Source organism: Echiichthys vipera (genome assembly GCF_963691815.1).
Source record: "Echiichthys vipera genome assembly, chromosome: 10".
Lineage (NCBI taxonomy): Eukaryota > Metazoa > Chordata > Actinopteri > Perciformes > Trachinidae > Echiichthys > Echiichthys vipera.
In genome coordinates this window covers 25,894,897-26,004,181 of record NC_139835.1, presented here as the reverse complement: position 1 = coordinate 26,004,181, position 109,285 = coordinate 25,894,897, and the positions used below count along the sequence as shown (strand labels likewise).

The window sequence follows — 109,285 nt, the reverse complement described above, 5'->3', positions numbered from 1 at the left end:
TAAAACATCCAATCAGTTATACGGCACTTCACATTAAATTGTATAGCCTCCAGGGCCTAGCTGTGGGCTGTCGACTAATACATATAAAAACATTCAATCTTCAAACACAAACTCAAACTCAGTGTCACATATTTCCATAAATCTAGTTTGCATCAATTTGCAGCAACACCTTTTGTTTTTTCCCCATTGTTTAGAAGCTATTCATTCAAAGGCCTGTTCATTTTCCCTCGGTGGTTCCACCGATAAATCAGGGGTTAACGTTTGACATTTTCAGGGTACAGTTCTGATGGATTTACATCAGCAATATCATAAAAGAGATGTTGTTCTTCTTTGCGTGACTGACAGCTCCAATTGAATAGCACAGAGAGTGAGCATTATGGATCTTTTAGCAAAGGATGCAAATCATTTTGATGACTGCCTCGTGAGCAATGAGCTACACCTCAACTCTACTAAGTAGAGACTCGGAGGTCCATTTATTTCATTGGCTTCTGTGGCAACCAGATGCCCTCCATTTCTAATGCTCCTTTTGCACAGATGTGCTTGTCCATTTATTTCATTGGCTTCTGCTATTTGAACCAATTAGTCATAGCGTTGGCGTGTTGAATAGCAAAAAATAATGGGACTGAACTGACGTATGAAGATTTTAGGATGTACCTGTAAAAAAAAAGAAGGGGTCATGTGTGGGCTTTTATAATGATGACACAGAGACACAGAAGTTCAGTAGAGGACAGGCAAGAGGATGAAGGAAGAGTGCCGACTGACATCAGAGATAAAATCCTGAACGGCCCAAAACAAAATTGTCCATGAAGGGAAATGGATTCTGTTAATGGCACTTGAATCTAAACAGACCTTGACTTTGTAGTGACAACCAGATGCCCTTCATTTCTTATGCTCCTTTCGCACAGATGTGCTTGTCCCTCCCCTCTAAGGAAAACACAAAGAAGTAAGGCAAAGCATGAAAAAAACATCAACCAGTCTGTTACGACTCAACACTGCATGCACCCCAACTGCAGCACTTTATCTAAGCAGACCTGCACGATCTGTATGGCAAATACTGAACACAAGAAACTTCAGTCTCAGAGTCTTTGGACGCTATGAGGACTACTCAAACTGTCCTTCCATGTCCTTCCATGGTCCTAAATTTCCCAGGACCATGATCCTAAAAGTAATGATTTAGACTGTGGAACTCTCCTCAGGCCAAGCTTGGAAAAAAACGCCCCCTTCACAACCCCCCACCCTCCCTTAGTTTACTTGCTGTGTTTTTCTCAATTGCTGGATTCCGACGGGATCATGATGATTGTTATTTGAGTCAATAGAGAGTAAACAATAGAGCTGAGATAGCCGGATATTGCTGTTTAAGATAACTTCAGAATACACCAAATACATTTAAGAAAAGTCTGTCCTCAGGCTTTTATTGGTTTCTGGGTGACTGGGGAAAAAAGAAGAGTAAAATTCCCTAAATCACACGTTAAGGCTATTCTATGTGATCTTCTGATAACCACTTTAATACCTAATGTAATATTTTTCACTTCCATTCTGAGCCTCCCCTGAAACTGATTGGGAACCCCCCAGGGGAGGTCTGCCTCCCGCTCTGAAAACCTCTGATTTAGACTATTTAACTTCTGAGTTATGACAGAGTTTTCACTGACGTCACAGGGTCCCTTTTAGATCCAGGGCCAATTCTCATATGAAAGCCATCAGTGTGAGATCTGGGTAGTGATCCATTTGTTTCCCTCCTGAGGTGCTAAAATGTCAAAACAAACAGGCACAAAAATTGCTTTCACCAGGACTGTCCATCCAGCTCAGTGACCCAACAAGGTCATTTCTATTTATTTCATTGTGCAAGCAGCGAAGCATGGCGTTGCTGGTGTATCCTAGGATAACTTTAAACATGATCTCATATTCTGTATATTATTCAGTGCTGTGTCAATAAGCAAATGATCACATGTATGTCTACCGTCGCCATGTGGAGTTTTTATGTTTTCTAAGTTTCAACACAGAAAGAGTCAGTATTCAGAACAGCACAAATATTGGTCTTTCACTGGACTACTTTACCGATTTTCTAGCGTTGTATAGTGCTTCCCATCCATTTCCTTATTAACACCTACACTGTGGTCGTCAGCAATGCTGGCATGTGATTTAATTTGACCTAAATGTTGAAGTTAGCTTGTTAACTTGTTCATAATGACAATAACATGCTTTGTGGGTTAATGTTCACCATGTTCACTGTCTTAGTTTAGCATGTTAGCATGTGTATATTTTTATTAGCATTAAACAAGCTGAGGCTGATGGGAATATCATTCGTTTTGCAGGTATTTGGATCAAAGTGGTGGACCATCAACCAACAGTCTCAGCATATGTTACACAGAATGAGAGTAGAAATAACATTTTCATTCAAATTAATTTAGGACGATGGTTATTTTCTTTTGAACTAGTCAAATTACTACAATAAGCGGTTTATTGTCGGTTCTTTTTTTATTTTATTTCTATGATTGCCACTGCGTAGAGCCACACCCATAGAAACATAATGAGATTACACAGACATTGAACTGTTTGCTGTGGTTATTTGACTAGTTTAAGACAAAATGGCAATTGTTGTTGAGTTGCTATGGTGTCAACACAGTTTGAGAACACTATTTTGGCCTATCCTTTAATGAATAGAAGTTAATGAGTTGCCAATAAAAATATGAAGCAATTAAACTGAGCAATCCTCAGTTCCCCTCTTTCAGCAAAGGAACAAAGTGCACAAAAAACACCTCTCTACGCTTCGTACTACTCCCCTGATCGTTGGGTCATTAAACTTCACCTCAATGAGTCCGCTACTTCATGTCGGTTTATACTTCTCCTTCGGGGTCAATAAAGTTTTTATCTATCTATCTATCATACGAAAATGTATGTGGAAGTTAGCGTGCTCCCACAGTCCCAGTTCTTTGCAATGGCAGCGGTTAACATTAAAGGGCAGCTGCTCTGACCTCCCTGCTATGTTGATTTGAATGGAAATGTCCGTTCCTCTCTCATTCTACTTCTATGGTTACTTCCCTAATGTGGTGAAAAAACTTTCATTAGTTAGTTAATTAATACCAACAGAGAAGAGATGTAGCACTGTTGTGACGAAGAGAGAGCTTAGCCGGAAGGCAAAGCTCTCGATCTAGCGGTCGTTCCTACCCTCACCTGTCGTCATGAAAGCTGGGCCATGACCGAAAGAACCAGGTCGCGGGTGAAAGTGGCCGAAATTAGTTTTCTCAGGAGGATGGCTGGAGTGTCCCTTAGAGAGAGGGTGAGAAGTTCAGCATCCGTGAGGAACTCGGAGTAGAGCCACTGCTCCTCTGCATTGAAAGGAGCCAGTTGAGGTGGTTCGGGCATCTAGTAAGGATGAACCCTGGGCGCCTTCCTAGGGAGGTGTTTTTAGGCACGTCCAGCTGGGAGGAGGCCTCGGGGGAGGAACCAGGACTAGGTGGAGAGATTATATCTCCGTACTGGCCTGTGAACGCCTCTGGATCCCCCAGTTAGAGCTGGTTAATGTGGCCCGGGACAAGGAAGTTGGGGTCCCCAGCTAAAGCTGCTGCCCCCGCGACCCGACCCCGGATAAGCGGTTGAAGATGAGATGAGATGAGAGCAGAGATGTGTACATGACATAAAATCAGGTGAAATATCTTTTGAAAATGTTTCGACTTTATTATTTTTTCAGCTCCTTACTGCAAGGGGAAAAACTGTACGTATGGCTGAGCACAGAGGAATCTATAAGGGACAACAATGACTTCTTGGCATAAGTGACAAATTCCCACACAACATGGATACCTTTGGGATAAGAGAGGTGGTCTTGCTATTATTCAACAAATTTGTGATACCACTGTGGAAAGGAGAGAAAAACAAGTGGGCGCAGCAAACAAAGGTAGTTGTTTTCCCTTTGAGAGGAGAATGAACATCTAATTACAGTGATATGTAACACCTAACTGTAAAGCGCTCTTTCAAAAAAATGCTCTTACATACCTTGAAATGTTTATAGTCACATTGAACACAAAAAGTGTTTGGTGCCAGCCAGAACATTTGAAACTTGGAATGAGTCCATTAAAAAATCACGTTTGACAAGAAATGGTTCAGTAACACCTACTGACAATACATCTTATTCAACACATGTAGTCATGATATAGCACGGAAAAAGGACAATTCAACTGTTTTCTTTTTACTTGGGATACAAATGTAAACGATATTTAATTTGGTGACCTAAGGGCTCAAAATGATTCGGCTGGAATGCAAAATTACAAACAAACTAGTTCCCTTTAATTGTGTTTCGCTTTCCCTGAGAACCTTATTTATAATGAAAGAAACCAAAGTCTTGAATAATAAAACACAAGTTCAGCTACAGATAAGCCTTTAAATATTTATAGTGGCCACAAAAGTAATGATCATGGCGTTATGCTGCCAGAAGTGGGAGGGGGTCTAGAGAGTTCGGTTACTTAACGACTGAACTATGATGAATTTGTCCCTTTGAATATGATCGAAGGCATGGGAGAGCACTGTCCAAGCAAACTGAAGCTGAGCAAATCCAAGCCAAAGCATGGCAGGCAGACAGCGATCGAGGCATAAAGAGTGCTGCCTTTTTTGGCTCCTTGGTGTCGTTCAGTTCTGCAGAAGGTGGCGGAAACGCATGGGCATTAAACCGCCTTGGAACCCTAAAACATAAACCCTGAATGTCCAAAGTGTAAACCAGAGGTCTGAATTATTCAAGCACCTCCCTGAACAATGTGTGAATGCAGAAGGGATTGTGAGATACTGGGTGGAAGCCATGATTGGTTCAGCGGACGGAGGGCAGATTTATTTTTTTTGGGACATTTTATGATCATCATGCAATATTTAGCCTTCATGTTTGAGCATCTCCCACGCTTACTGTATGCAAATGGACCGTATCCTTGTTACAGTTTTGAATGTTAATATTTGGAAATGTACAAAGAATGACAAAAATCAAGGGCGCAAGATTATTGGGCATTTCATGTTTGATTTTGTCTCTTTTGAATTTCTCTGGCCCGTAACCTGAGGGGGTTGCAAGGGCACCAGGCCTCTGACTCCCTTCCACTTATCATTTTATATTTTTTCAATTCCAGCATGTTTTTGTTTTTTTTGTATCTTTTCTTTAAGGCCACAGTTTCAAGCAAACAAACATTTGGAAGTCCTTTCTAACAGCAAAACTAATCCCGAGAGCCTGGAACCATACAGAATATTGGCCCTTTGGCCCTACAGTGCCTTGTTACTACAGTAGCACTTCACATTTACTGTACAAGCTGTGGGCTTTTTTGTTTTTGTTTTTAGATATTAAGTGTTAACTGCATTTATCTCCCAACTGATCTGTGAGGATAACAAAGCACTATTCTGGATGGTTCTGGACTGGGAACCAACAGGTATACCAATAATAAAGAGTGTCTCTTTCTAGAAAGAGCAGGGTGGATGGGACTGGATTAGGACCCCTGTGGACTGACGGGCGGTGCAGCCTCCACCTCTTAAACTATAGATGGGTGTCAAACTGTCACACAGACCCCTGCAGGGCTAAGCAGGGGTCAGTATTGCATAGATAACGTATAGGTTGTAGCTTTTCACATATGTAGTCACAGTGTTTGGGCAAAGAAAAAGAAAAGAAAGAAAGAACTGTTGTAAGTGTATTTTCTGCCCATCAGAATATCCATGAAAAAAAGAAGTCTCAAGTGGTCGGTCTCACTGCAGGTACTCTGTTGGCATTATTACAAACGTGACCACGGTATAAAAAAATAGCCTTTCGCTGAGGTCATCTAATCTCCCACGTCAGTGCTGATTGGGCCCTTGCCAGAGTCAAGGGTCACAGTGCAATGACAAACTGTGCAGTGCAACTCCCCCTCCCTGCACGCCGCCCTCAGAGCTCCTCCTTCTTCTTGCCAACTTTCTCCTGATCGCGTCCTCTCAGGCTGCGCATGAAACCTATGAAGCCTGCCTCCTGTGGAGAAAGGGACAGTTGGGAGTCTGTTAAGCACAAAATTTTAGCCATCATTTCACAACCTGAAGCAACATATCGGTCTTGAAATGCCTATTTTCTAATCTAACATAGACTCCAAATGTTGTTCCCAAATTCAAGGACAATCTACTCAGCCCTACCCAAAATTTTAAGTGCTGCCTGAAGTTCACCCTGCAGCCAACTGTCTAATACTCCACTTCAGGTCAGGTTGATCTGTGTGCGCGACCCTGGCCCTTGACTATCCTTTTTGCAATAAATAATTCAGTTAAAGCTGGAGTTGGTCACTTGCTATAAAATATATATATTTTTTTCATATTTGAAATTGACTTGTCACTACAGTATCTACCTCCACCTTCTGCTCCATGAGTCCTCTCTGTCTGCTCCTAATGACAGCTGCCTGATCCCACCGCGCCCGTCCTACAACAACCCACCAGAGTCGAGCAGTCTCTGACCGGGTGTCACAGACATCTGTCATCAGAAACTAAACGGCGCTGATCGAATATGAATCAAAATTCCTTTACTGTATCGTCTATTTCTTTCCCTAAAGCAATTTCGGTCAAAAGCAACTGGACTTGGTTATTTGTCTAGGAAGACGTTTCACCTCTCACCAAAGAGGCTTCATCAGTTCATGTACGCAATCTGACCAGGCTGGGACTGGACCAGGACCAGGACCAGGCTGGGACTGGTCCAACTAACTGGTGTGGAGATCCAGGTGTTTAACCTCTCACAAGACCGATGATGTCACTGGAACCCTTTGTGCTCCAAGTGCCAACGACCGTCGTTAGAGTGACAGTCGTTGGTAGGAAATCTATTTCTGTTATTATTATTTATCTAAGTGTTTTCAGAAACATAGTTTAGTGTTAAATTTGTGACTGAGGTGGCGTTAGAGCTACATGACTTTTTCACAGATCATTTGTCTCATTGTGCTGGCAGGATATAGTGACAATTTCAGCAAATATGAAAAACAAGAAGTATATGATAAGACTTCAGCTTTAACACAATAGTTCTTTACACTGGTGGTTAAAGCCAATATTGATTCTATTTGACTGAACTATACATTGTAGGTTACTTTTAAAACAGGAGAAATAAATCACAATAGTTGCACTAAAAAAAAAGTGCTATTATGGGTTTACACAGTGAAACAACCGTAAGAATGTTTATGTGCACACTGCTGAATTAAAATCTCTGAAGCCATCAAGACTGCCAATGGTTGTGCTTTGATTTTCATGTAGAAATGTCACATTCGAAATGAAGTTATCATAATACTACGGGTCAAACCAGCCCAGTATTTATTTAATGTTGAAGTTTACTGTGTTTATTATTGTGATGTATTCGACAATGAGGAATTCAAGTACAAAACACTAGTTCTGATGGAGTCTGTGTGTGCGTGTGTGTGTGTGTTAATGTGTATGTGTGTGTGTGTTTTAGACAACTTCAGCTGTTCACTGAATAGAAGGTGTTACCCCGGACCATTTCCAGCACCTGAGGTAATTGGTATGCATTGCTCCCAGATTGTGACCCAGGTGGTATAATAATGTTGTGTGAACCTTAGTCTGACCCAGGTCCTTGTGGTTGTGAAATATGTATTACAGTACTCTGTTGAACATAGAGAGACTTGGTTCTTCAAATCCCTGTATATCTGATTCTAACGCTATCCAGGTTGCGTTGTCTGCATCTTTGACTCCACCACATTCACCCCCTCCGTCATTTCTGTACCAACCGAGTTAAGGATAAACACACTTTGGTTTCTGGCTGCCTGGACACTGCTGCACTTTCGTTCTGGCGTGTAGATCAGCATTGCTTTTCATCATATTTGTACTTAACAACTACTATGTTATTGAATTTGAAAACACACCTTTGTGTATGGCAGATCGTGATCAGAAACCTGGATAAGGTGTTCACATGCCATATTGTGGTAACCCAACTAGGATAATACTCCTGCATCCTAACCTGGATACTAGTGTGTATAAAGACACTCAATAAAAGCAGAATTCCTTTGATATAGAAGTCCGTCTTTAGGAGGTCAGCCAGACTGTGTTTCTCAAAGTAGAATGAGTTTACACAGGTTATTGTATTGGCTGATACCTACAATGCATAGGCGATCTGTGCAACAACTAATAAACAATAAAATCCCTTGTGACATCATACATTTCAGGGATTGCTACATACTATGGGTCCTTTTTAAAACCTTACCAACTGTGACTGGCATCCAACATTAAGTATGGCTGTCCAGATTAACCATCAAATGTGTGATATATATTCAAGACAGGACTGCTCTGACTCCTGAGGCTCAGTCAGGAGGCAATTAAGCATCTAGATTCTGAACCTTTGCACACTGCGGGATAACTTTTACTGACTGTCTAAACTAACGGACTTTCCATGATCCTAGAAATGTTGTTTTATGGCCAAATTGGTATCCTAATCAGACTTTGGGGAGTCCATGGCTTAAACAGAATTTATGTATGCTATTCACTTGCTTTAGCATACATGCATGCAGATTGTGTACTGTGTGTTGTGAGTATGTTACCAAACCAGTTCACTGGACACTTTAACGGCACATTACCTCCTGTACAACTTGTGTAAATACATATATGTATATACTTTCTATTTTTATGGTAAATAGTTTATTATGCTTAGGTTTATATTTATTGATTATGTTTATGTCTGTTGTAAGTGTATGTAAGCACCGTCAAATCAGGTCAAATTCGTTGTAATGCAAATTACTTGGCAATTAACCTGTTTCTGCTTCTGATTCTGATTCCTTTTTTTTGTTTTACCAAAGTATTTTCATTATATGTTTAGTGTTCGCAGCTTCAGAGACTGTATGAACAAAAAGAAAAAGAGTATAGGGTGAGATGTGTAGCACCACTTACCCCACGATCTCCATTGTATTTTTCCACAAACTTGCCGTAGTTGTAGTGGTTAAATGTTGGGTAGCCCTCCACGCCTTCCTGCTTACAAAGCTCATGGTTCTGTCCTTTTGTACAGTCCACAGCCGCATACACAATCTAAGGAAAAACAGAGCAATCAGTATGATGTAATACACAGTATAATGCAACATAGAGCTCTGGGGTTTCACTCATACAGGCATCTGATTATATTTTACAATTTAATTTCCTTATTGTAAACTCCCACTCATCTCATCTGATAAAAACCTGCACGGCAAAGTGGAATTTTCTTAAATCAACTACTTTTTTAATTGTTACGGCAACTTAATTGGAAAATACAAGATTTGTGTTTTTTCCCTCCTAATGATACATGGTTAGCACAACCCTAAAAAAACACCTCCCTTAATCTACATTTAAGGAGGTGTGTGTGTGTGTGTTGAGAAGGTTATGGTCATTTTCTCTGACAATAAAAACAATGCTAACCATGATAAAGTTTAATGCAGGTGCTAATTTGCCCTGTCTGTGGATAATAAACCCAGTGAGATCTGCAACATTTTTCACTCCTTACAACCTTTTGAAAGCAGCTTTATTATGAGGATGTGGCTCATCCTCTATTCTATTTCCCCCGCTCCATTGTTCTGTAAGAATGATTTTAATTCTCAGCCGGCACTTTTATTGTTTTGGTTCAATTAGTTTTTGTTTCAGCGTCTCCTAAGCACTCACTAGATTTTAAGAACAGCCTTTACTGTAATTGTAATCAATACCACAGAAAATGAACACACTCATATTACAAGAGAATGTAATAGAGAACTCAATATTTATCAACTGTAAAATGGTCATTTACGATGACATGTATTCAGCCGTTCTGGCAATGAGCAGGCTCAACACATTGTCCTTGTCCACATTTAGACCACGAGTTTCTCCCTCCAGGTTACAGAAAATGACTGATGCACTGCTGTTCAGCAGAAGCGTTCAGAGTCTTACATAAAAACAACAAGGGAGATTTATGTTCCGAGGGAGTTGCATCGATTAGTGACAAGCCACCCAAATGAGGCGTAAATGCTGCCTCGCTGATACATGGCGCACTCAGCGTGTCCTCTTTGGACAGCTGAAATGTCACCCTCTCTCAGGGTGCTGAGCACTGCACATTGAACTTGTCACCGTCAAATAATCGCTCGCCGTCCATCTGACTGCTCGAGCTGAATGTGGAAATGACAGATCTGCAGTGGAGGGAAAACATATCCGACACTTTGTCTGCACGTCCATCCCGGAGGCGACGCTCAGAACTTCTTGTCCTAGTCACCAAGTACAACTGGCTCTTGTTTTTCCTCCCTTGCAAATGTAAATACTCAGATGTTGAGAATCTGCGTAAGTGTGAACATATTGTTAGATGAGTACACTGTTGTTGAGTGTTGGCGTCGTCTGCAGACATCTGTGAACTGTGAAAGAGTTGTGCTCCCATAACGAGGGTGTCACAGACTTGCTGCAAGCTGCGTATATTCAGCAGGACTGAGGTGCTTCACCCTTGAAAAAGCGGAATAGTCAACAGAAATATTGCTGACAACACTGCCTGAAATCCTCCTATTCTTCATGTATCTGGAAAATACAACAGATACGGTTCATGATGTGAATTCATTTTACGTATTTGACCATCTGAGTTAGATTGCGATACACAGCGAGTATTTTGAGGAGGAGCAGCAGCAGCAGCAGGAGGGGACATATACGTCTGCATCCGACCGCTCTTCCCTGTAAGTAATCAATCAGAGTTGCTGGGAATTGACAGGAGAAAATGAAGCCGTAGAGTCATTGTTCTTCAGAGGTCTGCAGCCAATTCCGTTATTGATCCGTCTTCAAGTGACAGAGGAGCCCCACATAATTTCATTGATCCAATAGTAAAATTTCTGAGAAGCAACATATTACCAGTTGGCTTGGTCTCGATCCATCAGCGTCACACTGGAGAGCAGAACAGTAATCAAACTGTAATGATAAACTCTGAACTACTTCTGTTCTCACAACAAAGTTCCTATGATTATAGTGATTAACACTGAGGTCCGCTATACTGGTCCAAGAGTAAATCCAGGAATATTTTTATTAATCACTATCAGTTATACGAAAGAGAGATGATGTAACTTTAAAAGAAGTAACACACGCTTCCTTTTATAAGTTTTAAACAAACAAATATAATTTAACTTTGGATGTTTTCCAATGTTATACCCAAAATTATTAGATTTGTATATGTCATTCTTATGGTAGGGGCGACACGGTGGTGTGGTGGTTAGCACTGTCGCCACACAGCGAGAGGGTTTCTGGTTTGAATCCGGGAGTTTGCATGTTCACCCTGTGTCAGTGTGGGTTTTCACGGGTTCTCCGGTTTCCTCCCACAGTCCAAAGACATGCTCGTGTTAGGTTAATTGGTGACTCTAAAAAATTGCCCGGATGTGTGAATGGTTGTCTGTCTCTGTTCGTCTCTATGTGCCCTGCGATAAACTGGCGTGCTTCCAGGGTGTACCCCGCCTCACGCTCGATGTCAGCTGGGATTGGCTCCAACCCCCTGCGCCCCGACAGGGACAAGCGGTTTAAGATGAATGAATGAATAATTCTTATGGTTTTTATACAGTTCACCTAAAAACCTTTAAAAATTAATGTAAACATTATGTGCATTACATATAATATAGGAGTGCCTAATGTTATTTATCTTGATGAAGTTTTTGGTTTAGGTCAACATAGTTCAACTATTGTAAGAAAGTGAATTAGTAAGTAATTTAAATGTCATGCACCAAAAGGTGCCCAGCCCACATGGGCTTACAAAACCCTACAAACAAAACAAAAAAAGCAATAACATAAAGATATAAAAGACTGTAGTTATTCACTTAAAATTAAAACCTGATGAAATTGGGAGTATCATTATTTCTGTAATGTTTCCTTTTGAAATGGAATATAGGGGTGGATAAGTCAGACTTTTTATTACGATGAGGGTCTTTTTTCCTCGCTCTGCTCATCATTTGCATTGATTATCACGCTGTTGTACTCATCTGACAGACAGTTCAGTCGGAATATCCTAACCACTGTATTCAGAAATAAAAAACAAAAGTGAGCGCACCTGAAATGTCTAATAGTTGCTCATTGCACAGGAAAGTTATGCACACAACACAACACAACAGTATATAGTGTTTCTTAATCTGACTGCCAAATCGTAGTAACTGGATATAATGGTATTATTATTGATAGGAATTATGACGACAAATGGAAAAAAGACTGAATTAACCTTTCATTTTTAACTGTAAACCAATGAAATATAAGCTAAGAAGAAAGGGACTTATGTTTATGTTTGCACCTCTTCTACCTGTGCAAGATGAAGTCACATTTAACATTCATTGTTTTCTAAGAAGTGGCCGTGTTCCAGGAAGTTGAAGTCTCCATTTAATGGGATGGGATGTGCACTTTTTAGCTGCATTGTGTATAAAAAACACAATGGAAAACAAGGTACAAGGTCCATATTGTTAAATGCTCAATATTACATGGCTTTGATTTGTGTCTGGATGAGGGACGGGAAAAATAATCTAATTAGCACCATGGTCACGGTCAGTATATTTCTGTTCAGTACATTAACTTTACAGGTGCTGTAGCAGCCACTGAGGCAGGTCATGACGGGTAAATCCTTCAAAAAGAAAGGAAAGAAAAAGAAATCCAATTCTAAGATGAAACATTTTTCCTATTACAAGCATACAGCCTTTGAAAACAAGCAGTTCCGGCCAATGTGTGCCTTTAGTGCTGCTATTGATTAGGATTTGGGGGAAACACAAAGAGCTCAGAACAAACCCTTTACACAATTTATACGGCTTTCATACACCACAGAATGTGGAGTTTTAATTGTTTGAGTCTTCAAAGCTGGAGCTAGGCTCGTGTTTGTCTTTCGTAAACGAGGCGAGGGCAGCTAATGCGCTGATCAACACCCGGCCCGATACAATACACTGGGGCTGAGCTTTATAAATAGAGATGATTGCCAAGTAAACACATGCCCAGTTCTCAAGATATACTCTTGTTCAAACACAACTTCACACCTCCACTGGACACTGGAGGGACAACATGAGGGAAGAGATCTTAAACATTTACGTAACCTTCACAGATATGAGAGTCCCCCTGGTTTGGCAGCGTGTGGAGGTTGCATCACACAAACATCACAGCTGCTGAAGCACTGCCAAAGTGCCTCAAGCTTTTGTGGCCACTGAATGTGAGAGTCCTAACTTCTCTCTTAAAATACAGCGTAATAGGTTCTTCCATTTGGTGCTTAGGGTCTCAGTGGTTTGTTTTTCTCTGTGGTCATTTTGAGAATCATTGCTCCATTAAGGACACATTGAAGCTTATGTTTGTTTGACTGACCGACAGGTGTTTCAGTCTGAGTCAAGAATGTTTTACTGTCCATGTTACAACTATTATTTCTCCCTGTACTGCAAAGATAACATATATTTTATATTGTGGAGGACATACTGTATTAATACATTAAAATATTTCAGTCCACAAAGTCATGCAGAGTCTTAATTTGCAGCTGAAGGGCAATACTCAGACACATACAAAAGCATTTTCAGATTGCCTGCTGAGGTTTAATGTTATCGAGCCATGTTACAAAGGATTGCCTCAGAAAATGGATGACTAAGCTGTCGGGGACACGTCACTGTTTTACTCCATCTGACAATGATTAGAAATAAATTCCAAACAAATGAGAGAGCAACGTAGCCTGAGCCCTTTTAGAACAATGTGCTGTTAACATTAAGCATCTCAATGAAACTATAAAAGCAAAAAGGCAACAATTTGATGTTTTATATGTGCAATGATTAATTGTAGTTTAGAGTATTACCAGACATTTTTCTCTCTGTGTGTTTGTGTGTGTGTGTGTGTGTGTGTGAGACACAATTTAATACTGGAAATATTGAGCCCTGCAGTCAGAGGGTATTAACAGGGAAGAGCAGCAGTGGGAGGGTTGTCAGGACACGAGTCCAGAGGGAAAAGGAATGAAAGGGAGTTGAGATAATGGAGGACAAGTGTGTCCTGTTGTGACTGCATGAACCTCCAATAACCCGGAGCCTGTGAGGGCTTTTAGAATAGTGTTCAAATTCCTAAATGATAAATATTAGAAATGAGGTGGAAGAAACTGAAAGTTTTTAATTCTGAGTTTTACGGATACTGCTGTTTAAAGATCGTATCAGATATGGCGAGTACCCAATAAGTGGCTGCAATTACTCGGCAGGCCTCCGTGCTCATTTCAGCATAGCTGCTTATTTCCATGAAACTCTTATCTGATGCCTCTTGAGCTTCCAAATATGTATGCAAACAGGTGTTATGGGGCGTTTTTCAAGCAAAGTCAAAAAACGCATGTGTGTCGAGTACAAAAGTTAAAATTATTGATTATGTAGTGTCGTCACATTTTAGCATTTAAATCCAAACTGACTGCATTACATACAGAATCAAAAGTCCATACTCTAGATAATGGTTCTGCAATTTAGCCCTGTGAATGCAGGTTTCAACAATGCTCCAACATTTTTGGAAATGTACTTGTTTACTTTCCTACCCAGAAGTAAGAGAGATAGAGCCGGGGTGTGTTTTCTTACTTACATGGTGCATCTTGTCACGTAGAAATGGAAAACAAGATGTTTAAGGAGCAGCAAGCTAACGGTTGAAGAGATTTCATGACAAACACAATCATCTAAAATGATTTAAAAGATTGTTCGGTTTGAGCATGGCTGTAACTGTCACATAAGTCTGTACTGTAGCAGAAGCACACCAGTATGTGTTGTTATCATGATTTAAAGCCTAAGTTAACAATAAGGTTTATTGTTTCTTCTAGGGCTGTAGTCCACCAAAGAAAAAAATACACTATTGTGCTCTCTAGATGAACTACATGCCGACAGTACACTCTACCTGTTAGAGTCCACAAAAGTGTTTTGTCCTGAGGGCAGTGTAGTTTTTTAAAAGTATTATTATTTGCAATGGGAGAGCCATGCATTTATACTCTGCTACAAACAGCAGCAGTGACGAGGCGCTGCTCATCTATTCTGTGCTGAGTGCTGCATGTCTGGAGTGTTTTTATAGTTGACGAGAGTTGAAAAATGTTCAACTTACACTGCTTTTACCCAGCCGTACAATCAGAGTGGAGGAGGAGCAGACAAATAGGCTACCACACAGACAAACTGTCACTTTCTATAAGTGCTGAACAACACCGAAGGAGAAATTAACATATGTCCTTTCTCCCTATAAGCTTCAGCCTTCCCTTCATCCAGAACAAGAACTCGAGCTTGTGATAGCCAGCCGCCAACATTTTTACTTCCGCGGACGGCAGTTAGATTGTCGCGATATCGCATAATCACGCAAGAATATAATATATTATCGCAGGTTCAAGGCATCTCAGCTGAAAAAAATCTGTGCTTCCAAAATGCTTTAGCGCTCTCTGTTGGGCGTTTTCAGAACAGCGCCTGACGTTTTCAGCCGGGATGAAATGCTTTACTGGACACACGGACTTATGAAAGTAACCCTGCAATTGTCCGATCAATGAATGAAGACACCAACCAATCGACCAACCGACCAGAAGACGTCAGCCCTAGTTTCTACCCTGTGTTATGCTTGAATTTAATGTTTGTGTTATGCTATAGCCATCTTACTTCATTACCTGGGTTAAGGAACATACATTTTTGGCTGGGGTTGTGTAGTTTGAACAGTAAATTTAACTGACAACTTTGTTGTTAAAGAAAGAATATTACCAAACAAACTCACTTCGCTTTTTCTCATCTTTGTGCTAAGCTAGGCTGAACCAGTGGTCTCCACCTCTGCTCCATGAGCATGTTTTATTTATCTCCCTACTTAAACACACCTGATTCTAATGATCTGATCTGATCTCATTATGAAGCAGGTAGAGCTCGCCAAGGGCTGGGTAATGAGCACATCATTAGAGCCATGTGTGTTAGAGTAGGGAGAAACCTAAAACATGCAGGGCAGTAGTTCTCCAGGAGCAAGGTAAGAGACCACTGAGATGAATACATCACAGCCCTAACATCTCACTGAACACACTGATGAAATCAATACTGATCCTCTCTTCTAACTGTGGGTAATGAAAGAAAACTGGCGGTTTTACTTTGTAGTGTCAGCTTGAGCTTAAGGGACTCTTGCCACACCACTACTGCTTAGTGTAAATGTGTGTATGTTATTGATATGAGCATGTTATGTGAATAAAAAGCTACACCAACCTTGCGGTCCTCTTTGAACAGCTCTGCTGCTGTGGTGAAGTGGGGAACAGCGTTTTTACAGTGCGGACACCCTGGAAGAGGAGAACAAACAGATGACTGATTATTACAGCTCATTCACAACACATTTACACCACAACATCCAGCTTCACGTCCAAAACAGCACCTGGTACACATCCTAAAGCACATAAACATGATGCTACTAACATGCACTCATTCACAGATACAAGCAAAACATACAAACACTTCCATAAATCCGTTAGTCGATCCCTAACATGTCCATAAAGCACGTGGCCCCTTCACGATCCTGCAGTGATTTAGAGATTCATGCTGCATTAGAGATGGTTCACTTGTATGTTATGAGAGACTGTAAGTCCTTTTATTACTGTCATAAACAACACAACCTCTCTGGCTCTCTCTGCTCCAGCAGCCATCCATTTACAGCTAGTCAATACTTACACAACTGCACCACTAAGAACCACAACAACAGATCACATTTACAGACAGCTGGTTCACTTCCAGTAGGCGGACTAATGGGCGCAGACCAGGTTGTATGAAAACTATAAATCTGTGAGGGAAGATTTTCTGATTCCAGCCACATCTTGCTAAGGAGGGGGGGTGGGGGGGGTGGGGGTGTTGTTGCACCGCACTTACTGTCAAACAGTGTAATAACTGTGATGACATATTTTCCCTTTGAATTTCTGTAAAAGTTGGACTTTATGTAGATTCCCCTTTTTTCTCTAGTTGACAGTGACAGTCTTTCTTCTTTTTATAACAATCAAACAGTCGTTGCTGCAGTTGGAAATGGGAAAGGTGAGAAAAAGCAAGATCACCTTTTGTTGTGGTGACATAGAAGAAAAAAACAGCTTGGAAGTTAATGACTGGATAAAATATTTTATGTACAGAGCAAGGCTTAATTCATCAGCCAATGAGCCTGTGATAAAAATTCAATTCAATTTTATTTATAGTGCCAAATCATAACAAAAATTATCTCAGGACACTTTACAAACTAGGTATAGACCACACTTTATGACTTATTTATGATTTACATAGACCCAACAATTCCCCCGTAGAGTACGGTGGCAACAAAAACCTTCACTATAACAGACAGGAACGTCAGACAGACCCAGCTCTGTGGAGGACGGACATCTGTCTTGATCTTGAATTAAGAAATATCTAAGAAAGTATGTGAATTATCTCTTTCTTTCTTTTTTCTTGATTGAGCATATTTCTCTCAAAAGCCATCTGTAACAGTTTTATGCTAATTTTGATGGTGGAGTTGGGATTTATTAAGCAAGAGGTGTTTTGGGTACAGTACAACTGTATAGTAGGTTTCGTGCTTATTGTTTAGCTAATCAGTGCTGGGGTTTACATGGACGGATTAGTTAATATGTGGATGCACAAATATATGGATACCCATACTTTGATTATAATAATATCTTACAACACACCCATATATTGGTTTGTGAACATGTCATTCCAAAACAATGTTGTTGGGTATTTTTAAAACAATCTCCTGCAATAACAGCCTCCACTGTTCTTGTTTCAGGCTTTCCATTCAATTTCGGAGGCTGTCTGCAGGGATTTGATCCAAGACACAAGGGCATTAGTGAAGTCTAACACATCCCAAAGGCGTTAGATAAGGTTGAGGTCAGGGCTCCGTGCAGGCCACTTTAGTTCTTCCCCACCAAACGGGGAAAACTGTTTCTCTATGTGTAGCGCTCACACTAAAATTGAAAGCACTACGTAGGTCATACATATAGCATAACAGATTATTAAATACTCATCTTAGTATAAGTATCATCAAAATGTAAACAGCGTAATATATTCAGCTACCCTTTGTTGAGTCCACAGTAAAGGCTACAAATGCCCTGACTGATGGTGACCAGTTCTAATAGGTATTTCTACTCTTGCATGCATGCTCACAAGCATTCATATATAAACATTTAACTATACCTTCAATTCAGTTATACATCAATTCTGCAAACATCCATTTGAGTTCCTTTTTAAAGCTGACTCACTAAGCCAGCATTCAAGCACAGCTCAGAAATCCATTTCCTGCTGATGTACCCTTAAGCTGCAACATAACATGGCCTTTAAATCTCTAAAGGTTCGGTCGCAATTCTGAAACTGATGCATCAAACGAACAAAAAAAACAAAAAACAGCAGTGTGCCATGGTTTTCCCTCACGTGAAGAGAACAGACTGACCAGGAAGGTCACAGTAACTGCTCATATGCTGCCTGAGAGTTTTTGGACACCGTACGCCAATTTCCCATCTGACTTCTGTCTTCCAAGTTGCTCGGCCTACTGTTGTTAATGAGAGACCTGCCTCTCTCTTTTCACTCCTCTCACTGACCTTCTTGAGAGAAATGCAAACAGATGAATACAAATAGAGGTGTACTGTCTTTTCGTCATCGCTTATTGATAAAAATGTGCAAACGACAACAGTAAGCAAAGAAATGCAAACACTGTTTAACATTAAATGCACCAAATGTTTTTGTTTGGGACTGAGCATCACTTAACACCATTTATACAGATGGCTCCTAAGAGTACTTAGTAAATTAGACAATAATTGAATTTACACCTGTATGTATAGAAATGACTTTCAACTTAGCACTGCCTTATGTCAGGAAAGAGCCAGCGAGAGAGAATATGATGGTATTTAAGTAAAGTTGAGCATCCGTTATGCAGATTTGAGGCTAAAAGTTAACCCAAACTTTTGTCAAAAAACAGATTGTTCTGCCTCAAGAATCTCCAGCCTTGATGTCACAGCAAGCAGCTGCATCTCATCAAATGCTCTATTAGACACAAGCTCCCTCACTGATAAGACACCAATGAGCAGGATGCAGATGGGGTGTGCGGGGTGGGAGGGCATCAGGTTGTTGCTGCTTGATGTTCATCTGGAGCGTCTCTTTATAGAAGGAAGCCCCAAAGGTCCAACAGAGACAGCAGACCTGACTGCTGTGCCCGTCTGGCTTTGAAGCCCTTATCAGATGTACAGTTCTTTGAGTGTTTAATGCTATGTGTGTTTAGACAATTAAACAAGTTAGACACTCTGTTTTCCTCCTGCATCTGTGTTTTGTGTGAGAGCTCAGATGAAATGTCTTAACACTGAGACTCATGCACAAGCCTCGTTTCCACTGCCACAGGTAGCCGTAAATGGATGTAGAAACAATAGCAAGCACTCATTTGCATACCCATACTTATCCCTGCTCCACCCCTCCTGAGACATGTCAATAAAAAATACAACAAGGAAAGTGCAGTTTCTGCGACTGTGTTTCACTGGTGAGGCTCTCCAACAGCGCAGAGCAGCTGACATTATGCACGGCTGTGGCTAAACTGTATGTTGCATATTTATCGCTTAACATCTGTGCCAACATAAGGGACGCATGGAAGTATGTTTGCAGAAATGGTTATATTGTTTGAGGCAAACGTATCTATCTTCGTACGTGGAAGGAGCTTGAATGAGCCTTTAGAAAAGAAGTCAATGCCAGAAATATAGTACACCAAGTCTCTGAAAGGACTTAACCATAAAGCTACATTATACAATTTCATGGTTTCCAGGAACACTGAAACATGAGTTGAAACAGTGTTTGTTTTTTTTACTTGCACAAATCTATTCTGAGTCATGTGAATCATTGCTCTCCCCATGGCTTAGGTGGGGTTTATATACTGCATGGTGAGGAGCTTGACAGGCAGCTCGGAGTTACGCAAGTGCACTGATTTAAACCCAGGATATGATCACAACAACAGAGCAGGTTGCTTGCAACAATTTCACACACACCAAATATTTGATCGAAAGGCAAAGGACTCACAATCAAACAAATGAGAAAATGATCTATTATCAATGATAGAATAGCCTTTAAGGGGTCTTACAGGGAGCGTAGAACATGACCAGAGCGTGTTTTTTCTTCTTTAGAGCCTCTCGGAAATCCTCCGATCCAAGATGGCTGACGCTGGAGGGCTTGTCCTCCCAAGACTGCTCTGGTGGAGGAGGTGCCTGGGGACTGCAGACATGAAAGAGAGCACAGCAGTATTTATTATGTATACTACAAGGAGGGAAAAACACTGATTTACATCGTAAATAGAGATATGGCGTATTTATTATTTAACTTCCTGTTTCAGAAGAAGAAAAATGATAATGTGTGGATACAAATTACATAATATAACACTTAATGAGTGAGATTTTATTTCAGCCTTATATAAAATTATAGTCTGTTGACCTGTGGTTGCAGACTTTGCCTTTATGGAGTCTTTAATTGCATCAGCTAAACTGATGTCATCGCAGGTCCATTACGTTTCACAGTGACCCTTTCTAAAGATGAATCTATTACACTGGGAGGACGCAGCTAAAACTGCTCAACTCAGGACTCATTTACTGCAATGCACATGAGTTAAAGTCTGTGTCCAAGCCTGTTATCTCTGCACATGCAGCGTCTGAAGTTAAGAAGTGATCGAGCTGTTCAAGAGTGTGACTCACTTGTGCAGGAACTCGATGATTTTTTCTTTGCTTCGGAGGTGTGGCAGCGTGTACTTGTCCTCACCTTTCTCGAAATACTTAACAGTTGGGAAACCGGAGATCTTGAATCGATCCCCCACAGCCTTGTGCACTGTAGAATCCACTGCTGCCAACACCCCCGGGCTCTGTGAAAAAATAACAATAGCCAAGCCTTAAAATAATAACTATAGCATGATCTGCCCAATTAGACCAACAAAGGTCTCTTAGATATGTTACATGACACCAACTAACATCAACTACTTTAGAAGCAATCCAAGTCCAGCCTTCACAAATGAGCATGCACTGTTTGTGTAGATACTGTAAAAGTGCTGCATTAGTGACTTTATCCGAGAGGGAGGAGTATAATAAATGATATGCTTGGTCTTAAGGGCTCAGGGTGAAAGAGGCTCTAGTCCATCCATATTAGATAATGGCCAGGCTTTTTCCATTGACCTCCAGTGCTGGGCAGAGAGCCACAAGAAGAAGGTCCAAGCATCGGGCCAAGGGGACGCTCATGGATGAGATAATTGCTACAGTCACCAGGCCGGAGTTTTATAGGCTCTACCCATGGCTGGGGAGTGTTACATTACCACAGGGGATGGAATGGCGGGGAGGAGAGGGGAGAAACACACCCGACTAATCAAAAACACATCGAGAGATGGGCCTGCACGACAGACCGACCAGCATGTCGACTGCATCAGCCAAATGCCTTCATGCCAAGAAGAAGGATTATTATGAGATGCTGTTACACCCGTGTACTTCTGTATGTCCGACAGTGTGAGAAATGAAAAGTGAACCAAAACACAGCAATCCTGTAGACATGCATGCTGAATGTAAACACAAGCAAAAGGTCATGGAACTTACGTCTAAGCCCTTGTTAAGTATTTCAGCAGCTTCATCATACTCTGGCTTCATCTTCTTGCAGTGTCCACACCCTAAAAGATTCAAATCATACATTAGAGCCAGACTGATGACGTTTTTTCTGATACTTGAGAGCCCAAAAACAGATACAGTTACTAATATCTCAAAGTCTTTTTTTTTTCTTCAGTTTTTATTAAAAACTCAACACTAGAAAACATCACTGGAAAACATGTATTGAGGTACTGAGGCAAGATATATTTTCGTTTACGATCAAACAAGTACAGTAAATATGAAACTACATACACATCATGGCACATTTTAGACTGCAAACATAAATTCAGTATTCAGTATACTTAGAAACTACGACCACAAACACAGAAAAACCTTTAGAAGTTGAATTAAGTGAGGGTCAGAAATACACGTTATAAAACATGTATGTACTTAGAACATGATATATCAATACAAATTCATCTCTTTGGGGATGGGAACTGATGAGTCTGATTCTGTTTCAATTCTCTATAGATGAAATGAGAGAATATTTGTACAGCATTCATTTTTATTTAGGTTAGAAGAAAATGTGCCGCGCCTGCCTACATGTATGGCACTAATGTTGTTATAACTGGACGCTTTGGACCGTTTCCTCCTCTCCCGCATGACTGAATCTTCATACAAGTTTCCAGCAGTGTAGACACATGAGTTTGACGTCTTCATTTTGCAATGTGCAACTTTCAGAAAAACATGCCATCATTGATAAAAAAGAGTTGTTGAGCTCAGGGGCATACGATTACAGTTAACGATTCCAATTTGTTACCGGTTCTCAACTCGATTCCCATCCCTAAATCTCAGCCTCCTGTCTACAGCGGTCATATAAGTCAGAGCAAATGAGACAGATGAAGGAATCACCATCATCTTGCAGAACATATAAATATAAACGTGAAATAGCTGTATATTACAGAACAAATGACTCCCATAAAACCAACGCTTAGCGCTTTAATGGTGCAATCTTTGCACAACATTATGTCCATGAGCTGTCAAGTTGAATCAAAGTGTTAACAGCTTTAATTCACTGGTGTTTTAGTGTTTCATCCTGGTTTGTAAGTGGGTTTACTGCTGGCATGCCGAGGGTGAAACTGTAAATGAGAAGACAAGAGTCTCTCACGTTTACAAGCAGAGTCAAGTCATGTCTGATTACTTACTACATGCCTCACTCTCGGGCATGGGTGTGCGTTTGTGGCTGAGTAAGCACGTTGGAGGCAAACTGAGTGAGATTTAGAGCTGGGTGTGAGTGACTGATGAGTACAGTAGTGAAATAAAGAGCAACAAGAGGACAAAGGAGGAGAGAGAGAAAAGGGGGAAACAAACAGGTGGAGGTGTGGGTAGAGCTGGGTGATAGGATTGAGTAGGGGTTTGACATATCACAATGTTAATGACAATTTTAAATGAGTGACATTATCATCATGACATTTACATTATTATGTGTTAAAGTTAGGGACTGACCAATTTTTGAGATGATACTGCAGATTTTATAGAGGAAATGTTAACTGATTACCGATGTGGCAGCTGATATAGTGAATTTTTGTGTGGATTTGTGTACCGACTCTGCAAAGGTACTCAGAAGGTTTCTGTCTTAAACAAATAACTTTATTAACTTTACTGTGGAGAAATTAGTTTCAAAAGAAATGTAGTGACTTTGGTAGTGTGAACATGGTTTATAATCTGACCTAAAAGAAACACACTGAAACAAACCACGATGATACAGAAGCAGTGTATCGGAAGAAGACAGAAAAACAGGGTAATAACAAACAAACAACCAAAGAGACAAACTACTTTGACACAACCTAGCACAACCAAATCATTTGCTACTCATACTACAGAAAAGGCAGACTCATTTCTGTTATGTTTTTTTGGTTTGTTTTATAAATGGTGATAATTAAAAAGAATAGCTTCAAACTCGGCTTGTTAAAAACAGCACTTCCAGAAATGGACAAAGGAGGACACAGCAGCAGACAACGATGCCTCGGACCGCAGACGCGCTTCTACTGTATGTTGGTGACATTAACGCTGCCATTTTTTTTTTTGTATTTTATATTATTGTCAATATTGTTTTGGCAAAAATACCCTGCAGAATCATGACCCAATTTTAAGGCAACATGTTAATCCATAGGAATATTTTCACTGTATCAATATACAGTGAAAATCAATATATCAAATTGATGTTCCAACTGTGTTCCTTTATTATGCACAGCATTAATCACTCTATATGTTTAAAACAAAAATTGATATATAAAATGATCTCCCAGCAGAAATGCACAGCAAGGCTGTGGCTTTTAAAAATAAAAGAGAATGAATCCCATTACATGACATAACTTCACCATCATAATCAGGACAGCATTACTGGTGTTTTTGCTCCGTATAACTCCAGAGGTAGTGGTGTGTCTGTGTGCATAAGTGTTTGCGACTGTTCTTTTTAAGAAATCAGTTTGCGCTCAGGGCATGACTAAACTCCCTCTTTGATGTGTTAAATATTTCATGAGCAGTGAGCACACTGGCAAACATTTTTATTTTTAGATCGAAAATGAGGTGACACAATATTTGTCTCACACAATGTACAAGACGTTTTGTCTTAAGATGTAATGAATATGCTGTTTGATCAAGGGATGAGCGGTGTGTTTCATGTGCTTGTAGCGCCGCTGTGCACAGATGCGTGAAACAAACTTGGTACATTTCTTGGTATATTTCCAAAATTGGTAAATTGCCCTTGTCAAAACAGTTCAGGAATGCCTTTCTTCAATATATAATGCAGAGCCGGCACAGGCTATAAATCAAGCGCGATATACCTTGTGGAGGGAAAAAAAAAGCTGCTTCTCTTTCAAATGAGTCACTGTAGTGTGTGATTACCAGATTGTGTTGAGGCTTACCGGAGAAACAGAGTGACTAAAAGGACTTTGTCTGACCCTTCAAACTGATGAGTAAGAGAGAAAACCAAATGTCCGTCCTGTGCTCCGCATTCAAAACAAGTGGTGCATGAGGGGCATGGTCAGCGTGTGTGTGTGTGTGTGTGTGTGTGTGTGTGTGTGTGTGTGTGTGTGTACGGAAGGCTTATAGAAACACATTGAAATATTGCTGATTCAGACTATAGAGGAGAAGTGCTCAGAGTCAAGAGAACGGACAAACTGAACACGCACTGCTGTAGCTGTTATAAAAACCTGATACATGCTAAAGAGGAAAAAGGCTGGTGGGTTTCATCAGCAAATATTAGATGTTAGTGTGCTGTGAAGTCGTCCTCTCTGGGTCCACTGCAGCAGCAAGCTGCTTCCTGTGGCTTCTTGCTAAGTGGCAAGTCAGGTGAGATGTTAAACTCAGACATTATCATTTTCCTGGTTCACCTGATGAACCCAGAACACAAACATTTAGGGATCAAACACTGCCATTTACAGTCATATCTGCTGTATTCAATATTTTACTGTGCCTTCTTCAAACAATAATGTCAGAGCGAAACTTTTGTTTTGATCCGGGGAGATAATCAGGCTCACCCTGGGAAACAGAAGAGCGTTCAGAGGTCTGAGATTTTGCTGCCGTAAGGAGCTACACGCAAACAACCCCCGCTGAGAGCTGTTCAGGGGACGGTGAGAAAAGCTGCACTGAGAGGTGGACAGAAATGCAAGCTGATGGTGGTGGTTGTGAGACCATTAATCTCACTCTGACAGCAGGGCCATTAAGAAACTGCACTGAAGCAGCAAGGCGTGTGTGCGTGAGACACACAGAGAGAGAGAGATGTGCCGTGTAATTGTGTGCAATAAATGTTTCTGCCATGGAGTAAAATATATGTTTGATAGATGTGTGTGTTTGTGTGTGAGATCTGATGCAGTTTATTTTAGCTGACTGCCCTTGATTTGAGTGTGGGTGACTGGTTGCTGTCCGCAGGGTGAGTCAAGTGCGGGGCAGGCGTCTGTGAAGCTATGACACGGCATAAGGACGCAGAGGACTATTCTGCCTCCTGCACTGTACAAACACACGTCCACTCATACATTTTTCTGCATATTAGGATAAAAATGGTGGGAAAAAATGTATCGTGAGTTATTCAGTCATGTGTTCTGAATACCTAGCAAAGCCTGTGTGACAATCAAAAAATGTAAAGTGTTATAACTATAGTCTTTTGCTACTAGTAATTTATCTAAACCTTACCTCTCGGTTGGGTTTGTTTTATTTATTAGAAATTTAGCAAAGTCAAACAGCAAACTATTTTTGTGCTTTTGTTTTGACACAGCGAGGATAGTACAGTAAGGATTTTATTACCATTTAGACAAAAGAATGAATCCACTGTTGTTTATTGAAGTCATATATGCATATATGATAGTGAGGATGATTTGCATTAACCAACAACGTTATAGTGTGATGGAATAACTACATATCCATCCATCAGTATTGGCACAGTTCTTCTGCCCTAAAAACCCAAAACCTGCTGTCATTTTGTTGTTTTTGCAACACTGAATTAAACCCATAATAGTATCAAATCTGGATAACTTACATTCAGTCTTTAGATTGTGGATAATAATTACCTCCTATTAATGCATTTCATGTTCCATGCATTTGCCTGTGTGCATGTGTGCATTTGTATCTGTGCAACATGCTAAAGGATAAACACACACTTGACCCACCTAAATGACTTGGAATGATTTTGATGTCAATAACACCTGTGAGCAAGTGGCCAAATGTCAGTAAAACATTTTCCAAAATGTCTTAATAAATGTTAGATGAGAAGATCAATATCAGCTTCATCTGAGCTCAACACAAGCAGGGGAAACAGCCTACCTCTACCAAAGGTCAATTCCGACAACTCCAAAGCTGCCAGGCTTACATGTTGTATATATACGTATTTAATTATGTGCAATAAAAGGAAACGGTACACAGAGTAATGACTTTCTGACAAACAGCTAGTCCAAGCAGTTGCATGCAGCATCTCAGTCTATCCCTCTCTGGATGTCTTGCGTAATGGTTGTTTTTACATTCCAATCAGACTGACCTGACAAATGAAATTATGTCATTTGGCTCTTTTGATTCAGCGGTATTTACAGAAACCACACGTAATGACATTGTTTTTTGCCATCTGGCAGAGATTATTTTAAATATTAGCGCAATATCATTTTGAGTTTTGGAGATAACAGATGTAGCAGGTCCCACTGCAGTCTCTTTTTCTATCACTTTAACAGCTGGAGAGTGTTTGCCCTCTGGGTGGAGTGCAGTGCTCCCGGCAACCTGGAAGTATGAAAACTCTGCAGTAGTGTTTGTGATGAAAGTTTGAATACAATGAATCATTGTAGGGCAGGTAAAGATGAGAAAGGATGAGGAGGTGATGTCAGAAGTAAAAGTTAAAAAAAAAAAGTAAAAGCTGAGAGAGAGAAAAAATGAACGAAAAATAGGGTTCAACGCTTTTTAGATAGTCTCCTGTATCTGTTGGACCCTCAATAGGGTGAATGTATTTGCATGATTTTAAAGCTAAGGGTCACATTTATCATCATGACAACTCTCCTTTGGAAAGCTCACTCACATGCAGGCTGGCTGGACCAAAGCAAAGCAATCTGGTACTGGAAGAAGAAAAAAAAATCCAACCCACTGACAAAATCTGGCATGCCTACAAAGTTCTGTGCAACAACAGTGTGGTGCGTGAATAAAAATGACAAGGAGGCTTATGTGGACCATATGGCAACAATGAAGTATTCTGCTGTGAGGATGAGCCTGTGTGTGTGTGATCGTGTGACACAAAAAGCTAACATTAATGCAGCCAGCCTGTCTTTGGGGTTGTTTTTCATTTCCAGTGTCTGACTGTAAATTCTGAGCATGACAGTGAAACAGTGATGTTATTTGAACAGTTCTGCACGAGAGAATCTTCAAGACAATGTTTTACACGGCAGGAAAGAATGCGAAGCACCTCTGACACGCTGCTGCACATATTTCACAAGTGAAAGTACTTTTCTGATGTATTTCTTATTGTCAATACTCCATTTAAAGACCTAGACTAACAATGAATGGATCCCACTACAAGGTATGTGCTGTGCTGTGTATCTGTTGATTGCTATATCTTATTCATCCATGCTATATAGTTGGAAAAGAAAAACAGCTATTTTAAAGATCATTTCTGGCTGCTTGTGATGTTATTTTTTACTATTTTACGTCATCGTAAGAATCAAATTACTGATTGATTATGAAAGTAATCATTGGTTACAGCCCTGCTCTTTTTCAACTTGTTTTTCTACTCACAGGGGGCATAGAACATGATTAGGGCTGCAGGATGTTCCTCCAGGAAGCTGTCAAAGGACTCATCGGTCAGGTGGAAGACCGCAGAGTCTGACTCCGACCACGGCACCTCGGGGGTCTTTGGCTGGGGGGGCTGAGGACTGAAACAGGAAGGAGAGACAAGCAAGGGCATGAGAGGTGAGGGGCATTTAAAAAGCAGAGGCATTCCAGCTGATGTGTAATCTGTATGGAGCAAAAATCAGACACAGCTGTAGCCCAATCTCCACCCAATATGTCAAATGTGCGTACATACACACACACACACATCTGGACCGAAGCAGCCCCACCTTGATGACAGAGCACAGTGCTGCAATGCCAAGAATGAGTGGACACAGATATAAACAAGAGCACGCACGCCATTTAAAAAGACACACACACTCACTCACTCCTTCCGCAATCTTTTCTCAGCATCACACACTCTGGCCTGAGCCAATATGCTGATGAGACTGGGTATCTTGAAAAGAAACATTAGATTTGTGCAACTGGGGTGCTGCATCTCCTCCAGACTCGTCTTTTATCAGGAATGCCATCTCTCTCTGATACATAAAATGCTCAGGATTAGGGTTTATCGTGGACTGAAGCAACATTCAGGCCTCATCAGAAGATATATTTGATGGCTCTTCTGCAGCATACGTTGCAGTTCTGTCCTGGGCCCACTTAATCCTTTAAAACTGAACTCTAAGAGTAATTAAGTCAAGACTGGTATCAAGGTGATGCTTTGATGGGAAATGTACAAAAGCAAGGGACTTCACTATTTCAAAAGCTAGAAGAGTAACTAGAGAGTAGGGATGTTACGATAAGAGATTTTGATATCAAAATGACTGTGTCATCGATAATTATTAATTAGGGAATTTGTATTTTGACACCATGGAAGCAAAAAGACGTGCAACCATTTTGAATTAAACCAGCTTTGTTTTGTCATACATTCTTTTGGTCCAGCATATCCGACATGTAAGCCTAGCCTACTTTATATGGAAAATAAAGGGATCCGCGTGTACTCATAGAACTGTAGCTACATTCAGAAAACTACAAAATATCCCTTTTAGCTTCAGAACTCAAACAGTAACATGTCCCATTTACCGCGCAGCAGCGTACATTAGCTAGTTACATTTCTTTTTTTTTTTAAGGGGTGGATGACTATCTCAAAGATGTTGGAACATATTCAGAGCTGGGCCCCTTTGCAGTCACTTTTTTAAGGCACATTTGGCAAATTGGACCTCCATTTTCTACAACAACTCCCTGGTCATTTTGTAGATATCAAAAATGCTCCCACAATGATGATTTAAGGCACTTTTTCGGCAGATATAAGGCTGGAATGTCAGTTCCCTGTGACATTTCTACAGCACTTTCAGGTGAGTGGCTTCACTCTCAAACACACTTGTTACCTGACTCACAAGTGGAGACACACACGAATCAGGATACTAGTTATCTTGGCTTTTACAATTCTTACGGTTATGAAATTGTGAAAAGGGGAGAAACTTGACGGGGGAATGAGAGAAGAAGAAGAAACTGAGACAGCTGAATCTGAACAAAACAGAAACTTCATCAAAACTTGGGAGGCAAAGTAGGGACGATAAACGAAGCAGAGGAGATAAAAAAATCTGATGGAGTGCTACAAAAAAGCTGGATGACCTGCAATTTTCTGATGTTAAACTCAGATAAAACTGAAGTTATTGTACTTGGCCCCGAAGGCCTCCGCAACTCAATAGCTAAAGACATTGTTACTCTGGATGATGTTGTGTTGTCCTCCAGCACCACAGTAAGAAATCTGGGTGTTATTTTTGAACAGGATATGTCCTTCGATTCGCACATCAAACTAACGACAAGGACTGCATATTTTCACCTGCGTAATATTACGAAAATTAGGAACATTGTGTCTCAGAAAGATGCAGAAAAACTAGTCCATGCATTTGTTACTTATAGGCTGTTAGACTACTGCAACTCCTTATTATCAGGCTGCTCCAATAAGTCTGTTAAGAGTCTCCAGTTGGTCCAAAATGCTGCAGCTCGTGTACTACCTATAACAAATCGAAGAGAACATATTTCTCCTGTATTAGCTTCTTTGCACTGGCTGCCTGTAAAATCCAGAATAGAATTTAAAATCCTTCTCCTTACCTACAAAGCTCGTATTGCTCAGGCTCCGTCGTATCTTAAAGAGCTCATAGTACCGTATTACCCGACTAGATCGCTGCGCTCTGAGAATGCAGGGCTACTTGTCGTTCCTAGAGTCTCCAAAAGCAGACTGGGAGGCAGAGCCTTCAGCTACCAAGCTCCTCTCCTCTGGAACGAACTCCCAAGTTTTATTCAGGAGGCAGACACTGTCCCCATATTTAAGAGTAAACTTAAAACTGTCCTTATGGATAAAGCTTGCAGCTCGGGCTTACGAGTCCTTAACTATGTTGTTATTGCCATTCAATTTCTCTGAGAGCCTGCATGTACGGGGCCTAAGCTGATTTTGTCATGCTTAATGATGCTGCTATAGGCCTAGTCTGCTGTTCCTGATACTGAGTTTTTATCCTGTCTGTCTGTATCATCAATTCATGTTACTAATTCAACTCCATATTTACCACCATAATTTTTATTGTCATTGCCATGTTTTGTCACTCAAGCTGTGCCTGTTTCTTGCTGGTCTGCTGTATTAACTGCCATAACTTGTAAGTCATATTCACATTACTTCAGCTATAACTGTAGTCACTGTTACTTTTGTGGTTGCTTGCATCTCTGGAAGTGTGTCTGTCTGTCCTTGCCTCTCTCTGTCCATCCGTCTGTATTTTCTCTATTTCTCTCTCCCTTTCTTCCTCCCCAACCGGTGCAGACAGACGTCCGTCCTCCACAGAGCTGGGTCTGTCTGATGTTCCTGTCTGTTATAGGGAAGGTTTTCGTGGCCACTGTACTCTACGGGGGAATTGTTGGGTCTATGTAAATCATAAATAAGTCATAGAGTGTGGTCTATACCTACTCTGTAAAGTGTCCTGAGATAACTTTTGTTATGATTTGGCACTGTAAATAAAATTGAATTGAATTGAATTAAAAAAGAGAACAATGTCCCAAAATGAACTCAAATTAGACCTTTCTAAAGAACCTTTTAACACCGTAATGCAAAAACTCTCTTCCTTATCTCCAGATAAAAAAAGGCCCTGACATGACAAACTGATCATAAATGGAACGAGGCTTTTACCTTTTTACCATATGGAGCATGTTTATAACAGTCCATCCTTATATAATTATTTTAGTATTTTGTCAGAGAGAAGGGGACAAAACAGACAAAATGTTTGTTTGTTAAACTCTGTTTAACCTCTGTCTCTATCAATCACCTTTTCCCCACTGAAATTAGGTGTAATTATACTCAGGATTATCCCTCAATTTAAAACATGGCAACAATTCTTTCAACTTGATTGCCTGATTGCGAGCCTGGCAACAACTTCTAAATTATTCTGCTGTGCTCTGAATAAGCAGAGCAGTAAAAGCTTAGGACCGGGGAGGGAGTTGTGCCTCTGGGTTAAAGAGAGCGTAGCTAGAATACATCCTCTGCCTGTCTCGCTCCGTTTCCTGTGATAGCTGTGAGAAAAACCTGCCTGTGCACTCTGGTTGCGACCTTGTGGACAGTCATGGGTTTTCAGCCAGGCCCTTCACACAAATGGAAAAGGAACATGGGAGGGGTAAAGGACGCAAGCTGTGGCAGGGCGGGAGACGTGGGTTATGGGCAGAGAGTGTGATGCAAGGTGAGAAAGAAAAATGAGACAAGAACAGAGCAGGTGTAGATTGATGGCACCTTGGCAAGGTGAGTCAGGGGTGAGGGGAGAGAAGAAAAAGTGTGATTAAAACCACAGTAGAAGGAAAGGGTGATGCAAGACATTTACTTAGAAGGAAGAAGGAAAGAATGTAGTTGGGAAGCTCGGTTCTTTCTCTGGGCTGAAACAGCTGTGGACACAAACATAGTGAAGTCTGCACTTTGACAAGCCTAAATGCATCTTCAGGGGCTGAAGCGATAAGGACCATACTCACTTCTTCATCCAGTCCGCTATATCCTTGGCTGTGGCTCCATAGTTTTCATAGTGGTAAAGGAACTTCCCCTTCCTAAAAGACAGCAGAGCACAAGAAGAACATGATCTCCAAACCATCTGTCAGCATTGGATATAAATATTGCTTGATACTGTTCAAAGAGCTTTAAAACCACAGCCAGTATGATATCTGTCATTTGATAGAAAACAACGTTTGTAAAACCTTACTTTACTGTTTATATTTCTGAAAATGTTTATATTATTATATACTTGAGAGTAAACACCTTACCTAAGATATGTCTTCTGAGTATTACAGTATACACTCATTGCCTGTAATAAGGTGGTAATAAAAAATTTATAAAAAAAGACTAAATTAAATCTAGAGTCAATTTAATGAAGTGATGATTTTATTCAGTACGATCAAAACAAACAAGCAAGCCTGAGAATCTGACCAAGGATTTAGTCAGGTTTTTACGATTGAAGCTAAGGAGATGCAACTTAAACTCAAGTCAAAGGTAGTGCAGATTGATTACTCATCATTTCCTGCAGAAAATACCCTGAAGAAACAGTTAGTAGTACAGGTAGAAGTAATCCACGGCATGTGTGAAGTGACTTGAGAAAGAGAACAGCTCAAAGCCAAAAGGAGCTGATTGATACTCTTTTCTCTGTCGTGTACTGTATTTTGTATGTTTATCTTCAAAGTGCATATAAGAAACTTCGGTGACCCATCGTAATGCATTTGAAATGAGCTTGAAACATCTCCTCAGCTGCCCGGTGTGAAAAGATTCACAACTTAAGCAGAATTTTTTCACAGGAACAAGTTATCTACGCTGTTATTCGCTGTGATTAAATGAAGGCTGGAAAGCGAAGGGATCAGTGTCAATAATAACTGGCTCTGGGCAGTCAGACTTTGCAAACACTGAAGGTTGTGACGACCGCAGTTACAGCCCCTGAGATACAGAGTGGACACCATTAAAGGTGATACACGATTACACACAGCGGATTTGCTCAAAACTTGCATTTTAAGTGGACTGACGACTGCGGTGGAGAGCAGCTGCTTGGAATTCAATCAGTGAAATTTATGAACTTAACTCTATATTTGCTTGCTTTATCTGTGCTGCTTTAAAATAAACTGAAACCATGTAAAACTCAAGTTAAGGAAATGTAAAATGAAGGTTATTTTCTCAACAGTCTGGGTTTTTCTTGGGTAAAGAACACAGCAAGGACAAAGTAGCTGAAAGAGTTTCTCTTTTGTTTGTTACTAATATAAAGTTGAGATGGGCTGCTGTATAGGGTAGTAAGCCCTCTTAATCTGCAGGACTCAAAAGGTAAAAGACCTTGAACACTTGGTCTTACAGCGGGTGCAAAGGCGAGATAACTCCAGCAGTGTTGATGCCGATTTACCCTACAGTGATTAGCTACTGTTTATCAGTGAGGGTCTCATTACTGAAGCCAATGGGCTCTGATGGTCGTTAGCTACCACTGCGCTGACACTAATGTGCTCCCGGCTAACGGACTAGCTCTGGCTCAGCCATACATGAGTGCGCGGACGTGTACCTGCACACACACACCCACGCACACGGACTAACCACAGAGGCACTTAATCAGTCCCCGTCTAATTAAAAGGCCAGACTGAATGAGAGAGTGTTTAATGTGGAAATGGGGATGATAAAGCTGGTGCAGGAGGAATGAGAAGAGGAGAACAGAGCGGGAGCTACGAAGCACCAGAATGCAGTTAACAACACTGTAAATATGAGGATGGTGCAGGGCTGCTCAGGCTGGGGGGTCTGCATTACCAAACACTCTCATCAGTCACAATCTCAGCCCCAACAGTGGAAGAGGCTACAAGCTTTGAGTTTATGCAAGTCTGTTTGCATATTTAGACACTAGGGCTCAGCAGTAAAATGAAATGCTCAGATTACCAACAGCATATGTTTCTTTCACACACTAAATAGAAACTTGGAGGCAAAGTGCTTCATCAATGTCACACGTGGCCTTGAGGTGAACATGAAGAAACTTTGGCGAAGTATATTAAAACCCTTTATTATCTGGCATATTAATAATTAAAGACGCTGGCTCGTTTTGGAGTCTTCGGGCAGACAACAGCACTGCATGAAAACATGCAGCCCCTCCAATCTTTTCAGTGGGGCAGCTGCTTTAGCACAGTGTGGTTCCTGAAGGAGAGGGCTGTGGTAGAAAAACACAGGGTTGTGCAGCAAAAAAGTTAAACTTTGCTTAAGTTTTGGCTCTGAGCAATATGTTAATACCAGACAAGGGCCGTGTCTTGACCAATCAAATCAAGTCTGATGAACCTTTAAACTATTCCCTAATCATATTGTACCGTTGCTTTGGTACATGAAGACCAACAAAGCCCCTAAAATGATTTTAACCGTGCAGTTTCCAGTCAAAATGCCCGCCAATTGAAACATTTAATTCCAATACAAAAACTGCTACCACAACAAATGACAGCGGTTTAGAAATTAAAACCTGCCAGTCCTAATAGCTTATCTTGTCCGATCGAACCTGAAAAGCCTCAAGATATTGAGTTTACTTTCACATTAGAAAGGAAGTGAATTTCCCTGGTGTGGGATCAATAAAGCTTATATTATCTTACACTAGGAAGCACAAACAAGGGAATGTTTGACAAATGAATTCATCAATAAATCTATCAAAATTGTGGCCACTAATTTCTTTGTCCATCAATGTATCCATTCATTGACTAATCATTCTAGCTCTACTCCATAGCCAAGTACACAGCAACCCCCATGTGTCCTTACTCCCTGACAGTGGCACCAAGCTGCATCCCATATCATTGCCCCCCCCCCCCGTGGGTGTTTACTTTTTCAAAGAGAATACCAGAGGATCCCAAAGCTTCTCAGAAACTTTCTCCTTTACACCGGGTAGAAGAAAGTTCTGCACCTCAAGTCTGCCACCATCATGTCTGTTAGTGTAAAGAGGCTTGGACTGCACTTTCTGTTTGAAGTGGCCCTGCTCTGATGTTCTCCGCCTTGGAAGTAAGGGCTGAGCCTTAAATGAGACGGATGAGAGGACTCGACTCACTCAAAGTAGCAGAAGGTCGGGTAGCCTTTGACGTTGTACTCCTGCTTGAGGCCGTCAAACTCAGCCGGGTGCACATTCATCCCCGCCAGAATCTATAAAAAAAAAAAAAAAGATAAATAAAGGGGAAAGTGAGGCGTGGGATGTCAGGCAGGTGAAGAAAATGGGAGGCAGAGAGACAAGAAAGAGGCCGGACATGAAACATCCAAACAGGTTAGTCACAATCAGAAGGCTCCACAATAAAAAGATTACGCCAAATATGAAAAGAGACTGCACAATCAATAAATGTTGATGAGGTATAATCAATACACAATAATAGCAATATTACTTAAAAGCAAAGGGTTTGTCAAAATATCATCATGAATTAAGCACCGTATTGAGGTGCTGCAGAGATGTCCTGGCTTACAAAAATGATCAAAATATCAGTCAAAATAATTGCAATTACATATTTTACTCATATCATGGAGCCTGCCTGAACCACAGCTAGAAGGTAAATATAACATTTTTTTGAGCAACACCTACAAATTCCCAGATTTCCTCTGAGGGAAGTATTCTACAACATTGTCTGTAAGTCATGGCGAGTTCTCTATGCCTTCTCTACCGATTCCGACAGTATTCTTCAACAATATCCCTGTTATGTAGGAGGGATCAAAATTGTTATTGAGGTAATACTGAATAAACCCAAAACACAGAAATGATACGATCAAAACAACTCCCTACATGGATCTGTGAGATATTTCAGCTATTTCAGGCCGAGTAGATGCAACACCTCAGACACTGACTTTACGCCTTCACATGTCTACGACACAAAGTGAGGAATGTGTTGTACAACTTGGCTGACCACATATTCAGCATTCAAACTTTCACGTCTCAGCAGCACCATTAGTCTCTTGCAATACAAGGGCCACACACAATATGTCAAACGTGAGTACGTACACAGACATCTGGACCTAAGCAGCCCCACCTTGATGACAGAGCACAGTGCTGCAATGCCAAGAGCACACACACACACACACACACACACACACACACACACACACACACACACACACACACACACACACACACACACACACACACACACACACACACACACACACACACACACACACACACACACACACACACACACACACACACACACACACACACACACACACACACACACACACACACACACACACACACACACACACACACACACACACACACACACACACACACACACACACACACACACACACACACACACACACACTCTTAAGAGGCTTAAATGTTCACTACTTCAAAAGCATGCTTGATAATCAAACAAACATGCCGTTAATTGTCTTGTCATTCAGCTCCGGCCTTGTGTGCAGCTAACACAATATGCTACTCCACTTTACTGCCTCCTAAGAGAGCCGTCTCTCTCCACTCTCATTCTGAAAGACCTTCTCCCTCAGATTCTTCTTCTTCTGGTGCTTGAGGAGAAGTGTTTTATCAACATAAAGTGTTTGTTTTGAGCGTAGATCCAGCTCCGTTAAACACTACAACAGCTGAGAAGAGAGCACCCCCCCCAACTCCCCCTCTACCCTCCCCACACTGCGTGCTATTGTAGTACTGCTTGTCTGCAAACTGACAACATGGGTCTTTAGGGGACCCAAGAGACCACGGAGGAGAAGAAAGTGGAATGAAAACAGGAGGGAAGGCAAAAGGGTGGAGGAAAACACAAAGACTGTCAGGCTAAACTGACATTTAATCCATACAGAGGTTGTAATCTTCAGCTGAGAGGACATTAGCCCTTAATTGTGGCCGCAGGTGCCAGCTAAAAACCAATAAGAAACACATTTAATACAGTCCCTGACATACCTGTACAACAATGTAAAGCAATAAATTCATTAAAAAAATGCAAAACTACAGATTAAGTATAAATCGAGTCCAGCAGAGCGGGGATCAGGGCTTCTGAATTGCCGCCTGGGTTATATCCCCGCTGAATGAAACCCCACAGTGCAAATGTTGCTGAGTTATTCCACTTGTGAGGTGTTTTGCAGGAAATACAACCAAGAAACCCTTTCATTTAGGCTGGAATTACAGACTGTACTCCTGCAGATTGCAAAGCTAAACATCCAGACAGACATTCACTGCCGACACATCTCATCTAATTTTTATAACGTCAGAGACAGGCGGCCGCAGATCAGAGATCAGTTAATAGAACAAAACAGTGGACGAAGTATGTGTGTGTGTGTGTGTGTGTGTGTGGGGGGGGGGTTCAGCAGACTTACATATTTTCCCTTGGTCTCGGTGGCTGCTTGCTGAAAGACGGGCTGCATCCTCTTACAAACGCCGCACCCTGCAACAAAAATACAAAACACAACAATGGAAGTTATTACAGAGAACTTGATGGGAACCATCTTTCTGACGGCATCAATACAACTGTCAAAACAATTCCCTTCATCTGCCGGGGGAATTGTTGTTTTTTTATCAATAGCAGCTTGCTGTGATATTTGCTGTGAAGGATGTACTGAAAACCACTGACTAATAACACACTGAACATCCAATATAAAGGCTTTACAATTGAGAGACAATAGGAGAACAATTAACTCCTCGCCGACTAAACACTCTTTTATTTTTAATTTGGTATTGTAGCCATCAGTAGGTTAATCATTTGGCAAATCAACAGCGGTCAACAATTTTGCTAATTGATTCATTGTTTGTCATTTATTGTGTAAACGCCTAAACACTCATTGTCTGCACTTTTTTCCCGTTTGATTTTACTGCAAATTCAGCATATTTCTGTTCGGATTGTTGGTGGAACAAAACAACACAAATTTCGGGTAACAGGTGACGGGCAATTTTAACTATTTTCTGATATATTACAGACTAAACAATGAATGGAAAAACAAAACTGAGATGAATCAGTAATGAAATAGATATATAATACCATAAAATAAAATACAGTTGGTGAGAAAGTGTCTTAGACTAAACACAGTATTGATTGTGACAGTGGAGTATCACCAAGTATGACCCAGTCTATTGATGTAGTCTACATATCATATGCTCCCTCTTTAAATGAAGCAACTTATTTGGTAAGTTTTAATTTTTTTGGACAAAAATAGCTGTGGCAGTTCTCCAGGAACACTGTCTTCTGGTAATAACAGGGTTTGTGCAGCTTTTTAAAGTAAAATTCAATCACTTTTAAGCACTTTCAAAGTACCAAAACCATTGCTTTTATCATCACATTTTAGATTTTTGGTTTACATTAGTGATTGTGTAGATAAAACACTAAATAAAACATGTTGAAAATTAAGCATTTCCGCGGAGTAAATTTGACTTGAAGCATATTCCTAACCTTGAAAATATAAGAGAGAACACATTTCCAAACTTTCAAGACTTTGTGCGAACCCTGTAATAATATGTAGGAGCAGTCTAGCGAGGAGAGCACCACTTGTCTCTGTTGTGAGAGCTGAACACTGTGATAATGAAAAAGGACTCACAGGGAGCGTAGAACATCAAGAGGACCGGCCTCTCCTCTTTCTTCAAAAGCTTCCTGAAGTCCTTCAAAAGAGTGTAAGAGACGGAGCATGAAGATGATTAAAAAGTTTTATTATTTATTAACAAAAAAAAAGGTACGGTTCAAGAAAAACCTCCCTAATGACTAAAGCTTGTTGTCAGTGATGACTTCAACAGCTTGTTTCCTCTGACATATTTCCCCAAAGTATCTCTGTGAAGCATAAAGAGCTCTAAAAAAAAACCTTAGCACACCATCATCTTTGCTTTTTCAGCAATTAACAAGATTGTGTATACTACACAAAGTCATCACATCAGCAAAGAAAGGGGAAAAGACTTTCTTCTTTTGACAGCAGGTAGATTAACCCCCATATCAGTTTCTCCTCTTCATCACCGCCTTCATGAGCTCAGCTACTTCCTAAGAAGAACCATATTCAGCACAGTATTTTGTTGACACATTCAACAAGCCTCCAGGTATGAGTGAGTGGATGAGCAGGTGAAAACAGGGAGAACTGCTGTTCATTAAACTAAAGGGCTGTCAAAATGTTGTGTATCTGTGAGTGTCTCAGGTTGTCTGGCCGTGGGTGATGTGCTGGAGGGTCTGGATAAAAATGGCATCTCACATGGCTGGATGACAGCTGTCTGTGAATGTTTTTTTTTTTTAAAGAAGAGCAGAGCAGCTCTCTGATGATAGAGCCCTGATATGTTGTTTTTATGTTTGGGGTTTTATGTTGCAGAGGTGGACAAGCTGCTGTGTCAACTTCAAAAGCTGAACAAACCCTTAACAAGACAGGAGAGGTGGGCCAAAGCATTATGTTTACTGCTTTCTCGCTGTCTTGTAATCACAGTGACGGAACATCGACATGAATGTTCTGTAACAGTGCAGCAAAAGCTTCTTTATAATTATATCCAAAGCTCAAAAAAGGTTGTTTAAGGGCGCACTTACACTGTCCTTCCGTACTGTGCCCAAACAGGTTTTTACGGGTAAAGCCTAGTTCGTTTGACCAGTGTGAGTGCAACCGCTCTGCGCCTAGCTGCGGCCAGCTGGCCGTCCACAGCCCGTTTGAAAGAGGTGGGCTTTTGTAAAGCATGTTTTTCACATGTAAGAGCACGAGCATGCGAACGTGTACAAGCCTACGGCGTCTCTGATGTCATTTTATGTGCGCCTGTTCGGACATAGAAGAAAGAAAGAAAAAAAAAAAAAAGGACCATGCACAGACATTTAACAACAACAACAATGGCGGCGAAACGTTCACATTGGTGTGATGCGGAGGTGGAGTGTTTACTGCAGATTTGGTCGATGAAATTATTCAAAAACAGTCGACAAGACGCACAAAAACTCTGAGGTCTACGGAAAGATTTGTAAACAAAGTGACGCATCGCGATGACGTCAATCAATGCGCGTGACGTGTTACAGCGTGATGACGTATGGGCAGGCAAGAAGCATTTGCGTGAGGCCCAGGTAGTGTGAGTACAAACGGGCCTGGAGGGGGGGACAAGGACCCTAAAGCCCAAGGCGCAGACGGGCGGACAGTGTGAGTGCGCTCTAAGTTGCTACTTACTTTCTCTGCCTCTATGTGGACGACGTCTTTTGCCTCAGGGTTCTCCTCCCACAGTGGGGGTCCTGATGGGTCTTTCAAAAATGCTACAATCGACTGAATGGGGAGAAAAAGTCAGAATGATTAATCGGAGTCTGAACAACACTTGGATCATGTAACAACTTGTCGATGGCAGACAATGATCCTGTGAACAACAGAGTGACTGGTGATGATTTAGTTGAGCGCCGCAGAAGTCACTCCTAAATTTAGTGCAGGCAACGCTGTAGGCCGTGCCAGATGGAAGCTCATATAGACCAACATGTTCGTCCATCTAAGAGGTGTCAAAGCCATTTCAATACCTTTAAGTGTCTAGTAATGGGCTTGGTAAAGCTCCCTGTAAATATAATGAACCATATGTCTGCAGAGGCAACAGCAGGGAATATTTCATTCAGCAGTGCTAAAACAATGGCAGTGTGGACATGCATGGAATATTTAATGATTATGATGTTTTATCAGAATTACTTGGTGTTTTATTGTTTCAAATGCATTTCCGTCTGACAGGGAAAGAAATATATGTCAAACACCAGCAAGCAGAATAATACAATCATAAAAGTCAAAAACAATAGGCGTTATAGCTCACAGATTTCCTGATGACGGGTTTCTCATAAGCTCAGATGAAACCAACAGAAGAAGTCAGTCCTAAATCTAAAATTATTTTATTTCACATGTATATATTTGATTTTCAAGCATTTCAGATCGCATAATCTGTGATTTTTGTCCGGTAAAAGAGAGGAAAGTTTTAGTTGGTGACCATTGATTATTCTGGCTTAAATAACAACTGTGGCCTGCAAATGTAAGTAGTTGATTAAAGTTGAGTTAGACCAATTCTGTTAGTTTGCCAAACAACATACAGAAACCAAGCTGTGATGTGATTTACATGCTCTCTGAATATCAGTGTCTCTATGTTTTGATCAAAGACAGCTTGACAGAGAAAGAGGTGGCACGCTGTGTTAGCCCCCTCTTGGACGTCCTCTTATAATGTTAAGTCTGTTACCCTAGCCTACGGCATGGAAGGACAGTGGACAGTCTGTAAAAATACTGGGTTCACATGTTGATTTCCCCCCAGGCAAACATTCAAGCGGGTGACAAACATCTGTGAGATCATGACATATAACTAAAGATGCAACACACTGCTCGATAAAATAGTATTTAAAAAAAAAAAAATCCCCTTAGGCATCAGTGAGTGTGAACTGTATCATTAGAGGCTGAAATCAAGCATCAAAACCTTGTCGGACGTGACTCCCCAGCAGTTCGTCATTATGACCATGTAAGTCCAATAATCACTCTCTAGTTAGTTTTGATTGATGGATACCAAACCGTGAGGAACATATCCGGCTCCTTAGCTGTTAAATAGTTCACTGTGTTCACCAAATAATCATTAATGCCGTCTGTCTGATGTTTGGTGCTGATCGGGTAGTGCACAGTGGGTTTTTAGGAGTTTTTCTGCCTGTTGCGGCCTAAAATGACACTATGAGAGCAGTGAGAATAATCAAAACAGTAAAGTTATGAGCTGGACAGCTAAAGACTTAAGCTGCGGTGAGAGGCACATATTCTAATAATTCTCTGTGGGTTGACAACAAGGAGGTACCTCTTTCACACTGTCGAATTGTTTTCAAGGTCATTCATTACATTGGTATTATACAAAATAATGGTTAAAGGTGCTTTAATTAATATTCAACTAGGTGTGACCTACACTGGTATTTTCTACTTAGGACTGGGCTTCTCTTCATAAACCCACAGATAACCTTAATATCAAACCAACCACAAAACTGTATCTGACTCTTCTCAAATCAAATCTACATGGACGATAAAGACAGGCATGGAGATCATTTTTAGAAACTAATCAGATCTTAAATTACAATAGCAATATGAGTCCGGGAAATCACATTTATATATTGCCCTAAGTTATTCCTCCACAAACTTAATAAAACAGGCAGATTGAAGTTGCTCTTATCTACCTAAGTTAACACATTAAATGGATGCAGGAACACTGGGCTGCTCAGGAAAGTAGTATAATATGGCTGGAAAGTGGTTTATGGTATGAATGCCCAAATAATCCATACTGACAGTTAAGAGCCATTAGTAAATGCTAGACAGACACAGAGAGACCTGTGCTGCACTCGAGTTGAAGGCTCGTGTAAAGAATGCAGGATTTCAGTGGAGCACTCACCTTGAAGGTGGCAGGCCTGCTGTACTCTGTGTGGAACGTCCCGTCTCTGCAAGACACAGGCACGGTGCTCACAATACCAGGAGTAAAAGTCGAACAACACGCTTCTTAACCCGCAAACGCTGTATTACTTTCCAGAAAGCACCGAGGTGTGGAAAAAAAAGTCTGACAGCCTGCTGATTTTCTGGTTACTCACTTGTAATGCAGCAGCTCCGCTCCTCCACGTTTGGAGCTCGGATCCACCTTCACTTTTTTACAGAGCTTACGGCCTTCTGAGTCTCTGAGAGACAGAGAGAGAAAGAGAGAGAGAAGGAGTGTCAAATTTTTGTCATTAACATTAAAAAGGTGGAAACATGAGGAGATTGGCTCAGTATCCTAAAATAATATACCAATTAAATAAGAAAAAAGAGGTGAATGTGGTGGGTAGCACTGTCGCCTCACAGCGAGAAGGTCCCTGGTTCGTATCCTGACTAGGGCCCTTCTGTGTGGAGTTTGCATGTTCTCCCCGTGTCTGCGTGGGTTTTCTCCGGGTTCTCCGGTTTCCTCCCACAGTCCAAAGACATGCATGTGTTAGGTTCATTGGTGACTCTAAATTGCCCGTAGGTGTGAATGATTGTCTGTCTGTGTTCGTCTCTGTTCGTCTCTATGTGCTCTGCGATTGACTGGCATCCTGTCCGGGGTGTACCCTGCCTCACGCCCAATGTGGGCGGCTTCAGCACCCCGCGACCCCGACAGGGACAAGCGGTTGAAGAAGAATGAATGAATGAATGATCTTACATAATTACCTGTTGGAAAAGATCCTCATATGAATCCTAAAAGAGCTTATTTTAATGCTCCTTGGTGAATCTGTTGATGTGACTGAACTAATAGAAGAATATTTATCTGTATGAAACATATCATCGGTCTCAGCATCTTTTTAATGCGAGGCATTTTTCTTTCTTCTTTATAAAATGCACATAAATTTCCTTCTGTTTAGTTACTGCTTGTTATATTCTTTGCACTGCTACCATTATTTATAGTCATCGATTGTATTTAATTCCGTGTAAAAATATGCTTGGCAATGCCAACGTGTTTTTCAGGCACAATTTCTTTGCGAGCTTCACTGAACGGAATTAAAAAAGGAGAGAAGATTCTGCATGAAGACATAAATGCATATGCAGTGCTACTGTATAAGCACAAGGCCCCCTGCTCCCTTTATTAGTTGCTCCGGTATGCGTACACCAACACATAGCTGCAATAGGAATGTGATGCTGATTACAACCTATATTGTACAGCTTGTAAGCATAAAGAAATTCTCTGTTGTACAGAGGCTTATTTCTCTAATTAGGAAACAAACACAGAACATGGTAGGACAGGAAATATATAATGCATCTAGCCACCTACATACTTCACACTTGCTGCTTTGAGCCAATAACTGAGGCATGAAGTATCCTTTCCTTTTCTGTAATAAAGAGCAAGGTATATGTACATTCATTTAGAGAGAGAAAGAGATCTTTGCTTGAGAGAAGGCCTGATGCTAATCAATGCAAAGAGGTTGAATTCAATTATGGCTCCATGACCCACAGCGGGCCAAATATATGCTCAGTGCAGTTTTTGCATTGTATAAGGAACGGTATGGAGGTGTTTACAGACAACACTTCAGGTAATGGCTGTGTGCGCTTAATGCCACATTCTGCTGACTCACTGAAGGCTGATGGCCACAGTCGGGGAACACCAGGAGCAGATGTGACCTTGACATGTGCGAGATGGTTGAGATGACACTCAATCATCCGAGTCACAACCAGTCTGCTGCTCAAAACCAGTTACACTAGACAAAGGACTCAGATTTACTGTAAGAAATTCTATCCAAAAAGATTTGTATGTACTACAACTTTGCTAACATATCATTTATAGAAACTGCTTGAATTACATTTTTTGTTAAAATACTCAGAGAACATAAAGGACCCTAAATGGAGAAATCCGATCGATAAAAAAATAGAGAAGCCTGGATCAGTTTGGGACATCCTTATCTATCAGAGCGTACAGTACTGTGGTATTTCAACAGTTAAAGTCTCACAAAATTAATACCTTTGTGCACATATCTGTACATATTTGTATAAAAACATTTTAATCCAGCTTTATTCATAAAAACTCAGAGTGCTATCTCAGACAGTTTTGTTGTATACCTCAAAACATTTTACATCCTGCTTTATGAAATGTAACTTTTAACAGTTTCTTTTTTTGTCTGATTTTACCTTTGTTTGAATCTACTCACAGACTCCGGTCTATTTAAATGTGTTGACCTGTGCAAGAACAGCAAAGGACTTTTCATCTTAATGTCTTGGGCACTAATTTCATACTAGACAGATGTGAAAATGCAGTCAAAGCTTTTACACAACATTCTTCCAAGATAAAATATCTTAGTAAAGTGCTGAAAAGTGAACTGAGCTCTGCAGTGCTGGCACTTTTTTTTTAAGAGTGTGAAAAGGCCACACACCTGGGTACGGACCGGTACACCAATGAAAAAGGGCTTACTCATTTAGTCATAAATAAACAGTAAGAGTGACTCAGAGAGAAAGACTGCGTGGCATTATGTTTCTGAACTGCAGTTTCGAGAATCAACCGAAAAAGTCGTATTCTTAAATCACAGAACAAATGAGAGGCGCAGATATGTTGAATGACTCACTAGCTAATGTTCACAGTACAGAAAGAACAAAGGGCATGACTGGCAGTTCATCAGAGGTCCGTCGCCGGATGAGCACAGCTGTTGTGCATTCATCTCTAGGGTAACGTCAGTCGGTGCGTCAGCACCAAAGCTCCAACTATGCAGTGAGCTGGAGGTCCGTGACTGTGAAGTAAGAAGGTATGAGTGGAGGCTAAGCAGGGAGAGAAGGTTGATGAGGAAATATAAGGTGCTGATGAACAGATGAGAAGAAGACGAGCACTGTAACAGTACAGTAGATGCCAAGAATAACTATTGTCCAATCATGTACTGCTAAGATTAGGACGCAATGTTCATTAAAGACAGTGATATGATGGTCAAGAACACATTACTCATCGCAAAAGAGAAGGTCTGCACTCACTAAATGGGTTCATATTAACCATGTTTGTTTTAGTGAAAAACATAACTTCAAGTCCGATTTGAGCCGTCAGAGCATCGGGACTGAGAAGCATCTGTAGAAATCCAATTGGTTTAATGTGCTTTTTGTTTTGCTTTTTTTGCGGCCAGGCTGTCTGAAATCAATCTGGATACAATCTGGATAAGCCAAAAAAACAATTTGGGTTGGCAGTCTGAACCAGGCCTTTTGGTTTATCAGAGGTCAGGAGGGTTTATCAGAGGTCTACATGCTGTCTGATTCACTTAATGCACAACCAAAAGTTTGTTTTTCTCTATTAATGATGTTTTGGCAGATGTAGTAGTTAAGTGATGACTGTATCAGAGCTCAGGTGTTAGTTTTGTGGCTCTCATCATTGCTGCTGTTGCTTATGATAAAATCAAGGTTGTCAAAAATATCCACATCCAAAAAAGTATGAAAGTACTGGAACTATATCAAAAATGCAAGCCAAGGCTGTACAGAAGAAACAACGGAGAAAGAAATGTGTGTTGGTGTGTTTATGTGTTCAGTCACTTTTGGTTGTTAAGAGAAAATAATTATCCTATTTAATGTGCTAAGGATCTTTTTTTTTATTTTGCCTTGGCATCAAAACAATTATCGAGTAATTTTTGTTTAATACTAGCATTGCATCAAAGTTTACAATTCTGGTTTTGTGAGAACCTTTGATAACATTGTACTCAACAGGTTAATTGCATAGATATAGGAACATGGCAGCATTAAATGTCAGTATGACAGAGCAAGAAACCCAAGCAGTCAGGATTCAAACAAATCTCCAATTCAGCCAAACTTTGGGAAAGAAATAAGCAGCAAATGCAAACAGTAAAATTATAACTCAACAGTCTACACTGTTTATTTACAACCTGCTGGATTGTCTTCACAATTCCCTTATGTACCTAGATCCCAGGAATGACTTTCTTATCATAACCACTAGGAACATTGTCCAAACCTGTGAAAATATCTTATAATGAACCACTCTTATAGCACACTGAATAATGTTTGAAGCTAAAACGTTCATACTGTCTTTGTGTGTCCTTTACCAATAAATCAAATGATTTTACTTGTGTGACAGTATTTTCGTCAAAATAATACTTGACGCAATAAGGTGGTGTTGTGTGAAATGTACCTTTAAGATCATGCGATTAAGATTAAGAATCAGTAAAACAAAGATATATAAGGGCTGGAGCCAAAGCGTTGCATTCGGTCAAAGTCAACAGAGCCCCTTTGTAAGGGATTATTAATGGATTCATCATGCAAAGAGGATGAAGCCCTGCATGCCATTTAATTATTATTCTTCCAAAACACAAATCCTAATCCGTGTTGTGCTTGTTTGTGCTCTGCTATTCCCACTGAACCAGACAAGACCGTGTTCCTTACCATGTCATTTGTCTGCTCTAAATTCCCAGAAGAATGGGAGCAGGGCACCACAGTACTGTACTCCCTTCCTGAATGAGATCATCCCTCCCTCTGGTGGATCCCAGTTGGCCACCACTCAGGTGCCTGTCATCTGTTCAAAGTGTGTCATTCTGGCCTTTGCGGCCCTCTTGCTTGGCAGGGCTGATCGTTCTCACGCTGTGATATGCGTTCTACTCTCCCTGTCCCTCTGTCCACCCTGAGCTCACAGCTGGAGCTTCGATTTGGAAGCTCCAGCCCACCGGCCCATTTGAGATGGTGGTGAAATATGCAAAGTAGCACAATGCTTCTCTACAGAGCCTGGCACCGGATCCATGTGTCCTGCAGTGATGAACCCGGCTCGCTCTAGCTCCCCTGGCAGGGATCTGGACTAGTATAAATCTCTGCTTAGCATTAGCACACTCTCTAGCACGCTGAAGATGTTGGCAAAGGAAAAGAGAAATGATACCATACTCTCCCAGACAAAAACAGTAACTGAGTCAAAAAGTAAACAATAAAATCAGGACACGTATCATTGAGTGTCTTTGAAGAGAAATTTGCACACCAAAACTACCTTTTGAGTTTAGTTTCTCTTCCTTTATGCATGTCCATCCGTCGATCCCGGATAAGCTTGAGAGAGAATGTGAATGCTCAATGAGCACTAGATGTCAAAGGGGAGTTACAGCCTTCCCCAGTATCCTGTTTTATGATACATTATTTCCTCTCTGGTGAAGAATTCGGTTCATGCAGTTGATGGGTTGACAGGTATAAAAAAAATAAAATAAAGTAAGTGGAACTGAACACCAGGAAGGGCAGGAAGAACAACAAGCCAAAGCTAGTTCACTGGGGAGCAAAGCGAGCTGTGCTTAGAGAAAACAATTCCTGCCGCTGTCTTGGGAGTATGGAGCATTTGCTTAATGTAAACACTTCCACAGTATGCGCTGGAGATGGATGTGCTCCAGACAGTCAGATGACAGATGTATTGTTCTACAGGAAAGTGTGTGTGGAGTGTGAAAACAAAGAAAAGTAATCATTTGTCCATATGACTAGGGCTGCAACTAATGACCTTTACGTTCTAATGAAAATCTGTTGGTTGTTTTTTTATTAATCAATTCTTTGATTTGACAATAAAATGTGAAAAAAAACAGTGAAAAATACACATCATGCTTACTGCGATGCTTGTTTTGTCCAATAAATACCAAAGTATTCTATTTACAGTGATATAAGGTATTGAACCTCAATATGATTTGTTGGTGTCTGTAGCACTGAAACTGTGTCAAGGAGGTCTGCGACTCATTATTTTCAGCATTGATTAACTGTTTAATAACTTGGTCTATGAAATGCTTGAAAATTAGCAGCTCAATTTCCTAAAGTTCAAAGGGACATTTTCAAATAGCTTGTTTTCTTAATGTTATATTATATTAAATAGACCATTAGATTTATTAAAGCTAGAACTAGAGAATGTTAACTTCAATTATTCAGAGACTTTTTAAAATAGTTGCTAATTACATCCCTGTCCACCAAATGTACAGTATGTTTCTGCTCACGTGTCAAGTACCTAAAGTCGGCATTAAATGTCTGATCAGATGTTGTCTTGTGTACTTTGTCTCTGATGAGTGAGCTCCTGATTTAAACAATAACTGTGCCAATTTGAGTTTGGGTTAGTTCAAGTTCAAGTTCACTTTTATTTATATAGCACAGTTAAAAAGACCTGTAACAGTCATACAAAGTGCCTCACAGAGCAGAGACAAAAACAAAATGAACGCATGTACATGAAAAAGGAAAACATGCATTTCATCACACATACACACAAATGCATGTAGCACCTGCACATATGTTAGTTATTCACAGTTGTATGTAGGCTAGGTTCTGTTAGGGGTCCATGTGTTTAGACATTTACAATTTGTTTTGAAGAAAAGTTTTTGTAGAAAAGCAAGATATTGAAAAAGCAGTTTGTATCTGTGCCAAAACGGTATTGCATTAGCACTAGCCTTGAAATACCTAGCCTTGGAATCAACTTATAGATTAACTAATCATTTCAGCACTCAGGCTAAAGCAAGAAGTTGTTCTGGAAGTGATGTGTGCAATGTATTGGATTAAGTATTACATGAATTCAAAACTAATCTATGCCTGAAATCAGGCATGGTGCCTGAAAACGGGAAGCCTTGAGCCAAAACCTCTTATCAGTGAAACGTACAACACTCAAAGCCCTTTTGATGGGAGGCTTACAACAAGATTTAAACAAAATTACTAACAGAAAGATACACAGAATGACATGAAAAGTAATATTTTCATGTCATCTTTAGGGGGCATAGAAATACCACACAGCATTAAGCCAGTGCATTCATTATCAATCATTTACTGTTTTAGGATGAAAACGTTTACTAAAGAGAGCTGAAAGGAAGAACCTAATTGCTCTAAAGAGGTGCTACACATTGGATCCAAAGCTTCAATTGCTCCAATAAGTAAGTGGCCTGTGATTGCAGATTGTGCCCTTACAATAGAACCAAAGTAACAAGGCCGTTTATACCCCGCTGGAAAAGCCATAAATTGTGCAGATGGATGTCAGTAGAGACATTCTTGGAGGTGTAAATTGCTCTGCCTCTATAACTGCTGTCAGAAAATTCCTTGTACAAAAAAAGACCATAATGTGGAAAAGGACAGGGAGTCAATGTGCGTGATGGAGGGAGCAGAAGTCCAACATTGTGTTTTTTAAAAATCATCCCATTACTTACCCACAGTTGACCCAGGCGATAGTTCCTTGGCCCTTTACTGTTTGAGCCACATCTGATAGCAGTTTCAGGTGGGAGTCCCCTGATGTAGCTACAGAGAGAGAAGGAACCATGGTCAGCCTTGATACCAAAACCGTTCAATAGCTCAGGACAAGCCCAGAGTCACTAGTAGACACTGAGGACACTGTCATGTCAGACACAGCAAAGAGGAATTGAGTTACAGTGGAGCTCAGTGTCTTACTAAAGCACCAAGTACTAAAGAAAGAGATCACCGAGTTTGGGATGGAGGGGTGACAGAAGAGGGTTTTCTAATACCTTTCACTGGATGAGTTCAGGGAGGGGGTTTAAGTTACATCAGCTTTCAACATCTTACAATAGTGTGACTAAGCAGGGGATGGGAGGATTATATTGCGGCACAAAGCCTCTCCTGAAGCACACCAACTTCTCAGCAAACGGAGGAAGCACAGCAGGCATGTTTTGGCAAACTATAATTTGTACCTGCTGCATGCTGCTTAGTACCATATTCTGAGCCATGATGGTCATCAAGTGTGAACTCATTCCTTGGACGACATGGAGAGTTCATGAACACTGGAGACTTGCACAATCTACCGTGTCAGAGAGAAAATATAGCTGAGCTATGCAGTTCGCTCTCTGTGTTATGAAAAAGGTGAAACCAGTGTAATAAACTGTACCAGCTACAACAACACACACAGTAATATTACTGATTTTCATCAGACATGGCAAGCAAAGTAGATTCCTGTGAGTAAAGTAAACAAAGTGGAATATTCTAGTCCTTGTGTAACACAATACATAATTTTTATACTCGCCCAAACCAAATAAGTGTTATTCACTGTATAAAGAGAAAGATTCCTATCAACACTCCAGGACTAAGCTATATTTAGATTTAGGGACACTGACATGACTCCCAACGGCCCAGCCTCACACAGGGTCAGTAAAGAAAACATCTGGCCATTCAGTGTCAGTTTATTGCCATGTATGGAGTAGATACTAGCTGGGGGAATATCTAATAACCCCACAGTTGAAGTCAAATGTGTGCTAACCAGAGCAAAGCTCAACAGGGATGTGACTGACTGCAGAGGGTCAGGGGCTGGTGATGGGTAAGAAACCAGGTAAGACTGTCTTTACAGTAAAAATGTCTGTGTGAAGCTGCAGCTAGTGATCAATCTGAGCCCCTGCTCGATACGTGGAAGACTTATCTAATGACCTAATGAAGGCTCATACGGGCCATGAATTATGAAACTAATAAATCTGTTCTGCTACATCGACATGCCTGCTGAGTGCATTCCACTGCTTCTCAGAAATATGAAATGCATATGAAAATGGAATTAAAATCTACTGGTGTGCATTAAGGGTTCCCGGTTGGAAGAAAACGCAGCTCTATTACAGCTGTAAAGTGTTTTATTTTCTATTTAATGACTACTCTTTGATTCTGTAATATAAGTATTTTCAAGTTCATTACTGAGATAGAACACTGTGATCATCCCTTTGGGGCAGGTAGAAGGCTAAGGACTCAATCAGACAGCGTGCGTTTTGCAGGTAGAAAACGTGAGGCTCGTCACTCTGCCTTTTTATAAGGTGCCCTGATCTGCGTGCCCAGCTGCGTCCTATTGTCATTCTTGCTACTAGACAACCACCAAATCACTCCTCCACAGCAGTTGTGAAGTTAAATGACGTCAGGCACTTTTCTGATCTGAGATCAATTTTTTTCCCACTTGAGGCGTTCAGGGCACTCCTGTAAAAATGTATGGCACAAACATGAGTTGCTCAGCAACGCAAAAGCAGAGAGCAGAATGCTTCACTCTCATTTAAAACAATTACTACAAGCTGCCCAAGGCTGCTAAAGCCTACTCTGTCTGACCAGGACCTAAAGCTGTACAAAACATTATACATTTTAAGATACCGTGGGGAAAAAAAGTTTTTTATTAAATTGATTATATCAGATTTGTGCAAAGTGTCACTGTGCAATTGCATTTTCGTATAAAAGAGGGTGACCAAAGGAATTCTAATTAATTCTGTGTTTTAACCATAGAAATAGAATTTATTCTCTGGTTTAATGCCACATTAGGTGTTTGCAGTTATTCTGACTCATTGGACCTCTGCTGGGTTGAAGGTGGGTGGAGCTTCAATGGTTATTTATGAGGACACAAATCTCCAACTACCAATAAGAATTTTATAGGTGTAATTAGTCCTGCCTTAACAGATGCAATAAAGCTAACAGGAGACTTGGGAAGATGTCAATCAACGACAGTAAACACACCCACACAGTACTGAGAACAGGTCTAATCAGCAAGATAACTTAAAACCCCTGTGTGGCTGTTCAGAGCCTTTAAAGCGAATTTTGCGACATACTAATTAAGACAATTAACTGCATTAATACATCACTAATACATTTTCTTACACTAGCTATGTGAATGTGTCCATTGTGTTTGTACCCAATGCTAGAATTGTTGGGATGACTGTGTTTGTACTGCACTTGCTTAAGTATTTTGTGCATTTTCTCCTGTTTCACAAATTATTTATTCCTTAAAAAAGATGCAACTGCTGTGTCTTTCAAACACAACTAAATGCTGTAGCGGTGACTGCTGCTAAGTGAGTCACTTTGAAAATGTGCATTTCACACTCACCTTCTCTGATTATAATTGCCTGCATTTATGCACTTTTAGAGTACAGAATGACATCAGCACTAAAAGGTAACCTTGTTCTTCACGAACTAAAAGCATGGCAATTTTGATCTAACAATAACATCACAGCATGTACATTTAAAAGGGATATTTTTCTAGTTGCTTGGCATGTTGGCCAACATATTGTATGTCTATGAGATACATCATATGTGATATTAGATACAACATCAAATGTTGTTTGTTTTTCCAGTGTTTCACAATGACCTCTACAGCGACAAGCCGCTCGAGAGTCATTGAGATAAAGAAGTGTTATCCATGAGCTCTTACTATACTGATGTTCTGGTCGGACCGCTGTACCTGCCTCCTGTCTTACAAGAAACAATGGATGCTCAACCATAAGTTTATGCTGCTAACATAAGAACATATGTATAGTTGACAGCAAACAAAACTGTTTTTTTCTTGATATCGCCCCCTTATACCAGGCATATATTCTGGTAGAAATCTAGAGCCTGATACAAAAAGGAAAAATCCATTATGAGTGGATGTCTGTCTTCTCTAACCTGTCTTGGTGTAGACCACCAGAACGTTGGTTCTCGTCCGGAGCAGCTTCTTGAAGTCTTTGTGGTCGCTGACCTTCTCTATAAGAGGAGACACCTTCACCGCCTCGAGAACCGGCAGCAGCCACACCTGGTGAAACACAACCATACAAACACAACTGTTACCAAATCATATGCGTGATGTGGCTTAAGTATTTAACGCTGGCGTCAAATATCCGGTCAGATGACTTTACTTTTCATATTCATTTCCACTTGTACACAAGTAAAATGAAAAGTAAATGGGCAGATTGCAATGAAACTGAACATTCATGCTCCCCAGACTTTAACATTGTTGTTTCACCTATTCAATCAATGAACATTACTCTAGCCCCATACTCAGGACAAGCTTTATATTTTTAGCCACATTTCTGTACGTCCCTACGCTGTTAATTCTGCCTGACAAGTTTATACTGTTAGTTGTAATTAAATTTCAGGGGCCACTGCCAGGGTTTGGACTTTAAGACTTGTTATAAAATTAAAATGTCACAAGCTATGTCGGAAATAAACATATAAGTGAAATGAGTTTGATGCAGAGAGGCAGAGCTACAATCTGATAACACTGCAGCAGTCCAATGCACTCAATTGAATAACAATGTCCGGGGCCAAGAGCTATACCTGTATATCTCTTTACTGTGGCTCATAATGACATAAACAAAACACTGTTTTAACTTTACACAGGGGTGGAAAGCTATAAGGGAGCTTCAACACAGCATTTATATAACTGATCTCTTTTCAACTATGGCACAAACAGGACAGGATGTTGCTTCCAGTATAAACCTGTACTAAAGGTGGCATCAAAGAAAGCAACAGGTGGGTACATCTGCTTCATTAGTCAGAATGGCTCCTTTGACTTTCCAAGCACTGGTAGCTGGGCTGATGGTGTGAAACACCTAATATGGCAAACAAAGCCCAAAGAGAGGCTCGCACTATAATCAACGACGACTAATAAAAAAACAAAAGTGATTACATTCAAGCCGTAGGAAGTTAATTCGGTGCATTTTAATCGTCTCAGTGCCATCACCATTCATTAAAAAGCTCTTCCTTTCTGCCTATGGAGAACTAAATTAGACACCAAACGTCGTCTGCTCGCTCAGCGGATCCTGTCTGATGAGTGACATCACCTGGAATGAAAACAAGCACCTGTCAGGCTCATTTTCTAATTTTAATTCACAACCGGGTGCTCTTCTGAAGTTAGGCTGATGGGAATCTTAAGACAGTACACTTTGCACATCAGTAAATTTCTAAATTAACAAAGAGATGCAAAAGGGCTCAGAAAAGGATGAGCAGACGACTGAAGTGCCCAGTTACACACACATATACCACATATTTGAGGTCAATTCTCAGACTTTGTAAGTATTATTTGGGTTTTGTTTATTTTCATTTTGTCACTTGAAATTAGTGCATGAGTCCCATTAGGTGGATGGATGACAACAAAAGATAAACACAAGCTGCGTCAGTATTCATTTTTAGACCCATGACAACCACATAGCGACGTGAGGGCTAATTAGAGATTGGCTAGGTGACACTTGTCTGCATAGGCAGGCATTTAGTAGTTATGAGAGTGAGGAGCAGGGAGCAAGATTAGGCTGACTTACTTCTTATCCAAATGAGATAGGAAATGTGATGCCCGCCTAGAAGGATTAAAATGATACAAACTGAACTTAATTGCTTAGTCTTTCCATAATTACATTCACTACATTCGTTCTTCTGGTACAAACAATGGCGAGCTGAGGTGGCTAGCTATCCAGCTTTACATGGTGCCTATGGCATATACTGATGAGGGAAGGGGAAATATACAGTAATGTGGTATAATATTTTACAATACAGAAAAGTGAATCATGAAGCTAAAACATAGATTTCCAATGTCAGCTAAATTATGTTTGTAAATGTCTTAACTTTGCTTCGCTTATATGAAAAATGGCACAATTACATAGATTAACACTGTAAACACAACCTCATGCTGGAGTAGACACATTTCTAGATACTTCCTGTAGCATCAGATACACCCACAGTCGAGGCAGCTAAGAACGACACCGATGCTGTCGTCAAGCCAATATTTCTGATGGCTGTGATACAATGTGTCACTTCTAACAACTGAAGCATGCATCATCTTTTAGTGGCAAAGGAACAATAATAGAAATAACTAGGACAACAGCTTCCCCAGGAAGCATCACAAATGACAGGCCCATTCAGAAGAACTGCACTGCTGCCGATTAAAACCGGAGTTTTATTACAATGAAGGGCACGCACAGGCGGCTAAAATAGAAAACATGAATGAGGCAGAGCAGTTTATGTTATGTAGATGATATGGAGGGTGGAAGTATCAGTAATTTCTTGATAGTAAAAATAGTTGTGATGAGAATCCGATTTATTGTGCTCCTTCCTTCTGAGGCTGCTCGCCTTGTACTCGCCCTGTAAATGAATACGAGCAAGTGATGATAAACTACAGAGCACGACTCCTTTTTTATCAGATCACAGCCGTTTTAATCAAAACACTTGTCGAGTTATCTCTTAATAGTTCAGTTCGCACGCAATTTCATCACATGGGTTTTCTTAAAGATGTTTCTCTCTTAAGGAGGCGACAGGATTCATAACCTTGAATCCAGGATAAACGCATAACATGTTTGCACAATAAACCCTTGAAAAAGTGAATATTTTGATTCTATGTCCGTCCCACGTTTAAGATAGTGTGACAGCTATGAAATTTGAGTAAATAAAACAAAATGCAAGAATAAACACCCCTTTTACATACATTTTTCCTCACTGATGACAAGTATATTTCAAAAATCTATTCAATGCTATTTATAGGTTGCAGCTCTGGGGCCTCATTGTATATTATGTTCCACTTAAAGCTCTTGTAATTCATCAAACCCACACAATGTCTCAAAATGAAGTGGAGTGTACCAAATGGATTCAGTAAAACCAAACATTTGCATATTCCTGGATTCAGTCTTGCACTAAGTGATGGTAGTGAAGGTCAGTTTCTATGGATTCACAGAAAAAGTGCCCCTTTCTTACATCCAATCCCCCCCAACTCACTTTCACAGTACAATCTGGGTTGATGTCGTCAGATTGGGTGATCATAGTCATAATTCTTGCCGTGACTTGGCTGAAACCGTGGGACATGACAGACATGGCACATATGTCTTCTGGATGGGACTAGGAATCAACTTCCAGGAACAAAAATAAACAATAGTTGTGTTTGATGCTGGCTGTAAAAAAAGAAACGACCTTTCCCCCGTTTCACAGTTCCATCTGCAGTCCCGACATCTTTATCTTTCACATCCTTCCTCTTTCACTTTTCAATAATTACAGCTATTGGTTAGAGTCAAAGTTGTGAGAGAAGGAAAAAACAATTCTAACAACCTAGTCCTTCCATCTGGATGTGAGTCACTCCAGATAAGGTGCTGGGTGTCATCAACTATGAACCACTACATGGGATATAAAAAATCACTTGATGCAGCCGTCACCTATTCTCTTTCTTGATTCGAGACCCTACCCTAATCAAAACTGCCTATGTCAATGTCAAATTCACGTTTTTCTTTTTTTAATTTCACCAAATAATTTCACTTTCATGAACTGAGATCCACTGTATAAAGATGCATGGAAGAGCTCTCATGAATATTGTTCAGTTATATTTAGGGTAAGTTACAGAGTTATGTTTTAGTTTCACTTGAGGACTACATCTTTGCTTCGATGAACAATACAGAGAAACCCCACCAATAACAACCAATCACAGAGCCATGTAGCATGACAGCTCCAGGGGGCTTTACTCACTCTGCCTGCACTATCTTTCTCTCTTATCATTACCTTCCAACACACACTACAGTGGGACAGCCTTACTGGTACAACATAGATCAAGGGAGATGAGACACATGGAGGACAGCAGCACAATTTGATGAAAAACACACAAACATTTTTCACATAGTTACATCAGGGCTCCTTCACGAACGCTAAATGAGCGAGAGGAGCACAAAGCATTCGTCTCGCATTGCCAGACCCATCTGCACAGTGCTGTGTCAGCACGAGTTAACATTCTGGGATGGGGGTAAAAAAAACATTCTGGCTTCTCTGTATTTCTTTAAACCAATCACAATCATCTTGGGTGGCATTGATGGTGCCTTTGCAAAATAGAGAATGCAGAAGGGAAGGAGAGTGCCGGCTTTAACAGGAGGCCAATGGCAGGCTTTATCCACAAAAAATCTGTATTCTTCTGTTGTATCTTTATTCTTGAGGTATTAATAACAGCAATATTTATGTTAAAGTATTCTAAAACAGCTTTTAAAATGACCACAGTTGCATCAACCTCTCTATAACAGTAAACAAACACTGAATATAACCTCTGAAGGTAGAATTCCTTGTAGTGTTATTGTATTGGATTGCATTAGTTAAAGCAATGTGTGCCTACTAAGCTGGGTGTATACACTGACACTCTATAAATCTGTGATAAGCCAAGAATCGTACATCGGCCTGTCAGTGTATAAAGTAAGGCAGGCTCATAACATTAAGAGTTCATCAAATATACCCCTGTAAGACCTAGAGTGTCAAAATCTGGATTCTGTTCAAATGCCACAAAAGCTGCCAGCTTTCTTTGATGGCGGTCACAATAAGATGTCAGCTTAAATGTCAACTGGCACGCTCTAAGTGTGACCTCTCAAAAAATCCATTCTCATAATTGTAATCTAGCTGAAACTCTTTCATCATCCATCATACCCCAGCCATGTATGCGTTAACACATTTTGTGATTACATGACGCAGTGCAGGATGAATTGAGATCCATTATTCGGAGGGAAACCATTAGTACTTTACACATGGACCCTCCTTATCTGCCATAAAGGTATGTCCTGCCACGTTGCTGTAAAAAATGTGGCGCTTACTAAGTAGCAGGTGCCCAGCCCCTGCCTATGAGCCCACACCCTCCATCTGCTGTGACAAATCTGCTTAAGAATGGCCTCCACTTCTAGGGGCAGAACTGAATCAGCGAAAATCAGACCCGTGTTTGTCAAGCACCTGCCTCGAGTTTCGTCGAACTAATGAGGCAGTCAGGTGTGCGTTGGTGTGTGTGCGGACTGGCTGATTGTAAAGGAAGCTATACAGCATTCGATAACACACAGAGTGCTGAGTTAGAGGCTTCTGAGCTATCAAAAGCAGAGGAGCAATCAATTAGCAGCTTTAGCGACTATCCGATTGCAGCTATCAGCGATGAAAGTCAGGGGAGCGGTTCGGTCTGCCCACCATGTTACCAAGCTGCTGTTGTGGGATATTGCTTATCCAATCTTTTTTGATACCCACCAAAATGTGTCAGCAGAAATAGACTGTAAGAAAAAAGATCAGGTATTAAAGATGGTAATGGTAATATTACCAAATATAATAATGGCCTATATAACCCTTATACACACAAGCACACCACTTGTCACATTCAATCATTCACACTGACTTTCACACACTGATAGCAGAAGCTACCTGGCCATCATCTAATCATTCACACCCATGCCCATGAAGGTGTCTTGCCCAAGGACACGACATGCAGACAGGAGGAGCTGGGGATCAAACCGCTGGAATTCTGAGCAGCCATTAAACGTCTAGTCATACTAACAGTCGTGTTCAATTATTCTTTAATCAGACAATCATCCTTTTAACACTAGCATACAAAACTGTAAACAGACATGAAAAAGGCCTTTATCTGTTTGGCAGTCAGTGTGAAAGCAGGGAAAAAGTAACATTTCCCAAAAACAAAGCCCATCAGCCATCAGGAAATAAAATCTGTCTTGGGGGACAAGTCGATTAGGGACACTCCTCCCTTGGCTGCTAATCCTGTTTATTCTGTGAATCTGTAGAGAAAATGTCACTGAAAACGGGCAAGGTCACACATATTGATTATTTTGGCCTGAAAAAAAAACACACAGAGGCAACATTTTGACTTTACCAGCCATGGTCAAGTAATACATTGTTAATCTGGTGTGTGTTTGTGTGCAGGACGTTTGATTAAATTGTTTTGACAGGAAGGCCTCAAACCCATCCAGACAGCTGCCCTCTAACAAAGTGCTGCAGTGGTGGAGTGACGCCACCCCGAAATAGGTGGCTGGTTTGGTACTGGACATTTTTTTTAAAGTGATGTTAAAGAACCAGGTCGATAAAAAGGTAAAGTACAAAAAAAAAAATGGCATGTATTGACAAAAGTTTACCGAAACAAAGAGAACATCAAACAAATGAAAACTGCAGTCTAGCAGCAAGCTGACAACTCCACCCACTCAAGTGAATGACATTTTCTCAGCTGCACCTATCTGGAACCTACCACATGCTTAGGTACCTTTTTGGCGCGCTAAACTGGGCAAGCATGCAAATTACACAGATTAATTAAATTACCATGAATACAAGACATCCAGGTTACTGCTGACATCACAATATATCTATGGATATCCATACCAACGAGCACCGCAAATACTATACGCACATTGTCATTTACTGCAGAATAATCTTACCTCTCTTCCTAGATCTTAACAGTACCCAAGCTCTTCCGTGCTGAAGGTATAATTAGGCAAACCTTTTTGCAGCTTGTGTCATTTATACACCTTCATTGATAATGGATCAAATAAACTGGAATACTGGAGTGGGATAGATACTGAAGCAGACGCAAAAACAATTGTTAATGAGAAAGGCAACCTCCTCACAAGTGGTTCCTCTTTATCACCTCCATACACCCCACAGAGCATTATAGTGTACTGTATAATAGTCCATGCAGCATCATAAGTCATCATCGTGTTAAGTAAAGTGAAGTACATATTGATGCATATCTGTAATAACGCATGCTTCATCATGTTTCATCATAGGTGGTAGCCAATGCAAAGTGTAAGGCCTTTTTAATGCATTTAAATTAATCAATGCAGCGTAATAAGTGATTATTATCCCAGACACCAAACCGTTAATAAACCATGCAAATTATGAAAAATATGGTATATCTGCTTTAGGAACCTTAAGTTATGAAACCTATAATTTGGTGTTCTAATAACCCATTAATAACTGTATGCAGCCACTATAATATCTCACTTTAAATGCATTACACTTAACCACCAACAATGACACATCATGATGAAGCATGCATTATTATAAATGCATCAGTATATATGTACTTAATTTTAATTAGCTTTAACACATACGATGATAACTTATGTAACTGCATGGACTATTACAGCATACTATGAGACCTTACTACAGTTGTATGAGGTGAGCATATGTCGTCATAATGTATTATAAGCCCCATCAAGCTCTGGTTATAATCAAGAGCATCCATAAGACACTTCTAATCTACATCTAAGTCTCATTTATAATGTTTTTAGGCTGTAGTACATCTGGAAGCATTGTGTGGCCTATGAGTGTAGTTATGCAGCATTATGGTTATAATTTATGATGAATGCTCTCATAACACACTGTAGATGTGGTAAGATGTCGCGATAATGATATTTCATTATTAGGGCTACCGCTGATATAATTAATCTCTATCATTTGATAAATCTTTTGGTGTTTTTTTTTTCCCCGTTGAACCAATAACATTTGGTCTAAAATCCTAGAATTAACAGGTGACATCTCCAAAATGCTTGTTTTGTCCGACCAAAAGTCCCAAACATAGAGATATTTCACTTTAAATTAAACAGCATGATAGTCTAATCTAATTGTTTTACAACTTGTCACAATGTTCACATAGGATTTTAGATTCTAATGCTAAAGACGTCAATTAATGCTGATCTTATTTATGTATACGGTTGTTTGACTGTGAAGGCTTAGCAATAAAATATTAAATAGGATTAGTTTACATGCGTTATATTGTCCAAGTCACTTTGGCCCCCTAATACTGGGGTACTGTGGGCGAAAGGGCAGACCGTACAACCGTACAGATGCGAGTCATCACCTCAACCTCAAAAGTCACAATTGAATTTGAGATCCGGTGACCTGCGGCACATTGGCAAACTATCAAACGGGTGTTTCTGTCCAAATACAGAATGCACTGTACATACACAGCTGAGCTCCACCCTCGTTTGCAAAGGCTCCTGTGCAGCTTTTATACTCTGTTGCCAGTTTATTAGGCACACATTGCTACATGAAGGTAGGATTTATTGCAGGTCTTTTTGTAGATTTAGCTAGGTGTGCCTCATAAATTTGCAACTGAGTGTATGTCATAACTTTAAACGTGTTCTCATCACTACGTCAAACACTTTGAATTGCTCTTACCTAAACTTAAAACACTTTCAATTTCCCAGCTTGGGATCAATAAAGTATTTATATTCTATTCTTTGAAGGAGGCTGATGGATATGGTCTAAAGCGCCTGGAATAGCACAAGTGGACCTTGTGTTTAAAATACTTACCATAGACTTACATAGTGCTTTAACTAATTTAACAAGCAACAACAACTAAACATTTGCTGGGTGTAATTAATATTTCTGTATGATTTTTTGGGGAGAAATCTGGACTTGAGCAACTTCATAGAATAACCATTAGCTTACATTGCATGGCCAGATGTAACAGCCTGAAGAAATCGTTTATGTCTCAGGCCATCTAACTGTTAAATGCCCACGATGACCTCATCACGGGCTCATGTAGTGTTGTTCATTTTAGTGTTGGCATACCATAAGTTTCCTGATTTAATTTGATGCATTCATATAGTTTATTAGGTTTATTTTCCCCTTGGGGAGTGTGCTTATTATCTGTGTGTTCTGGTTTAACCTGGCAGGCTGCAGAACACACTTCTCCCCTGGGACAATAAAGTTGATGTTGAAGATTAATAGGTAATAAAATTAATTGTGAGCTCCAGCCCTTAAGCTCTGAGCCATATGCGCAAGTGACAACAGATTTCATTCAGGGGATGTGAGTTGATGCTGCCTGCACAATTCAGTTTGTACAGTCACATGACATGGAGAGGATCATGCACTTCATCCAAAGGGCGCTGCTGTTTTACACGGATAATACACTGTAGCTCACACCCACCCACCGGTGCCACACACGTTCGCATGAGTCGTGAAGTTTTCAACTTTCAATTCCCGAAACAAACTCTGAGGACTGAAATAGATGGGTTTCGGTGGCCGTGAGTCATGCATGGAAGACATTAAAAACAGGAACATATTGTTAAACAGACGTTTAAGTGTAGGCTAAGCTAGGTAAGTGGGCACTCGCGCTGTGTTGAACGTTACGGTGTTCGCCGGACGTTCACGTTAGTTGTGGCTCACACAGGGGAGGGACCCCGTGTGCACAGGCGACCGTTGACCACAAAACCACTCCGTGCAGGCACTTAACGCTACATTTAGCTACATTGTAGCTGCGCTTCCGACAACCGCACACCACTCACACTATTACTAATTAGTTACATTTGAGCACCTTGACAAGTTGAGTCAGGGGCTGTCAACTTTACCTCCTGCACGGACAGGCTTATGGGAGACGCGGTGAAGAGCGGATTTGGGATTTTTTTTTCCTACCCTCTCTCCTGAATTCCTTCCCGGACACAAACAACCCTCCGCCCCGCAAGAGAATGTGACCGCGTTGCTCTTTACCGTAACACACAGACAGAGGTTTGGTTTGACTCACCAGCAACAGCAACATGAACATTTTCGCCTCTCTCATCCGACTCCCGTGGCAGTTCCTAGAGGCCATGATGCCGTTGCCACGTCTGGATACGCATGCGCAATACGGGTTTTCCACGGATTCTTGGGCGCAGCGCAAGGCTCTATGGGGGATGTAGTTGTTGAGGAATATTCGCCCCCCTCCAACCAAGCCAGATAGACTACCCCTTCCCTGTTTGGAAAGCAATGAGTTCACGTACTAGTTAGTCTACATGCTTTTGTTTTTATCAGCATAATGCAGCCATATTGCAAGACAGTGAATCACACAAGAGGGTAATTAGTAAATTGGTTTGTGATTGAACGGCTCTTAATTTGCTCTTTTTTTTCATTTGATTACAGCTGTGAAATATTGTCCATAGCTTCTCAGTTATGCAATGCTTGGCTAATACGCCTTTGCAAATAAATGCACAGAAATGGTAAACTAATTTGAAAACATGTTTTTATTACAAAGGCATAATCTAATATGTACAGAACTAAATATAGAATAGAATAGACATTAATGGACATTACATTTCGTTACAATGTACATCTAAATGAGGTAAAAAACAAAACAAAAGAAACAGTATAAATAAGTTCTGAATGGAAATTGTTTGTACTGATTGTTCATCACAATCTCCAAAGTCATTCCTACCTGTTTATAGCCGACATGAAACCACTGATAGAACAAATTATAATAGAAAATAAAACAATAGACTAGTGGGTTGTTTATGCAGTATCAAGGTGGTATACAGCAATATGTTTTTTGAATGGAGTTTGGTGTATAGACCATTTCACTCAGTTTTAAACCCAAATTCTAAATGTACCCCATGTTATTTCCTTCTGCAGTGTATAAATGAATGACATCAGTTGACTGTAGGTTAACAAGGATCCAGGCTGTTGCCTAAAGCAATGGAATTCCATTGAACAGATAAGATAATATAATCCTTTATTAGTCCCACAGTGGGGACGTTTACAGGGTTACAGCAGCAAAAGATGATAGTGTAAATAACAAGAGCATCAATAACAGATGCAAAATACAAAAAAAATACAATAATAGACTACGTATGTACAAGGTATAAAACAAATTAACAGTTTAAATAGCTAAAAAAGTAAAAAGGTAAAGTGACAGGTAGATTAAACACAAAATATACACCTAACAAAATAACTGACATTAAATCCTAAATAAATAGAAAAGAATAGAACATTATAGAATAGAATAGAATAGAACATAATAGATCATAATAGAATAGAATAGAATAGAACATAATAGATTATAATATAATAGAACATATTAGAATAGAATAGAATAGAACATGATAGATTATAATAGAACATAATAGAATAGAATAGAACATAATAGAATAGAATAGAATAGAACATAATAGAACATAATAGAATAGAATAGAATAGAACATAATAGAATAGAATATAAAAGAATAGAACATAATAGAATATAATACAATAGAATAGAACATAATAGATCATAATAGAATAGAATAGAACATTATAGAACATAATAGAATAGAATAGAATAGAATAGAACATAATATAATAGAATATAATAGAATAGAACATAATAGAATATAATAAAATAGAATAGAACATAATAGAATAGAATAAAATAAAATAGAATACATGTTAATTATTCACTAAAATGAACTTAACGTGCTGTTAATTTCAAATTGCCCACCAGGTTTAATGGCACTCTATGAAAATAAGGCGTATATAAATAAAAGAGCACACATGAGTTACTTTTCTGAATGGAGTTCGGCTCATACTATTCTCTCCCTCTGCCTGGATCTGACCGATAGAAAAGAACAGCATAGACTGACTTCGGTCCAGAGTTCTGTTCTTCTGTTTACTGTCTGACTACCATTGAACAACACAGCAAATAAACACTTAGATTCCCAGCGGAGTTAAATTGCCAGGTAACCTGTGCACTCCGGAGTCCCAGACAACAACGTGAACCCTTTCCCAGAAGCCCTTCTTTCTCTCCCAGGTGCGCTGCCATTCTCTCCCAAAAGAACCGCCTGCTTCTGCTCTGGACGGACGCGCTCGTTGCGACACTCTTCCAGCTCTCCGGGGGGTGTCCATGCGCACTTCCTCTCTATTGCACTTGCGAATTGGCCCCATCTTTGCTCACCATCCCTTCCTCGCTCCCCCACCTCCCCCGGTCCCCCTCCCTCAACCCTGTGGTATCGTCCGACGCTCAAGGAGAGAGAGCGCAGTTGTGGGCTGCAGGTCACTCGGAGAGGGACGCGCACAGCGGCTGAGGACGCAACACTATAGCACCCATCTCTATTCTGTCTCTTCTGCTCAAAGTGCGAGTCTGATTGTCTCTTCGTCTCTGCCTGGCATTGTCATCAACTTGGGGAATACAAACATCTTGGAAGGTAAGGGGGAAAAACACTTTTTTATTTCTTTTCTGCGGTGAAGTATCCGAAATGGCTGGGACAAAAGCACTTTTGAGGTGTGTTGTGCTCCAGTTTTCCCAGCTTGGATCCCGCTTTGCATTTTACACGTTACATGCGAAATGGATGTAGCTCGACTTTGATTTGGGGTGTTGGAATTTTTATACCGGAGACCAAATCAACACAATAGCCTGCTTTGGCAGAAACATGCTGAGATCAAATTAGAAATTCCTCCTCCATCAATAATGGCTTTGCTGCTCGTAAGCTGTACTCGGCCATGCAATGGGGTCCGGTTTTCCTCTGGACCATTTTCCTATCAGAGCAGTGTTTGAGCAATGTGGCGTTGTTTTTTTTAAATCTAAATTCTTAACACTTCTCTGCGCTTTTCCCCACTTTGGCTGTTGCGGCGGAGGTGATTTGTCCGTTGATAGCATGTGTTATTCAGGGCAGTAAGCAGCCCCCTTTATGCCACGCCAGCTTTACTTTCCACTCACGTTTCATCCCAGGATCAGAGGAGCGTTTGTGGGCTGCAGGAGCTGCCTGTGCCTGCCACATTAGCCCTGTCTCCAACTTACTTTGTGCTGCACGCTGCCCCACAGTTCCGATCCACGCAAGAGGAGAACTTTAAAAAAATCCTCTCCAGGGGGGAAAGTTGATTGGTATGATCTCTCTGGACAGTGGGTTGTTTTAAGTGTTCTGCGTCTCACTTGAATTTGTTTCCCCACATTATCTATATTTAAACGTGGTAACCTAACAAGGGCCACACATGTGGTGTAAACTCGACCGTCCCTGTTGTCCCTTTATCCAACTTTGCTTTTGAATGATGTCATCCGACTTAAGGCTTAAGGCATAGTGACCTCATTGCTTATCAATTCCAATTAGCAGATTGGCTTTTTGCGCAAGGTTTCCGCACATCCAGTGTTTTGCATTGTTTTGAATTCTTTCCAAATCCCACAGCAGACGTCTGCGCGATTAATTCCGCATGAAAACACCCGAAATCTGCTCATGAAGTCATTATTCATGAGCTTGTCACACGGATGGATTGCTTTTCCATTTCCCCCCTGATATAGCATTCCAGATATGTTTTTATTTTGAATCCTGCAGAGAGATAAGTGTCCATCAGAATGCTTCCAAGAGCGGGTATGTCGAACAAAGAAATACAGTGTTATAAAGTAGGACATTTTCCCTCTTGCATGCATTTAAATTGATTATTCTGAAACGCATTGTTGGAGCGGGAGAGGGCTGTGGTGTTGCAGAGCGACAGAGGGCAGTGTTGAGCAGCACTGTACAGCTGCGATAACACCTCTCCAGGTGAAGTTTGCTGCATCATGTGCCGGACTATCTGCTGGATCTCTCCACAAGTGAACACACACACACACACACACACACACACACACACACACACACACACACGAACACACACACACACACAGAGTTCAGCAGAGGAGCAGTGTGCTGGAGCAAAGGTGCAGCACTCACCCAAGCCTGGACAAATGAAAACATTTAGGGACATTGCTTTAATGGATTATTGCCTGTGATTTTTTTTTTGCTTCAGGTGATTAAATGTCAAGAACTTTTGAACAAGCTTTTATCTGCAGGCAGTTTGCCGGGAACAGCTCTCAGAGACATTTAGTACATAGCTGGATTTTTTCCCCCCCCCCGAGGCTTAAAATATCAAATTCACTCGACTAAATTAATCAAAACACCTTATTTGCTTGAGAGCTATATTTTTCACCAGCACTAACCACCACCGTTGGGGCTTTCGGAGGCTTTTTTAGAGCTGCACTTGCTTTTGTCTGTAACATTTTATTGAGCCTCGGCAGTTCAGAGTCTTCAACAGCATCAATGAGGAACACTTTACACATTTAAATTGCTCTCAAATGCAACAGGCAATGGCTGGTTTGAGTTTTGGGTAATGTGTCAAATGACATAATGAGTTGTTTTGCTGTTCGGCTTCTTTTGAATGCCACTTTGCTTCTCTTTATACTGCTTTCCTGAAATCATTTGATAGCTATAATTAGTGGTCCGATGAACAAATATTCATATTTTTTACTTTACTACTGTTTGATTCTTCTGGTAGACTAATAATTGTGCACAGAATCCTGTTTTATTCAGTCCTGTTTCATATAACATAGTTCTCCCTAGCTGGAGTTCAAAACAGCGGTTGGCACAACTCTTTGTCTTTCGCCCATTCATCAACACGTGTGAAAGTTCCATATCTCATCCATCTTTTGATTAATATTCATTTATTCGTGCATGTTTTATCAGGCCCACATGCTTGTCTTATGGATGATTAACACTTTTGTTGTTTGAAGGACTGTTTTAGTATCCTGGGTCGGTCCTTTCAAATGGAAAACAGGTTTTTCATCTTTGATGAACTTATGAGGGCTCTTGACAGGTCCTGGTGAGGGGGAACCAGACCAGCAGCGCAAAAGAGAGATCTGAAACAAAACGTCCCCCAAACTCCTCTTAAACCACCTCTAGGTTCACTTGCCCATTTTTTCTGTTTCCTCGTCTCTCCTTGATGTCCTTGTAGTTATGTGAAAGTGTTTTTGATTATACTTGGAGGTCTGTATCTTCGTGGCATCTGATGTCGACATAAATAATTCATTTTCATTAACTAATATGGTAGATGTTGAGTTCTAGATGAGCCGGCAGCTTCTTCATCCAAATTTTAATGATGCATATTTAAACTGTGCCATGTGGATTATTTCTGTTGTCAGGCATCATTTGAGAGGGGACAATCGGGTATGAAAGTTTAATGTCTGGAGAACTTGATCCCTCCTCTCCTCCATCCGATATTACCTCTCTAAGAAAAAAGAAAGCGATGCCGTGTTCAATATGGTCTTACCTCCACTATTGTGTTTGTGTTTGTGTGTGCGTGTGCGTGTGTGTGTGCGTAAAGAGATAACAGACATACAGATAACTAATGTAATTCAGTCTGGATTGAGGTACCTCTTCATACAGATACCTTTCACAGATCATCAAGCCTATAAAACTAGAAAATGTTCTCAAGGAGAGTGTGAGAGTTGCTGAGAGACTGTTTTTCTCATTTCGAGGTGCAGCTTTACGCAAACCATAACCGAGGCAGAAGGCAGCGACAACTTTTTCAGCACAATATTTCTGCTGTGAGTCTGTCATTCAGCTGTTTTGCTTTCATGCACGTCAAACAAGCACTCCAGGACATATATCACCACTCATAGGAACCAGACCTCACTCACTGATGCACTGTAACACCTCACGTCCTTTTTTTGAATCCTACTTGAGAGCGGACACGACGTGGATGCATCTCCGCGCTTAAAAATAAACAAAAATCCCCAGGAAGGATGCACTAGGAACAGCTGCGAGGCAGTGAGTGGCTAGCTGAGCTGCCATTTCAACCGTTTATCTTGATTTTGCTCCCTTTTTTTGTACACTCCCCAAGCCTGGTATGTGAAAGGGAAGCAGAGAGATTTTTAGACTTTTAAAGTGGCCTTCTTGAGCAGGATTCACATGGTAATTAGGTCAGGGCACACTGAGGAAAAACAAAGCTGTCCACATGCAGAGAGAGCCGAAAACATATTGCGTTTTTCTTTAAGATGTTTCAAGGAGAGCGGGGAGACACACAGAGGCGCTTCCTTAAAGTGGCTCGATACTTTCAGAAGACTGCAGCCACTCCGGAGCGTCTGTTGCTCTCCGTTATGTAAACATAATGGCCGATTTGAAATCACAGTTTCTGCCACTGTGACTGGTGGCAGCGCTGCCTTTTAACCAGAATACAAAGTTCTGCTGCCTTGTCACTTTATTGTGATTATGATGTCCCACAGTGGTGACATAAATGTTGCCATTTTACAGTCACACAGTCTCTGGAGCCGGATCCTGGGCCAAAATACACCCCAGTTGTATTATCCCCACAAGGCACAAATAAACAAGTGCTATTAATCAAGGTTGTTCCTTTTTTTCATACATATAACTTCTAAAAGTAATGCACTATATTTTGTGTGTAATCCACATATTTATTATAGTAGAAATGCCAGGGGACCAGTGTTTGTGTCTCAGTAGTGTTCATGTTCCAGAAGTAATAAGCTAAACAACAACAACCCTGTTTTTTAGTCCTAACCCACCGTTCACTGCCGTTTATACGTAGAGCGACCAATCTTTGATTTTGAGGTTGGGGTTGGAGAGGTGTCCGAGTCAGAAATCGGACTTCAGGAGGCCTACATGTTAAAATAAACAACTGGTAACTTGGAAATAACAACTTCCCGGTTCAAATGGAATGCACTAATAGTCCCAATACGAGATAACCTTTTCGTTATCTCCATTACTATGACTGTTAGGGGGCCTGGGAGGGACAATTGAGTGAGAGTCCACTCTTCTTTGTTTGGGGGGGGGGAACACCGGTCGAATTTCTACACTCAAACCGTTCCTCAACTATTCGAGACGTTCGTGACAACCAGCACATTTTGGCTGAGGCTTGATTTCTCAGCAACAAATTCGACAGAAGGACTTTGCCTCAGTCCAGCGGCACCATGATGAGAATCTGCCTCCGACCTTTAGTTCAGTCTTTTGTTCATAGTGAAGTATGTTTGAGGGAAAATTGTGAAGGCCTCCTTGTGATAAGCATACAGTTTGAGCTGTCAGCCGAGGGAGGCCAGCAGTCTGCGTGACGCGGTCTGAGCCAGTGGAAATGAATAATTCCACAATGTCTGTCTGGGTCTCCTTTAGCCTCCCAGGATCTCATTGTTTCCAAACGCAGAGTGCACTTGGTGTGGCCTTCGCTTGCGGTTGCTTTTTGTAACCTGGCCTCGCTCTGCGTCAACACAACCTTTTCATTTTTTAAAATCCGATATCTCTGCACTCTGTCTTCAGCCTTGCTAATTAATGCTTGATGAGATCCAACAGTCTCAATTGTGTCCCTGGAATGTAACCGTCATTGTTTCCCCTCCATTCTCCTGTGTTGTTATCACCTTACCTTTACAAATAGGATAAGTAGGGGTGAAAATGACGAGCTGTCTGTCATAAATGTTGCACGTAATACATTATTGTTTAAGGTTTTTAATCTTTTTTATCATTTGATTAATCTGTCAGTTGATCAGTTTATCACCAAAGGCCTTTATCATGCAATTACCTCAAACATTTGTTGTTTCCAGCCTCTTAAAGGGGAGAATTTGCTTTCTCTGTTTGATATAATTATAAATTGATTATCGTTGGTTTTGGATTGTCCGACATAACAAGTGATTTAAAGATGTCACATGGTCTCTTGTGGGATTTTATAGACTTAATGATTCACCAATTAATAAGAAATGAACAGATTAATCAGTAATGAAAATATTAATGATTTGCAGCCCTGTTGGGGTAGTGCCATTACACATAATTTGCAAATTTGCACTGACTGCTGGAAATCATCTTGAGAATATAAATATATCCTGTGTTCCACCTCTATCTGTCATTTGTAGGACCGCTTTTACATTTAAGGTGTTTTCCTTAAAGCGTCTAACTACTAAGTATTTTCCTTCTTCTCACCCATTATCATTGTTATCCCTCTTGGTATTTTAAGAGGTGTGTGTGTATTGTGTGAAAGCATGCGCTCATACGTGCATGTGCGCATGCGTGCATGTCTGAGCAATTTGATTTTTCTCTTTGTGTGCGTGCGAAACGGACGTGAAGGCATGTGCCTTTTCTCTCCCGTCCCTCCTCTGTTCAGCCCCAGCAAGGTCTGAGCAGGGCGAGAATAAAAGGGGCGCAAGAGGAGGAGAAAGTGCTCCCACAGTTGATTTGGCCATTGTGGAGGGAGGAACACTATTCCCATTGATGCTCTGGACGCATGGCTGAAACCCCTAGAAGCTTTAGGAAGGGGGCTTATTCAAGGCTTGATGTGACCCAGAGTACTGGGTTGGAAGATGGGTGTTGAGCCCATTGTGGGGACGGTGGGAACATTGTCCTCGCTCCACTGCTTTAATACCACTCTGAACCACTGGCTCTGTGAGCTGGATGGGCTCTCAGGTTGTCTGTTTTTACTTTACAAGACACTGGAGAGGTCTATGATGTTAGAGGTCTCGTGGATTTTCAAAGTTCTCAAAGAGATCTGAGAAACATTTCCCTGCAGGCTCCCATTAAATAATCTCTTATGATTGTAATTTAATTTCACTATTTGAGCTGGGATTTGTTTTAATATAATATCATATCCTATGAGAGTTGTTATCTTCTTGATATCTGTAATATTATTAACTAGTTTTATGTTGTGCTTTCTAGATCTTAGATCAATCTGCTGCTAAACTGCACAGTGCGTATTGTTGTATATTTTATATACCTACCCTTAACCACAATGTCTGTTGCACTCTGTCACACTTTGATTTATTTTGGGTTAGCTTTATTTTGATTTGATTATGTTAGCTTATTGTTACTCTGATCCTTTCCCATCTTTGTATTGAAACTGTTGCACAATCATTTCCCTCGGGATAAATAAAGCATCTTGAATCTTGAATCTTGAAATGCTGTTTTGCATCTAATTTGTCATCCAATGATATAGAAATCCAGGACAAAAAATACCAGAGATAGATAGATAGATAGTGACACTGCACACTTTCTCCAACCTGTTACCAATAAATAGTTCTACACACAAACAAATCATGTTTAGCTTGAAAGAAATCCAATTCTGACATAAATGTGCTACTTTTAAAACATATTTTTTTTAATATGTGTGTCATACCTCTATCATATACACTGTAAAATCCATAGAAACCTTTGTTTAAAGTGCACCAGGGTTTTCAAGGCCTTCATGAAACTATTACTTTTGCTTTGAATCCTCAGCATTCCTCGCAAGGACCTCTGGGTTTTATATATTTTACTTTGAAATCCCCCACTGTGCTCTGCTTTAAGGAACCCTCCTAATGGCTCATTTTACCCTTCCGTACCCTCTAAAATGGCTATATCTCTTCCAAATGGAGTTGCAGGGTAAAAGCTCAACTCGTCTGTGCTCTGTGAAGTAATAGGTTTGCAGTAAGCCCTCCAAACGAGGCTTGGATTAGGAAACATTGGCAAATACTAGCTATTTACACAGTGACAGGAAAAAGAGTGACTTTATAGTATTATGTTCTACCATTTTTTTTCTATTGTGGTTGAGATTATTTGGCATCAAAAGAGGCTGTCATGATTCAGTTTGTCATCTGAACAATACCAGGGGACATGGAGGCTATTAGCGGGAGCATATCAGAGTTCCTGATATGTTTACCTAAAGTTTTATTAGCATTGGTTTGTTTCCAGCAGCATACTTGATTAACTGCCTCTGATAGGTCGTATAAGTGGCTCATTAGAGAGCATGGCACATGCATCTCTGCTGGTCAGCAGTCTGGTGTTTGTGCCTGTTTGTTAGTTTGCATATCTGTGTTGTGTGAATGCTTCGGTTTCCATATTTGCATGAATGGCTGGGAAATCAGCAGTTAGCAATAGCAGGCAGCTGGTCTCCGCTTTCACCGTTACCCACAACCCTCCATCCCCGTAGGGCATGTGTAATTGGACAACCACATGTCAGGCTGTAATTTTGCAGTATGAGCCTAATGACTTTGCAGCACTAAATATGATGAGAGCAGTTGTGACTTTGTCAGATGTTGGCTGGAATTGCAATGGTATGGCTAAATTCGCTGGAGAGTGGCTTCACTTTTGTACAATGGAAAGAAATGGGGACGTCTTCATGTCATTTTCACGTACAGACTATGTTCCTGACCAGTATGTGACGAGGAGGAAAAGCATAAATCGCGTCGACGTGACAGGAGAAATGTCCTTCAAAGTTACATGTTATTTATAAGCCTTCCCTTGAGATCACGTTGTCCCATCTTGCTCCTGACATAATTTAGATGTCCACCATCAGTAAACAACCTTGTGATCTGGCCTATGACATGTGCCGCAGCTGAAATATCAAATGCACCCCTGTTGATGTTTTCATAATGTCCGACGGTTTCCTTTATCATTGTGTTCATCTACTATTTTTTCTTATTTCCTTTTCTTGACAATATCATCTTCTCCCCTGTTAGAATCCAGGTCCTCTAAATGTTTCATGCTGCATGTGTTATTACTGGCCCTGACCCAAAGACACAGAGCCCGCACGCCGGGTAATTACATACCGCCTCAGCTACATTACCCCACTGGAATCTGGAAAAACCTTTTGTCACCGTCACCATGTCCATGGCTTTCAATACATTATATTCCCTCACAGTGAAACGCGCTATCATGCACGTTTGATAACATCATCTATCATATATCATTCATACTACGTTCTTCATTCTTCTCAATCGAAAAAATAATCACCATAGACAATTTCTCCCCCAATCTACATTCAAGTCATCTGGTCAATTTTCTCTGGCGAATCAGTGTTCACAGTGTGTGTGTGTGTACAAGAGACGACGTGGTTCTGAATTGAGGATTTAGTGACAAAGAGAAGCAATATCAGACACAGCATATTCTTTTGTGTGGCAGCTAAAGGCCTATTTCACATCTCAGATGCCAGAACATCTCAAAATTCTCCCAAAGAATCAGACCCTGCTATTATTCAGTGTCTGCGTTTGATAGCTTTTCATTTGACCTGGGTAGCAATGAGCACCTAGCTGTACCTGCCGGCTTAACCTGCCAGACATTCAGGATAAATTATTCTACTCCGTCTTCTGACCTTTTTGTTTGCCTCCTCGCCAGAAATCTCTTGGTCTTAAGCCAACAGACTGACTGGAGTTTTTCTCCACCAAAGTGCTTGATTTGTGATTCATGTTGCGTTTGTGTAGCCGTAGCTGAAGCTTGCAGGGGGATGGTGCTGCAATCAAGAGCTCATTAGTTAACTGGTGTTGAATATGGAGAACATATACGGCCACATGTCTATGAACAGCTAACACGTTGAGTGTAGACCCTTCAGAATAAGACCTCGTTTGATGTTTGACAGCTGCAGTGCACCATAAAAAGGTTGCTCTGTCCATCACCGGTGACAAGTCTGACAAAGGGGTAAAACAAATGTTTGAGTCAACAAAGTGGAACAAAAAGTTTGTTGCATATAACTTCTGCCCCTTCAAGCGTCAGCGCTCAATCGTAAACACATTTTTTTTGCGCCCCACTACTTCTGCAGCACTGCTGAGTTTGGTTCGCGGTTGGCTTTGGTTACTATGACGATAGAAGTGGCTCTCGGCGGGAGCAGGAGGGTCTGTTTCAGACTGAGGCTGACGGAGAAAGAGAGGAGTGTGACAGTGATTAATGCCCTGGCAGAAGCAGGGACAGTCGACTCTCAGGGCCCCGTCGACACCGTCAAAGTGTTGAGAAGCATATCGGTCCCCAAACAATATAGGGTCTCACTAGGACAACAACGCAAAGAAGTTTACACACAATCATGTGAATTATTTATTGTACAAAAATCTATTTTTCCAAGTTGGCGGATGAAAGCTGGAGCAAATTGAAATGTTGGATTAAGCCAAAAAGGAAATGAGATTCACCTGTGTGTCTCCTAAAATCAATCCTCACTAGCTGGCTGATTTAATGGAAAAAAAAACATTTTGTCTCAGCATCCCTGTCTTAGATTGCCTCTTGCTCTGAAACATCAAACAAGCCGAGGTGGCCTTTCCCAGGTGGCGCGTGGAGAGAGGCTAGTAGTTAACCGTTGAGTCACGTGGCTGCCAGGTTACCGTGCAGCCTGTTAACAAGGAAGTGAACTGATGGAAGACCAGAGGACAGAAGTCTGCATGGTAGAGATAAGCAGCCAACCTTGCTTCCTCGTTCCACACCCCTCCCCCCCATCAAGAAACACAGTGTCTGGATATTTGACCAGCAGGGTATGGGCGATGGAAAGCTTACAGTACGTGCCACCTACTGCATTATTTTGATAGTCTGCTTCTGTACTTGCACATACAGCACAACCATACACACATGCACACACCTTATCTCCCTTCATATTGGACACACTTTTGTATATAGCGACCTCAAAGCTTTGCCGCGGTACCTGTCCCTCTTTCATGTCTCCCCCACCTCGATCTCAAGGTCCATTAGAGCTCCTTCTGAGGATCCTGGTCTCTCTGCCTGGATTTTCGCACTTCACTGCACTTTCCCTCCCCTGCCCCTTTACTCCTCCGCTCCCCCATAACACTGCAGTTGAAAGGGGCCTCTGTTGGGCTTTTATATTGCATAGTATGTGTGTGAGCACCATCGACTGCAGTTAAAGCTCAGCCTCGGAAAGGAAAAAAAAAGCCTCCTCTTTCTCCTCTTCAGTGACCTCAACACCTGGTGCCCCTGCCCACCACCTTCAAACACTCATTGCGCTCTGTGACTTGACCCTTCCTCTTATGTCGAGAGCAGTGTAAAGGAGCTCAGAGCCCACGAGCTATGCGATTCCGGTGTAAAACTTAGTAAAGACACGATGAACGAGCTCCCCCCACACACACACATGCACACACGCACGCACACACACACGCACGCACACACACACACACACACACACACGCACACACACACACACACACACACACACACACACACACATTCCTTTGTGTATTCATTCAACTACAGGAGGTAACATTACCTTGGCATTTTCTCCACACCTGTTCGGCTACTTAACCTGACCTCAGGTGAAGTGTGTGGGCCTGATTTCATATTTCCATTCACACAATCCCAAGAGACCACAGGTAGCTTCAATAGTAAGGAAGTGGAAAACTTTGCAGGGATGTGTAAATCAGCTGCTGGATGTTTGATGGCAGAGTAAATGTCTGTCCCTGCTCACAGCAGATTGCTTTTGCTAGTGTTGGCCAATAGCCCCATTCATCACCCGGCACGATAGCAGCTTTTGTCGAAACCCTTTTTAAAACTATGGCTGAGGTCCCAATAGCAGCCCTGAACTGCTTTTCAAAATGATAAATATATTAAAGGTTCCATAGTGTAAAAAGTGATATTTCCATGTCTTTTTTCCCTTTTTTTTTTTTATAAAGCAGGTCGAGGTGCTGTACAGTGAAAGTATCAAAATACTCAATCCACAGAGAAATGCACACAGCCCGTTACAGAAGTAGTATAAGTGCAGCTACACTGCTTTTTCGGGAGGGGGCCTTAAAGAGACAGGCACTAAAACAGAACATGGTCTAGTACAGGGCTCTGCAACCTTTACTATCGAAAGAGCCATTTTGCCCCCTCTTCCACCAGATAAAATGTGTCTGGAGCCGCAAAACATATTTGATCTCACAGCTAAGGTTTATATATAGTTACTGTTACCTGGCATTGTTACCTGTCCTAAAATTGCGGTTGTTCGCTAATTTCTCACCACATATCGAGCACACAGGTAAGCCATCATCATGTGAAAGCAAATAAATATGTCCACGAAACACTATTTTCCGTCGCTAATGTTTTGGGTGCGGGTCACCAACTCAAGATTCCGTGCAGGGAAAGGCGCTGGGCCGTAGACCAAGGATGTGAGGCATATTTTAGTTTCACCTAATATTTTTTTAATATCCCCTTGATCTCCAAGATAAAATGTTTTCCCTTTTCCACTGCGCAAAAAAACACTTTATTTACACATTGTTTATATAACTTTTTGCCAAAGCTACAGGGAGCCACTGAAAAGGGGCTGAAGAGCCGCATGCGGCCCAGGAGCCGTGGGTTGCAGACCCCTATTCTAGTAGAAACCTAGAACCTGGATATGATTATATCCCCTTTTAATTAAAAAAACAACAACCCATGTTTTTGGAGTCAACCACATTTCACAGTGTTAATTCAGTCAATGGAGATGTGATCATAGAGTGACTGAGGTGTAAAAACACCAGTCAGGAGATACGTCAGGAGTGACGATGTGTTTTATGTCAACGATAACTGAACAATAAACCACTCAGCTGAAAATGTTTAAAGAATATAACGATGAGAATAAACATCGACATTGTCCTTCAACCTGTCAAGGATGAAAAGTGACTCATCCAACATTTCACAGATAATTTGACAAACAGTAAACTTAAAAAGCATACTAAGTAGCATTCGGCTGCTCCTGTTGGCTGCGTCTCTGCCACGGCTAACCGTAACTCACTGCAACCTGAAGCCTGACCTCAGAGATGTTATGGGAACATTTCATGGTATATGAGCCTATCTTGTTTTATTGAAAGCTGTGTTTTTTTACCACTTGAGAGCGGATGTTATGGGGAATTTGTTAGCAAACAGCTGTCTATATACCCGTCCAGCAGAACCCAAAGCAAAATTAGCATTCATCTCTTATAGTGTTTACCAACTCTTGTGAAAAACAGCTGGTTCTTGAGAGCACTAAGACCATGAAGCAATATGGCATGTGCAGTAAATCCAAAAGAATTACCAAAAAGAGGCTCAGAAACTGTAATAAAATCCAAAAATAGCTACACAAAGGTGGTTGTTTTATACAGGTCAATATGAGTGTGTTAAATGGATTCAAGACCCTCAAGGCTTTATTTACCTCATTTACCAACACTAGAGTGGTTTGGTGTTAATGAACACCTGGCCAGTTGAAAGACTGTATGATGAGGCTAGATAGATGAATACTTACGTCACATCATCGCAACGGCACTAGAAATTACCGCGGGGTCAAACAAACAGGTGTCTAGACACATGCTGCTCTCTCATTTTATGCGGCACTCTCGGTTTCGCTTCTCATTTTGGCTCCAGTGAATTACAACGCCCTCAGGGAGCAATGAGAAGAGGAGACAACAGGAGAGAAATACTCACAGCTCTCAAACACTGTTTCAGCAAGTTTCACATTGCAGGAATGGGTACTGAGGATTTTTGGAGGCTGACATATTTGACTGAAGGTCTGGAACAGAGACAGCAGGCTGGCACAACTCAAAGGCTGTTATTACATGCAGATGTCTCGGTTTATGGGCTCTTGGCTTCGCTGTGCTCTCTTGTGTTGAATATTGATCAGAAAGTAGTAAAGCTGCATTTGAGTTGCATAGAAATATCACAAATCTTGTATTTACTTTATTTGTCTGTGTTTCATTTGCATTATTTGTTTAGGTTTTGACAATGACTCATATACTTAAGATTATAAATGTTTTAAATATATATATTACATTACATGGTATGTAGAGTTATATTGTACATATTCCACTCATATCTTTTATTATTATATCCCACCCAACCCTAAAATCATTGGCATTAATCAGCTGCTGTGATATGGCTCCACACTACTGGGAGGACTTATATCTTGTAACCCGGTTCTAGGGATTTGCATCCATTCGGGCACAAGAGCATTACAAAACAACAACAACAACAACAACAACAACAACAATGGCAACGATGACGACGACGGCAACGACAACGACAGCGACAACGACAAAGATGGCGACGACAACGACAACGACAACGATAATAATAACTACTTTATTTATATAGAATCTTTAAAAACAAATGTTTACAAAGTTTTTTGAAGGAGCAAAGAAAAAAGCGCATAGAAATCTATACATATACATACACATCAACTCATGGCGAATATAATAATAAGTATAGGACACTTTGACAGGCAGTAAAAACAAACAAATGAACAACAAGAGAAATGAAATGAACTGATGACTAGGTAAGAAGTCAGCAAAAGGACCATAGAGTAAAAAAAATAAAAAATAAAATTAAGTAAATAAAAAGTAAATAAAAAGAGGACATCACATGAAAGCGTGTTTTAAAAGTGATCAACACTGAGGCTGAGTGATAAGGTCTGGCTCCAGGCGCCAGATGCATAAACATTGTGTGTTTTGAGCTTGTTTGCCAAGTTAATCGATAGCGTTATGATTTTTGCAGGCAGATCAGCGCTCTGTTAAATGTGAAATCTGCATTTATAAAGTCCATTTTAAATTATTTATGAGTGATGAATCGTATCATCATTCAAATTTATATTTCAGCCGTCATCTCCCCGTTAACTATCACTTAATTTGAAGCACTTTGCAAAGACTGTTTCAACGCGAGGCACTATGAATGAATTATTGCTCATCCTTCTGAGGTTTAATAATAATTATGATTGAGATTTTGATGGCTTGCAGATACATGATGAATAAGGGGTGTGGACCCTACAAATACCCACAGCCTTACATAATGACAGCTGCTCTGGCACAGTTAGAAAAACCAGAGGCAGTAGGTGAAATTGCACCTGCTTTGCTGTATTTCTTATTGACAGGTCTAATGAGTGGCTGAGTGGGGCACTTTCAAAATGCAAGCAGAGTTCAAGAGCATTTCTACATCCATTTATGGCAAACTGTGGTTGTGAAGATGAGGCTTCTGCACATGCGCCCAGCCTCCACAGTGATGGAGATTTCTAAAACAGAATAGGGCGTACACCTGTCTTTGTCTGACTTCAATAATGCGCGTGCATATTTCTGTCTGTCGTACAGTTTTAGTCGTGAATCTACACAGAGTTTTATGTCTGTGGCCCTAAGTGCTGGATGGGGTTGAGATCTAAGCTTTTTGCAGAACAGGCAACTGGGAAGCAATTTCTTTATGGACCTGACCTCAAGTTAAAACAGGAAAGGGGGGTTGACACAAATTTGGTTTGATTCCTTGGAACTAAAACAGCCCCACATCAGAATTGCAGAGTTAACACAGGGCCATGTTTATCCCCCTAGCTCAGCTGCAGTCCTGTGCTCACAAACTCCTCTGACTGTCCCGCATGTCCCACAATAACCCGCCCAGCCACCCTTGATGCCCCTTGCTACTTCGACAACGTGCCCCTGCTGGCAGGACGCCCAGACGCCCTTGGCGGATTTACAGACCAGCGGTGATGGCGGGCTGTGCCCACGCGTCTTTGACTTTGCTGAAGATGTGCTCCTATTCATTAAGGCGGCACAAATGACAGAGGGCTGCTTGTGCTCTGCAGCAAGGGGGATAAACAAGACATAAACCATGGGGTTGTTGGTCGGGGACAGCCACTTTGTGGTGGTTAGACTTGTGAAAACTTCAGGTGTCGTCTCTGTGTCCCAGCTTTTTTCCCCTTGCTTCTCTGGTTGTCTTTATTCCGTGTAGTTATTTGTTTTGGTATCAAAAACATAACTCGAAGGTGATCTAAATGAATTTTTTCCAGTGGCTGAATATTTCTGGGAGGGATTTATGTTCCCAGGGAGCTCCTGGTGTGTCTCCAATCCTTTGTTCTTTTGTGAGATGTGTGCCTTGGATTAGTTTCATCAAACACTACAAATGATTTTTTTATCATCTTCGACAGGTAATGCATTTGGAATCCTGGCAGCCTGTAAGATCTGAAAGAGATTGAAGTTTTAACTTTTTGTTTTGTCTTTTTGTTTTGTAATTCCAATGAGCTTTCTCTGCTCTGCAGGTGTTGGCATCACAATATAACAGTATTTGCAGACTTTCTTTCAACAGCAACCTCCTTGTTCTATGAACACATACGGCTATATACACTCACCGGCCACTTTATTAGGCATACCTGGTGTTTAATAAAGTGTCAGTGTGGTCTTCTGCTGCTCCTCTGGCATCAACAAGGCATTTGCTCCCACAGAACTGCCGCTCACTGGATCTTTTCTCTTTTTGGGACCATTCTCTGTAAACCCTAGAGATGGTTGTGTGTGAAAATCCCAGTAGATCAGCAGTTTCTGAAATACTCAGACCAGCCCGCCTGGCACCAACAACCACGCCGCGTTCAAAGTCACTTCAATCACCTTTCTTCACCGTTCTGGTGCTCGCTTTGAACTGCAGCACATCGTCTTGCACAATGTCTACATGCCTAAATGCATTGAGTTGCTGCCATGTGATTGGCTGATTTGAAATTTGTGCTAACGAGCAGTTGGACAGGTGCACCTTATACAGTGGCCAGTGAGTGTATGTCAATGGTTTTATGAGATATTCAGTGAATGTATCGTCGTTCAGCCGTTATTAAAATAGAAACAAAATGACACAAACACTTCCACATATAATAAGTTTGAGGATCAACAAGTGTAATTGTTTCATTTATAGAGTTAACAAGTCACTTGAAAGACAAAATGGCCATTTCATAGTTGTATTGTAGTGTCATGTTTTAAGAATAATTATATCATTGAAGTCCGTGCATTAGTCAGATCTGATGATGGTGTCAAGAACCAACGTTTACATGCACATAAATATTCCAATATTTTTCTGAATATGACACTATTCTGAATTTGATACAGGTCATGCAAAAAAAATATTCTGTTTGTATATTTCAAATAATAGGACTTTTCCCGAATTTTAGGAGCATTCTTTGGACACTTTGCGACTCAGCCTGCTTGTTTACGGTCAGCTTTGTGCTTTGTGATCACAAACTAATTAGCTGACTGTTTGCAGGGCAGGGGTGAAGATGCATGCCCCCCCCCCCCCCCCCCCAAAAAAAGCCCACATACCTGGACAGCAGGAGAAACACACCCATTTTTAAACAGACTTGGATATCAACAGGTTTTTGGATATGTGCATATATCGCAACACTGACCTCTTTAAGAAGGTGAATTTGACGGATGCATGTTAAAAGGAATATGTCTGCATGTAAAAAAGGTATAGTAATTGAAAATGATTTTCTATTAGCCTTGTAAACAGGATATTGCCTGTATCTTCTTTTGCCTCTCCTTAGAATTTGGTCTTAACGCTTGTTCGTTTTAATAATAATGCACAGTCCATTATTGTCGAGATTACATTTTATGGAAACTAGTGGCACCGAAGCTTAGAATTATATAAGAATAATGATTAAAAACATCTTTGTGTACTGCATTTAGTAGAAACAAGTGAGCAGATATGGTTGTGTAAGTTGTAAGACACAGTGCAGCTTTAGATCAGCATTAAAAAACCACAGTGGTGACTTTGTGATGACGGAGGCTGCTAAACCCTCTGATGCAGCAGAATGACCGTGTTGGCTGCTATAAAAAATTCTGAAATGAAATGACCTGGCCTGGATCCAGCATGGTGGCCCTGCCTCTGCTGACAACAGCTATTTGATACTGAGGACAGAGGACAGCACAAGTCGTCTGTGCTACTGTATATGTGTTTCTGACACTCCCTGTGATCTAGTGTGGTGGCTCTGGCCTCCAGGGACACCCAGACAGCCGGCTGGCACAGGAATGTGACGAAGACTAAAAGACTTAAGCCACCTCAACAGGCCCTCCTCTTCCTCCACTGCCACTTCTCCGTTTCGTCTTTCCTCTCTTCCTGTGCCAAAGAGTCAAATGCACCACAGGTGGAAGATATCAAAGCCTACTGTATCCCTAACCCAAGACTACGAGAAAAGAATTGAAGATGTACAAAACTGACAAGAGCGAAAAGGGATTTTTTTTGGCTGACGATAAAAGCATTACATTCCACTCGATCAGGCATATCTGTGAGCACTGCTGAGTGGATTGATGCAAAATACGCACTCTGGAGCTCATCTTTAGTGATGGATGCTTTGGCTGCGAAGCTTTAGTGTACTTTTTTGAGTGTTTTATGTTTGAATAACCGCATTTTCTATAAAATGTTGCGTTTTTATGGGCTCTCTTGCTGACTGAGTCAAACCCATTTCAGGCTTACTGTTTTTCCTATAAATGATTCATAATAGTGCATTAATTGTGGTACATCTATTCAGATGTGAGGAGCACATCATCCTGCCTTGTTTGTGGCTTAGTTACTTACTATAATGGCACTTAATTATATGGCTTTTATTATCTAATGCCTCCCTTTAACTGTATTCTCTTTATTAGCTTCTTACTAAGGGCTGAGTATCAAGTTAAGTCAAGCCAGTTTTATTAATATTGCCTAAAAACACACACCTTTACAATCTGTACAAGACCATCTATTCCTAGGCAGGGAAACTATTTTCTATATTTTCATGTATAAATTTCTCTTTCTTATAAATTATTCTTATAAACGCTGCTTACATGATAAGACAACATGGGATATTAGAGAATTTTGTCTGCTTTGGTTTAAAGAATTGAGAAAAGTAGAACATTGGCATAGAAAGCGCATTTTACTGAGTTGTGTATTACACACTGGGTGAAATTCCCGGAACATATCACAAGCAGCCTGCAGTTAGTGACGCGTTTTCTTTCACCCAGCAGTGGTTGGTTCACCAGAGAGGGTATAAGCAGAGCTAACGCAGCAGACTTTTTTCCTCCCGGTCTCTGATAGCATTGCATGTTAACGGCCCAGGTACCAACTGACTGACGTCCCCCCGGAGACACTGTTTGGGAAATCACACCTGCAATTACCACTTATCGCCACAGGTGCCGGCAAAAATGATGAAATGGGGATCTTTGAGATTGGAACTTTAACTAAAATGACTTTTACTCAATTTCTTCCCCAGTGGAAGTGATAATTACCATACTTGTTTTCTGATTTGAGTGGAAGACTTCCGGTCGTTGAATCCGTTAAGTAGCTGAATTTATGCCTCATGTTGATCAAGAACCCAGAAAAGTTTATATTTAAGTGGCCTCCTGGACACTGTGGAGTGAAATGAAGCAGAAATTGAATGAAGGTGGTATCAAGGTTGGAAACAACATCTGAGAGGCCTCATTCATGCTAAATTGAATCCCGGTAAGCTTTGATCAAATGCTTTGAGAGGCTGACCGAAGAGCTGAGCTTGAATCAGAGCTTTGATTGGCTTGTAGAGTTGTGCTGCTTGTTTTTCTTCACTCGGCTCATGAAACTTAAATTAATATATGTATCACTGCCTCGTGTTGACTTGTGCAGATTCTGCAGAGGGCACCTTACGTTTATTTAAGGTGTTGTTAGGAGTATGATAATTAGGTTGTGTTGGCTCGAACATGTCTTCCGGGTGAGTTGGAAATCAGTTAGGAGCAGACCTTTCCGATTGAGAACGCATACTGATACACATGCACATACATTTATGCTTTAGTGCTTCCTTTTATTCCCCCCTCAGGCCATGCTCTCTTTGAACCCAAATTAATAGCCTCCTTTACAGCGTCACATATAATTTGAACCTGTCCCTCCGTTCTGCAATTCAATCTTAATTGCTAAGTACTTCCATTTCAAGAGTTGTTAAGCAAACGGCGCGTATGACGGATGAGTCCGTGGCAGTAAACACCAAATTACTTAATCAAATGCTCTCTTTATCTTCCTGCTTGCCTTTGAGAAAGTCGGGAACTCTTTGCTGTCGTCCCGGGAGAAGAGTTGGATAAAAGACAGGGGCATTGTAATCTGCCACTTTTCTTTTCTTTAGTTATATCCTCACACTACAATGATGAATGAGGGTTTCATCCCTGCACTTTAAAAGATGGATAGGGACCTTGATTCCCAGCCTAATTCTTGCTGTCTCCTGCCCTTCTACTTGTCACACTTTGAACATTCATCTCTGTCTTTTATTCTCTCCCATTTACTGTGTATCAGACGTATAATCAGAAGCCGATTTTTAATTCCTGACATCTCTCATTCTGGGTCTCTCTTGTGGCACTCGTTTCGTTCCTCGCTTGATGTCTTTCTCTTACAAATTTTCTGCTTTTCACTGAATCGCTCTGTCAATTTTTGGGGTCTTTCAGCCTCTGCTCCAGGTGGAATTTCCATTGATTAAAAACCAGACGTGGCCTGCACTTCTGTGTCCACCTGACCAAGCCTGGCTCAGGAAGATGAATCACTCGCAGCCCTTTTTTATCAGTCCACTCTCTTTTCACATCCATCCTTTGCTCTCCCGTCTGAGCGCCAGACTGATTGTGTGTAGGTTTAGGACATAATAAAGTGGTCCGCTTTTTTTTGGAAAAGTTTATTGTGTCGTTCGGTAAAGGTAACCATTGGTTGAGGTTCTCTCAGTTTGGGTCAAGTGTGCGTTTTCTGCTTTACTCCCCAAACATAAAGGAATACCTAAAATCAATCTTTTGAGTATCAAACATTTATGGCCTGTAGGCTTGAAAGTTGGATCTTAAAAGTTTTTGACCCTGTGCTTTTCCACAGCTTGGATTCACAGCAGTTAAAATGACACGCATTTGAAGTCCCTTTATGCTACAGCACACAAGAAAAACAAAATAAGACATAAACCCTGCATGGTGAATTCTCTGGGCAGAGAATATTGCCAGCATATTATTATTAAAAATTAAACATCAGGAAAACATTGTCCATCAACTTTGACTACATTTGGGCACCAAGCGTCACCGATGCGAACATAGACTCCTCTTCCCCTTGTAAAGTGAACCCCTCTGACAGAAAGCCTTTAAGGTTAACTTCTTCCATGTGTCCACCCATCAGGAAACAGCCTGATCTAGGATGCCAAGGCCAAGGCCAAAAAACATCCACAGAAATGTATCAATCCATTCCTTTAGCATCACACACATCTCTACATTTGCGATCCACATCCTTTGTGTTGGCAACAAATTACTGCTATGCTTACTATGCTACTTCAGGTTGACCTTCTATAGCTGTGAGGTTTTTGCAGTTGTAATAGTGTTTGGAATATTCTACTCATAGTTCCTCCGCAGTGAATTATGCTACAGGAGCGTCTATGGATATATTTGGACCACTTTTTGCCGCAAGTCTGGGTCGACCTGCTATTTTAACTGCTGTGAAACCACAGTTGCCATCCTTCACAAAGAAGCAAGCAAACATGTTAGAGGCACCCTTCCAGCCCACAGGATACAACTGTCTGATGCTCAAACAGTAATACAGTGTGCACTGTAAGTCTAGCTTTATGGTTTTGCAAAGGCTCCTTAGTTCCAATAAAGGAATAACAAGAATGAGTGATAATGGATGATACTACAGACAATAGTATTCTTCCACCTTTGTTGCAGCAGCTCCTTCTTCAATGTTCAAAAGTACCAAAACATAAATTCTAGCCTGCATAGAGCCCTTAACTTAAAACCAAACCCTTTGGGATGAACTGGAACACTGACTGTGAGGCAAACCTTATCACCCAACATCAGCGTTGGATCTCACTGATGCTCTTGTGGGATCAAATCCCTGCTGCCAGGTTCGAAATTTGGTGGAAAGCCTGAAACCAGACAGGTTTAGACCCGATTATTGGCTATGATTTTGGAATGAGTTCTTCTATCACATGCCACATACAGTAGGTTTGAACACGTAGTGTAGATTTTTGGGGATTATTAAAGTAATCCCATGGCATCAAGGCTTGAAAGGTCAGACCATCTTATGTTTTGTTCAACAGGGTTCATTCTAATTCTCCATATGTGCCCATCAGGGTTTCCATCTCGCATTAGGAGTTGAGGCTGCGTCCCTTCTGCAGGCTGAGAGCTGTGTTAGCTTAATGCACATAATGCATTAGGCTGATGGAACATTTCACTCAATTTTCTACCTGTAATTTACATAGTGCACGGTATAAAAGCATAGTAGCTGTGCAACCTCAGCAGCTGAAAAGGCTGCTGATGCCATAATACACCTGATTACCAGCTGATTTGAAATTGCTCTCATGCAGCTGTGTACAGCGGAGGAAACTGAATTTAGTTTTAGTTCCGTGCAAGACTTCTGCGGGCAGGCTCTCCCCAAAGGTGCATTTTTCTCTGGATTTGCGTGGTGCTGCAATGCGCTCTTCCCCTCTCGTCCCTCTTGTTTCCTCCTCCTCATCGCCCACTCTCTTTCTTTCTTCCTCAGTCAGGGTGATACTTACTGCTGCTCTGCTCCGCTCAGCTCACTTCTTCCCTTGATGGCGTCTGACCAACTGGGAAAAGATGGAGAGTTATCCCTTTCTCTTTGCAAGCAGGTGTCCTTTGGCATAATAAATAATTCCTAACCCCAGTCCTTATCCTCAGGGCCCTATGCCTCAGAGTCCGGTGTCTGTTGGCGGGAATGTGCATGTGAACAGCAGGTGCGAATGGTTTTCTTCTCCTTTCGGTGCCACGTACAGTTTGCCTTCCTAGGAGAGAAGTAATCATTTCAAGACTGCATGAAAGAATCACTTCTGTCTTTCTCTGTTTTTTTGTGCAGCTGCTACCTACCCACAAAAACCAGGGGATTTCGCTGGATCGCATAGCTGTGCATGTTTTAATGATGCAGCCACTGTCGGAGTTTTTCCACTGTTGAGATGTAAGGTATAGAAGAAAAGTGAGAGGGAAATGAAAAATCAAGTGTTTGGGATAATGAGGGACGGAGGGTTTGAGTGTGCGCTGTTAGGGATATTCTCACAAAGCTTCATCAGGAACATTGAGGATTAGAGATGTGGAGCACATGCCGTACATTGTGGACCAGCCAATTCTTACTTGTATGAATACCGTGTACTCTGTCCACTGAATGAAACGTCAGTACAATATGAAACTGACTAACAGACTTACCCTAACCTCGACCCATTTATTTTTAATTTCAAACATTTGCTTCAAATATGCTTGCCAATTAAATGGAAACATGAATATAGTTTTACCGTTTTTTCTAACAAAGGTTATTCATTCATCTTCAACCGCTTATCCCGGGGTCGGGGTCGCGGGGGGGCTGGAGCTGATCCCAGCTGACATCGGGCGTGAGGCGGGGTACACCCTGGACAGGACGCCAGTCTATCACAGGGCACATAGAGACGAACAGAGACAGACAACCATTCACACGTAAGGGCAATTTTGTACAGTCATCAATTAACCTAACACGTGCATGTCTTTGGATTGTGGGAGGAAACCGGAGAACCCGGAGAAAACCCACGCAGATACGGGGAGAACATGCAAACTCCACACAGAAAGGCCCAGGCCGGGATGTGAATCTTTAACCTTCTCGCTGTGAGGCGTCATTGCTAACCACTACACCACCGTGCAGCCCCTAACAAAGGTTATCAAGGATTTAATATTTAAGAACTAAAACTTAAAAATTGATCTTTAAAGAAAGTTTACATATTAGGTTCGGTAGGTGTTATACAACATGTTGCTTAAAATCGAGTGGAGATAAAAGATTGGATAAGAGGTTTAACTCTGACTCGGAGTCGAACAAAGTTGCATATTTTACCAACTCAGATCCGAACCCAATCATCCTGTGGCCGCTCTGCTGTCTGTGTTGTTCTTTTTTAATCAAGAAAAGAAATGCAAAGGAAGGATTAATTTTCCTTCCAGCAAGTGTGTGAGGATTAGACTATTTTGAACATGTCGAAGGCCCACGTTTCATTGATGCTCGGCTCTAGTTTGTTTTTCATTCTTCTACAGTTCATGACCGAGTCTGACTGTGCCATTATGTAAATGTGTAAATGCTGTTTGAATGTAAAGCGGAAAGTGGCCATAAATGCAGTCACTCATTCCAACCACACTCGAGAGTCGCGTCGTGTTTGCTGTTTTAGATAATTGGGGGTAAAGCAAACAGAGGCAGAATAAGCAACACCAATTATTTCCTCGAAAAAGAACCTGATTTACCAAATGTTGTACATTTATTGAGGGACACACTTCAGCACTCTCATAATAGGATGCATCACTTGAACACAGCAGTGTATCTCGTGGTCTTCATGTTGGTGTCAAGTGCTGTAAAATGGATCCAGGTCTTGTTCTGCTGGCTTGGCAAGACCGGCACGGCCATTTGGCTGCTGAACAATTTGGATCAATATTCAGCTCGATAAATGTAATGTTGGTCTGAAGCTGAGGTTGCTGCTGCCAGCTGCCTGTAGACAATTCTATCCCCACGCTATGCGACTCACTTTAGACCGGCACAAAAAACTGCAATTACAACGACCAAGTTTACTTACGGACACACGCATGTAAGAAGCGTCTGACAAAACAAGCAGTCAAGGACAGAAACAGAGAAGTGGAAAGACTCATGGATACACACATATAAAATGTTCCATCACAAACACACATTCACTACAGAAGCAGACTTATCAACAGCCCCGGGACCACATGAAAACTCTGTTGGAAAGAATTATCCCACAGCGAACACCTGGTCCAGGGGAGTAAATGCACTCGCACAAGATGTACACACAGACACACAGCAGGATTGCACTACAAGGGCCGCAGCACACTAGTTTAAAATAATTGTCCAATATGCTGCAGGTCTTTTGTATCTCCTCTCTTTGATGTCTGTCTCACTACTTTCATGGCCATTCTTCTTTTATGCCAGTTCTTTGTTGCGTTGTTTGCTATTGTCTCCTTTCAAATCCAATATTATAGAATTTCCTAACAGCAAGTAAATAATGTAAATCCTTCAAATGCTGTGTGAAACTGCTGGTAGTGTATCAAACAGAAAAGTGGAACAAATCTTTATCTTGTTGGTGATATATTAAAGTTTATATGTATGACTACAATGTTTGGTTTACAACCATTTTAGTGGTTATAAGAAATAGACTAGGAGCGAGAAAATTAAAATAGGCAGTTAATGACAAAACCTAAGTTTTACTGTAGATTTCAAAATAATTATTTTACACTAAAAAGACTGAAACTATTTGTGCAATAAATCAGAATTGACTAAGGTCCATTAACCAACTGAAGAATGCAGAATTGTAAGACGCGGCTACATTGGTAGCAATGCAATAAATAGACCTGGATGTGTCATTGTCTCATACCCGTCCAGGGCCCGTTTGGGAGAGGTGGGCTTTTCTAAAGCAGGTTTTCACATGTACAAGACGAGCGTGCACACGTGTACGAGCACGAGCCCAAGGCCTATAGGCAGGCAAGAAGCATTCGTGCGAGGCCCAGGCAGTGTGAGTACAAACGGGCCTGGCCCGCGCGGGGAGACGGAGGGGGCACAAGTACCCTAAAGCATGGGGCACGGTACGGACGGACAGTGTACTTGCGTCCTCAGTCCTCCTCTGTCCCTCCTCCACGTGTAGACTTGTTCTCATTAGCAACTGCTAATTCACAGAGCTTTACACCTGAATGCCAGCTATGTTAGCCCAGAGACTCATTGAAGAGATGAGGCCACTACAGATAAGACTGAAATAAATTAGAAAGTTAAATGACCTTTGCACAGCAAACATTTGGACTTTTTGTTGAAATCTCGGTGGAATTAACAAATCTGTTGCATTCAGGTGGGCCAGTAGCTCTGATGGCGAGTCATGCACAACGCCAGGACCCTGCCAGGATCGGACATAGCTAAATTAACTGTATCCCTAATTAATGCATTGATTACACATGTGCTCTTTACACTATGACATGCCAAATGGACTGCATTTAGCCACCGTCAACAAGACATTAGATAAGTGCACAGATACACTGTCATGTGATACAAGATAAAATGAAGGTAAGGGAAAAGTAGAGCAGGCAAAAACATAGATTATCATTTAAAAAAACAAACTTTTTAAAAAGCATGTCAGTTTTAAAGCTTTGAATTTTGCTAGCCCAGTCCCTGTATCTGCTAGGCCCTGCTAGCAAAGGGCTAGTGCCGGCTAAAGAGTTGCATTTAGCTATCTTGGCTACCGTAGGCTGGACAGCTGCATACAATGACTTGTGATCCGTTATGACAAATGTTGTTTCTTTTATTATGTTTTGTTTTTAAGGAGCATTACATGCACTATCATTGTCAACAGAAATTGAGGGAAAATGTACTGAGATGAGCATACTGACCAGCTAGTCTGCCTGTCTTGTCTTAATACCACTTGTATCTCGAGAGGCGGGAGTGAGTCACTGTAGCGTCCGCTCTCAGTCCAGAATGAGAGGACGCAGAAGAGCTGCCAATGGCAAAGACCATGGATGTATTATTGGAACTGGATAGTGTGCAGCAGCTCAGCTTTGGAGCCAATTTTTCCCAGTGATAGTATTAAACAATCACAAAACAATTTTAAGTAGTTGTTCATTCTAAGAGACCTGTTTTTTGTGTGTATTTTTTCTCATATTAGCCTGTAATAGTCTGATTATTCAATTAATCTGCAGAATAATAAATTGAAAACTTTGTTAGAAAAACTACCAATTCATACTGGCCTAACTGAAACCTGTTTGGTCTTGGGTGACTGGGTTGAAAATGAATAATAATAAAAAACACTTGGAAAACATGATCATTTTGCCTTCTTTTATGTCACCAAATACACAAACTATTGTGAATATAGTGCATCATTAACATTCAGTATTTCACCCAGCCCTTGTAGAATACAGCCTGTATGAGGCAATGCCATGTTTCTGGGGATTGATGCATTTAAATAGTGTAGTCTGAGCTTCATCATCTCTCTAAGCCTGCAGGTCAGCCATGTTGTTTGTAGCGTTAAAGCTAACGCTGATGCATTTGGAGCCTCGGGCTTCTTTTAATGGAGGTGCCACTTAATTACCACAGAGAACCTCTTGAGCTTAGTGAGCAATCGGATAGAAACACGTACACATGACACAAGGTCTGAAATTGGTTTTGAAGAAAGGAACACATATACTTACAGTAGATACCAATTACAGTATATAGATGGAAGAGTGCATGGACACAAATACCTGCACTGTCTACATTTACATTAGCAATGCTTTTATTCCCTCTGGGGTTTTTACACTCAGCCCTTGTTTCCATCAACGCTGTTACTTTTTAGTCATTTGTCACCACTCTTGCAATAAGACAAGTAACCTCTCCAATAACCAGGAGGGGGTTGTCTCTGACAACAGGGGGTGTGGGGTTAGAGGTCACGCTGTATATAAACAGGTGTCAAGAGCGATGATGGAAAGCCAAGGACACATGAAACTGGGCTGGAAACCCAGCCGGTAGAGACGTAGGAGGACTGAGCTGAATAACAAGGGTAATGGATGACTTTGCCTGTCAACGTGATGCCATGGTTTCAGGTTGTGCAAGTTAAACCGTCTCATCTGTGAGCGACGACCTTTTGGGAAGCTGTGTGTGTGTGTGTGTGTGTGTGTAGCCATGTGAGACTCTGGCCTCTCTGATGTTTTATATTATTTAACTAATGTAATTGTCATGGTCTCACTCTCTCTCTCTCACTTTGTCTTTCAAGTCCAGTGATTCTGTGCTATATACATGAAATTGACATGACTTGACCCGACTTAACTTATTAGTGTGTGATGTTAACAATGTAAAGGGTAAAATTCCATTCATTTTATACATAGACAAGAGGACTGATAGTTGGAGCACTTCCAAGGCTTGGCTGCGCTGATAACCACGATAACCACAGGCAAACCACTTGTTGCCAACCGAGTTGTCAAATTACTGCTATGTTCATGTTTCCTTTCTCTTTTTTCCCATGAGGCTATGCTATTCTTGTCTTACACACAAGTTTAGAGTATTTATTTTCTTGAACTGCTTAATCTAAAGAAAGTTGAGAGTTGTGCACTGGGTTGTTCATGCCTTCTCCCGAGGTGACTGGCATAAGCATGTCAGATGTTTTATACTCCCATAACCTATAACTTTGGACTTGGACACTTTCTGCATTGTTGTTGGAGCAGACTGAGAACCTGTGGCTGTGGTATCTCGTTTGCACTCACCATAGTGTGACTGACTCGCACATCAATGCACATGTTGGGCTAACCTTAGTGTTGCTATTGACGGATAGCTAAAAGTTCACATGTGTTTGTGAAATTTGGTTTTCATGACGTGCATCGATCTACATACCATATGTATGTGCTAGTTCCACATATCGCACTGTCGAGTTACACTAAATCAGTGTTTCACAATCTGTTTTCTGGTTACCCACTTTTTTAAAAATGAAAAACCATCATGACCCAAAGCACAATAAGCCTCGTCTTTAAATCGGGAAATTGTGAATTTGTGCATAAATTAACATTTCGTACTGCCATTTCCTGATATTATTTTTTAATAAGGAAGGTAAACCTGCCATTTGGAAATGATATGGAGATACAGTATATACCATCTCTGGGAACAGCTGCCCTGAAAGTGAATGACAGCACTAGTTGAATCATTACTAATACAAAAGATGATAAACTGCATCACAGAATATGTGGTTCCTAATAAAAAATTCAAAGATGCAAGCAACCTGTGGTTTGTTTTCCCACCATGCTTGGGATTGTAATGGTTTAAGTGAAGAGCCTTTGTTTTCCAGATCTGTTGACAGAGTGTGATTGCCCTTTTCTATATTCTGATCAGTACTGGATAATGGCCTTTGTCTGCCCTGCATGCATTGTTTGCCATGTGCAATTAACTGGTTCAAAACCTCTTTTTTGCCACAATCTGAATTAAGTACCTACAGCGGTTTCACATTTGATGGCACAGGAACTACAACTGTTCTAATATACAGTAGTGGAGGCACATTGTTCTCAGCCACGTTGGACTGCCAAGCATATACCAACTTATTGCTGTTTGTGTTGGCCAGTTGGAAAGTGACAGCACATAATGCACAAATAATGCTTGGTAATTTAGAAACATTGCATGGTTTATCAAGCAGACTCAGTGTTAACTTTGCTGAATGTGAGTGGGCAGAGAAGCAGCACAGCTGAGCAGAGAAAGGCCGAATGTGCTCTTCGTCTTTGTTACTCATTGTGTGGAGGAAATTACCTGTTTTGCTGGATGATTATTAATTAAATAATTATAAGTTTGAAATACTTTGTGTCTTTTATCTCATCTGTAAAGGTTTTAATCAAATAATTATGAAGTATTGACTGAATTTGTTTTATTTCTAAAGTGAAGTCCGTGTTGACAGACATTACTGACATAAACAAGCATTCAACTGCATCAGAAATCATTAATAACTAACTCTAGCTTTGGTCCTTGTTAGTCAATCAGGAGGAGTTGTATCTCTTTGTGGAATCGTTCTTGGTCTGATGTTGGTGCTGGTGTATTAGTGTAATCGTGCCACATGTTCTTGAGTATATTTGCACAACAGTCGATTATAGAAACATGCAATGATTTACTTTTTATCCTGCAATTTTTACTGAAATCAGCCCAAAACTTGCAGCTCTTGAATAGACACATAATAATTAATGAGACGGCAACTGCTAGTTTTTCTCATTAAATATTAGCGTGCATAATTTAAAGAGTTGTCATTAGTGCTGGTTGGTCAGTTAATCAATCAGTGAATTGACAATTGACAACTATTAAGGTCAGTGGAATAACATTTATTGCTGTCCTTGAATTGTATCGAAGACTTAGAACTATATTATGTTTGAAAGCAAAGTGTTTAGGCATTGCCATTTGAATTCCATCCACGCAGAACTAATGTCGTTAGTGATCGAGAGGAAAGATCAGGGACAACACAATCTTACTGGTGAACATCAGAACATAACAGTGAGTCTTCTGTTCTTGTCTCAGTGTATATCGTGCAGTGTGTCCTTGTAAAAAAAAGTTTGTTTAGCACCAGCACCCTGCTTTAGTCTGATGTAAACTGGAAAGCTGCAGGCAATAATTCTCTCCTAATTAGACAGATTTCCTTTACTACCCTGAAGGAGGAACGTTCAACTGCTCAAGTATACTGTGTGAAGTGTGTGTGTGTGTGTGTGTGTGTGTGCGTGTGTGTGTGTGTGTGTGTGTGTGTGCGTGTGTGTGAAGTGTGTGTGTGTGTGTGTGTGTGTGTGTGTGTGTGTGTGTGTGTGTGTGTGTGTGCATGTGTGTGTGTGTTAAACTCTGTGAGTTGTGAACTCCTGCTGTTTTGTAAGTTGCCACTTTACCTACATCCTGCTACGTCTTCATTAAACTGCCTGATTCAGTTATCAGTAACTGGAGCTTAATTAGGACAATTTGATTTTCACTGCTGGATCCCTTGGCGACCGTTGATAAATGCTTTTTATGGACAGATATGAGGGAGAAGCGCTGCGGCAAGCTGCAAAAGTTTTGACGGACCAAAAGAAAGTTACAGATTGGAGCACAGGAGTGTGATCTGAACCTCATGACTACTTTGTCTGCAGCATGTTATTAGATCGTCCGCTGGTTATGGAGCGTCTCAAGTTCAGCACGCACTAGCGTACAGAAAGTTTCTATCTATCTATCTATCTATCTATCTATCTATCTATCTATCTATCTATCTATCTATCTATCTATCTATCTATCTATCTATCTATCTATCTATCTATCTATCTATCTATCTATCTGTCTATCTATCTATCTATCTATCTATCTATCTATCTATCTATCTATCTGTCTATCTATCTGTCTATCTATATGTCTATCTATATGTCTATCTGTCTGCCTCTCTGTCTGCCTGTCTGTCTGCCTGTCTGCCTCTCTGTCTGTCTGTCTGCCTGTCTGTCTGTCTGTCTGTCTGTCTGTCTATCTATCTATCTATCTATATATCTATCTGTCTGTCTGTCTGTCTGTCTGTCTGTCTGTCTGTCTATCTGTCTATCTGTCTGTCTGCCTGTCTGTCGAAATAATTAGAGAATTACATGAATAAATTGCCTGATGACTGGGCTACTAAAATGCACATTATTATATTATCTAAATATCAGTGTTTCAGACCAGTTATGACGATTACCATGATTATCTCCAACATTTACCTTTTATTTCACAGCATTTGACCGGTCAAAGCAGCTAAAAAGCACAGGTAAAACAAATTCCTTTAACAATGGCTCAGTCTCAGGCAGCGTGCTCAATAACAGGACACTGGAATGAGCTTGGCTAAATTTAATGCAGTCATTTTTATCAATTACACGTCTGCTTTTCCTGCTAGGACATGCCAAAATATCTGCTGCAAAAAAGGAACATTAGTCATGCTAGTCACATTGCTCCAAGGTTGGCAATGTCAGTCTGTCAGTTCGTCAGGCTATACTGAAATATCTCAATAACCATGAGATGGATAGTTATGAAACTTGGTACAGGCGTCCATGGTTTCTCAGATGATGAATCATAAAGACTTTGGTGATCCTCGGACTTTTACTCCAGCACCACCATCAAGTTTGACTTTTGAGTGTCTCAACATCTATCGAACAGACTGCCATGAAATATCCTGCATGTTCCCATCTAACGTCATAATATTATTATCATTCTTTGTTTTACATATCTAAGAGAGTGAGCCATTTGTGTTATTTGTGTTCAGCCTTTGTCGTGATGCAGCTGCGTGTCAATAAACCTGCACTTTTGCAGGTTTCGGGTTTAAAGACGTGTTCCTCAACAGTTCCAGTTGCAGATTCATTTTGAACCAGCTTTGGAGAACTAAACTAAATCCAGACTCATGACAAATCATCAATATTTTAATCGGTATAGCTCGATTATCATGAAGATAGTCTCGTCCGCCTGCCATTTCAGTTCTTACTTTATCTGCAATGTGTTTATGAAACCACAACTCTACAGTGTCATTTGCATCACGCTGAATGTCACATGCCTGTCAGTTATGTGGTCGATAACGTGTTACTGAATTTAAACAGGGTTGAATAGTGCCAGACTTTGTGTGTGTGTGTGTGTGTGTGTGCGTGTGCGTGTGCGTGTGCGTGTGCGTGTGCGTGTGCGTGTGCGTGTGCGTGTGTGTGTGTGTGTGTGTGTGAGAATAAAGAATAAAGAGAATAAAACCATAGGTCACAGACTAAGTAGTTTATGAAGATTCTTCCTTCTCACTTGCTGCAGTGCAGAAAGCCTGATCCCACACTGACATTGGAGATTATGGGGGAGTTGTTTTTTTGTTTGAGCGGACACTTCCTGCTGCTCAGTACTACATTTTCAGCTTAGCTCCATAGAAAATCCTCTTTACTGCGTTTGTCTACCTGTCTTTGTGGATGCTCAGTCTCAGCATTGAGTCAAAGAATCTGGCAGAAGAACTTTCAACTGGATTAAACTGATAACAATACTGAGAATGAATTGTCTCTCATGAAGCAAAAATGCCAAGTATTCTCAGGCTCCATATTCCCAGATGTGAGAACATTTTCCTTTTTTCCTTTCTGATACCGACCCCAATTCCTGAACTTGCGTATTGAGTGATTACAGACAGACATGAATAAATAAACATAAATTATATTTTTTTGGATTGATGCATAGACTGATACAGATACCCGCATATTAGGCAGTATTGGACGCTTTTACAATACTGGCTGCTTTTCTCGGTTTTAAATAATTTTAAGTTGATGTGAATTTCCTTTTGCACTCTCGGTCGGACAAAACAAGACACTGGAAGACATCACCTTATATTCTTGGAACTTCTCATGGACATGTTTTTAATATTTCAGACATTTGATAGAATAATTGGCAAATAAGTTGGTTGAAAACACCAATCAGCATTTATCGTTGACAATTAGTCGCAGCCCTTAATACAACCAAAGGCATCTGCCAAGTGAATGTTCTACGTTAACCGTAACAATTAGCAGAAACTGGTGTGAATGCGCAGTTGATTATACTGTACGTCTAAGCAGGAGTGATTCGTCTTACGTGAACAATCCCTCTTTGATTCATTTTTGCCGTTCTATGTGTAACCGAAGAAAAACAGCAGCCATATCACAGCGGACACGGTTGACGCCGCTAGAGGGGTGGCAGGTCTGAGCTGCTCTTTCAGGTTGCCGTAGAAACCAACCAGGGCCATTTGTTCCAATTTGCTCCGTGGAGTTGAGATCAAAAAGCTTAGAACCAAAAGTGCTCTCTGCATATTAGCGTCCGCGTTTGATTGAACACAATTAGGCGCCTCATTTATATATATATACTGGTAATTTACAGTTGAACATATTTAGGTTTTCTATGTCACACAGGGTTTGTTCTCTAGGCTTTTAGGGTTTAATGCGTTTGAACTGTATTGAACTTTGTGGTTTGTTATTGTCCGGTTGGGCCTTCGCTCGATGTAAAGGCATCTTGCAGGTCCCTCTTTTCCTTCCTGCCCCCAACCACATGAAGTCTCAGTTTAAATGCCATTCCTGCTCCGCCTTCTCAGCTCCATTGAAAAGTTGGCGGTTTGTTTACGAGAGCGCCAGTACTTCTTTGTCGCTCTGCACTCTGCCTATGAGAAGGAGGTGAGCAGCTCGTGAAAGACTCACCCTTCCCCCTTCCATCTCTCTCTCTCTTCTTCCAGAATTTGAAAAGGACAGACGGCCCTCTCAGCCCCCGAGCTCCCACCACCCACCCCCCCACCCCCTCCCAAAGCCCTAGTGATGCTTAGCTGGTGAGTACACTTTAAACTTTTTCCTTTGAAACTGTTCGTGCACCTTCCATGCATGTCTTCGATTAGTTTCTGCTTTTACCTGAGTTTCTGCTTTTGTATTTGTTACGGAATTCAGTTTGTGTTTTTCTCGTGTGCTCATTTTTGCTGGAAAACTTCTCTCTGGTCTCTCTACAAAAAGGGACCGCTAATATTCTTTCCCTCTCATTGTCGCTTTCTTTAAATAACCCCCCCCCCAACCCCCCCAACCCCCCCAATCCCCTCAAAAATGGCCCTCTGTGGTAAAAGTTTTTGGGTGAAAGCTCTTTTCTATTCTGACGGAGTGAAGTCATTTGAAAAGCAGCGGCGAGAACATGGCAGCGGGGGCGGAAAGAAATGAGGATGAGGAGAGATGTGGGGGGCGACTGGTGGAAGGGCCTCATACAGGCTGCTAATGGACAGGTTTTTACCCCTCTCTCTCTAACTGTCGCTTTCTCTCTATTTGTGAATGTGAATCACTCTGGCGCAGACAGCCTTCAGCTTAATTGACACTGTACGGTGAAATCATTGTTCAGATGAGATTTGACTCGAGTGCACAATCACCTTGTGACATCATCTCCAGCAGGAAAGAGTGCGTGTATGCTATTAGTTTGGTTATAACAACAGTAAAAAAAATACCCTGAACACCCGAGGCTTGTTGTTTTTTAGAATAGTTTCAGGCATTTTTTATTAGACTACACTCAGGGAGGACATGTGAGCAATGCCATGCAACAAGCTCCCCAACCAGACACGATTACAAGGTCAGCATCTTAAAGCCTGTCACTCATAATTTTCCTATTTTTACCAGTTTTATACCAATATATTTTTTTTAGGGAACCAGACTAGTTTCAGATGTTTGTTTTGTGTGGATTTATTGATCTCATGCATCCAGAACTCAGTGTATTTTATCCTCCAAAAGGACTTGTTTCCAGGGTGTAAACAAGATCCTTGTGTGACGCGGACGGCTCAAAAAGGGCTTTCATTTGGACCGATCATTGGTGTGGAATGTGTTGAGTACCCCCTCAAAGATATGGATCTTATTACAGAGTGTTGCTGTGAAAATATACATTTCTGTATTATTGATTGTTCTGAAATATTCAAAGTGAACATCAGGTGCAAAACTAGATATAGTTTACAATGTTGCCCAACACAAAATGCCTGAAATTAGACAGAGTTGACAGCTGTACGTACAGATTGTTGAAGGTCAGTAATGGTTTAGGAAGTTAGTGTCCTTTTTGATAGACTCACAATAACAAAGCAAAGGCAAAACAACAACAGCAAAAACCACACAACAAATATGAACCAGACATTCTTGTGGACTCGACTGTCAAACAGTTCATGAAAAATGAAAAATGTTGTGTTTTGTGTAATTATTTAATGTGACACATCTAAATGCTGTACATGAATCTATGACTTCACAGTATCAGGCTTGTTTGCATTGAAATGACATAATTAAGACATATGTGGACGAATAGCTCTTACACATTCTGTCCCTTCTTCAGGCATAATTAGACATCATATTAATAAACATGAGAATACTGAGCAAACATATTGCCCGAAGCCATGCTGTTATCTGTTGATGTCCAAAAGATTTTTTCTCATGTCTAGAGTTTTCGAGTTATGCAAGTAAAGCAGACTCAGATTACAAAAAAATGTGTATATGTACAAAGCATCCATGCTCCACAAATAACATAATCATATGTTATCAGTTACCTTTCTACTTATTGACTGCAGAGCATCAGAAGCCATCATTATTAGATGTTTTGGTAACAACATCAGGACCAAAGATATATATAAAATAATAAAAAAAGATAAACAAAGTCCATCCCCCGATCATGGCCTTGAATAAACCCATTTAGAGTGAGCGAGCATATTATGGAAACAGTTTATAAGAACCTGATAGAGAGCATTTTAACTTTTAACATGGCAATGTGGTACGGTAATCTAAACATAAAAGGAAGAAGCGAGCTGCAGAGAATAATGAACCTAGCCTCAAAAATCACAGGGATGAGACAGAAACAATTAAGTTGTATGTACAAGGAAGTGCTTAGGAAAAAAGCATCAAAATAGCAAACGATCGCTCTCATCCACTCAACAGGGAGTTTGAACTTCTTCCCTCTGGTAGACGGTACAAGGTACCAAGGGAAAATCGTAATATTTTTAAAAATTCTTTCATCCCGTATGCCATTGGAGCACTGAACACCATGTCCCGTTGATGCGGTTTTTTTTGTCATTTTCACTACTGTCCTGCTTTTTGCCCAGAGTGTTGCTGTTGTTGTTGCCTCCTGCTTGTTGTTTTTATGAGATCAAAGACAAATTTCCACATTGTGGACAATAAATGAAACCAAACCAAACCAAACCAAGATCCTGTTGTTTTTAGGATGAAACTGATTGAACATTTAACTTGTCTGGCCAAAACAAAAACCTTTTAAAAGAGCACAGGCCAATTCATCATGAAACGCACAGACCACTTCTGCTCCAATATCGCCCTCTTCTCTCTCTCGGTGTTTAATATCCCTGAAGGCCAGCCTTGGCATTTGCTTACATTTTGTTGTTCTACCCGCTTCCTCAGCACTTGCCTCCTTCTCACTTACTCTGCTCGATTCAATTTGTAGCCTTAATGTCTTTCCCTAATATGTGTCATTGGAGCAGAGCAGCGATACTCCGTCTCTGGTTTCTTTGAGGAAGCTCCTCTGGGAGGAGATCGGGGGGTCTAGTCGAAGTTGGCATGTTGTCTTCTCCAGCTCTGCTGTTGTTTGCTGATATTTACTTCAAGGTGACAATAAGCCGGAAGAAAACAAGCTCCATTCAGGCCAATAAGAGAGAGAACGGGTGGACTGACGGAGAGAGAGACCTATAGAAAAGGGGGGGGGGGGGGGGGGGGGCAGGAGACTCATCCCTGGATGGGGGTTCTCTGTAAAGCTTTCTGTTTGTGGCCCCTAGGGCCGAATTAAGGGAGTGTCATTATCCCTGGCAAATTACCACGCTGCCTTTGTGGTCCAGCCACGGTACATTAGGGTGCCTTAAAACGTGGCCGAGCCGTGCCCATTCAGCTCACAAAGAGAGGGGCCGCTGGCAGATCCTTGGCCTGGCTCACAGAGGAGGCATTCACACCACAACGGGGGGTGGTGACAGTGGTGACGGTGGTGATGGTGGTGACCGTGATGGAGAGGGTCTCCTGAGATGAGTTAAAATCACTCGGGCCAAAGCTGATGAGACATTGTCTTAAGATGCATGCCAGCGGATGATGTCATCACTTGGCTTCATACAGAGCGTGGAAATCCGGGATCTGATAAGGAGACTCATAAACCTGGTTTCCATGCCAGTTCTATCAGACCTACATATTCATCCATTACCCATACCAGGACTCGGATCCAGCCTTTCACTGGACTAATTGCCAATTAGCCGTGTAGCAACAAATCACCAGCTTGCTACAAATTAGCTTGTTTTTCCTTCACCTTTTGGAGTTTCCAGTGGCCCCCACGAGTAAACTAGCTGAGTCTCATGTGCAAGTGTGCACAGTTTAACCGTATATTACCTGAGGACCAATACGCTGGACTGCTTGTTTTCGGATATCAAATTTATGATAAACCAACAGAAGCACCTGCGTGTGACTGAATATGATTAGAAGTTTTTTTTTTTTTCTAACATGCTTTTTTCTAGATGCCACCAATCATTAATAGCTATGATTAGGTACTAAAACAATAAGTCAATCAATCCTTTAGTCCATCAACAGAAAATCAATCAATCTCAATTTTAGTTATTGATCAATTATCACTATAAAGCAAATATGACAAACTTTCTCGTTGCACCTTCTAAAATGTTAGGAATTGTTGCTTTTCTCGGTTTTATTTAATTAGAGTTTTATATTTATTTGATTTATCTCAAAATTTGCTCTTGGCAGTTTTTTATTTTGCATTATTTGTATGTAAATCAATTCATTTAGAAATTGTTAGTTACACTTGTGTAAAATATGTCTTTGCACTTACTTGAATTGGTCTCTTTTCTTTTGATTTAATCTTATTTCTATAATCACTTTCTCACTTTTTTATTGTCCCAATGATATGAGTTTAAACAATGATAGTACTTTAAACAAGGAGATGTTATAAACTCAATTTAAAGACTAAAGAACTATTAGCCTCCCCTTTATTTTGTGTATTCACAGCAGTTGACTGGAGTACAAATGGACACTTATATGGCCAGCTGCGGTGCAGGAGGTAGAGCACGTTGTCATCTAATCACAGGGTTCAGTCACGGTTCCTCTCGTCCACATGTCAGAAGTGTCCTTGAGCAGGATTGCTCCTGATGGTCAGGCCATCACCGTGCACCGTTGCTGGCTTTTGTAAAGCGCTTTGGATGTATCAATGCTCTCCATTTACAAACGTGTTTATTGTTCTCAAAGGCCTCTGGATCCCCCTTGCTGGTTAATTTGCTGAGAATTTGTTGAGAACACTGGTCTTTCTTTAAGAAGTAAAGTAATGAGCAGGTGCACAGTTCAGGGACGAAGAAAGAACTGGGGATGCATTGTTTGACTAGATCAACGCTCTAATTTTCCGGGGGGTCATTTGAGATGATTGGATCAACCCTGGTATCTTTTAACGCCCCATCACTAAGAGGAAGAGTCCTCAAACGTTTTAAGAGCTGATTTGAGAGGGAAGGACACTTTGAGTCTGTGTGAAGGATCTCAGACGTTGCAGAGTGCTTGCAATATATAAATGTCAGTTTTGGATTGCATTCGCTTTGGTGCGAGTTAAGTCTTCAAACATTAGCAGGTAGCTCAGACTCAATACAGAGCGATTGGAGTTGATCCTCTGGGGCTGAAACGGTTGAATCGACGCCCATAAATTCAGAGTGCACCGTGAGCTACAGCATAATGTCAGAAAACTTGAATGAAAACTGAATAAGAAGGCTGCTGAAGGCACTGTAAAACTCCTAGCGTGTGAAATGTTTGTTCTTGGCATCTTGCCTTTATTTATCATCTCATCAACTGGAAGCTTTACCTCAGCGATTGACGTCTCCTTCGTTCTATTTTTTCTTCCCTGATAGTTGTGAGATTACATCACTTTCCAACACTGTTTCCCTTTCGTTTTTTTACAAACTCCCTCTGCTGAAGTACACGAAGAAAGGGAGGAAGCTTTTGTCCAGGGGCCGTGGTGGAAACCCTGAGCCCGTAAATCCTGCACTGATCTTTGGATCATTAAGCTGTGAGCTCCGAGTCCTTTGGTTCTTTATCACCAGGCCTGGATCCCAGTCCATAATGGAGGCTAACTGGCTAATGATTAGCTGTCTTCTGCAGCTACTTCTGAGCTGGCTGCTGCTTCCTCTGCCTTTCTAAACAAGCGGAGGCAAAGAAAACATATAAATCTGACCTCAAATACATTCTCTTTTCATTCGTCCAGTTAATTATATTTCAGCTATTGACATTATTGTGGAATGTAAATGGGTTATTATTGTGTTTTAAACTACTCATGGCCCTGAAAATTTGTACAGCTAATGATGTACTAGTGCAAAAGAGACAGTGGAGAGGGCTGCCCACATGTGCTTGGGAATTTGACAAACACTATTTACCTCCTAAGTGCTGCTGCAGAACATATTTCCCTTTCTCTAAATAGGCTTTCATTCATGGAGCTGAGAGGAAGATGATTGGCTTCTGGGAGAATAAAGACTGAGAGGCAGTGTTGTGGATAATAATCGCCTGTTCTCATTTGATTACTTTTGGTAAATCTGGAACTATGCAGGCATGTGAATGTGATACAGCTCAGACTTTTGGAGTAAAGAGAAAATGGCAATGATCATAGTGTCTTTATGTACAAAGTTACTTCGAATTACAGTAAGTAGTTTTGAAAAGAGTCCATGTAAGGCAAGCTTTGTGAGGACATACAGATCAGGTCAGCCTGGGATCTCATCGAGCACAGGAATTGATCTTTGTCTGTTGATCACAGCGCCACAGTATCTCCCAGTGGGAAGGTTTGCCTTGTTTAGCTATTGAAAAGAAGATCGTTGTGCTATTGCATTTCCATTATTTTTTTTGTGAAAGAACTTTGCTATTGGCAAATTCAGCCAAATCTGGGATAATGTTCAGTGAATAAGATCAGGGTTTTTTCTTCTGCCACTCTTTGTCATCTCAGCCACAAATTCCGTCCGTCTTCATCCAAGCAGTGCTCGGACATTGTTCCAAAACAGTTGACACAAACTTTGAAAGAGAGACTGAAGGCGCACTCACACTGTCCGTCCGTACCGTGCCCTGGGCTTTAGGGTACTTGTCCCCCCCCCCCTCGGGCAAGGCCCGTTTGTACTCACACAACCTGGGCCTTGCGCGAATGCTTCTTGCTGCCTATACGTCATCACGCCGTAACACGTCACACGTCACACGCATTGATCGACGAAATCACAATGTGTCGCTTTGTTTACAAATCTTTCCATAGATCTAGGAGTTTTTGTGCGTCTTGTCGACTGTTTTTGAATATTTTCATCCGACCATACACCATACCATCGTACACGTGCGCGCGCTCGTGCTCGTACATGTGCAAACGTGCTCTACAAAAGCCCACCTCTCTCAGGCAGGCCGTTGCCGGCAAGCTGGCCGCAGCTAGGCGCGGTGCAGTTGCACTCACACTGGTCGAACGAACTAGGCTTTACCTGTAAAACCTGTTTGGGCACGCTAGGATAGACAGTGTGAGTGCGAGTATCAGATATTAAAAAGAAGTAACCACTGTATCATTTTCCTTGGCCTCCGTGCTGCTCGCTAGTCTTTACTAACCTTGTTTTCCTTCATGTTTTGATGACCAACGAGTCACAGCAGAAAAAAAGAAATCTAGATTCCATGACCTATTTTTACCAGGTTTTCCTGTGTTGGTGAGAAAAAAGGGTAACAGGTCCATCCACCACACCCTCATCTCTGCCTCCCAACATAAAGTGGACACTACTTCCTGCGTAACTAAACGTGTGTTTTTTACCGCCAAAAATACTGGCCTTAGAAATATCTATGAGAAAAAGCAAGAAGTCTAAGCTGATCAATCACAGTTCTCTTTGGTCTGCACTCGGTATTCCTGTAGCTGTACAAATGGAGCCCATAACCCCCCTAATGCACAAGTATAAACCCTGCTGTAATGTGTTGACGTCCCTAAAATCCTATTAGAAACCCTTGATTTATTATGAGCTAAACCAGCCTTACCTGAATCTGACCACAAAGCAGAACTTAACGGTCCCCTCTGTCAGATTTTTCACTCAGTGGGAAAACCACTTTGACTCTCCACAGCGGGTCGGTTGTGGGTTCCTGGCTCTAAACTTGCTGTTTGCTGCTTAATCATTCAGTAAGGATTAGTGGCACTGTGTGTTTTCTAATTATAGACCTGGACTGTGCACTCTCCTCCTCTGTGGGGTCAAATCTAGCCCACCAGGCCCTCAGCCAGCGGCTTACTCACAGCTACACTCGACTGCTACTTTCACACATTTATTTTCTGTGTGGTTAACGCGCCATCTTTCTCATTGTTGTTCTTTATTTTTTCTCCGTGGTCTCTTTTTTGTCTCTGTGTTTCTCTCTTTTTCTCCCCGCTCTCTTGTTTGAGCTCACAACAAAGACTTTTCAGTTGGATAAAATAAAACTCAGTGAGGTAGCTGTCGAAATAAATCACTTCCTGAATCAAGGAGGAAACAAGGGAGAATTGCCTGAAAGAAAAGGACACCGAGCCTTTTTTTTCACACAATCAATCAGTTCATTCGCACGTCTTTTCGCATCTTTTTTATTCTTGGAGAACAATCGGTTTGATTAACCCCCCCTGGGAAAGCTCATTATCCATTTCCATCACAAAGGTACTTGTTTGCACTTGAAACACATGAGCAAAAAAACTTTGATCAAAGGGAAATATAGATGCCCAGGAGCTCTGAAAGTCAACAATAGAAAGAAATGATGGATGCCAGTCTAAGCTTTAGCACCCGTTTACCAACAGGATGTGTATCCTGCATCGTTGATGTCAGTAATGTGTTTTTGATTACTGTCACTTATATGTGTCCGGTCCATGAACAGGGATGCTTAAACAGAAGTATATGAGTTGATCGATGCCGAAGTTTGAGATCAAGGTTGGTTTTTTCTCTGTTGTCTCCTCTGATGCCCACTGACTAAAATGCAAAACGGTGTGGCTTGAATTATTATTTATGAGTTTATTTTTGTTATAAAACCCTGTTGGGGGTTCAATTGTTAAGCCGAATCAATTTCATATCTTCAAGGGAAACCTAGGAAAGGAATCAATTCATTTTTAATCAAAGCACCTTGTTAAGCAGGGGTCCAGATCAGATTAGTGCGAATATTTTGCCGTCAGTCATTCGATGAGCCTGTGATGTGGAACCACGTGGTGGCTGTGAGATAACCGTATGTTCTTTGGAGGAAAAAAAAATCAATTATTTACATCATAAAATTTGTTTATGACGCAAATGTGTTAATTAAAGATGAAGTCGGTAACCTTCTATGAAAAAAAAATATATTTTTAATTTAATATTTGCTGGAACTGTCACTTTATCCTGACAGCATAATAGGACAGGTGATCTGTGAAAAAGTCATGTATCGCTACTCCCACCTTCTGCTGCTGTTCCTGCTTCCAGAGCCCTCTCTGTCTGCTTCTAATGGCATCTGGTAGATTACACTGTGCCTGACCTTCAACAACCACTCAGAGCAGCGGGGTCTATGACGCAGTTTCAATGACTGCTCTGAACTCTGATCAAACTGTGAAGCTAGGCAGCGCTGAACAAATATGACTCAAGATTATGTTACTGTATTACCTGTAAGTATTTCATTAACATATCTGAGTGAACAAAATGAGAAAGTTTGTGACTAAGTCAAACCAAAACCAAGCCCCACCCACCGGCCAACCATCCGGACAAACTCTCTTGTTACAGTAATTTTTCTGAAAAGACTTTATGCGAGAAATGGGCAATACAGCAACAGGATCTTGATTGTTTCAGTTTGATCAGAGTTAAGCAGTTATTGATGCTGTGTCAGACACTCCTCGACTCCAATTGGTTGTCGGTCGGGCGCAGTTGAACCTTAAAAAATCGAGTGCTAGGTGCGGCTGGTGGCTCAGTGGTTAGAGCAGTCGCCTCATGTAGAGAGGCTGAAGACCCTCGAGGGTTTGACTCCAACCTGTGGCCCCTTTGCTGCATGTCTCCCCTTCTCTCTCACCCCATTTCATACCTGTCCTCTGTAATAAAAAGGCTTGAAAAGCTGCCAAAAAAATTTAGTGCTTCAGATGTCCTTTCTTGGATCTGCTCTGACCGCAATCAGTCTTATCAACCGCACATTCGTGGAAGCCGCGTGTGGCGTGAATGAGGCATTAGGCTGCACATATTCCTAAACAGATGTACGCGTTGTTTGTTTGCATAAATGGCCAGGCATATAAATGGAGTGGAAAGATAGTGAAGATGGACAGATAACGAAACTGTAAACGTAGACACAGTATAATTTGAGCTTTTCCCAGAGTGAGAGGAGAAGACTGATATCAGTGTGTTGAGTACACGTTAGGTATAGCTAGATAGAGATGGTTTGGGTTGTTATCAGCTGGGTTTAACCTAACTTAGCTAAAAGACAGATACCCAATTTATACCTTAGGTCATGCTGTACGGTACCTCGCTGAGGTTTGATCACAACGCAAGCCAGACTACCTCCAGACGTGGTCCGGTTGATCCGATCCCAATCCAATCACATTATGTTCTGTATGTATTTACACCGGGCATTAATATGTGTTTTTCTTTATCCAGGGAAGATATTCAGATACAGATCCGACGTTAATACCAGGTGAAAGTGACAAACACGAAACAACACAATTCAAGAACTCCAGGGTTTATGTAGAAGAGAGGGATTAGTGTGAAGGTCAGCAAATCACAGTGTTTCAAAATGTTAAAGCCATGGACACATCTTCATTTTCACATTGTCACTTCACAACCTGCTTTTGTTCTTGTTCACGCTTGTCTTTGGATTGACTCTGTACGCACTCTTGTACAAACACTAAGGGCATTGGACTTAATTTCAGCTTCTCACCTAGTTATGCCTCCTTTAAAAAGATACATTCACTCCAACATATCAAAATGGGATTACGTGTAATCCTTGTTCTTGTACAGGATGACCTCTTTTTGGTAGAATACGGTGTCTTTGCAGAATTAATTACTGTGAGGTCTAGGAGATTCTCTGTGTTTTGGTTTCTTCTTGTACCCCCCCCCCCCCCCCACACACACACACACACACACACACTAACATTATGGAGCGAGACTGACACTGTTCTCTGTGAAAATTGAAGTGTGGAACGATAACAAGACACACACACACAGACACACACACACACACAAAAGAGCTTTTATTGAAAATCGTGGCTACATTAGACTTCACATGCCTCATCAATTAGTTAATGGTTAGGCTGGTCATTAGGCCTTTGGAAATCTTTCTCTTTGTTCAGGTGACTGATAGTTGCAGTCGGAAAAATACTCACGTTGTTCCCCAGAACGTCTCTTGGATGCTTAGATTCTGGCACATTATAAATCCATCCACATACGCTTTGATGAAGATATCCATTCTGCAGCTTGCACAGCTCAGCTTGAGCAAACTGCTCATTTACTGAGCTAATGAGGAAATGAACAAACATTTAAGGAATCACTTGGTTGTTGTATTTCATCAAGAAAAGAAGCTACATTTCTCTTTCTGCTGATTATATCACAGTAACAACACAACACGAGGGCGATGGCTCCCTTTTGGAAGGATAGAAATGGCGTTGAAGGCGTGTTGTGTATCAGGGCGGTAAACACCGCCACCAGTGATCAGACTTGTTTTCATTTTCCTCACCAGATTCCCCGGCATAATGCCTGGGTCACGCATCAAGAAGACTGTAACGAGAAATTGTGTTGTGAGACCACATAGCAATTAAAAGAGGATACAAGATGTTTTTTTTCCCCTAATTACATCACAATGGATTTAATTATAGCTGCATGTTTTGCAAAGCAACAGCGTCAGGCTTGATCATCTGTCTTTTGTTTATGACAGGATGTTCCCTCGCTCTCTGGACTGTAATCAGTGTCACACTCGGATGTGGGAACCAAACATTGGCACCATTTGGGAGATATAGAGGAGTTTATGAAATAGAACAAATGATCCGATGCAGCCTTTATTTCCGTCTGTGTTTGATTCTAACATGTAACTGTCTCCAAAGAATAGAAATAATTTAACGTAATGATCTTTTAAATTATAACTTAATGATCGGTAACCACTGATGAGCTTTGCAGAATGATCTCACAGAGAGATCGATCAAGGCGCTCATACTTGTCCGTCCACAAAGTTTGAATTCTTTAAATCTAAACATGCACAAAGAGGTGCTTTTTCCTAGAAAGTTGAACCTCTGACAGTTCAAAAGCATTGACAGCTTACTGCTCCTGCAATCTTTACTCCCCAACATTTCCCCTTCCACACCTCCTTCCTGCCTTCAGTCTTTGTGTGAACAGCAGGGTCTGACAGCCCCGAGCTGAACAGTGTGGAGTTTGTGAAATGGAAATAGTGTTGTTGTTGCTTCTAAACGTCTGACCACTTTATCTCTAATGGTGTGTGTATGTGTGGTTGTGTGTGCATGTGTGAGACATTGTTTGACTGTATCTACATGTGTCCAGATTGGGAGATGGACCGCGTTTGTCGGAGACTCCATCTCCGCTGACAACCGGTGATCAGATTATGCTTTCCTGTTCTGTATGCAAATTACCAAGCACATCACTTCCACAATGTTTCTGCACAAGCGGCAGAATTTCCCCCGAGGACAGTGCAGCGCATGGGCCATTGTTATGATTGACAAAATGTTGCCTTGTTTTCCTCGAGGGCCCATTACGTCCTCTATAGCCTCTAAGTTGCAGATGCAAAAATGCAAGGATCAGTACTGTTAAAATCTACAGAAGGATGTCAGTTGAAGAAAATCAAAACACCAAATGGAGGAATTATCCTTTGGGAGAATGGTATTCATCCCTCTGGTAGAGTTAAGAGACTTGTTGAAACCATACCAGTGTACAATGAA

General features: G+C 41.0%; 2 protein-coding genes across 3 annotated transcripts in view; one reads left to right on the top strand and one right to left on the bottom strand.

Annotated features, from left to right (window-relative positions):
* Positions 1 to 3,693: 3,693 nt before the first annotated feature.
* pdia5 (protein disulfide isomerase family A, member 5) lies at positions 3,694 to 62,171 on the bottom strand. The gene is made up of 17 exons (XM_083921002.1): positions 62,092 to 62,171; positions 52,482 to 52,608; positions 49,283 to 49,370; positions 42,260 to 42,343; positions 42,067 to 42,112; positions 39,861 to 39,953; positions 38,286 to 38,346; positions 37,074 to 37,141; positions 34,816 to 34,907; positions 31,760 to 31,831; positions 27,719 to 27,855; positions 21,464 to 21,534; positions 20,582 to 20,745; positions 19,978 to 20,108; positions 16,104 to 16,174; positions 8,854 to 8,988; positions 3,694 to 5,962 (listed from the first exon to the last, which is right to left on the bottom strand). Exons 1-17 carry the CDS (start codon positions 62,155 to 62,157, stop codon positions 5,882 to 5,884), a joined length of 1,587 nt encoding a protein of 528 aa, XP_083777128.1. The 5' UTR covers positions 62,158 to 62,171; the 3' UTR covers positions 3,694 to 5,881.
* A 35,033-nt stretch (positions 62,172 to 97,204) lies between these two features.
* Positions 97,205 to 109,285, top strand: part of sema5ba (sema domain, seven thrombospondin repeats (type 1 and type 1-like), transmembrane domain (TM) and short cytoplasmic domain, (semaphorin) 5Ba) — a 133,540-nt gene continuing 121,459 nt past the window's right edge. For both annotated transcript variants that reach the window (XM_083921325.1, XM_083921324.1), the window contains exon 1: positions 97,205 to 97,235. The gene's annotated coding sequence lies outside the window, so the exon portion shown is untranslated. The remainder of the gene's footprint in view (positions 97,236 to 109,285) is intronic.

Coding starts and splice junctions, on each gene's coding strand:
- pdia5 (XM_083921002.1), bottom strand. CDS start 62,157: ATGGCCTCTAGGAACTGCCACGGGAGTCGGATGAGAGAGGCGAAAATG. Junction 52,609..62,091: donor TGTTCATGTTGCTGTTGCTG/GTGAGTCAAACC, acceptor GTGTTTCACCAG/GTGTGGCTGCTGCCGGTTCT. Junction 21,535..27,718: donor AATCATGTTCTATGCCCCCT/GTGAGTAGAAAA, acceptor TGAATCTTTTAG/GGTGTGGACACTGCAAGAAG.